Source organism: Mobula birostris, chromosome 13 (assembly GCF_030028105.1).
Source record: "Mobula birostris isolate sMobBir1 chromosome 13, sMobBir1.hap1, whole genome shotgun sequence".
Taxonomy (NCBI): Eukaryota; Metazoa; Chordata; class Chondrichthyes; order Myliobatiformes; family Myliobatidae; genus Mobula; species Mobula birostris.
Genome location: NC_092382.1, coordinates 29034080 through 29156715, shown reverse-complemented (window position 1 = coordinate 29156715; position 122636 = coordinate 29034080). Strand labels below are relative to the sequence as shown.

Below are 122636 nucleotides of genomic sequence, written 5' to 3'. Positions count from 1 at the left end.
TTTGTACGATGGGGCGGACACCGGGCACCGCTACAGTGGCCCTACGAGGGGCCTTTTAAGGTGATCAGGAACAACGGGTCCACGTTCGTGCTGGACATCGGGGGGGGGGGGGAGAGGAGGTTTTCACGGTGGACCGACTCAAACCGGCCCATGTGGACTTGGCGCAGCCGGTCCAGGCTCAGGCACCGCGGCGCAGGGGCAGACCTCCCAAACAGAGGCCGATCCAGACTGTGGACATTGGGGGATGTATCGCCGGTTCTGGGGGGCGTGGTTATGTGGCGACCCACTTTCTAGCACACATGAACCAGCGCGCGCCGGCAGAGAGGCCGGCCCCAAAAAGGGCGCCAGGCCATCTTCAGCAGCAGGGGGGAAATCCCATGCGCGGAAAGGGTCTGCCGTTATGCATTCCCCACAGCAGTCCCGCCCAAGAAGGGCGGGAACGGGAAGGCTTTAAAGCAGGCTACGAAGTTTGAATAAATCTCTTTTATCACAACTCTAACTCACCGACTACGTGTGGTTATTTTTAGTGTTGTGTGTAGCACACAGCTACAATATAATATTTTTGAGTCTGCTAGCCAATACTTTGGATAAAATTTTAGTGTGGAAATTGAGTAAAGAGATAGGTCTATATGAAGAACATTCAGTTGGATTCTTATTCTTTTTGAGAATGAGCGAAATGGAAGCTTCGTAAAAAGACTGCGGTAGTCTTCCTACCTTAAAGGAATCTGTAAGGGTAGAACATAAGTGTGGTATAAGCAAGGAGGAAAAAGTCTTATTAAACTCTTCAGAGAATCCACGGGTCCAGGGGATTTCCCAGCATGCAATTCTCAAATAGCCTGAGCAATTTCCTCCTGGGAAATAGGTTGATCCAATTGCCTACGATCATCTAACGAAAGATTAGGGATATTTAATTGATCTAAAAATTATTCATTGCAATATTATCATTAACAGAGTCAGAACTATACAATTTAGAATAAAATTCCCTAAAAGTGTCATTAATTTCAAGGTGGTCAGTTGTCATGTCCCCATTAATTTTATGTATTTCTTTAATTTGCCGCTTGGCTGAAAATGGCTTCAATTGATTAGCCAGTAGCTTACCAGTTTTATCTCCATAAATATAAAGTTGACTGAGAGAAGATGGTGGCACGACGAAGCACGCAGCGGCCACTCCAGTGATGAATATTGTTATTTGTCAAGTAGGATGCTGTGCACAATCCTGATTTGATGGAGACAGATGTGAGAAGCGCAGAGGAACATCTGGTGTAACTTCTGAAATGCCTGTTTCGCTGCCACTGCTACTGTGCGATCCAGAATCTCCGGAGGGCAAGGCCCCGAATCCTTGGCTTTGCCTGTTGCTTGGCGGCCGGGGCCAGGGTCGAAGCACTCAGCAGAGATGGTGCTCGATGTCGGAGGGCTGGTCGGAGGCTCGACGTTTTCGAACGGAGTCAGTCGGCTGTGGTCGGGTGCTTCCAGGGCGCTGCATTGGCAAGTTTGCGGTGCTGGAAGTTCATGGCAGTTAGAGTTTCTTCCTTCTACCGTCTGCGTGAAATGATGGGGCTATCGGGACTTTGAGACTTTTTTTTACCGTGCCCATGGTCTGCTCTTTATCAAATTACAGTATTGTTTTGCACTGTTGTAACTATGTTATAATTATATGGTTTTTGTCAGTTTTAGTCTTGTTCTGTCTTGTGTTTCTGTAATATCATACTGGAGGAACATTGTATCATTTCTTAATGCATGCATTACTAAATGACAAACGAGGACTGAGTGTCCTCATAATCTAATCTATCTTTTAAAAGTTGGCTTTCAATTGGATACATTAAAAGAAGGTCATATTTAGTTTTAGTTTCAATACGTCTCTTATATGTTTCAGGATCAGGTACCGAAGCATATTTATGGTCCAGTTGCTTTAACTGATTGGCTAATTCATTTCTTTCTTTGTTAGCTTTTTTAATGATGTTTGCAGTAAAAGAAATAATTTGACCCCGGATGTAGGCTTTAAAAGTATCCCATATAATAAGGCTAGACTTCTCTTCCAACGTATTTTCTTCAAAAAAAAAAGTAATTTGATTCTCCATAATTTTTTTAAAAATCCTCATTGGATAACAGAGTTAAATCGCCAAAATCTACTCATGGGAATAGGACCAGGAAGATTTAAAGATAGAATTACAGGAGAGTGGTCAGAAATAGCAATCTCTTTATATTCATTTTTTTCAAACTAATGGAATCGTTTGACTATCAATAAAAGAAGTCAATCCCGGTATAAGAATGATGGACATGAGAGAAAAAATACTCCCTGTCCGTCGGATAAAGTAAACGCCAAGCATCAACTCTACCACATATAGTTAGAAAAGATTGGATAAATAAAGCTGATTTATTAAGTGTGGCTGGTTTAATAGATGAGCGATCTAATATTGGATCTAACCAGCAGTTAAAATCTCCTCCCGTCACAAGGGAGTAAGTACACAAATCTGGTAAAAATGAAAATAGACATTCAAAAAAATCCTGGATCATCTACATTGGGGGCCATATACATTAGCAAAAACAATCAAGTTACTGTCTAAACTCCCTAATACAATAACAACTCGACTATTAGGGTCCGAAACAAGTTTATGCTGAATAAAGGAAGCTGTATTACCTACAAAAATTGAAACTCCATGTGATTTTGCATTAAACGAAGAGTGGAATTGCATATCCTTCCACCGAGTAAAAAAATGTAAGCTATCACAGCTGCGTATGTGTGTTTCTTGTAAAAAAAAAGGGTGCTTTTAATTTTTTAATATAAGCAAACACTTTGTTCCTTTTGATGGGGTGATTCAGCCCTTTCACATTCAAACTAAATAGGTTAATATTTCAAACCATTTTAAATACCAATCAACATGTAATTAAAAAATCTAGCCATAAGTTATTAAAACTAGAAAGCAAACTGTAAAGTAAGATATTCAAACAAACAATCATATATTCTTTTTTTCTTTTTCAATCTTTATTGCTATAATAATAATAAACATACCACAGTATTGATACAAAATTATTGGGAATACAGCATTGTAATTTTCATAGTTAAATAAGCCCAGCTGACACATGAGTATTAAATCTCCCTATCATACATGATACAGATGAACAATATAAAACAAAAACATCTATTAAAAACCATGAAAAAGAAAAAAAAAACAAAAATATACCCCCGCAAAAAAACTGACCTGAACAATGTTAATCAACTAAACTTAAAAAAAAGGCACGGGCTGTTTAGTAACGTCGTTAAAAAAAAGGGAACCATTAGTGTCGTTGACTCCGTTCCTCTCACCATGTATTACAAAGAAATAAAATAAGTTTGGAAAAGGTCAAGTTACATCATGTGAAAATGTTTAATAAATGGCCTCCAAGTCTTTTCGAATTTAATAGAGGGATCAGAAACAACACTTCTAATTTTTTCCAAATTTAAACACAACATAGTTTGAGAAAACCAATGGAATGTGGTGGGAGGATTAATCTCTTTCCAATTCAGGAAAATGGATCTTCTAGCCATTAATGTAAGAAATGCAATCATCCGACGAGCTGAAGGGGTTCAATGACTTGATTCTATCATTGGTAACCCAAAAATGGCAGTAATAGAGTGAGGTTGTAGATCAATATTCAAAACAGTTGAGATAATATCAAAAATATCTTTCCAATACTTTTTCAACAAAGGACATGACCAAAACATTTGAGTTAGAGAAGCTATCTCAGAATGACATCTATCACACATAGGATTTATATGAGAATAATAACGAGGTAATTTATCTTTAGACATATGAGCCCTATGTACTACCTTAAACTGTATCAACACATGTTTAGCACATATAGAGGATGAATTAACTAACTGAAGAATTTTTTTCCCATTTTCAATTGGTACAATAATCTTAAGTTCCCTTTCCCAATCAGTCTTAATGTTATTAGATACAACTGGACATATTTTCATAATTACATTATAAATAATTGGTATTACACCTTTCTGAAGAGGCTTTAAATCTCACATTTTTTCCTAAATATCCATTGAATATGCAAACGTTTGTAAATTCAGGAAGGTAAGAGAAACAGTATCTAACCTGTAAATATCTAACAAAGTGAAATCTAGGCAAATTATATTTATTAGATAGTTGTTCAAAAGACATGAAACAATTATCCGAAAATAAATCACAAAATCATACTATACCTTTAATTTTTCAAGCCAAATATGCTTGATCCATAGTAGAGGGTTGAAAAAAGAAATTAGATATAGTAGGACGTGCTAAAATAAATTTATTCAACCCAAACAATTTTCAAAATTGAAACCATGTATGTTAAGTATATTTAACTATTCGGTTATCCAGTTGTTTATACAATTTAGAAAGAGTAAAGGGAAGCAAAGTCCCTAGAATAGAACCCATTGAAAACCCTTGTAAAGAATTACGTTCAAGATTTACCCAATGTGGACTTGAAGTTGTATCCAAGTCTCACAACCAAAATTTTAAACATCAAATGTTAATTGCCCAATAGTAAAATCTAAAATTCAGCAAAGCTAAACCCCACCTCCTTTTTAGGTTTCTGTAAATGTCTTTTACCTAACCTAGGATTTTTTGTTCTGTCATATATATGAGGAGATTTTGGAATCAACATTATCAAAAAAGAATTTTGGAATGAAAATTGGCACCACCTGAAATACATATAAAAATTTAGGCAAAATAATCATCTTGATAGTATTGATCTGACCGATCAATGATAAAGATATTGGTGACCATTTAGTAAACAAAAATTTAATGTAATGGATTAAAGGTAAAAAATTAGCTTTCAATAAATCTTTATGCTTTTTCATAATTTTATCCCCTAAATATGTAAAAGAGTCAGTAACCAATTTAAACGGTAAACATCCATCAATAGAAACCTGAATATTTAGGGGAAATAGTTCACTCTTATTAAGGTTCAATTTGTAATCAGAGAAATTACTAAACTGAGCCAACAAGGATAAAACAACGGGAATAGATTTCCCAGGATGAGAGATATATAATAACAAATCATCTGCATATAATGATAACTCCTGTATTTCATTTCCACGGGTAATATCAAAAATGTTAGGTGAGTCTCGGATGGCAATTGCTAAAGGTTCAAGGGCAATATCAAATAATAATGAACATCCCTGCCTAGTACCCCGAGATAGACGAAAAAAGGAAGATCTTTGATTGTTACTACAATCGGAAGCTACAGGGGAATGATATATCAATTTAATCCAAGATATAAATATCAGTCTAAAATTACATTTCTCAAACTCAGTAACTAAATATGGCCATTCAACTCTGTCGAAAGCTTTCTCAGCATCTAATGAAATAATACATTCCTGGGTGTTAAATGAAGGAGTATAAGCAATATTCATTAACCTCCTAATATTAAGAAAATGAATAATGATTTTAAATAAATCCTGCTTGGTCCACAGAGATAATTTGAGGTAGTACCTTTTCTAACCTAGTCACTAATATTTTAGAAAAAAAATTGGCGTCTACATTCAAAAGCGATATCGGTCTGTATGATGCACAATCAGTAGGATCTTTATTCTTTTTAAGAATTAAAGAAATAGAAGCTTCATAAAATGATTGTGGTAATTTACCTAATCTGATTGCTTCTTTAAATATTCTAGACGACCAAGGAGAGAGAATAGAGGAAAAACTTTAAAAATTCCACTGTAAAACCATCAGGACCAGGTATTTTGCCAGAGTTCATTGTTATTTCTTCATCTGTAATAGGAGTTTCTAATGTTGAACATTCTTTGTGTGATAATTTCAGACAGTTCAATTTCCTTAAAATATCATGCATAGTGTTAGGGTCATGAGGAAAATCAGAAAGATATAAAGAAACATAATATTCTTGAAAAGTTTTATCTCGTCATGATCAACTGTCAAAGTGTCATCATGTTTACGAATTTTGATAATTTGACGTTTAACCGAAGTAGTTTTCAATTGATTAGCTAATAATTTACCCGATTTATCACTATGAATATAGAACTCACTTCTAGTTTTCATTAAATGATTTTCAATTGAGGATGTTAATAATAAGTTATGTTCCATTTGAAGTTCGACTCTCTGTTTGTAGAGCTCCTTACTAGGAGCAATAGAATATTTCTTATCAATTCCTTTAATTTTATCAACCAACAAAAATGTTTCATTCTTAATACGTTTGTTTAAACCAACAGAAAAAGAAATAATCTGTCCGCAGATATAAGCTTTAAAAGCATCCCAAACTGTGCCTTTGGAAATTTCTTCCGTAATGTTAGTTGGAAAAAAAGAAATCAATCTGTTCCTTCATAAATTTAACAAAGTACAGGTCTTGAAGCAAATTGGAATTAAATCGCCATTGCCTATTAGTACAAGTGGTATCCATTAACTTGATAGAAAGTTTCATTGGAGCATGATCCGAAATGGCGATAATGTCATAATTGCAGTTGATTACAGATGGAGTTAGAAGAGTTAATAAAAAAGTAATCAATTCAAGAATAAGAATGATAAACATGTGAGAAGAATGAAAACTCTTTGTCCTTAGGGTGTAGAAATCTCAAACAATCATATATTCAACCCAACACAGCTCCCAGAGAGAAATAGGCCCTACACCCTCCCCCATCCAAAGCGAGAAAGCTGACCAATAGACAGTCAGTGAGCTAAGAACTAAGTACCAGCCCCAAAAAAGTCCTGTTGACAGAAAAAAAACTCCAGTCCTGCAAGGTCATTATGTCCCTATCAAGACACAACATAAAAAGCAAAACAACTCAGTATTCAAAAATATGAAAAGATCACTTTAAACAAATTCAAAGAAAGCTGTATTAAAATAAAGCCTCAAAAAGGGATAAAATAAAGTAGCAAAAAAAAACAAAAGACAATATATGAACACACAAAATGTAAGCTTAATGAAACCTTATTTTAAATTCATATTAACAGAAGAAGAAACTTGATCAAATAAGAAATACAACAGTTTTAGACTTCATCCTTCAGAAACTCTTTTGCATCTTCAACTGCATTTATTCTTTTTCGCAATCCGTTCTTCAAAACAATACTTAGACGGGCAGGGAACCGAAGGGATGGTTTATATCCTTCATTATAAAATTCCGAGATATCTTCTTTATATTTCATATAATCAGTCAAAATATCAGGTGAATATTCTTCCACAAATCTAACCATGTAATTTTGGAAATCAATCATTCCTTGTCTCTGGGTGTGGCGAATTAAAAGGTCCTTAATACGAAACTCCTGAAAGGTTAGTTCGATCGATCTGGGTTTCGCCGCCGAGGACAATGGCTTCAAAGTCAGAGAGCGAAAAGCTCGATCGAGCTTCGGATCGGAAGTGAATAAAGCAGGAAAAAGCTGCTTCAGAAAGTTTGCAAAGACTTTGTAGGGTCAGCGCCTTCAATTGATTCTTCAAGACCCACGATTCACAAGTTATTTCTCCTGTTTCTATTCTCGGGACTGATGATCATATTCAGCATTTTATCATTGGATAAAGAGAACTCTTTGCAGAGTTTAATTGTATCTTCAATGTCCTTTTCAAGTGTCATTAGCTTCACAGTATTCTCCTGAATTTGGTTCTCATGCTCAAATAAAGTTTGTTGAATTGTATCCAATTTGCCGTTAAGTTGTTGAAACTCGTCAGAGAATTCCTACTTTTGCTGTTTAAGGAAGTCACTGATTGAATCCAAAGTGACTGGGGATTCATCTTCTGTTTCTCTTTCTTTTGCAAATGCTTTGGTTCTTTTCTCAGCCAGAGTAAAGCAGTATTGAAGTATTATAATAAGATTTCAAAAAAAAAGACTGGTAGGAGACAATTAAGTAAACAGGGTAGGAGCAATCGAAAAGCAACCAACAGGGCTCTGACTGCTTCTTATATCTAACATATGCTTCCTTCTTCCGCTTGACGAGTTGCCTCACGTGTTTCGTCAGCCACGGTTCCCTTTTCCGACCATTTTTTTCCTTGCCTCAGTGGGACAAACCTATCCTGAACCCATTACAAGTGGTCCCTAAACTTCCTCCACATTACTTCTGTGCTTTCAGCTTTCAACACCTGTTTCCAATTTAGACTCACTAGTTCCTGCCTCATCCCTTCATAGTTAGCCCTTCCCCAGTTAAGCACTTTCCCATTTTGTCTGTTTTTATCCTTTTCCATAGCTATGCTAAAGCTAAGGGAGTTGTGGTAACTCTCACCAAAATGCTCCCCCACCAAGAGGTCTGCCACCTGACCAGGTTCTTTACCCAGAACTAGATCCAGTATGGCCTCTCCTCTCGTCCGCCGGTCCACATGCTGTGTCAGGAATCCTTCTTGAACACACTTGACTAATTCAGCCCCGTCTATCCCCCTTGCAGTCAGGAGGTGCCAGTCAATATGAGGGAAGTTGAAATCACCCATAACTATAACCCTGTATTTCCTGCACCATTCTAAAATCTGCCTGCTTATCTGCTCCTCGGTGTCCCGAGGGCTATTTGGGGGCCGATAGACTACTCCCGGCACAGTGATTGATCCCTTCCTCTTTCTGACTTCCAACCACAGTGGACACTCCCTGTGCAGCGTCCTCCCTTTCTACAGCCCTGATACAATCCCTGACTAGTAATGCTACTCCGCCCCCCCCCCCCCCATTCTACCTCCCATCCTATTCCTTTTAAACACCTAAACCCCGGTACCTGCATCAGCCAATCCTGCCCTTCCTCCAGCCAAGTTTCAGTAACGGCCACAACGTCATTGTTCCATGTACTGATCGATTCTCTAAGTTCATGCTCTTTATTCCTAATACTCCTAGCGTTGGAATAGACACATTTCAACCCCTCGATCTGGCTACATGTATGTTTTGTCCCCTGCCTGTCCTTCCTCAGCAACTCAGAACACACAGCATCATGCCCTTGTCCTTCTACCCTCATCTCTGCACTCACATTCTGATTCCCACCACCCTGACAAACTAGTTTAAACCCTCCCCAACAGCTCTAACAAACCTGCCCACCAGGATATTGGTCCCTTTCCAGTTCAGGTGCAGCCCGTCCTTGTTGTACAGGTCAGACCTTCCCCAGAGGAGATCCCAATGCTCCAGAAATCTGAACCCCTGCCCCCAGCACCAACTCTTCAGCCACACATTCAACTGCCATGACTTCCTGTTCCTACCCTCTCTGTCTCACGGCACAGGAAGCAATCCTGAGTTTACCACCTTTGAGGTCCTGCTTTTTAACTTTTTTCCCCTAACTCCCTATATTCCTTCTTCAGGACCTGATCCCTACTCCTATCTATGTCATTGGTCCCCACGTGGACCACGACATCTGCCTGCTCACCCTCTCTCCTGAGAATACCGAGAACTCCATCCGAGGTATCATGGACCCTGGCACCAGGGAGGGAACAGACTGGGATTCTCAATCTTTCCCACAGAACCTCTTAACTGTCCCCTTAACTATCAAATCCCCTATCTCTACTGCTCTCCTCTTTTCACTCCTTCCTTTCTGAGCTGAGGGTCCAGTCTCGGTGCCAGAGACGCGACCACTGCAACTTGTCCCTGGTAGGTCGTCCCCACCAACAGTATCCAAAACAGTATACATATTGTTGATGGGAACGGCCACAGGGGTGCTCTGCTCTTTCTGTCTATTCCCCTTCCCTCTCCTGACAGTCACCCAGCTACCTGTCTCCTGACTTTTAGAGGTGACCGTCTCCCTGAAACTCTGATCTATTACTGCCTCTGCCCCCCGAATGATCCAATTTGACAGGAGCTGCAGCTGGATGCACCTCTTGCAGGTGTAGACATCGGAGACAATTGTGCTGTCCCTGACTTCCCACATCCTACAATCGGAGCACTGCACTGCCCTATCTACTGCCTCCATTACTAACTCCTAAGTTAATTAATTAAATAAACTTTTCCAGCCTTACCTGACTGGGAGCAAGCTCATCCTCTGCCTCTGCTCGCTGAAATCTCTCGAGCCAAAGCCTCAAAGCTCCACTCCTTCACTGGCCGCTCTCCACTCCAGTCCACGTTAAACTCCAGTCCCAATAAAGGTGAATATGCAGCAGAAGAACCTCCTCCCATGCTCAGTGACCAGTGTGCAGAACTGGGTGTGGTGAGCATCAGCAATAATTGTAGAGTTCAGCACCGACAGTCACTCTCGAAATTGCATTCAGCAACGGTGATGGACAAATATCCAGCATGCAGCTCGTTGAAACTTTCTCCCCAGTGCAGAAATCATGCTTGACTAATCTTCTGAAATTTTTTGAGGATGTAAGTATGAAAATGGATGAGGGAGTGCCAGTGGATATAGTGCACCTGGACTTTCAGAAAAGTCCCAGATAGGAGATTAGTGGACAAAATTAGGGCACATGGTATTGGGGGCAGAGTACTGACATGGATTGAAAATTGGCTGGCTGACAAAAAAACAAAGAGCAGCGATTAACAGGTCCCTTTCGGAAAGGCAGGCGGTGACCAGTGAGGTACCACAGGGTTCAGAGCTGGGACCGCAGCTGTTTACAATATATATTAATGATTCAGATGAAAGGATTAAAAGTAACATTAGCAAATTTGCCGATGACACAAAGCTGGGTGGCAGTGCGAAATGTGAGGAGGGTGTTATGAGAATGCAGGGTGACTTTGACAGGCTGGGTGAGTGGGTGGATGCATGGCAGATGCAGTTTAATGTGGATAAATGTGAGGTTATCCATGTTGGTGGTAAGAACAGGAAGGCAGATTATTATCTAAATGGAATCAATTTAAGAAAAGGGGAAGTACAACGAGATCCAGGTGTTCTCGTACATCAGTCACTGAAAGCAAGCATGCAGGTACAGCAGGCAGTGAAGAAAGCTAATGGCATGCTGGCCTTCATAACAAGGGGAATTGAGTATAGGAGCAAAGAGGTCCCTCTGCAGTTGTACAGGGCCCTGGTGAGACCACACCTGGAGTACTGTGTGCAGTTTTGGTCTCCAAATTTGAGGAAGGACATTCTTGCTATTGAGGGAGTGCAGCGTAGGTTCACAAGGTTAATTCCCAAGATGGTGGGACTGTCATGTGTCGAAAGATTGGAGCGACTGAGCTTGCATACACTGGAATTTAGAAGGCTGAGAGGGGATCTTATTGAAACATATAAGATTATTAAGGAATTGGAATTAAGGAATTTTTTCACCCAGATAGTGGTGGATATATCGAATGCTCTGCCCCATAAGGCTGTGGAGGCCAAGTCTCTGGATGTTTTCAAGAAAGAGATGGATAGGGCTCTTAAAGATAGTGGAATCAAAGGTTATGGGGATAAAGCAGGAACGAGGTACTGATTGTGGATGATCAACCATGATCACAGTGAATGGCAGTGCTGGCTCGAAGGGCCAAGTGGCCTACTCCTGCACCTATTGTCTATTGTGAACCCGGTAGTGTGTCAGAACTGCAACATGCTGTGAGGTTTCACTGTTAATGTAATGGCCTCTCTGTAATGTTTCACTGCTGAGGTAATGGTTTCTCTGTAGCAGCAATGTTTATGTTATGACTAGAGACAACAGGGTTTTGGAGTGCGGGGCTATCCAATGAGAGAAATGTTGTTCTTTCTTGTGAGTCTGGAAGAGAGATTTTTGTGGTCTTTTGCTGGGGAGAGATAAAAGACATGAATGGAGAGAGTGGGCCATTTTCCTTTATTTTTTCGTTACTAACCCTATAGTCAAAGTAAGAACTACAAAGCCCAATCGTTTAATCACATATTGTGTACCGTTTGTTATTTCAGGGTACTGATTTGTAACATCAACCCAAGCGCAGCATCCACCCAAACGAGATTTCTTAAGTTTGGCCGGGCTGGGGGGCTATCACCCCCTATATTAAGCTGCTAGCCGAAGCGAGAGTTACATAAGGTTAGATGCCTGAGCGAATTGCTTCACAAGTTCATAGCAGGTGAACGGCCTCTCCCCAGTGTGAACTCAATGATGGACATTTGGTGGCGATGGCTGAGAGAATCTCTTCCCAAAGTCTGAGCAGCAGATCGGCCTCTACCCAGTATGAACTCGCTGGTGTTTCTGTAGGTTGGATGACCGAGTGAATCTCTTCCCACACACTGAGCAGGTGAACGACCTCTCCCCAGTGTGAACACGCTGGTGTCTCTGTAGATGAGACAACTGAGTGAATCCCTTCCCACAGTCTGAGCAGGTGAATGGCCTTTCTCCAGTGTGAACTCGCTGGTGACTCAGTAGTTGAGAGGACGAAGTGAATCCCTTCCCACAGTCTGTGCAGGTGAACGGCCTCTCTCCAGTGTGAACTCGCTGATGTACCTTCAGTTGAGATGAGCAAGTGAATCCCTTCCCACAGTCTGAGCAAGTGAACGGCCTGTCCCCAGTGTGAACTCGCTGATGTACCTTCAGTTGAGATGAGCAAGTGAATCCCTTCCCACAGACTGAGCAGGTGAACGGCCTCTCTCCAGTGTGAATTCGCTGATGTACCTTCAGTTCAGATGACTGAATGAATCCCTTCCCACAGTCTGAGCAGATGAACGGCCTCTCTCCAGTGTGAACTCTCTGATGTACCTTAAGTTGAGATGACGAGGTGAATCCCTTCCCACAGACTGAGCAGGTGAAAGGCCTCTCTCCAGTGTGAACTCGCTGATGTATCTTAAGTTGAGAGGACGAAGTGAATCCCTTTCCACAGTCTGAGCAGGTGAAAGGCCTCTCTCCAGTGTGAACTCGCTGATGTACCTTCAGTTCAGATGACTGAATGAATCCCTTCCCACAGTCTGAGCAGATGAACGGCCTCTCTCCAGTGTGAACTCGCTGATGTATCTTCAGTAGGGATGAGCAAGTGAATCCCTTCCCACAGACTGAGCAGGTGAATGGCCACTCCCCAGCATGAATTCGCCAGTGTCTCTCTAGGACAGATGACCGAGTGAATGCCTTCCCACAGTCTGAGCAGGTGAACGGCCTCTCTCCAGTGTGAACTGACTGATGTGTCAGTAGGTGGGATGACCGAGTGAATCCCTTCCCACACACTGAGCAAGTGAACGGCCTCTCTCCAGTGTGAACTCGCTGGTGTTTCTTCAGTTCAGATGACTGAGTGAATCCCTTCCCACAGTCTGAGCAGGTGAACAGCCTCTCCCCGGTGTGAACTCGCTGATGTACCTTCAGTTGGGCTGATCTAGTGAATCTTTTCCCACAGTCGGAGCAGGTGAACGGCCTCTCCCCAGTGTGAACAGACCTGTGTGCTTGTAGGTAGGATGATCGAGTGAATCCCTTCCCACACACTGAGCAGGTGAACGGCCTCTCCCCAGTGTGAACTTGCCTGTGTCTCTGTAAAACAGAGTACGAAGTGAATCCCTTCCCACAGTCTGAGCAGGTGAACGGCCTCTCCCCAGTGTGAACTCGCTGATGCACTTTCAGTTGGGATGAGCAAGCGAATCCCTTCCCGCAGTCTGAGCACGTGAATGCCCTCTCGCCGGTGTGAATTGACCGGTGTATCTGCAGGTTAAATGATTCAGTGAATCCCTTCCCACAGTCCGAGCAGGTGAACGGCCGCTCCCCGGTGTGAACTCGCTGATGTACCTTCAGTTTAGAGAAACAAGGGAATCCCTTCCCACAGTCTGAGCACGTGAACGGCTGCTCCCCAGTGTGAACTGACCAGTGTCTCAGTAGCTTATATGATTCAGTGAATCCCTTCCCACAGTCCAAGCAGGTGAACAGCCGGTCTCCAGTGTGAACTCGCTGGTGAGCCATTAGGTTAGATGACCGAGTGAATCCTTCCTTACAAATTCAGCAGATGACTAGCAATCTGCCCAGTGAGAACTAACTGGTGTGTCCACAGGTTGGAAGACTGACTGAATCCCTTCTCACACACAGAACAGGTGAATGACCTTGTCCCGGTGTGAACTTGCTGATGTACCTTCAGTTGAGATGACCGAGTGAGTCCCTCCCCACAGTCTCAGCAGGAAGGATGATCGAGTGAATCCCTTGCTCCACTTCTTAAGTATCTGGACAGAGACAGCAAAACTGTCGTGTTGTGTTCGAGATTCCCGTAGACAAATTCCTTGTCATTTTTAACCTGTAAAAATATTTACAAAATCCATCAATGGGTGTAGGACAATATTTCAGATGAGATCACTTGAGTTGTCAAGGTGTGATCTGGCATCACTCTGTTACAGTGAAGTTCCACACAAGGTGGAGAGAGAAATCATCTTCTAACTGGGCACAGTGCTGGTATCTGGAATGACCATCAAACTCTCTGATGCTCTTCCTGTCTCTATAAGAATGGGGCATTTCTGCCATCTCCAATCTGTGACCTGGCTCAGTTTGACTCTCTCCATTGGTATTATTCCCTGTTCGCACTTAGCTGCATGGGCGACTGGCCCCACAGGAACTGAAATACTCACACAAATAGCCGGCAGTGCATTCCACGCACCTGCCACTCTCTGGGTAAAAAACTTACCCCTGTCATCCCCTCGGTATCTGTTTCCAAGCACCTTAAAACTATGCCCCCTCGTGTTAGCCATTTCAGCCCTGGGAAAAAAAGCCTCTGGTTATCCACATGATCAATGCCCTCATCATCTTATACACCAAAAAAGGCTCTAAACATAAACAAGAAATTATACATTGCTTTGAGGATTTGTTGGAAGTATACAAAATTATGAGGGTACAGATAGGGTAAATGCAAGCATTTTTTTCCACTGAGGTTGGGTGAGATGACAACCAGATGTCATGGGTAAGTGGGAAAGGTGAAAATTTAACGGGAACATTTGGAAAAGCTCTTTACTGAAATGGTCGTGAGAGTGTGGAATGAGATGTCAGCACAAGTGGTGAATATGAGCTCAGTTTCACCATTTAAAAGAAATTTGTATGGGAGCCTGGATGGGAAGGGTATGGATGGCGATGGTCCCGGTGCAGGAGGTTGAGTGATCGATACATCCCAAAGAAGTGGAAGCATTGGAAAGACAGGAGGACACAACTGTGGATGAAATGAGAAGCCAAAGCCAACATAAAAGCTAAAGAGAGGGCAAACAAAAGAGCAAAAGCTATTGGGAAGCTTTTAGAAACCAACAGAAGACGACTAAAAAAAAGTTGGATGAGCTCAGGTGTGGAATTTTGATATTGTAGTCATTAATTAGTCTTGGTAGCGCCCAACAGTCTGAGGCATTTGGAGGAACAAAATATCTGGGGTCTCAATATCTCTTCAAATCCAAGGTTCTCTGCACCAGTTACCTTTCAACTTTTATTTTGACAGGTACATACAAACTAGACACCCTCAAAATTTCACTTCTGTAGGCCTCCCACTTACCAAGTACTCCTTTGCCAGAAAACAGCCTGTCCCAAACCACACTTGTCAGATCCTGTCTGATACCATCAAAATTGACCTTTCTCCAATTTAGAATCTCAACCTGTGGTGCACACCTCTCGTTTTCCGTATTTACTTTGATTCTCATGGCATTATGATCACTAATTTCTGTCACCAGCCCTGGAACATTTCCTAACAGCTCATCGCACACTTCTATGTCGGGAATTCTACGAACTGATAAAGGGCACATTTGGCAACCTCTACCCCCTTGACATCTTTTACAGTATGGGAGTCCCAGTCAATATATGGAAAGTTAAAATCACACCTTTGTTTCTTGGCATGGTCTGCAATCTCTCTACAAATTTGTTCCCCTAAATCCCTCAGACTGTTGGGTGCAACCAAGTCCCAATAATGGCTACAATATCATAATTCCCTGTCCTGAGCTCATCTGGATTTCCTATGATGCCTCTTGCATTGTGATATACACAGCTCAGCACATTCATCGCACCATGCTCAACCATTTGATTGCTGACTCTGAGGTCTGAACAACATCTGACTGGTGACAAGAAAACAGACGCTCCCTCATTGTCACAAAAACAAAGGAGCTGATAGTGGACGACGGGAGGAATGGAGACAGGCTAACCCCTATTGACATCAATGGATCTGGGGTTGAGAGGGTGAACAGCTTTAAATTCCTCAGCATAAACATCACCAAGGATCTCACATGGTCTGTACATACCGGCTGTGTTATGAAAAGAGCACAGCAGCACTTCTTTCACCTCAAAACGGTTGAAGAAGTTGGGGATGGGGCCCCAAATCCTAAGAACTTTCTGCAGGGACACAATTGAGAGCATCCTGACTGGCTGCATCACTGCCTGGTATGGGAACTGTACTTCCCTTAATCGCAGGAACCTGCAGAGTGTGGTGCGGACAGCCCAGCGCATCTGTAGATGTGAACTTCCCACTAATCAGGACATTTACAGAGACAGGGATGTAAAACGGGCCCAAACGATATTGGGGACCCAATTCACCACAACCACAAACTGTTCCTGCTGCTACCATCCAGGAAACGGTACCACAGCAAAAGGACCAACAGGCTCCGGGACATCATCTTCCACCAGGCCATCAGACTGATTAATTTATGCTGATACAATTGCATTTCTATGTTATATTGACTGTCCTATGTACAAACTATTTATTATAAATTACTATAAATTACAAATTGCACACTTAGACGGAGACATAACATAACGATCTCTACTCCTCATGTATATGAAGGACGTAAGTAATAAAGTCAATTCAATTCACCCTCTCCACTATCTGTTCTGTTAATGCTGGCTCCCATTCCCCCTACAACTCGCATGAGCAAGTCTTACCACTAGGATATTCGTCCCCTCTTGTTCTGTTCCCCTAACTAACGAATCTCCTATCACCCCCTTGACTTTCCTCTGCCAGGTAATCCCCCGCAAGTTTCTAAAGTGGTCCACCCGTTGTTGTGTTGGATAGCAATAACAGTACTCTGTGATTGCTATTTAAACTCATTCCCCTTCCTGCCTCTCACCCAGTTTCCTGTGTCCTGCACTTTGGGTGTAACTCACCTCTCTTCATGTCATATCTATTACGTCCTCCAACTCCTGGATGATCCAGAATTCTCCCATTTCAAGTTCCAATTCTGTAAAGTGCAGGGTTACAAGCTGCAGCTGGATGCACATCTTGTAGGTGAGGGCATCAGGGACACCGGATGTCTTCCCACCTTCCCACCAATGTCCCCTCTAATTTGTAATGACCAGTGTGCACATAAATCTTGTACTGTCCATTTTTTTTACACAGTGACAACATGTGCACAGTGAATTTTATATAGAGAGACAGTCATTTTAACAGCTAGCAAATCACTGTCGATAAGAACTTTGATGTCCTCTGGGTTTGATCGAGTTCATCTGCACTCTCACACAACCTATGCAGCAGGCCTGTAACGGGTAATGAAGGATTTTCTCACCAGAGCTTTTGCACATCATCCATATGTCACTTGCTTGCTAAATTATGCTTTAAAAAGTCAAGATTTCCAAATATCACTCCACTTCTTCCCACTTGCGAATTCTCCAGCAACTTTTTCATCACCACAATACACACAGGTGACACCAGTTTCTGTATTGTACACAAATATTTCCCCTGAACCCTCCCCCAGGTGACTGACGGTGGTGAACTCAGTGATGGCAATGCCAATGAACATGAAGGGAAGGGCAGTAGTCTGTCTCATTGGAGTCTGGCACATTTGTGATGTGAAAGCTACTTGTTGCCCAGGGCAAAGGTGTTTGATATCATTATGTACCCAGAGAGAATGGGTCAAAACACGTCCCTGTCATTTGGAACCTGATCCTTTGATCGCTCTTTTCGGTATTTCTCGAGACTCTGACAAGCATTTGATCCTGGCTAAACGATGAACATTGTCTTTTCTCTCTCTTTCAGCTGGACGTGCAGTACTCCTTAAGTGGAGAGATGTAGTTCCCCCTACCCATGTTCGATGGCTCAGGGATATTATGTCTTGTTTGGATCTTGAAAAGATATTAATAGCAAAAGGATAGTGTGGGATAAAATTGATCCCTTAGAGAATCAGAGTGGATGGGTATGTGTGGAGCCAAAAGAGATGGGGGAGATTTTGAACAATTTCTTTTCTTCGGTATTCACCAAGGAGAAGGATATTGAATTGTGTAAGGTAAAGGAAACAAGAAGGGTAGTTATGGAAAGTATGATGATTAAAGAAGAGGAGGTACTGGTGCTTTTAAGGAATATAGAACTGGATAAGTTTCTGGGTCCAGACAGGATATTCCCTAGAATCCTTGAGGGAAGTTAGTGTGGAAATGACAGGGGCTCTGACAGAAATATTTCAAATGTCATTGGAAATGAGAATGGTGCTGGAGGATTGGCTTATTGCTCATGTTGTTCCATTGTTTAAAAAGGGTTCTAAGAGTAAACCTAGCAATTATCCGCCTGTGAGTTTGACGTTAGTGGTGGGGAAATTGATGGAAAGTATTCTTAGAGATGGTATATATAATTATCTGGATAGACAGGGTCTGATTAGGAACAGGTAACATGGATTTGTGCGTGGAAGGTCATGTTCGACAAATCTTATTGAACTTTTTGATGAGGTTACTAGGAAAGTTGATGAGGATAAAGCGGTGGATGTTGTCTATATGGACTTCAGTAAGGCCTTTGACAACGTTGCACATGGAAGGTTAGTTAAGAAGATTCAATCGTTAGGCATTAATATCGAAGCAGTAAAATGGATTCAGCAGTGGCTGGATGGGAGACGCCAGAGACGATAACTGCGTGTCAGATAGGAGGATGGTGTCTAGTGGTGTGCCTCAGGGATCTGTACTGGGTCCAATGTTGTTTGTCATATATATTAATGATCTGGATGATGGGGTGGTAAATTGGATTAGTAAGTATGCAGATGATACTAAGATAGGTGGAGTTGTGGATCATGAAGAAGGTTTTCAAAGCTTGCAGAGAGATTTAGGCCAGTTAGAAGAGTGGGCTGAAAGATGGCAGATGGAATTTAATGCTGATAAATGTAAGGTGTTACATTTTGGTAGGACTAATCAAAATAGGACATACATGGTAAATGGTAGGGCATTGAAGAATGCAGTAGAACAGAGGGATCTGGGAATAATGGTGCATAGTTCCCTGAAGGTGGAATCTCATGTGGATAGGGTGGTGAAGAAAGCTTTTGGTATGCTGGCCTTTATAAATCAGAGCATTGAGTATAGGAGTTGGGATGTAATGTTGAAATTGTATAAGGCATTGCTAAGGCCAAATTTAGAGTATTGTGTACAGTTCTGGTCACCGAATTATGGGAAAGGTGTCAATGAAATTGAGAGAGTAAAGAGAAGATTTACTAAAATGTTGCCTGGGTTTCATCTCCTAAGTTACAGAGAAAGGTTGAACAAGTTAGGTCTTTATTCTTTGGAACGTAGAAGGTTGAGCGGGGACTTGATAGAGGTGTTTAAAATTATGAGGGGAATAGATAGAGTTGATGTGGATAGGCTTTTTCCATTGAGATTGGAGGAGATTCAAACAAGAGGACATGAGTTGAGAGTTAAAGGGCAAAAGTTTAGGGGTAACATGAGGGGGAACTTCTTTACTCAGAGAGTGGTAGCTGTGTGGAACGAGCTTCCAGCAGAAGTGGTTGAGGCAGGTTCGATGTTGTCATTTAAAGTAAAATTGGACAGCTATATGGACAGGAAAAAAATGGAGGGTTAAGGGCTGAGTGCAGGTCAGCGGGACGAGGTGAGAATAAGAGTTCAGCACGGACTAGAAGGGCCGAGATGGCCTGATTCCGTGCTGTAATTGTTATAAGCGTATACGGTTACTATTCACTTTTTAATTCAGATATAAAGTTCCATAAGGTGTGGGGACCTTTTCTTGGATATTTTCATAATTCTCACCTAGATTGACAGGTGTATTTTTTTCTTCCCTTGATAGTCAGATCCTGCATTTCCAGCTTTCTTTGATTCTTTGTTTAGTTAGCAGGCTGCTTTTTTTATTATTCATTTCTCTTTTTCCTACAATATATAGATCTGGGGTGATAAAAGTTTATCTCAAATGTCCTCTTAAATATTTATACTTATAATGTAATGGTTGGCTTGGAGTTGGATCGTGGGAGGGTTGGGTGCTTTCCTTTCTAACTTTTCATTTTTAATATGGGTGACTTGCTCATTTGTTAAGATGTGTATTATTGCTATTTTTGTCTGTATTGCAATGATCCTTCTATTTACACTATTGATTTTTTTCTTCGACACTGTAGTTTGTAGAAAACTTAAAAAAAAATTAAAAAATCATGACCTCACGGGTAGAAAAGTCCAGAACAAGAGGGGGTGGAACAAGCAACAGACACAAAATGCTGGGGGAACTCAGCAGGCCAGGCAGCATCTATGGAAAAGAGTACTAATGCTGAGTTCCTCCAGCAATTTGTGTGTGTTGCTCGGATTTCCAGCATCTGCAGATTTTCTCTTGTTTGTGACTGGAGGCAGAACAAAGGTGATTTTCACAACAGCTGATGTAAAAGATTTTGTTCCCTTTCTCCGAGTTCCCGATCCTTGCATTTAGACAGCTGGAGCTCAGCTCTGTCTGAGAGACCCATCGGTTCCCATTCCCTCATCAGCCGGAAGCTCCCCGGGGCCCGTGTACGGATGGTGGGGCTGAGAGAGAGGGAAGAGAGCAGGCCTGTCCCGGGATTGCGGGTCACGGAGTCCGGAGTCACAGCATTGTCCCGAGATTCTCACTTACCTGCAGCCGTGATCCCGAGGCCTTTGTGTACTGCGCGCATGCGTGATATTCATCAACCTTCACGCCTGCGCATATGATCGATGCTTCAGCGCCGGCGAAATTTATAACGCAATGCTTTATGGGTAATCACGGTGCCATTAACAGTTTTTTCAAACACTGGTTCCATGTCCATATCTCAGTTTTTTAGTGTCTGTATAGAAAACTCAGCAGCTGTTTTAACGCAGAAAACGGCTCCAATAAACAATATACTCAGTATCGAAGTGTATCTAATGCCAAAGTACAACCCTCTTACAAAGGCAGGTATAAAACACAAGAAATTCTGCAGTTGCTGGAAATACGGAGACGCACACACACAAAATGCTGGACGAACTCTGCTGTTAGGGCAGCAACTAAGCAGAGGAGCACATAGTCTAGGAATTCTGAAGGAGCTCGGCCTACACGTTGTCTGTTTATTCCTCTCCACATTTGCTGCCTGATCTGCTGATTTCCTCCAGTGTTTTGCATTTTTTAAAAAATCAGGTTCCAAATGTTTCTGTTCTTTCATCTGCAGGCACATCTTTTTGGCCTGATTCCTCTTCCTACTCCTCCTCGTAAACTCTAGACTCCATATCTCTCTGGAGCCCCAAAGCACTGACTCATGCTGGCAACACTTTGGTTTCCGACTCTGCTCCATCGAAGATTCACTCACTAGTCTGCTGTCAGACTTTAGAGGCGCATTGCAACAGCCCAGCTGTCTGAGGCACAGTCCTTTGAAACGAGTGAAAATGTCCCAAAACGTTCAAAAGATCAGGGAAGAAGGAGTTTAACCACCTTCGGCCGGACCACTGGGGAACGTCAAAACCACAGGGAGCTCATCATCTTATTCAGTCTGGAGAAAAACATGCAGGAAATTCATGCAGGTGGAGAAGGTGATGAGAGCCATTGGTTGTGCGAATAGCCAGAGGCTTTTTCCCAGGACGGAAATTGCTAACACAAGGGGTAAGTTTAAAGTAAGTAGTTGCAAGGGAGATGTCAGTGGTAAGATTTTTTTACACAAAGAGTGGTGGGTGTGTGGAATGCACTGCCGGTGACAGTGGTAGAGGCGGATACAATAGGGTCCTTTAAGAGAACCTCAGATAGGTACATGGAGCTTCGGAAAATAGAGAGCTATGAGGTAGGGTAATTCTAGGCGTTTTCTAGAGTAGGTTACATGGTCGGCACAACACTGTGGGCCGAAGGGTCTGTAATGTCCTGTAGGTTTCTATGATTCTATGACATTCAAGGGAAATCTCTTCTCCCACGGACTGGTGACTAGTTGCAATCTGTCATCACAGAGACAGTGAGAGGGGGACGGCAGGGATGGATTAATAAAATACTGATATGGAACAGAAACATGGGCAGGGATCAGATGGGCCGAGTGGCCTCTCTAGTGTACAATGTGAGTGTGGTAGAGACAGTAAGCACCTAGGACACGGAATTTGATAGAGAACTGATTTATCTTTCACAGATCCACAATATTAAACACCAGTCTAGTTTAAGGCTAACATCAGCAGAACAGACTCCTCCAATGCTCAGTGACCACTAGGCAAGGATCAGGCCGACCGAGCCCCAGGAATTCGCACCGCCCCTTTAGATATACTCCAGGGCACGAAGGAATCCGTGCCCAGACTCGGGACAAGTTTACAGGTAACCAATCTGAAGAGGAACAAAGGTTCATGGATATTTACTTAGATACCTGCAAAGTCTCAGGGAGAATTAATTAGAAGCATCCATGGATAATTGCACCGTGATTGTCAACTATAGAAGACACAACTCTAACATATAAAAATCCCCAAAGCGCAACAACACATTTGAGTTACAATTCATAAAACTCAGAGAACTGACAAACAAAACAGCAAAGAAAAAAAAAGAGACCTGAGAATACTCTACCTCCGACACGAGGGTGCGACAAATCCCATCCCACCGTGGCTGCATCTGATGGCCCAGTACTGTCCGGAATGTCCTTTGGAATTCTGAATTAAGGACAGGATCCAAAATATTCCTCCCGAACTAGCAAGATGATCCTCGGTAGTGAGGGGCGGGGGGGGTGGGGGGGGCGGTGGCGGTGTGGTGGCGCGGAGGGAAAGGCATGTGAGTCTTCCGATTCGGGGCCAAATAGGGACAAGGTAAAAGTTTAAATCCCGATAGGCGGGGTGAATTTTTAGAGAAGAAGGAGGATGTGATATATATGTTGCCGGGACAGTTTTCCTTGTGACTTTAAAGAGGCCGATAAAGCGAGGGGCTAGTTTTCGCGATTCAGGTTTGAGTGGACAAACAGAGACCCGCTAATCAATATTGAAAGAGGGGCCAAACCGCCTTTGTCTGTTGGCCTTGGCCTGCTGCCGGGCTGAACTTTCTTTCAGAATCCTTTGCCCTTGAGACACCTTTAAACAAATTATTCTGCGGAGGGCAACCCGACCTCTAATTCCTGATCAGGAGACAGAGCGAGGCAGAAACTCAATTTGACACTCGAAAGGGGTCATACCCAGTGGTGAATGCTGAAGGGTGCTGTGGGCGAACTCGGCCAAGATTAAATGGTTACTCCAAGAGGAGAGAGGCAGAGAAGAACCTGCTCCAGGTCTTGGTTCGTCTTCTCAGCCTGTCCATTAGTGTGAGGGTAGAAGCCTGAGGAATGACAGGAGGTAGCCCCAAGCAGCCTGCAATGTGCTTGACGGAGATTGGAGGTGAATCAGGACCTCGGTCCAAAACAACATCTGTGTGAAAACCTTCATATGAAAACTTGTCTGTGAGAAGTCGTGCGTCTATCAGGAGAATGGGAGTTTATTTCGAAGAATGTATCTACAGGCCTTGAAGAACTTATAGAACACAATAAAATAGTGGTAAAGGAATGTGATGGGGACAGGCAGATAATGATATCTACAGAATGGTGAGACCGCGGAGTGAAGATATGGGTAGATCTTGTAGAGAAACTCGGCTCATCCCAAAACCCCCTGCATTTACCAGGCCCGGATGGTTTCGTTCAGAAACGTTGACAAATTGTTTTTCCTTTCAGATTATGCCTGACCCAGTCCTCCAAGAGATGTCAGCTGCTATAGAAATCTTGGCATTTGCCTGGATGTTGCGTCCGGCAGCAGGTCCAGTACTTTAGGAAGTACACGGAAGTCAGCCTGGATACTTGAGAAGCGGAGTTTACCCTGAGTACAAACACAGTTCAGGTCTGATTTTACCAACAACTTAAAACATTTGAGTTGGTGTCAATAAGACGACCTGCTGGTGGAGGCTTTGTGGTCTGAGAGGGAGAGACTGACGGTGACTGGAACATCAGGACATGTCTCACAGAGAACCAGTGGCTGTGATTTGGATGGAGCTCTCTCATACTCTGATGGCGATGGGTTTACCAGGACCCTACAAAGGTAACTGCGTACACAGATGACGGGCGATTTATGTGTAGATATCGAAACGATACAAGAAACAAAGTTAACGAGATGGTCCAAGTGATAGTCAGCGCGAAGAAGGTAAGACCATGAGATACAGGCGCAGGATTACTCCATTTGGCCATCGAGTCTGCTCCACCATTTCATCATGGCTGATCCAATTTTCCTTTCAGCACCAATCTCTTGCCTTCTCCCCGTATCCCTTCCTGCCCCGAACTATGAAAAATCTATCACTTGCTGCCTTGAATATCCCTAAAAACATGGCCTCCGCAGTGGTGACTGGCAAGGATTTCCACAAACGCACCGCTCTCTATCTAAAAAAAATCCATCCTCTTTACCGGACTTGAAGGGCGGTCCTCTATTCTGAGGTTGTGTCCTCTGATCCTGGACTCTCTCCCCGGAGAAAACATCCTTTCCGCATCCACTCTGTCAAGGCCTTTCACCATTCGATAGGTTTCAATGAGGTCACCCTTATTCTTCTGAATTCCAGTCAGTACAGGCTCAGAGCCGTCCAATGCTTGTCATAGGACAAGACGTTCAATCCTGGAATCATTTTCGTGAATGAAACCCTTTTTAGCTTCAACACGTCTTTTCAGGGTAATGTGCCCAAAACTGCTCACAATACTCCAACTGAGGCCTTTCCAGTGCTGCGGAAAGTCTCGGCATTAAACTAGGTGGATCAGTGACCTCTTCCTGTATCGTTAACTGAGTCAATTCACTGATGTCAGGGCTGACCAAAGTGTGATCACCTCTCTTTCTCTCCCTTTTCCCATTCGGAATTAGATAAACCTCACTTCTTATCGCCTTAGTAACATAGAAACATAGAAATCATACAGCACAATTCAGGCCCTTCGGCCCACAAGGCTGTAACGAACATGTCCCTACCTGAGAATTACCTAGGCTTACCCATAGTCATCTATTCTTCTGAGCTCCATGTATCCATCCAGGAGTCCCTATCATTTCCGCCTCCACCACAGCTGCCGGCAGCCAATTCCACGCGCTCACCACCCTCTGCGGAAAAGAATCTTACCCCTGATATCTCCTTTGTACCTACTTCCAAGCCCCTTAAAATAATGCCCTCTCGTGTTCAGTCCTGGGAAAAAGCCTCTGACTGTCCACATGATCAATGCCTCTCATTATCTTTCAACCAATTTAAATTCAATCTAACACAACCCTCCTGCATCCGAATCAGAACCAGGTTTCATATCACAGGCATTTGTCGTGAAATTTGTTAACTTTTCGGTAGCAGTAAAATGAAATACAGGATAAATAAATATAGAGGGGAAAAAAACTGAGTTACAGGTGGCGGAGGGAAAGAAGCTGTTCCTGAATCGCTGAGCGTGAGCTCCCTCCCGATGGTAACACTGTGCAGCGCGCATGTCCTATTGGTGGGCAACTTGAATGATGGACGCCCCTGTTACAAGGATCATCCCTTGTAATAATGATCAGAGAGGTACAGAGAATCTGTATTTACCAACAAGTAAATTTTATTATTTCAACTATAAAGCACGTAGGTTCACACGCTATCTACCTGTGTGCATTCTACTAGAACCCCTGACACTCCATGAGCAGTCAATGAAGAGAAAAGGTATCACCCGGGAAAGGATTCTACGGCTGGCCTCGTGATCCCGATCTCCACGTGTCCGTGGGGTCCTCCCTATTCAGGATGGTTGGTCTCTGGCTGCTGGAGAGTTATCGCCCCTGTCTATTTGGAGCTCCTGAGTCTTATACTGCCCCTCACAAACTGAACCACTGGATCTCTGTCCTGACCTACCTGGGTCACCTTCTCACTGCTCATTGTACAGGGCAACAGCCAACGTTGTTTCATGGCTCCGCCCACCCCAGCCTTGTGTATTTGGGTCTTTACATCCAGTTTAATGAGGCAGCCCAGGCAGACAGAGGCAACCAAACGAGGCTACAGATTGCTTGTTTGGTAGGTCCGGCATTTTGCATAATCAGTATCCACTCCTCTGAGAACGGTCTCAGGTCTATTGTTCTGATTAGATTGTCCCGGAGTCAGGAGTCAGTACAGAGTCCACGCCCTTTACATAACAAACGTATGCTTGTTTAGGAATGGTCTCAGGATTAGCAGATGATCACCTGAAGCTTCCTGTGTCTACATTCACCCTGTGTCTTTCTCGGGTTAGCTGTCGTCTGAATGCTCCAGGGTGGATGCTCTGATTAGATTATCCAAGAGCAAGAGTCAATTCAGAGTCCACAAAATGGGGGGAGACAGAGAGAACTGGTTTGTCTGCTTCCCCTGACCTTGATCAGACTGTAGTTTCCTCTGGACAACAGGGTGTTTTATGAGCCCTGCCATGCGTCATGGACAGTGTCTTTCTCGGGTCAGCTCCAGGGTGGATGGTGGAGGGTTTTACAGAGATGGCGAGTGCTGTCGGGGTTGGAGAGGTTTACAGAAATGGGGAGTGATGTAGGGGTTGGGAGGGTTTTCTTTATTTAATGTTATTTTTTATTTGGATAAGGTATTTTAAGTATTACACAAACTTGTTTTTACATATAAAACCTTTTCCATGTTTATATATATATAAATCTATATATATTTATATATTCACAAGTACACACTGAGATGATATAAAAATAATTAGGCACTTAAATAGATATTTACGTGCAGTTGTAATTCCACTCTATTAAACTAAATAATAATAATAGTTGTTAAAATAGTAATAATAGTGTATGAATAATAATCTCCATGTATCTCTTCTGGTCCATTTCTTTCTGGTTCAAAATATTGTGTGTAACCCCATGTAGCTTCCTTCGTAGGTGTTAATGTTTGTTCCTACCCACAAACATACTTATCCAATCTCTGTGTACTTATTTACTTCATTTCATCATATTTTTTCTCAAATCTTTTTCTTTGCTTGTGTTAATTCCTCATTTTCCAGAAATAGAACAGTGAACATTCGAACCAAGGGAGCTTACGTTAACACTATTACTATGTTGATAGGGAAGGCAGTCTAAACCATTAGGAGAGTCATCTAAAAGTCTGCTCGCTTTGGGGTTATAAATTCAATCCATTTATTCCAAATATGATAATTATTTTCTTTTTGAATTCTTTTTGAAGGTACCTAAAAAAGTGATTGTGTTCCAGGCCATGTTTGTCCTACAGGGATTGAGAACTTCGTAATACTTTAGTGTGTGAATGAGATGTAGGTTGTAAGACCTTTCTCTATCCATAGTTCAAATCTTTTATCTCCTCTGCTGGGAAGGAATGTGGTATCATCAGCACACCATCTGAAAAGTGTTAACATGTTATAGATTCCACATGAATTAGCCACCTTCTGCCATACTTTTAGTGTGACATTTATCCAGCTATTTTTAACTTTTCCAATTGGGTCATCAATCCTTTGTTCGCAATTGAGTCCTGTAGAGGAAAACTGTCAATCAATCCAAATTCTATTTCCTTCCACCTAGCCTTCTATCCCTTATTACACCAATATAACAGAGGGGTTATCTGTGAAGCATAAAAATAATTTCTCAAGCAAGGAAGTGCTATACCTCCTCCTTCCTTTCCTAACTGGAAGGTGTTAAATCCGATTCTAGGTTTCTTTCCTTGTGAAATAAGGCGGGAAATCCTTTTGTCCCATTTCCTGAATTGATTATCGTCTACCTCCACAGGTAAAGTCCGGAAAAGGTAAAGTAAGCGACGGAGAATATTCATTTTTATGGTAATTATCCTTGAATTTAAACTTAAAAAGGGGCTAAGATTCCATCTATGTGGAAGGGTTTTCACAGATGGCCCGGGCTGTTTGGAAGCTTCTTGACCACTCTGGAAATGTTCTTTACTGGTAGTACCAAAATGGCATTGTTGTCTGTGACAAACGAAACCCGTATTGTATCAGAGTGTTTTGCTAACAATGTTCGTGCATCACTATGCTACATGAACCTGAGTCCCTGGCTGTAGACCGCAGTCCCAACACTGCATTCCATCTGCCACTTCATTGTCTGTTCTCCAAACCTGTCCGAGTCCTTCATTAGACACCCGCTTTACTCTAAGGTAGAATTGATGGTTTGGTGACCAGCTTTGCCCGGCACCTATCTTCGTATTAACTGCAAAGCTGGTCACCAAGCCATCAATTCTGTCATCCAGATCGTTGATATCTAACACGAAAAAAAGCGGTCTCAATACTGATCCCAGCGGAATGTCATTGTTTACTAGCAGCAAACAGAATAGGCTCGCATTGTTCTGAGTCTTTGCCTGCTGCCAGTAAACCACTCTTCGATTGATTGTAGTATCTTTCCTGTAATACTATGAGCTGTGACCTTGTTCAGCAGGCTCATGGGAGCAAGACCTTGTTAAAGACCATCTGGAAATCCAAGCAAACAACATCCACTGCCTCTCCTTTGTCTATCCTGCCTGTTATTTCATCAAAGAGTTCCAACAGATTTCCGAGACAAGACTTTCCCTCCAGGAAACCATGAGGAATTTGGCCTACTTTATCGTGTGCCACGTACCCCGAAAAATCATCCTTAATGGACTCCAACCACTGACGTCAGAAACTGTCATATAATATCCTTTCTTCTGCTTCCCTCCCTTCTTAAAGAATGGAATGACATTTGCAACTTTCTAGCTCGCCAGAACTATTCCCAAGTCTAGTGATACTTGAAAGGTCATGACCCATTCTTTAAGATAAACACGAGGGGGGACTTCTTCCCTCAGAGCTGGTGAGAATGTGGAACGGGCTGCCAGAGCAAGTGGCAGGGGCGATTTCAACATTTAAGCAAAGTTTGGATGGGTGCATGGATGGAAGGGAATGGAGGTTGCTGGATGAATACTTTGGCACAGACTAGATTGTCATGTTCTATGACTTTAATGTCTTCACAATCTCTTCACCTACCATTTTCTGAACACTGGGGTGTACATTGTCTGGTCCAGGAGTTTTACCTACCTCCAGGCCTTTCAGCTTCCAAAGCAAATTTTCTCCTTAGTAATAGTATATATACCCACTTCTACCCCGATACACTTGAAGTATCGGCATTTGGGGGGTGGAGATGAAGTGAGAGAAACAAATGTAAGGGGGATGGGGAATTAAGCAAAATATCTCCTAAGAACATATTTTCCTTTCATTTCATTTTTTAAATCTTTTTATTGATATATAATCTTCTACAACTATAAAATGCAAAAGTTCAACAAATTAGTATATATAATTAATAAAGCTGAAGAAAAAAGCTTGTATATGCTAATGAAAAAAAACTTAGAAAAAGGGAAAAAGAGAACCCCAACTAATGAAAAAAATACCCACGAACTACTAAAAAAACATTAGGAACCAACACCCGGAGCATTACGTCTTGCAATTATATATAAAAGATTCTTTTTAAAACAACAACAACAACTGCCAAATCACATTTATATAACATAAAATTGGAAGGAAACTATATAAATAAATTCATATTAAATGATAATATTTGGCAAAGGAGCCCCACTTTCTCTCAAAATCGAATCGGGGATCAAAATATTTTCCTTAACGAAACTAATTATTTCGGAAAAATATCTTGGTCCCATTCTGAAATGGAACTTTACAAAGAAAAATAAGAGCGGAAAAGACAAATTTAGAAAACAGTATCTGCACTGAAACAGACTTGGATCAACACTACCTAGGACAGAAGGAGGACAAGGAATTACAGACATTAAAAACTTACACAACAGTCAGATAAAACTCCTAAATATATATTTTCTTCTAAAATAAGCAGGATTCAGCACTCCATGCAAGCATAAGCAATTGTGATGGAAGTACACACCAGAAAACTTAAATGAGAGGCCTACTCAGAAAAATGAATCACCAGTATTGAAGAAAATGTTAACCAGTGGAATGATTATGACCCTCCATGGAAGACACCCCAATGATCTGAGCAGATAAGATGTTCGTCAAGGAAGCATCGAACGCCCGACTCTGAGTGGAAGACGTCTTCACAGAAAGAGAGGTACCTTGCAGAAATACAGGACAGAGTGGTTAATGTAAAAATTAACAAAGATACATAAAAGAGTAACAAACAAGGTGATGAATGCAGAAAATGCCAAGACATACCAGACACAGTCCGACACTTTCCAGGATCCTGCAGCAGTTTAACTCAATCTGATTACTTACAAAGGTACAATCAAGTGGCAAATATCATTCACCAAAATCTTGCTTCAAGTGTCATAATGGGGGACGCTGGGAACGGTCCCAAAAGCATGACACAGGCACTGAAGTATGAGGGAACAGGAATGGACAAAACTAAATGACGGGACAGGACGCAGACTAGGAGTAGGCACAGGAACACAGATAATCAATACACTTTTGCAGATAAGACAATCCTTAAAACCATCGGGATGTTACAGGATAAACAAGCAGGAACAACTCCCTCAATTGATAAAACCATTTCAAAACACACATGTGCCTCGATCAATGGAGCACCTCACCACAGGCATTGTTTGTGTCATCAGTCAGACAACGGAATTATTTTCTCTGTCAATCAGCTTCCAAATGTTGCTACTCTGTCATTCGTTGCCACACCCCGCTGCTGATTTCCTTCTCCTCATCATACGTTCTTACCCCGACCATCGTCCAAAGCCCCAAACTCTGCCCTGTGCGGACCCGCCTCTGGTTTCTGACCCTGCTCCGTTGAATATCCAACTGATGGTTTCCCATTCTGCTTTCAGTCTTTAGAGGACAGTGGTGTTTTCTAACAACCCTTCAGAAGCAGGGAAAATGACCCACATGTGGAAATGAGCCCTGAATAAGGAGGTTAACTCCCAATGTCATTCTTTCTCAGCCCAGAGATTAGAGGGGCGATGAACATGTCAGACAGAACTGCAGTCAGCTCGACTTCTTCAGTCTGCAGAAAATTCAAGGGAAACCTCTTCACCCACAGTGGTGACTGTTTGGAACCCATCTCCACAGGGGGAGCGAGAGATGAACAACAGGGGAGGATTTAAAAAGGACTATCGTGAAACTGAATTACTGGCAGGGTCCAGACGGCCCGAGTTGACTCTCTATTGTACACTGGTTGTGTTATAAATTTACTAAGTACCAGAGACAGAGTTTAAAATAGAACTGATTTATTTGTCTCCGATACAGAATATTAAACTCCAGTCCCATTAAAGGTGATTGTGCAGCAGAAGAAACTCCTCCCATGCCCAGTGACCAGGGTGCAGAACTGGATGTGGTGATAATTGCAGAGTTCAGCACTGACTGTCATTGTCGAAATTGCATTCAGCAACGGTGATGGACAAATATCCAGCATGCAGCTTATTCAAACTTTCTCTCCAGTGTGAACCCGGTAATGTATCCCAGTGTAACATGTTGTAAGGTTTCACTGCTCATGTAACGGCCTCTGTGCAATGTTTCACTGCCGAGGTAATGGTTTCTCTGTAGCAGCAATGTTTGGATTAGGAATAAAGATAACAGGGATTTGGAGTGCGGGGCTATCCAATGACAGAAATGTTCATCCTTGTGAGTCTGGAAGGGAGATTTTCGTGGTCTTTTGCTGGGGAGAGATGAGAAGATGTGAATGGAGAGAGTGGGCCATTTTTCTTCTTTTTTTGTTTACTTCACGAACCATACAGTCAAAATAAGAGTTATAAAGCTCAATTGTTTAATCGCATACTGTGTACTGTTTGTTATTTCAGGGTACTGATTTGTAACAGGGGACACATTGCGCAGCATCCACCCAAACGAGATTTCTTAAGTTTGGCCGGGCTGCGGGGCTATCACCCCCTATATTAAGCTGCTAGCCGACTCGAAGTTTACATAAGGTTAGATGACTGAGTGAATCGCTTTTCACATTCAGAGCAGAAGAACAGCAACTCCCCGGTGTGAACTTGGTAGTGTGTCATAAATATAGATAACTGAATGAATCCTTTACCACATTCAAAGCAAGTGAACGGCCTCTCCCCTGTGTGAATTCAATGATGCACATTTGGCTCATTTGGCTGAGAGAATCTCTTCCCAAAGTCTAAGCAGGTGATCAGCCTCTACCCTGTGTGAACTGACCAGTGTCCTTGTAGGTTGGATGACTGAATGAATCCTTTCCCACAGTCTGAGCAGGTGGACGGTGTCTCCCCAGTATGAACTCGCTGATGTACTTTCAGATTGGATGACGAAATGAATCCCTTCCCACAGACTGAGCAGGTAAATGGCCTCTCCCCAGTGTGAACTCGCTGATGTTCCTTCAGTTGAGATAATTTAATGAATCCTTTCCCACAGACTGAGCAGGTGAATGGCCAATTCCCTGTGTGGGCTGCGTGGTGTGTCAGTAGGTGAAGTGACTGATTGAATCCCTTCCCACAGACTGAGCAGGTTAATGGCCACTCCCCGGTATGAACTGACTGGTGTCTCAGTAGTTGAGAAGACAAACTGAATCCCTTCCCACAGTCCGAGCAGGTGAACGGCCGCTCCCCTGTGTGAACTCGCTGATGTACCTTCAGATTGGATGACGAAATGAATCCCTTCCCACAGACTGAGCAGGTGAACGGTCTCTCCCCAGTATGAACTCGCTGATGTACGTTCAGGTGGGATGAAGAAATGAATCCCTTCCCACAGACTGAGCAGGTGAACGGTCTCTCCCCAGTGTGGACTCGTTCATGTACCTTCAGTTCAGATGACTTAATGTATCCTTTCCCACAGACTGAGCAGGTGAACGGCCATTTCCCTGTGTGGGCTGCGCGGTGTGTCAGTAGGTGAAATGACTGATTGAATCCCTTCCCGCAGACTGAGCAGGTGAACGGCCTCTCCCCAGTGTGGACTCGCTGATGTACCTTCAGTTGAGATGAATTAACGAATCCTTTCCCACAGACTGAGCAGGTGATTGGCCACTTCCCGGTATGAACTGACTGGTGTCTCAGTAGTTGAGATAACAAAGTGAATCCCTTCCCACAGTCTGAACAGGTGAACGGCCGCTCCCCTGTGTGAACTCGCTGATGTACCTTCAGATTGGATGTCGAAATGAATCCCTTCCCACAGTCTGAGCAGGTGAACGGCCTCTCCCCAGTGTGAACTCGCTGATGTACCTTAAGTTGAGATGATGAAGTGAATCCTTTCCCACAGTCTGAGCAGTTGAACGGCCTCTCCCCAGTGTGAACACGCCGATGTACCTTAAGTTGAGATGACGAAGTGAATCGTTTCCCACAGTCTGAGCAGTTGAACAGCCTCACCCCAGTGTGAACTCGCTGATGTACCTTCAGATCGGATGACTGAATGAATCCCTTCCCGCAGACTGAGCAGGTGAATGGCCTCTCCCCAGTGTGAACTCGCTGATGTACCTTTAGCTTAGATGAACAAGTGAATCCCTTCCCACAGTCCGAGCAGCTGAACGGCCGCTCCCCGATGTGAACTCGCTGGTGAGCCATTAGGTCAGATGACTGAGTGAATCCTTCCCCACAAATTCAGCAGATGACCAGCCTCTGCCCAGTGTGAACTGACTGGTGTGTCCACAGGTGGGATGACCGACTGAATCACCTCTCACCCACAGAACAGGGGAATGGCCTTGTCCCAGTGTGAACTTGCAGGTGTACCTTAATGAGATGACCTTGAATCCCCACAGTCTGAAAAGGTGAACGGCCTCTCCCCTGTGTAAACTGACAGGCATGCCAATCGGTCAGATGATCGAGTGAATCCTCCCCACTGTCTGAGTAGGAAGGATGATCGAGTGAATCTCTTGCTCCACTTCTTATACACGTGGACAGAGACAGCAAAGCTGGCGTGTTGTTTTCAAGATTCCCGTAGATAAGTCCCTTGTCCTTTTTAACCTGAAAAAAAAAAGTTACAAAATCCATCAGTGAGTGAAGGACAACATTTCAGATGAGATCACTTGAGTTGCCAAGGTGTGATCTGGCCTCACACTGTTAAAGTGAGGTTCAACACAAGTTGGAGAGAGAAGTCATCTTCTAACTGAGCACGGTACTGGTATCTGTAATGACCATCAAACTCGCTGATGCTTTTCCTGTCTCTGTGAGAATGGGGCATTCTGGCCGTCTCCAATCTGTGACCTGGCTCAGTCTGATACTATCCTTTGGTATTATTCCCTGTTCCCACTGTGCTTGGACAGCTTGTACATGGTGACTTGGACAGGTTGGGTGAGTGGGCGGATGCATGGCAGATGCAGTTGAATGTGGATAAATGTGAGGTTATCCACTTTGGTGGCAAGAACAGGAAGGCAGATTATTATCTAAATGGAGTCAAGTTAGGAAAAAGGGAAGTACAACGAGATCTAGGTGTTCTTGTTCATCAGTCACTGAAAGTAAGCATGCAGGTACAGCAGGCACTGAAGAAAGCTAATGGTATTCTGGTTTTCATAACAAGGGGAATTGAGTATTGGAACAAAGAGGTCCTTCTGCAGTTGTACAGGGCCCTGGTGAGACCACACCTGGAGTATTGCGTGCAGTTTTGGTTTCCAAATTTGAGGAAGGACATTCTTGCTGTTGAGGGAGTGCAGCGTAGGTTCACAAGATTAATTCCCGGGATGATGGGACTGTCATATGTTGGAAGATTGGAGCGACTTGGCTTGTATACACAGGAATTTAGAAGGATGATAGGGGATCAGATTGAAACATATAAGATTATTAAGGGATTGCACACGCTGGAGGCAGGAAGCATGTTCCCACTGATGGGTGAGTCCAGAACCAGAGGCCACAGTTTAAGAATAAGGGATAGGCCATTTAGAACAGAGTGATGGATATGTGGAATGCTCTGCCCCAGAAGGCAGTGGAGGCCAAGTCTCTGGATGCTTTCAAGAAAGAGATGGATAGAGCTCTTAAAGATAGTGGAATCAAAGGTTATGGGGATAAAGCAGGAACTGAATATTGATTGTGGATGATCAGCTATGATCACAGTGAATGGCGGTGCTGGCTTGAAGGGCCGAATGGCCTACTCCTGCACCTATTGTCCATTGTCCATTGAGCTGCATGGGTGCCTGGCCCCACAGTAACTGAAACACTCTCACGCAAATAGCCTTTGTTGACGTGCAACTGTGTTTTTTTTATCTACAGTCAATTCAAAGTGCCACAGTTTTAAAGCCATGTAAATATTACCTGCCCAGAAAAATGGTTGGTCCGCACAGCTGTTAAAAGGAATTAAATGAATATCAGTATTATTTCATGTTCTTGTCACAGAGTCATAGAAAAGTACAACACAGAAAAGGGCCCTTTGGCCCATCTAGTTTGTGCTGATCTATTTAAACTGTCTACCCCATTTACCCCGACCATCCAGGTACCTCTTCAATGCTGAACTTGAGCTCGCATGCACCAGTTGGGCTCTCTGCTCATTCCACACACGGATGACTGTCTGTGTGAAGAAGATTCCCCTCATGTTCCCCTTCATGTTTCACCTTTCACCCTTAATCCAGGGCCTCTGGTTGTAATCCCACCAAATCTTAGTGCAAAAAGCCAGCTTGCCTTTACCCCATCTACGTATAACCATCATAAATTTTGTACACCTCCAACAAATCTCCCCTCAATCTTCTGCATTCCAAGGAATAAAGCCCTGTCCTGTTCAATCTCTCCTTATAACCCAAGTCCTCCAGACCTGGCAACATCCTTGCAAATTTTCTCTGAACTCTTTCAACCTCTTTTACATCTTCCTGTAGGTTGGTGACCAAAACTGCACACAACACTCAAAATTAGGCCTCACCAATGTCTTGTACAAAGTCAACATAACATCCCTCTCCAGTACTCATTGATTTGGTTTATGAAGGCCAATGTGCCAAAATCTTTCTTTCCATCCCTATCGAACTGTGACACCACTTTCGGTGAAATATAGACCTGTATTCTCAGATTCATTTCTTCTACAACATTTCTTAGTGCCCGACCAGTCACTGTGTAAGACCAACCCTGGTAGGTCCCACCAAAGTGCAACACTTCGCACTTGTCTGCATTAAATTCCATTTTCCATTTCTCAACCCGTTTTTCCAGTGGGTCCAGATCACACTGCAAGCCATGGTTATCTTCCTCACTGTCCACTACACCACCAAACTTGGTATCATCCACAACTTTGCTGATCCAGTTAACCACACTGTCATCCAGATTACTGATATAGATGACAAACAACAACAGATCCAGCACTGATCCCTGTGGCAAACCACTAGTCACAGACCTCCAGTCAGAGAGGCAACCATCTGCTACCACACTCTGGTTTCTCCCAAAGACAGTGTCTCATCCAATTTACTGTCTCATCTTGAATGCTGAATGACCGAACCTTCTTGAACAACCTCCCATATGAGACTTTGTCAAGTGCCTTACTAAAGTCCATGTGGACAACATCCACTGCCTTGCCTTCATCCACTTTCCTGATAACTTCCTCGAGAGACTTTGGTGAGACATGACCTAGCATGCACAAAGCCATGCTGCCTATCCTTCATCAGTCAACATCTGTCCAAATATTTATATATCCGGTTCCTGCACATAACCCTCCAATAACTTTTCCCACCTCTGATGTCAAGCTCACCAACGTACAATTTCTTAGTTTATTTTTAGAGCCTTTCTGGAACAGCGGAAGAACATTGGCTGTCCTCCAATCCTCCAGTACCTCACCTGTCACTAAGGATGATTTAAGAATCTCTGCATGGGCCCCGACAATTTCTGCACTTGTCTTCCGCAGAGTCCCAGGGAACAACTTGTCAGGCCCTGGGGGTTTATCCACGCTAATTTGCCTTAAGACAACAAACTCTTCCATCTCTGTAATCTGTACAGGGTCCATGAAGTTGATGCTGCTTTGCCTCACTTCCATAGACCTTGTAACCATCTCCCGAGTAAATACAGATGCAAAAATAGGATTTAAAATCTCCCCATATATTTTGTCTCCTCATATGGATTACCATGCTGATCTTCCAGAGGATTATTTTTTTCCCTTGCAATCTTTTTGCTCTTAAAATATTGGCAGAATCTCTGAGGATTCTCCTTCACCATGTCTGCCTGGGCAACCTCATGCCTTCTTTTATTTCTTTCATAAGTGTTCACTTGAAATTCCTGTATTTCTACTTGTTCCTATCTGCCTGTTCCTGGAATGCACCTTCTTTTTATTGACCTGGGAGATGAAGCACAAGGGGGTGATGGAACTGCATGGTGGGAGGTGGGGGTAGAGGGAGTTAAACTAAAGTTTCAGGGGGAATGGAAGCATGAATAACAGAACAGGTAGTGGAGGGGTTGTGAAGACAGATGTTGTTCAGTCCTCAGACAAAGTCAGGAATGAAAAAGTTGAGCATGGTGCAGTGAGTATGCTCAGTCCTGTGTATTTCAATACAAACAGCAGTGTAGGAAAGGTGGATGTGTTCACTGCACGGAACAACAATGGAATTATGACACAAGGATCTGGCAACTGTGGACTGGGACAGGCTGCTTTATGGCAAAGGTGTGCTTGGTAAGTGGGAGGCCTTCAAAGCGAAATTTTGAAAGTACAAAGCGGATATGTGCTTGTCAGAATAAAAGGTAAAGATGGAAACTGTATCCTTTGGATTTCAGGAGATATTGAGACCCTGGTGAGGCACAAAATGGAGTTGCATTAACAAGGATAGGCAGGTAGATTCTTATGGAGTACAAGAAATGCAAGAGAATACATATCAAATAAATCAGGATGGCTAAAAGAAGGCATGAGATTGCCCTTGCAGAAAAGAAGGATAACCCTTAGGGATTCTAGAGATAGATTGAGAGCACTGCTTTTGCCAGATACCATTTTCTTAGGTTTCCATTTGGAATTGCATCAGTTCCTGAAGTGTACCATAAAACTATTTACATGCTATATGAGCACATTGAGGGCATAGATACTTCCAAGGACGATATTATTGTTTGCGGATCATCTAAACAAGAGCATGACGCCAGGCTCAGACAAGTCTTAGAGGTAACACGCAAGGCAAACCTGAAGTTGAATAAAGACAAATGTCAGCTAGGAGTGACTGAACTTACCTTTGTGTGTGATATCATCAGCAATGCAGGTGTGCGTCCTGATCCATTGAAGGTTTCTGCTATTGAGAACATGCCAAGTCCGCAATGTAAAAAGGATTTTCAAAGGTTTATGGGAATGGTCAACTACATGGGAAAATTCATACCCAATCTTTCGGAACAGCTTGCTCCATTGAAACAGGTAACGGAAAAGAAAAAACAAATGGTGCTGGAATCATGAACAGGAGAAGGCATGGCAAAATCTGAAGAAAGTGCTCACTAAAGAACCTGTGTTGAAATGCTATGATGCTGAGATAGCCATCAAAATCTCATGTGATGCATCTCAAGCAGGTTTAGGGGCAGTGTTACTCCAGAAACATGATAAGGAATGGCTACCAGTGGCATTCGCATCTCGTTCATTATCTGATCCAGAAACAAGGTATACCCAAATTGAAAAAGAATTGCTCAGCATTATGTTTGCTTGTGAGAGATTTCATCAGTTTGTGTCAGGGCAATCTATTGATGTTGAAACTGATCATAAGCCTCTGATTGCATTGTTTCACAAACCTTTAAGCGACTGTCCTTTGCGAATTCAGCGAATGATGACCAAATTGCAAAGGTATGTGTTGAATGTGTCATACACACCTGGAATATTCATGTACACGGCTGACACACTTTCCAGAGCTGTGGATCCAACAACAAAAGGCAGTCACGGGGACGCTGTTGATGTTCAGGCATTTGTTGGTATGATCATAGAGACTGTACCTGTTGTTCCCGAAAAGTTGGAAATGCTGCGTCTTGCGACAGAGAAGGACAAAATTGCCAGTCAGGTAATACAAGTGGCGATGGATGGATGGCCAGATTATAAGCATGACTGTACCTCAAAGTACAAGAATATTGGAACTACAGAACAGAACTTTCTGTTGTGGATGGGACATTGTACAAAGGTAGCAGAATTGTGATTCCTAAAAGTCTCAGAAAAGAAATGATACGGAAAATTCATAAAGGCGTCAGAGGTATTGAAAAATGTAAGAGAGGGTGCGGGAAGTGATGTTTTGGCCCAGGATGAATCAAAAAATTGCAGAATTGGTGTCTTCTTGTCAAATATGCCTTAAATACCAACCCAGCAACCCTAAGGAGCCACTGCATCCACGTCCTAGCCCTTAGAGACCTTATCAGAAGATAGGACTTGATCTTTTTTGTATCTGACAACAAAGATTATCTATTAATAACAGATTACTACTCATTGTGTGGTTTAAGCAGAACAACAGCAGAGAATGTAATTACATGCATGAAATCAGTTTTTTTTCCAGATATGGTGTACCTGCCGAAGTTTTCACAGACAATGGTCCACAATTCAATGGTGAATGCATGAGACATTTTGCTCATGAAAGGAGCTTTATTCATACAACATCGAGACCACTTTGCCCTTAGTACAATGGATTAGTTGAGAATTCGGTAGGAATTATCAAGAAACTGATGCACAAAGCAAAATATAGTGGAGGTGATTTTTATAAAGCTTTGTTAGCCTGTCATAGTACTCCACTTGAATGTCAATGTTCAGCTCTTGATGGGATGCCGTTTGAGATCCAATCTGACAACAGAGGAGAGCCTTCTGAAAACAGAGGGAGGTGAACAAGTGAAAAGATGGAAAGATGAACAGAAACCAAAGAAGAAGACATACTTTGACAGATGCTCTCGTCCATTCCCTGAACTTCACCAAGAAGATGAAGTAAGGATACAAGACAAAATGAACACGTGGACACAGAACGCTACAGTACTTGAAGAAGTACAACCCAGATCATACATGGTCGAAACAGAGGAAGGAGCAGTGTTAAGAAGACATTGCAAAGACCTCAATAAAGAGCCAACTTCAAAGTTTCAGTTTCAGACCAGACAAAACATGGGAATGACAACGTAACACAAGAAACTGTGTGAACCACTTAGAAGATCTACTGGTGTTTGCAGACCCCCAGAGAAAATGATGGAGACATGTTAAATTATGCATTTGCTCTGGTCAATGTTGCTAATTGTTTTTCTTTTTAAGGAAAGGAAGATCTGGTGATATGACGTGTAAGAACGTGATTGCAGAGAGTTCTGAGCATGCGCAGGAATGATAGAAAGATCCAGAAAACATGGCTTTGTAAGGCACGTGTGGTTGTTGATAAGTAAAGTGTTGATAAGGTTTTCCAGAATATGGTTCTTTATTATAAACCCACGGTGTGTATTAAAGAACACAACATATATAACCCGTGTTAGTGTGGGGAGCGGGATTTTACACCATATTCCCGGTACAGTCTCAACAAAACACAAATAATTGTCACTTTGCCCGGACCATTGGCCCCGCTTGCAGGGCAACAGTCTGCCGGTGTTTGCCCCCCAATGTGGTGAATCGCCACCACCGTGGGCTCAGACATTTCCACAGATGAGCCCCTCCTGTCCCCACCGGGACAAACATCCTGTCCGCCCCCTCTCTCCCCGTCTTCATCCTCTCCCTCCCCGGGGAACCGGCATCAAACCGACGGGCCGAGCGGTCTCCTCCTACCTCTCAGCGACACATCAGACTCCGGCCGCAGGAGACGCTTCACAAACGCCCCAACTTCCCTCGGAGGGAAATGGAAATAAATCAGAAAGCGGACATTTACTTTGGGATTTGTTCCGCTTTGACGGGAAGGCTGACAAATGGTGTCAGCGGGGGTAACACCCTCTCGGCTGGTCCGCCTCGGCTATTGGTTGTAACCAGTGATTGACATCGCTTCGCACCAATGGGAATAGCGCAGCTGCAGAATCCTCTGTTGACAGCGGTGGGGGAGGGGCTGGTCACGTGATTAGTAGCCCAGCCGTTAAACCGATAAAGCTCGAGCTCACCAGCGCGCGGGTGACGTAAGACACCGCGCACGTGAGGACAGATCCCGGTGTGGGGGACCCATGTGTGACGTCAGGCGCGTGCGTGCGCCTGTGTGACGTCACCTGTGGGGGAGGGCTCGTATTTAAAAACACCTGAATGGACGTTTCTGATGATTTCGGTGGGACAACAACATTAATCACGGGTTTCATCACTGAATCCAGTGTTGTGAGATGTAAAGTCCCCTGTTATGTGTCCGGCTGTGCCGTGTTGTTGGTGGAGTGGGCAGCCTGGTGTTTGTCTCGATTCGGGTCACAACACCAGAATTGCCAGCGGGGTCCACACACAGTGTATTAGTCAACAGAAAACCTCCCGTCCCTGCAGTCTCTGTCTCCTTGTAAACTCAACACCCTGACAATGTGGACCAGAGACACCCCTTCCTCTCAGAGTCAGGGGATCACTCAGACAGCTGATCACTGAGAGGAATTATATTTATTGGTCATTAAAGTTCACCCAGATTGGTGTGGACGGATTTGATGTGGAGTTCGGGGTGTCACAGTGAAAGGGCCGGACGGCCGAACTCTCTCCGTTGTCCAAACATCTTTCCAGGTGAGGCGACACTTCACCTGTGAATCTTCCGGGGTCGCCCGTTGTGTCCGCTGCTCCGGATGCGGCCGCCTCGACACTGGTGACACCAGACCCTCCGCAGTTGTGCGGGGTAGGGTTGTGTTTTTATTGGTGGGGGTCGATGTTATTGTTCCCTTTTGTGCGGGAGGGGTGGGTTTTGGGGGTTGATGATCGCAATGCCGTTCTTTTTGATGCGGGGGGTGTGGTGGGAGTTTGATTTTTCTCTCTGAACGACTTTCATGTTCTTTCTTTGTTTCATGGCTCTCTGGAGAAGAAAAGAAACTCCAGAGTTTTTTACGGATACCTGCTTGATAATAAATTAACCTTTGAACTATCCGCTCCTAGCAGGACTTCCCGGAGTCCAAACATTTTCATTCCCATTCCGATTCCCATTCCTGTTCCGACGTGTCAACCCATTGCCTCCTCTTGTGCTAAGATGAAGCCACCCTCAGGGTCCAGGATCAGGACTTTATATTCCGTCTGGGTACCCCCCGCCCCCCAACCTGATGGCATGAATATCGATTTCTCCTTCCGGTGAACAAATCTTCCCCTCACCCCTCCATCCCACTCCCTCTCTTCCTCTCTGACTTTCCACGTCCACTCACCTGTTGATCACTTCTCTCTGGGTCCACTGCTCCATCCCTTTCTCCTATTCTCCACTCTCCTCTCCTATTAGATTCTATTTTCTTCAGCTTTTCAGCTTTCCCACCTACCTGGCTTCACCTATCACCTTCCAGCGAGACATTTCCTCGTCCGGACCGATTTTATTCAGGTATTTCCGTCATTTCATCTCAGTCCTGAAGGAGGGTTCAACTGGAAACGTCGACTGTTGACTCTTTTCGATAGATGCTGCCCGGCCTGCTGAGTTCCGCCAGCATTTTGTTTGTGTTGCTTTGGATTTCCAGCATCTGCAGACTTTAAACATGAGGAATTCTACAGATGCTGGAAATTCAAGCAACACACACCAAAGTTGCTGGTGAACGCAGCAGGCCAGGCAGCATCTCTAGGAAGAGGTGCAGTCGACGTCCTGATGAACGGTCTCGGCCTGGAACGTTGACTGTACCTCTTCCTAGAGATGCTGCCTGGCCTGCTGCGTTCACCAGCAACTTTGATCTGCAGACTTTGTCGTGTTCGTGATTTACCTCCCTGTTGTCGCTCCGGCCTTCCGGCCACTGGCGGCGCTGCATGGACCTCCGACCACTGGTGGCGCTGCACGGACCGCCGGACACTGGTGGCGCTGCATGGACCTCCGGCCACTGGTGGCGCTGCCGCGAACATCCTGCTAAACGCATGCGCGCTGCCGAATGCAGCTGCCGCTGGTGGGTCTCCGATTCGGGGCGGCGGTGAGTGGAAACATCCCCGAGTTTGTGTGAATCTGGGCCGCTTAAATTCGGAAAGTCCCGGGCCCGGGCTCTGCCTGACGGCTGGAGCAGGGGTGCAGTGCCAGTTTTTTGGGTGCCGGAGCTGGACGAGGGGTGGTTGATAAGTTCGTGGTCTAAGTTAGAAGGCCTGAAGTTTACAGCTGTCGTTACATGTACGTGTTGTTCCGCTCTGTGAGTGATCATGCAGAAAGTTTGAAGTTAATAACTGTTGTGGTATTTCTGTTTCAGATAATTGAAAATTGACTGGTTTTCAAAATTGACTCCTTCCACCTCAGGCTAAGAAACTCGATGTCACACCTAATCAGTCTACCAGCTCATTTCATGCACAGGGTAACTTCCTTCCCCCATTCATGTAATGAGCAGGTACACAAATTGGGTGTGGCATATATAAATGAATAGGGCTTCTCATAATGTCAACCACTAAACCAAGATGAAAGAAATATATGAAATCCAGAGCTCAATAGACAATAGGTGCAGGAGTAGGCCATTCGGCCCTTCGAGCCAGCACCGCCATTCACTGTGATCATGGCTGATCATCCACAATCAGTATCCAGTTCCTGCCTTAACCCCATAACCTTTGATTCTGCTATCTTTAACTGCTCTGTCCATTTCTTTCTTGAAAGCATCCAGAGACTTGGCCTCCACTGCCTTCTGGGGCAGAGCATTCCATACATCCACCACTCTCTGGGTGAAAAAGTTTTTCCTCAACTCCGTTCTAAATGGCCTACCCCTTATTCTTAAACTGTGGCCTCTGGTTCTGGACTCACCCATCAGCGGGAACATGTTTCCTGCCTCCAGCATGTCCAATCCCTTAATAATTATAGATGTTTCAATTAGATCCCCTCTCAGGCTTCTAAATTCCAGAGTATACAGGCCCAGTCGCTCCAATCTTTCGACATATGACAGTCCCGCCATCCCGGGAATTAACCTTGTGAACCTACGCTGCACTCCCTCAATAGCAAGAATGTCCTTCCTCAAATTTAGAGACCAAAACTGCACACAGTACTGCAGGTGTGGTCTCACCAGGGCCCTGTACAGCTGCAGAAGGACCTCTTTGCTCTTATACTCAATTCCCCTTGTTATGAAGGCCAACATGCCATTAGCTTTCTTCACTGCCTGCTGTACTTGCATGCTTGCTTTCAGTGACCGATGTACACAGAAATATAGTGACAGTTAAGACATTAACAAGATTATAGCCTATCAAACATCTGAACAGGCCTGACTTCAAAGGACCATTACTTTCAGAACTGCATTTGGAGCCGGTTAGAAAATTTGAACGAGATGCAGGCGAAACACAGCTTTTGTTAGTTTTACTGTTATCAATGACTTGTGTGTTATCCTTGTTACACTCCTCAGCTTGTTTACGGAAGAAAGAAGTTAACATTGTTTGCTTAGAAGCCATAGGGTTGTTAGTGAGAAAAATTTACTTTTGTATCAGCGAGTAATCCACAGACCACCACAGATGTAGCCTTACTAATACGACTGAGTCAGAGCAGACAGCAGGGCCCACAGCGCTTAGCAGTGTTCCTAAGCAGGTATAAAAATAACAGAAATAAAGCAAGTAAGTTTTTTACACTTTTAGATATCTACATTGGAACCAAGTAATCAAGTATGAAAAAAAAACGTCTAATGAAGTTTTGCTAAAGCCACGAATATTGCTGAATATTAGTATCAAAAGTGGAAGGTTGGCAACTCTGCCTCGTACCGTTTCTCTCACAGAAATGTTTGGACAGGAAGTGTATCTGTGAGTGTCGATACTCACAATATCCTCACACGTCGGGTACTACATGGTTAGACCTATACAGATTCTGTTTAGTCTTTAAATGTATAAAAAGTTAAAGAAGCTTGAATCTTTACATAAATTATTGTCGTATCTATACGAATAAAAAATATCGTATTTGGAAGTGATAAATGTTAATAGGGGAGGAGGGCAACCATTTGGGAGGTTTGGAAATGCGTTTCGTCTCGTTCATTGCCTCCCTAAGTTACTCTTTTTCCTATCAACACAAAGAGACAAACAGCCTCTTTCCAATCAACTATAGTTGGTGGAGCTCGGCCAAGGGGTTGATGCGCTATTAATGACAGTTGAAATGATGTAAAACTAGCTTATAGCCTAGAAATTTTTTTTCCCCATTTGCCTTGTGAAAAAAACTAAATTCACTTTATCCAGATGTAGAAGAAGATTTTGGATGATTACCTTGAATTCTTCATCAAAATCAGGCCGAAGATAAGCGAGCAGTGAATTTTTCTTTCATTATTTTGGACTTTTAACCTGGGTTTCGATGTTCATTCCTTGCTTAATACAGCTGCTACCTGGAATCCAATGGTACCCGTTGGAAAGAGTGGAAAAAGGCTCACACTTGTGTACAGTCGTCCCTCGGCTGGAGAGAGACTGAGGATCTGTGAAATGGCGGGAGGCTACAGCAGGGCATGCTGGGAAAACAACGGTCGAGCGAGGACGAACTTCACAAATACCTCAATAAAAAACAGTCACAGATCCAGGATTTCACCAAAAACGATCAAATATCCTATCCTAATGTTGTTAGTGGTATTTTCCCCACCAATCACCACCACCTATCCCCAACCCCCACTTCTGTAAAATTCCCCCTATTTAATATGCGGCCGCTGTTAAATTCCCCGCTTGTTCATTTTGACGTTTTTTTACCGAGGTGCCGGAGTGGTGCCCCGGTGAGCTCCGGCAGCACTGCACCCCTGTTTAGATCCAAGTAAAATGGACCCGGGGATCAAGCTGCCCGGGTTTGTGAGGTGTTGAGCCAGTATTTCTGGTCTGGGATCAAATGTTTGTTTCTGGAGTTCCTCTGGAAGCAATGCTGTTAATCTGAGGAGAGAATGAGTTTGTATTCATCCCTCACAAGGAGAGGCTGTGATTAAATGGGCTGTTCTGTGTTTGCACCAGCAGAAATAGATCTGGGGGGGTTCAGTGTTCGAACTGTGTTTGGAAATTCCTCCACGCTGTCACCTGTCTGTCAGACAGTGGAAATCAAACAGAGACTCAAGTTGCTGGAGATCTGCACTAAAAATGGAAAATTTTGAGTCCATTCTGACAGAAGATTGTGAACCTGAATCGTTAAATTTGTTGATCTCCCCACAGCAGTTCCTTTCCTGTTGAGCGACTCTGGTGATTCCAGTTGCTTTTTATTAAATTCACTCTGGAATGGTTTAAATTTTCTGATTGTCTGTTGTACTTGGGAATGTGTTCAGTGCAGTTGTTGCCAACAAGGTTCACATGAATAATCTCAGGAATGATCAGCTTTACGTGTGAGGAGCATTTGATGGTTATGGGGCTGTGCTCACTGGAGTTCAGACGGGGTGGTGAAAGGGGAGGTGGTTAAGTAAACCTACTGAATGCTGAGAAGCCTGGATACAGTGGACATGGAGAGGATGTTTCCATTAGACGGAGAGTCAGTGATCTGACAGCACAGTCTCAGAATAAAGACGTTTCCCTTTAAAACTGAGATGAGAACAATCTCTTCAGCCAAAAGATGGCTGATCTGTGGAATTTGTTGCCACAGAGGGTGGCTGAGGCTGTCATTTGGGTATATTTAGGAAGAGGATGTTTCTCTGTTGGAGTCTCAAGAACCAAGAGTCACAATTTCAAAAATGGCATTGGACTGAGGTGAGAAGAATCATATTCATGATTGGTAAGTAGCTTCAGGGTTACAGGAGGAAGGCGAGAATATGGTGTTGGAATAAATCTCAGCCGTGGTTGAGTGATGGAGCAGACTCCATGGATCGAATCACCTAATTCTGTTCCCGCATCTTATATCTGACCATGACTGAACGATGACTCCTTCCTATCCCTTATCAGGTTCTGTGACGTGTCAGGGACAATTACAGATTTGTTCACAGAGATCATTATATTTGTCTTCAATGTTTAGATTTCAGTGAGCAGAAATATTTTGTTCTCCTTTGTATTGTTAACGTGCTTCATTATCTTTCATGTTAAAGTTAGACCTGCGATGAGAGATTTATTGGAAGAAAAGCTCACAACTGGAAGAGAACCACGACTGAAGATGAAGGAACAGCAGCAAGTGAACCAGCCCGAGGACTGAGAGCACCAACTGGAGAGAACCCTTCTGACTCAGGGTTTCCATTGATTCAGTCCGGAGCAAGTTTGGTGAGTCTCATTTACTCAAACACTGGTCCTTTAGACATTACATATCTGTACAGAGTAAGGTAGGGAATAGTTATGGTGAGACTGAATGTGCCCAGAAATACCAGTTATGCCTCTGTCAGACCCAGTTACAATCACTTCTGGTCTGGTAATGTACTGTCAGTATCCCAGCTCTTTAATCTCACTCACATTCCCTCAGTGTTTGCTCATTTGAAGAACTTGCATCTTATGAAGTAGCTTTTGGTCTGTTCTGAGTGTGGAGAGGGAAAGAGGGGTGTTTATATTACTATCTTGCAAAAAGAAGTAATTGTTTGACATTACTTGCTGCAAACTCACTCCCCATACCCTGTACATTCTCAACCAGATTATTGACATAGATGACAAGTAGCAATGGGTGTAACCCTGGGGAACTCCACGAGGCGCGGGCCTGGACTCCAATAACCAGCCTCCCATCATCACCATCTGCTTCCTGCCATCTAGCTGTTCCCAGACTCTGGACTCTGTGACAAACACAATGTTAGCAGCAAGATTAGACAGAGATTAATATAAAGAGAGATTTGTTGCTTCCTGGTGCGTGGAATGCACTGCCTGAGTCAGTGGTGGAGGCAGATACACTAGTGAAGTTTAAGAGACTACTAGCCAGGTATATGGAGGAATCTAAGGTGGGGGGGCAGTTATATGGGAGGCAGGGTTTGAGGGTCGGCACAACATTGTGGGCCGAAGGGCCTGTACTGTGCTGTACTATTCTATATTCTATATCAAGACAGAAACACCTCCTCCTCCGTCATCTGTATAGGGTCCATGATCGCATTGCTGTTTCGCCTCACTGTAAAGACGCTGTATGTCTCCTGAGTAAACATAAATGCAAAAAATCCATTTTAAATCTCCCCCACCTACGTCAGCTTCATGCATTAATGCCCTCTCTGAACTTCAAGAAGACCAATTTTGCCTTTTGGTATACTTTTGTTTTGAATATATTTGATGAAGGAGTTGGTGCTCTCCTTTTCATTATCTGCTGGAGCAAACTCGTGCCGTACTTCAGCCCTCTTGATTCCCTCCTTTAGTAACTCTTGAATTATTTATACTTATCAGTACCTCATTTGTTCTTTCCTGCCTATACTTGCTATGCACTCCTTCACCAGGGTCTCAATATCTGTCAAAACCCAAGGTTCCCTAAACATGTTAGCCCTGCCTTTTATTCTGTCAGCAACATTCAAACTCTGTACTGGTCGTCATTTATGCATTCCATCTCTGTACTCTTAAAATAGCAGTTTTGAAGGCCTCACACTTACCAAGCACAGATTTGCTCGAAAACAACCTGTTCCAATCCACGTTCACCAGATCCTTTCTGATACCATTAAAATTGGCCCTTTCTCCAATTTAGAACCAGACCTACCCATTTCCATAATGATCTTTAAACTAATGGTATTATGATCACTAGATCCAAAGTATTTACCTGCACAGACCTCTGTTACCTGCCCCGTCATGTACCCTAATAGTATTTCAGTCTATAGTTATGACCTCAATATATTGATCAAGGGAACTTCCTTGAACACATTTTACCAACGATATCCCAAACAGCCCTTTAAAGTATGGGTGTCCCGGTCAATAAGTGGAAAGTTACAACTATCTAGCATCATAACCTTCTAAGTTGCCTGTGATTTCTCAAACAATTTGATCCCCCAAATCCTATTGACTATTGGGCACTCTGTAATATAATCCCATCCCTTCCTTATTGTTCAGTTTCACCCATAAGGCCTCAGTGGTTGAGCTTTCCAGTTTGTCCTGTATGAGCAATGCAGGGACATTTTCCCTAACTAGTGATGTCACTTGTCCTTCTCTAATCCCTGCCACTCAATCAAATTGTGTCTAACGCAACAGAACCCTGGAAGACTGACCTGCCAGTCCTGCACCTCCTCCAATCAAATCACATTAATGCTTGCAATACTGTAATTCAATACGCTGATCCATGCTCTAAGCTCATCAGCCTTTCCTACAACACTCCTTGCAATGAAATAATACACATTTGGGAACATTTGTTTCACCATGTTCTTTCTTTAGACTCCTGACTTTTTATGTTGGATTAACAGCATCTTTCCCACACAACCACTCCACTATCCACTCTGGTTCTTCATCCCCTTGCAGCTCAAGTTTGACACCTCACCCCATCCCGATGCAGTGTTAACAACCCTTCCCGCAAGGGTATCAGTCCCCCTCCAGTTCGGATGCAAAACGATCATGTCTGTCCAGGTCCCATCTTCCTTGGAATCATCCAAACATCTGCAGCACTCCACAATGCACCATCTCATCAGCCACACGTTAGACTGTATTATATCCTATTTCAGGCCTCACTAGCATGTGGTATGGGTGGCAATCCTGAAGACACAACCCTGGATGTTGTGCACTTTAACCTATCACCTACATCCATGAACTCACTTTGCAGCACCTCTTCACCCTTCCTGCCCTGTCATTGGTGCCGACGTGAACCTTGACCTCTGCTCACACTACCCTTAAACATGTTTCAGACTGGATGCGAGATTTCCCCGACCATGGCAACACACCATCCAGAAATCTTGTTCTCATTAATAGTGATGGCAGTCACTGCTGCTTCCCGTCACTCACGGGCCACAGTGAAGAGATATGCAAAGTATGCATTAGCTATACAGGACCCTGGTCAGACCCCACTTGAGCTCAGCTCTGGTCACTTCACTACAGGAAGGATGTGGAAACTATAGAAAGGGTGCAGAGGAGATTTACAAGGATTGGGGAGCATGCCTAATGAGAATAGGTTAAGTGAACTCAGGCTTTTCTCTTTGGAGCGGTGGAGGATGAGAGGTGACCTGATATGGGTGTATAAGATGATGAGAGGCATTGATCGTGTGGGTAGTCAGAGGCTTTTTCCCAGAGCTGAAATGGCTAGCACGAGAGGGCACACAGATTTAAGGTGCTTGTAAGTACAGAGGAGATGTTTTACGCAGAGTGGTGAGTGCATGGAACTGTGGTGGAGACGGATATGAAGGGGTGTTTTAAGAGACTTCTGGATACATGGAGCTTAGAAAACTAGAGGGCTATGGGTAACCTTAGGTAATTTCTAATGTAAGTACATGTTCAGCACAGCATTATGGGCTGAAGGGCCTGTGTTGTGCTATAGGTTTTCAATGTTTCTATGTTTCTAAAGTTCACCTGCTATTTCTTTGTCTTCCATTACTAGCTCACCAATATCATTTTCCAGTGGACCAATATCAACTCTCAACTCCATTTTTTCTTTTTATGTAACTGAACAAAAACATTTGTTATCCTGCTTGATATTATTGTCTAGTCTCACCTCATATTTCATCTTTTCCCTTCTTATAGCTTTTTTAGTTGCCTTTTGTTAGATTTTAAAAGGTTTCCAATCATCCAACTTCCCACTCACTTTTGCTTCCATATTGACACTCACTCACTCATGGACTAATCACAGGACACACAAAAGGCGAACAGTATAGATCACCAGCATTTCATCCGAAGTTGCACTGGTGATGTTGCCTAGCTGGGTAATGAAACATCTGCAAGCGAACAAGCCAGCTCGGCGAGCCACTAAACAAGATCTGGGTTATTACACAACACCCAATCTAAGCGAGCCTTTCCCCAAGTAGGCTCAAGCACAATCGCAATAAATCCCCTCTCCTGCGACCCGACACCTTAAGTATGCTTGATTTTCCCATTCCCCTTGCATATTGAAGTTCGCCAGGACAAATGTGTCATTACCCTTATTACATGCCTTTTCCCTTTGCAACTCAAACCCACATCTTGGCGACTATTTGGAGGCCTGTATATGATTCCCATAATGTGCTTTGTTACCCCCTGTAATTTCTTATCTCCACCCACAAAGAGTCAACGTCCTCTGACTTTATGTCCCCTTTTTCTGAAGGTGTAATTCCATCTCGAAAACATAGCCAATGTCTTCCTGCCTGTCCTTTCGAAACAAAGTATATCTTTTGATGTTAAACTCCCAAACAAGATCTTCTTTCAGCCACAACTCAGTAATGGCAACAACGTCGTACCAACCAAAATCGAATTTTGCCTCTGTGGTACAATTTAACACTTGGCTGTGTCCACATTTAAACCTGCTGGCTCATCTTCAGCTCTATCATACTGGTTTCCATTGCCCTGTCATATTAGTTTAAAACACTCCCAACAGCTCCAGTAAATTCGCCTGCAAGAATATCGGACCCTGCTGGAATCCCTGCCCCTTGCTGTATTCTTCGGCCACACACTTATCTGCCACCTCATTCTATTCCTATCCCCACTGTCGGGTGGCACAGGCAGTGATCCCGACATTACTACCTTTGAGTTCCTGCTTCTCAGCTTCCTTCCTAACTCCCTGTGTTTTGTTTTCCAGACCTCTTCCCTGTTCTCTTCCTATATCATTGGTACCAATATTTATCATGACTCGTGACCTTTCCTTTTCAGGATATTATGGACGTGTCCAGTAACGTTTCGGACCCTGGCTCCTGAGAGGCAAAGTAGCATCGGTGTCTCCTTTTTGAGTCCACAGAATCGCTTACCTCTCCTGCTGACTATAGAGTCCCGTATTACTGCTGACATCCTCTTCAGATTTCTGCTGTTCCGCGCAACATCCGGGAGTTGCCTGAGTTCATGTCCCAGCTCCTCGGAGCATAGGATACCGTAGAGGTGTGGTGGGGCTTATTGCCTGAGTTCATGTACTAGCTCCTCAGAGCAGAGGAGACTGTAGAGGTGTGGTGAGGGTGTATTGCCTGAGTTAATGTAACAGTTCCTCGGAGAAGAAGAGACTGTAGACTACTGCGGGGTGTGTTACATCGTGACTGGCTGAGCTTGGAAAAGGAAATGGAAATAATGTTCCTTTTCTGTGGCTCAGTACTGACAGTTTCAACCTAAAGAAGTGTCGAGAGTATCCGCTCCATTATGAGAAAGTAAAAGTCAGTAGAGCAAGTAAATTGCCCCCCGACCCCCACTGTTACCCTCTGTGGTGTTGCCCAGTTCAGCAGAAGCTGAGCAGTGAAAGCGGTGAAACCAGCCGCTCCACACAACACTCTCCTCTCCAGAATCACGTGTGCACTTGGTGCTCGCTGGAACACCGGGGAATCTGCAAACTACGAACAGAGGGGAGAGCGGAGGCTTTAACAGCGAATCTGAATCAGATCAGAAATGTTTCGGGGCCATCGTTCATCTTCAGACGCTCTTATCTCTGATCTCCCAATTTCACCCAAACAGTGTCATTAACAATTTTTTTTTATTGGGGTAAATACGTGAGTGTTCAGTGTTCATCAGATCAGGCATTGACCACCTATTTCTGTCCATCCTAAGATGTTCAGCAGAAACACAGGGAGACTCTGCGGGCACAAACTGAAACCCTGAGAGTGAACACGATCCTGATGAGGGAGAAGGTGAAGGTTTTCAAGCTGGTTGATCGATACGCTGAGCTCACGGTCATTTCTACTGTTCGAGATCGGAGACTGGTGGAACATGAGCTGCTGGCAAGAGGCAGAGACCACGAGGAGTGGAGAGAGGAACATCTCCGCGGACAGCTGGAGAAAATCGGGATTGCTCATCTGTTTGAGAATAGTTACTCACATAGTTTTTGGGACAAAATGAAAAGATTCTTCACACAATCAACTTCGGGATGTTCAGCAGCAGTGGCCGGAGTCCCAGGGATCGGGAAAACAACAATGGTACAAAAGATTGTTTATGACTGGGTCACGGGGAAAATATACCAACAATTCCAGTTTGTCTTCAGTTTCAAATTCTGGGATTTAAACTCCATTAATTGCAGAATAAACTTGAAAGAACTGATTCTGCATCAATATCCGTATTTTGGGAATGCCCTGAGAGAGGTCTGGAAGAACCCAGAGGGATTGCTGTTTATATTCGACGGATTTGATGAATTCAAGCACAGAATCGATTTTGCTGACAGTCGGAGAGATACAGAACCCAAGCACCAGTGCCCAGATCCTGAATTCCAGTGCAAGGTGTCTGACATTGTGTACAGTTTAATCCAGGGCAAGCTGCTCCCAGGATGTTCAGTGCTGGTGACCACACGTCCCACTGCGTTACATCTATTGGAAAAGGCGGAGATCGGTGTCTGGGCTGAAATCCTGGGATTTGTTGGTGAGGAACGGAAGGAATATTTCATCAGGTATTTTGAAGATCAGACGGTAGCGGCAGCAACCCTTCCTACTGCTGGATCCTCGCTCTGGCATTAAGTCCCTTCTTCACACAAAGAGTCAGGGACCCAGAGCGAATTCCCAAGACCATCACCCAACTATATTCCTACTATATTTACAACATCCTGAAAAACCATGGTCGTGAGATTGACAGTCCCCTGATGTGTTACTCAGGGTTGGTCAGATGGCCTTCAGAGGAGTGCTCGAGAAGAAGATTGTGTTTACAGGTGGAGATTTGATCAACTACAATCTGCAGCCTTCCCAGTTCCTGATGGAGCTTTTGGAGAGAGAGGATTCTGCCCGGAGCGTGGTGTACACATTTCCCACACCTCACCATCCAAGAGTTTGTAACTGCAGTAGCACAATTCCTGAATCCACATCCCGGGGATATCCTGTAAAGGGATTTGGATAAAACTGTAGTGAATCAGATTGTGAAGAATTGTGACAAGTGACCAGGGGATCGGTCAGTAATTCCCCAAGGACAGGAGGGTTCTGTAGTTCCTTGTGAAGGGATGTTGGAGACTTCATCAGATCAGTGAACAACGGCCATTGGTTTAATGGTAGTAAATCACAGGAATGGCCGTGTTTCTCACTGACTGTGACACGTCCATTGACAATGTTCCTTCTCACTGTTACCGACACTGACTGCAGCAGGTGGGTCAGAGATTCACACCCCCTTCCCAGTGAGAGACAAGAGACCGTCACCAGACTGTCCCAGTGAGAAGGAGATAAATACCATTGTGAGATTGTCCTCCCCTGCCCTTCCCCGTGTGTGACTTTTCTCACTACCAGATACCGTGAGCGCATCTCTTCTGGGTCTCTTTTCAGTCTCACCCCTCCCGTACAATCTTTTTCTGTAACCCCTCATCTTGTATGATTATCGTTTCCCCCCTGAGTCCTCCTGTGAGACAACTCATCCCTATCCCCCTTCCTCCTGTGGGATCTTTTCCCCAATCTCTTCCTCCTGTTGGATGTCTTCCCTATTGGGATCTTTTCCCCAATCCCTTCCTCCTGTTGGATGTCTTCCCCATCCCCCTTCCTCCTGTGGGATCTCGCTTCCCCATCCCCCTTCATCCTGTGGGATCTCTCTTCCCCATCCCCCTTCATCCTGTGGGATCTCTCTTCCCCATCCCCCTTCATCCTGTGGGATCTCTCTTCCCCATCCCCCTTCCTCCCGCAGGATCTCTCTTCCCCATCTGCCTTCCTCCCGCAGGATCTCGCTTCCTCATCCGCCTACCTCCTGCAGGTTCTATCTTCCTATCCTTTTGCTTGGCTGGAGTCCCACCACTATCTCCCATCGACACTTTCCCATTCACAAATCTTCCTCACTGGGGGACTTACTTCCATCCTTCAATTCTTGCAGGTAGGTTTGCTAGAGAGGCTCTAGTGGATTTAAACGAGATACAAGTGGCGAGGGGAACCAAAGTGTAGGAACAGATGTAGGGGAGAAGGAAGAAAAAGGAGATAGTAAAGTTGTTTGCACCATTAGTGATAAACAGAGAGATAGAGGTGGAAAATTTCTTAAATGCATTTATTTTAATGCTAGGAGCATTGTAAGAAAGGTGGATGAGCCTAGAGCATGGATTGATACCTGGAAGTATGATGTTGTAGCTATTAGTGAAACATGGTTGCAGGAGGGGTTTGTTTGGCAACTAAATATTCCTGGATTTCATTGCTTCAGGTGTGCTAGAATCAGAGGGACAAGAGGGGGAGGTGTTGCTTTGCTTGTCAGAGAAAATATTACAGCAGTGCTCTGGCAGGATAGATTAGAGGGCTCGTCTAGGGAGGCTATTTGGGTGGAACTGACGAATCGGAACGGTGTAGTAACACTTATAGGGGTGTATTCTAGACCACCAAATGGGGAGCAAGAATTGAAGGAGCTAATTTGTAAGGAGATAGCAGATATTTGTAGTAAGCACCCGGTTGAGAGTGTGGGAGATTTTAATTTTCCACACGTAGACGGGGAAGCCCAGACTGTAAAAGGGCTAGATGGTTTGGAGTTAGTAAAATGTGTGCAGGATAGTTTTTTGCAGCAACACATAGAGGTACCAGCTAGAGAAGGAGCAGTGCTGGATTTCCTGTTAGGGAATGAGATAGGGCAGGTGACGAAGGTATGTGTTTGGGAGCAATTCGGGTCCAGTGATCACAATGCCATTAGTTTCAATATAATTATGGAGAAGGATAGGTCTGGACCGAGGGTTGAGATTTTTGATAGGAGAAAGGCTAACTTTAAGGAGATGCGAAAGGATTTAGAAGGAGTGGATTGGGACAATTTGTTTTATGGGAAGGATGTAATAGAGAAATGGAGGTCATTTTAAGGTGAAATTTTGAGGGTACAGAATCTTTATGTTCCTGTCAGGTTGAAAGGAAAGGTTAAAAGTTTGAGAGAACCATGGTTTTCAAGGGATATTGGAAACTTGGTTTGGAAAAAGAAAGATATCTACAATAAATATAGGCAGCATGGAGTAAGTGAGGTGCTCGAGGAATATAAAGAAGGTAAAAAGAATCTTGAGAAAGAAATTAGAAAAGCTAGAAGAAGATACGAGGTTGTTTTGGCAAGTAAGGTGAAAATAAATCCAAAGTAAATGCAAAGGGTTTCTACCGTTATATTAATAGCAAAAGGACAGTAAGGGATAAAATTGGTCCCTTAGAGAATCAGAGTGGGCAGCTATGTATGGAGCCAAAAGAGATGGGGGAGATTTTGACCAATTTCTTTTCTTCAGTATTCACTAAGGAGAGGATATTGAATTGTGTATGGTAAGGGAAACAAAGAGGGTAGTTATGGAAACTATGATAATTAAAGAAGAGCAAGTACTGGAGCTTTTAAGGAATATAAAAGTGGCTAAGTCTCCAGGTCCTGACAGGATATTCCCTAGGACCTTAAGGGAAGTTAGTGTGGAAATAGCAGGGGCTCTGACAGAAATATTTCAAATGTCATTAGAAACGGGGATGGTGCCGGAGGATTGGAGTATTGCTATATATGGTATATATAATTATCTGGATAGACAGGGTCTGATTAGGAACAGTCAACATGGATTTGTGCATGGAAAGTAATGTTTGACAAATCTTATTGAATTTTTTGAAGAGGTTGCTAGGAAAGTTGACAAAGGTAAAGCGGTGGATGTTGTCTATATGGGCTTCAGTAAGGCCTTTGACAAGGTTCCACACGGAAGGTTAGTTAGGAAGGTTCAATCGTTAGGTATTAATATTGAAGTAGTAAAATGGATTCAGCAGTGGCTGGATGGGAGACGCCAGAGAGTAGTGGTGGATAAATGTTTGTCAGATTGGAGGCCGGTGACTAGCGGTGTGTCTCAGGGATCTGTACTGGGTCCAGTGTTGTTTGGCATATACATTAATGATCTGGATGATGGGGTGGTAAATTGGATGAGTAAATATGCAGATGATACTAAGATCGGTGGAGTTGTGGATAATGAAGTAGGTTTTCAAAGCTTGCAGAGAGATTTAGGCCAGTTAGAAGAGTGGGCTGAAAGATGGCAGATGGAGTTTAATGCTGATAAATGTGAGGTACAACATTTTGGTAGGACTAATCAAAATAGGACATACATGGTAAATGGTTGGGCATTGAAGAATGCTGTAGAACAGAGGGATCTGGGAATAATGGTGCATAGTTCCCTGAAGGTGGAATCTCATGTGGATAGGGTGGTGAAGAAAGCTTTTGGTTTGCTGGCCTTTATTAATCAGAGCATTGAGTATAGGAGTTGGGATGTAATGTTGAAATTGTACAAGGCATTGGTAAGGCCAAATTTGGAGTATTGTGTACAGTTCTGGTCACTGAATTATAGGAAAGATGTCAATAAAATTGAGAGAGTACAGAGAAGATTTACTAGAATGTTACCGGGGTTTCATCACCTAAGTTACAGAGAAAGGTTGAACAAGTTGGGTCTTTATTCTTTGAAGCGTAGAAGGTTGAGGGGGGACTTGATAGAGGTATTTAAAATTATGAGGGGGATAGATAGAGTTGACGCGGATAGGCTTTTTCCATTGAAATTGGGGGAGGTTCAAACTAGAGGACATGAGTTGAGAGTTAAAGGGCAAAAGTTTAGGGGTAAAATGAGGGGGAACTTCTTTACTCAGAGAGTGGTAGCTGTGTGGAACGAGCTTCCAGCAGAAGTGGTTGAGGCAGGTTCCATGTTGTCATTTAAAGTAAAATTGGATAGCTATATGGACAGGAAAGGAATGGAGCGTTACGGGCTGAGTGCGGGTCAGTGGGACTAGGTGAGAGTAAGCATTTGGCATGGACTAGAAGGGCCGAGATGGCCTGTTTCCGTGCTGTAATTGTTATATATCGTTATATGGTTAACCCTACCCCTCTGGAGTCTCTCACATCAGAAACATTTCTCTCATCGGGAAATGAGACAGAATATGTGGAGTTCACAGGGTCACATCGACAGACTAAATTACCGACATTCGGTGAATACCCTGGAGCTGGGCAGTGAGGGACATTGATAATGATGGGAACTCCGATCAGTGATTTACCGAAGGGTTTAATGTTTCCTGAAATATTCGAGTGAGAGAAATTCCCTCAGACCCACAGTTTGAATCACTTTGTTGATCAACTTGTTTGTTTGTGTTCAGACTTGGGAGGAATAAACTGGGAGATTCAGGAGTGAAACTGGTGTCTGCGGCTCTGAGGAACCCGGAGTGTAAAATACAGAAACTGTGGTAAGTACCAGACTGTGGGAGATTGTGTTTACAGTCACTGGGTGTCTGACACTGAACATTAATGTGATCAGTAATTGTGTTGCTGACTGGGGATTTGTACCGTCTCCTGTCTCTCTGTGTCCTTCACCCTCACTCTCTCTCATCTCCAGGCTGGACAGTATCGGTCTCACAGATTCTGGTGCCGAGAATCTCATCTCCACTCTCAGTACAAACCCATCACTGACGGAGCTAGACCTGAGTGGTAATAAACTGGGAGATTCAGGAGTGATACTGGTGTCTGCGGCTCTGAGGAACCCGGAGTGTAAAATACAGAAACTCTGGTAAGTACAAGACTGTGGGAGATTGTGTTTACAGTCACTGAGTGTGTGACACTGAACAATAATGTGATCAGTAATTTCTTTATTAACCTTTTTATTGATTTAAAAGTATAAATACAGTAAAGAGGAGAATTAGTTCAAGTATATATATCAGTAACAATATAAACCAAGATTAAGATAGACATTGTCAAAGTCATAGATATTAAACTAGTATAATATATAATAAAAGAAAATGAAAATAACAATTCTCCTCTTAACCAGTTTATGAAGAGAAGGGAAAAAACATTGGGTTTTAAATGAAAAGGGAAAAAAAACACTACACTATAACAAAACAAAAAAAGGGGGACTGGGCATCTCATTTTGAGGATACGACCCAAAAAGAGAGAGAGAGAAAGACTTTCTGATCAAATCTAAAACTTCGATTAAAAAAAGATCGTAAGAGTAATAAATCAAATTAAATGAAAATATTGGATAAAAGGTCACCATATTTGCTCAAATTTAAAGGATGTATCAAATGTCCGACTTCTTATTTTCTCTAAACTTAAACAGGACATAATGGAGGAGAGCCAGTAAATGACTGTAGGTGGATTAGAATCCTTCCACTCCAATAAAGTGGCTCTCCCAGCCGGTAAGGTCGAAACGGCTATCATACATCGAGTGGAAACAAGAATATTTCGTAAGCAAATTAGGTTGTAGATCCAGATCCAAGACTTTTGATAGTGTTTTAAAAACATCTCTGCAAAAGTTATCTGGCTTTATACAAGACCAATACTTATGAGTTAAAGCATCCAGCTCAATATTACATCTGTCACAAGTAGGATTAATACTGGAGAAAATATGCGCTGGTTTATCCTTTGACACATGGGCCCGATGCGCTACCTTGAACCGTATCAAGGAACGACAGGCACAAATAGATGAGTTGTTAACCAAATGAAAAGTTTTACTCCATTGATTATCTGAAAATGACTCTTTATCATTAGATATCATTCGTGAACTCGATAACCATTTATAGATTAAGCTAACAACCTTTTTTGAAATGGACTCTCCAGGAGGCGCTCATGGTGTGAGGTACATTTTGGCTTCGCTCCATTCCCTTTACTACTTTTACCCGTAACCACCCTTATTTAATCTGTTTATACCTACACTAATAGGTTTATAACACAAATATATCTTTGAACTTTGATTTTAACTCGCTGGAAATGTGAACCAGAGGACGAGAAGTTAAAAATGGGAAAGACTCCAACAGCAACGGGAAAAAAAAGATGGCGATCCTAAAGCATCTAAGCAAATACCAATAACTTTTGAAATAATGTCGAATCTTCTAGAGGAAAAACTTAATCAAAGATTTGCTGTGTTTGAAGAAGTTTTGAAGATGATTCAAGATGACATTAGATCGTTTAGATGTGAAATTGATCAACAGCAAACTAGAATTTCAGAACTGGATGCTGCCCGTTGGCAGAGGACAAAAGATTGAAGCCCTGGAAAAAAATCTGGCTTCAACATCCCATGTTGGAACGTTATAAATCCAAGATTATTGATCTCGAAGATCAATCCCGATGACAGAACTTGCGGATAATCGGGCTTCCCAAAGATATCGAGACGGCCGATCCTACCAAATACTTTTCTCAATTTTTAATGGATGTGTTTGGTTCAGAGGTTTTGGAGGCCCCTCCATTGCTCGATCGCGTGCACCTTACATTGCGCCCCAAACCTTCCAGAGAATTTAAACTGAGACCCATTATTATTCTGTTCCATTATGCTCACATGAAGGATCGTGTGGTACGAGCTGCGTAGCGGAAAGATATGATCGAATTTCAAAGTTTCAAATTTTGCCTCGTTGAAGATTTCAGTCCTGAAGTTCTGAGGGAATGGATAGCTTTTAAACCACATATGTCAGAATTTTATCAAAAAGGCCTTAACCAGCGTTGCTGTTTCCAGCACGTTTGAAAATTGTTCTTGCCGATAACTCTCGTCGTCTGTTTAAATCTCCGGATGAAGCTCAGTTTTCTTGACAATCAGCGTTCCTCTGCTCCGGACTAATTAACGGACTGTTGTTTATTCTCTTTGTTCTTACATGCTTGTTTTTTCAGTAGATCCAGATCCAAAACTTTTGATAGTGTTTTCAAAACATCTCTCCAAAAGCTTACAGCTTTGGATTTTTATAATCTGAGGGCTTTTGCCCTGGGTTTGTAGGGTAGGTATTTTTCGTATTTTCGGATAAGTTTTCTTTCTTTACTGATTCTGTATTTTATTTATTCTTTTTTACTTTTTATTTTTCTTTCTTTGAAACTTTATAGGCCTATATCCTTGCTAAATGTGGATTCCAAGGTATTTTCAAAATTACTGGCAACTAGACTGGAGAAAGTATTGCCTCCAATTATTTCTGTTGACCAGACTGGATTTATTAAAAATCATTATTCCTTCTTTAATATTAGGAGATCAATGAATATTGTTTATACTTCTTCATCCAGAACTCCAGAATGTGTCATTTCACTGGACACTGAGAAAGCTTTTGACAGAGTCGAATGGACATATTTGTTTAATTCGCTTGAGAAATTCAATTTTAGTCCGATATTTATATCTTGGATTAAACTGATATACCTTACCCCCTTCGGCATTTACCAATAATCAAAGATCTCCCTTTTTTCAGTTATTTCCTGGTACTCGGCAGGGTTGCCCTCTTTGTCCATTATTATTTGATATCGCCCTGGAACCTTTAGCTATTGCTATTCGTGACTCTCCTAATATATTTGGCATTACCCGCAGGAATGAGATACACAAACTATCACTATATGCAGATGATTAATTATTATATATCTCTAACCCTGAGAAATCCATTCCGGCAGTTTTAGCTCTGCTTCCTCAGTTGAGTAACTTTTCCGGTTACAAATTGATTAATAAGAAGCATAAGGACTTATTGAAGTTCAATTTTTTTTCCTAAATCCTTTTTTAATACTGTTGATTCCAAAAGTTCCTCTTATATATGGCAGAATAAAAATCTCAGATTAAGTAAAAAATACTTACGTAGAACATAGACATAGAACATAGAATAGTACAGCACAGTACAGGCCCTTCGGCCCACAATGTTGTGCCGACCCTCAAACCCTGCCTCCCATGTAAGCCCCCCATCTTAGATTCCTCCATATACCTGTCTAGTAGTCTCTTAAACTTCACTAGTGTATCTGCCTCCACCACTGACTCAGGCAGTGCATTCCATGTACCAACCACTCTCTGAGTAAAATACCTTCCTCTAATATTCCCCTTGAACTTCCCACCCCTTACTTTAAAGCCATGTCCTCTTGTATTGAGCAGTGGTGCCCTGGGGAAGAGGCGCTGTCTATCCACTCTATCTATTCCTATTATCCTCTACACCTCTATCATGTCTCCTCTCATCCTCCTTCTCTCCAAAGAGTAAAGCCCTAGCTCCCTTAATCTCTGATCATAATGCATACTTTCTAAACCAGGCAGCATCCTGGTAAATCTCCTCTGTACCCTTTCCAATGCTTCCACATCCTTCCTTTCGTGAGGTGACCAGAACTGGACACAGTACTCCAAGTGTGGCCTAACCAGAGTTTTATAGAGCTGCATCATTACATAGCGATTCTTAAACTCTATCCCTCGACTTATGAAAGCTAACACCCCATAAGCTTTCTTAACTACCCTATCCACCTGTGAGGCAACTTTCAGGGATCTGTGGACATGCACCCCGAGATCCCTCTGCTCCTCCACACTACCAAGTATCCTGCCATTTACTTTGTACTCTGCTTTGGAGTTTGTCCTTCCAAACTGTACCATCTCACACTTCTCCGGGTTGAACTCCATCTGCCACTTCTCAGCCCACTTCTGCATCCTATCAATGTCTCTCTGCAATCTTTGACAATCCTCTACACTATCTACAACACCACCAACCTTTGTGTCATCTGCAAACTTGCCAACCCACCCTTCTACCCCCACATCCAGGTCGTTAATAAAAATCACAAAAAGTAGAGGTCCCAGAACAGATCCTTGTGGGACACCACTAGTCACAATCCTCCAATCTGAATGTCCTCCCTCTACCACCACCCTCTGCCTTCTGCAGGCAAGCCAATTCTGAATCCACCTGGCCAAACTTCCCTGGATCCCATGCCTTCTGACTTTCTGAATAAGCCTACCGTGTGGATCCTTGTCAAATGTCTTACTAAAATCCATATAGATCACATCCACTGCACTACCCTCATCTATATGCCTGGTCACCTCCTCAAATAACTCTATCAGGCTTGTTAGACACGATCTGCCCTTCACAAAGCCATGCTGAATGTCCCTGATCAGACCATGATTCTCTAAATGCCTATAGATCCTATCTCTAAGAATCTTTTCCAACAGCTTTCCCACCACAGACGTAAGGCTCACTGGTCTATAATTACCCAAACTATCCCTACTACCTTTTTTGATGGGGGACATTTTGGCCAATTCCCTGCCCTCCCCTTTAATGGCTGCACGCCAGGTTTAATTCCCAACCGTTCTAACGGAACTGGCTCCAGCCTGAAGCTGTCTGTCGTTCGGAGCGTTCCCACAGTGATGTATTTCCGCCTCCTGTCCAGTGGCACAGCTTCCAGTGGATGTGCGGGTTTGAGACTCCCCCACGAGACCCCGGGGAATTAGACAGGAAGAGCCCGGGGGCCGGGGCTCAGTCTGGGACACTGGTGTCCCGGGGCGGGATTATCCCGGGAGAGAATCCTTTTGCTCCCTTTGCTGAGGACGGTGCATTCGGCAGGTCTGGCTGATATAATGATGTTAAATTGACAAATACCTCGGCAGTGACCCTGGATCTGCAGCGACATCGGACACGGCCCTGAAGTGTGATTTTATAATCATCGGTTCCCCGATGCAGAGTGACGGTGAGAAACGGGACTGATTATTCAATCTGTCACTCATTGTCACCGGTCAGTTAATTGTGTGTGATTCTGAGTGAGTCGGGAGCAGCTTATTTATCCCTGCACACGAGCAGCTCACACATTGTTTAATTTACATTTGTCATGATGAAATCAATAAACCACTGTAATTTCCTGTCTTGGTGTCGGACTCGAGTCTCACTAGAGGAGAAACAGTACCCTGGGGTTACTGCTGCCCACCGCACCCGGTGAACTGCAATAATGGTGTGAGCTCCTCACACTGGTACGGCAGCGTCTCAGCTCCAGGCTGAGGGATGTCAGTCTGATAGTGTCTGGTCCCCAGGATCTGTTCACTCCCCATCCCGGCTGACCACCGCATCCTCTCACGCCAGATACTCGCACTATCCTGATCCCCACCTTCCTGCGTGCTTTCTTGCTCTCACAGTCAAAAACAATAAAGGAGATTGGAAGCTCATATACTGTATAATATCGGACCCACGTCCACCAAGGTCGCAAACAGAAGGGAACAGAAGCAATCAACACGGGCTGAAGCTCCCTCTTTACAGACCTGGCACACAAACCCGGGGCCAGACAGAGTCAAGCTTCCTCCGCACAGACCCAGCTCACACCCCCACAATCAAAGCATCTCATAATCTTATACACCTCTATCAGGCCACCTCTCATCCTCTGTTGCTCCAAGGAGAAAAGGCCAAGTTCACTCAACCTATTCTCATAAGGCATGCTCCCCAATCCAGGCAATATCCTTGTAAATCTCCTCTGCACCCTCCCCATGGTTTCCATATCCTTCCTGTAGTGAAGCGACCAGATCTGAGCCAGTACTCCAAGTGGGGTCTGACCAGTGTCTATATAGCTGCAACATTACCTCTCGGCTCCTAAACTCAATGCCACGATTGATGAAGGCCAATATACCGTACACCTTCTGAACCACGGAGTCAACCTGCACGGCTGCTTTGAGCATCCTATGGACTCGGACCTCAAGAACCCTCTGATGCTCCACACTGCCAGGAGTCTTACCATTAACACTACCTGTAAAAGTACAACGAAGGAATAGGGAAAAAGCCTGAGAAGGTTAATGCGTACGGATAACTGCATTCTACTCTTTATTTGTTGTTTAATCTCCCCGAGGGGAGGTGCAGCATTCCGAGGGGTACTGCAATACTGGGTCGATGCACGGAGTGGACGAAGGAAGCCCCTATTCCATCTTCCTGTTCCAAAAATCAATGTAATATATGGTCCCAGATAAGGGACGCATCAGATTTTAAACTGATAAGAACTGATTTTTTTGAAAAATATACTTTATTCAGAAATATTACAAAATAAAATTATTTGCAAAAAAACATTTGTTGACCCTAAGTCCTTATAGAATAAATAAAGTTATTTGCAATAAATCATGTTTACTCTGTCCTTATTCAAAATAAAGATGTTTACAATAAATCATTCATTGACTCTCATTCCTTTACTGATGTTCCATTACGTTCTATACCTTTCCACATTTCCAGCCACTCCTGTAGCACGATGTTGATTCATCTATCCACACCACTGAGGAAAGGAATACTCTTCGCCACCCGACTCCTCGCACTCCTGCGCGCAGGTGACAAACCTTAAACTGTGGTCCTTCTCCACCCGGCTTTTGCGGTGGCTGCACCAAGTTTGAGTGCATCCCTCAGCACGTGATTTATAATTTAAATTTTTAATATTTACTATCCATTTGTACTCCAGGGAGCACGAAGAGCAGAATCAAATATCGCTGTGATGATTGTACGCTCTAGTATCAATTGTTTGGCAACAATAAAGTACTCCTGCAGCTGAGAATGTGCCAGTCGGCAGCACATTCTCCCACAGACATCTCCATGTGCTGGTAAATCATCAATTTTCGGGCCGACCGAAGAGCGTCCTTCACCGAGTTGATGATCTGACAGCAGCACCGGATGTTGGTCTCCGTGTGCGTCCCCGGGAACAGCCCGTAGATCAGAGAGTCCTCGGTTACGCAGCTGCTGGGGTTGAAACGTGACACCGTCCCTTCTGTCATCCTCCACACCCTCTCTGCGAACTGACAGTGTGCGTAGAGGTGGGTCACAGACTCCTCCTCATTGCAGTCCTCCCGTGAGCAGTGGGGAGCGGAGACGATGTTCCAGGCATACAGGAGGGATCTGACTGGGAGGGCCCCTCTCATCGCCAGCCAGGCGAGGTCTTGGTGCCTGTTGGTGAGGTCTGGCGATGAGGCATTTTGCCAGATGAACTGTGTCCATCCCACTGTGTCCATCTCGTCCTTCTCCTGCAGTGCCTGCAGGACATTATGTGCTGACCACTGCCTGATGACCCTGTGGTCAAAGGCGTTCTCCTGGAAGAACTTTTCTATGAAGGACAGGTATGGCAGCAACGACCAGCTGACGGGGGCGTTGCGCGGGAGTGGGGCCAGACCCATCCTTCGCAGCCAGGGCGACAAGTAGAACCTGGGCACATAGTGGTACTTGGTGCCCACATACCTGGGCTCTACACACAACCTGATGCAGCCACACACGAAGCTGGCCATCAGGGTGAGGGCGACATTGGGGACGTTCTTGCCCCCGTTGTCCAGGGACTTGTGCATAATGGTCCGTCTCACCCGCTCCACCTTGGATCCCCAGACGAATCTGAAGACAGCTCGGGTGATTTCCGAGCTGCAGGAGCTGGGGACGGGCCACACCTGCGCCAAGTACAGCAGCCCTGAGAGCACCTCACACCTGATGACCAGGTTCTTGCCCGTTATCGACAGGGAGCGCCCTCCCCACAGTCCCAGTCTCTGTTTCACCTTGGCAGTCCGCTCCTGCCAGTTCTTGTTGCACGCCTCAGCCCCTCCAAACCAGATCGCCAACACCTTCACGTGGTCAGACCTGATGGCGAAGGGGACGTTGGATCGGTCCGGCCAGTTGCCGAATAGCATAGCTTCGCTCTTCGTGCGGTTGACCCTGGCCTCCGACACTAGCTCAAACTGTTCGCAGATGCCAATCAACCTGCAAACTGACCTCGGATCAGAGCAGAAGAGGGTGACGTCGTCCATGTACAGGGAGGTTTTCACTTGGGTCCCTCCACTGCCTGGCAGCATCACCCCTCTTATGCCCTCATCCCTCCTGATGGCTTCGGCAAAGGGTTCAATGCAGCAAACAAGACAGGGGAGAGAGGTTTCCCACCCATTGACCTGGACTGCACTACAGATGTCTGTGTCGAGCAGTCTGATCTGATTCCGGATTCCCTCCCCAAAACCAATTTTGGAGAGCACATCCGCCATGTACGTGTGCGATATCCTGTCGAAGACTTTCTCCTGGTCCAAGCTGACCAGGCAGGCGTTCACCCCCGTCCTGCACATCGGCGATGGTGTCCCTCAGCAGCGTGAGGCTGTCTGAGATCTTCCTGCCCGGTACAGCACAGGTTTGGTCCGGGTGGATCACCTGTCCCAGAGCAGACTCGACCCTGTTGGCAATGGCCTTCAACAGGATCTTGTAGTCCACATTGAGGAGAGATGGGTCTCCAATTCCTGATGTCCTCCCTTTCCCCCTTCTGCTTGTAGATGAGGGTGATCGTGCCCTTCCTCATGGACTCTGACATACTGCCGGCCAGAAGCATAGCGTTGTACACTTCCAGCAGGTCTGGGCCCATCCAGTTCCACAGAGCCGAGTACAACTTAGCCGGTAAGCCGTCGCCTCCGGGAGTCTTACCCGACCCAAAGGAATGGATGGAGCCTGTCAACTCGACCAGAGTCAGTGGCTGATCCAGACTCTCCCGCTTGCCGTCGCCTAAGACCTGCGTGATAGATGACAGGAAGTTGCGGGAGGCTGTGGATTCTGTGGCCTTTTCATCGTACAGACCGGCATAGAAGGACCTGCAGATCCTCAGTATGTCCTTCTACGAGGACACGACTGAGCCGTCCTCTTCCTTAAGGTTGAGGATCACAGAGCTCCCCTTGTGCACCTTCTGGAAGAAGAAGCCTGAGCACGTCTCGTCCTGCTCCACGGTTTGGACCCTTGATCGGTAGATGATCTTGGAGGATTCAGCGGCAAGGTGCTGGGCTTTCGGGCTCTTCACCTCTCGCAGTTCCTCCCCGACATCCACCCCCTTCGACTGCAGAAGGAGGAGTTACTGCAACTCTGTCTGGAGTTTACGCAGTTCCATATAACCATATAACAATTACAGCACGGAAAGAGGCCATCTTGGCCCTTCTAGTCCATGCTGAACTCTTACTCTCACCTAGTCCCACCGACCTGCACTCAGCCCATAACCTTCCATTCCTTTCCTGTCCAATTTAACTTTAAATGACAACCTCAAACCTGCCTCGACCAGTTCCCTCTGCTCCTGGCTTGCTTTCTGGATACCCTTGCGTATGAAGAACTTCTTGATGTTCTCCTTGGTGGCTTCCCACCAGAGAACTGGGGAATCAAAGGTTTTCAAGGTTTTCCAACCTGTGTACTCCTCCTCTAGTCCTACTTGTAGCAGAAAGAGTGAAGATGTATCAATTAGTCGGCCAGGCAGCATCTCTAGGGAGAGGTACAGTCGACGTTTCAGGCCGAGACCCTTCCTTCAGTTAGTCCTGACGAGGGGTCTCGGCCTGAAACGTCGACTGTACCTCTTCCTGGAGATGCTGCCTGGCCTGCTGCGTTCACCAGCAACTTTGATGTGTGTTGCTTGAATTTCCAGCATCTGCAGAATTCCTCGTGTTTGTGCATCAGTTAGTGATCTCCAAACTGAGTTGGGTCTCACTGATGTAGAGGAGGCTACACTGGGAGGAAGAGTGATTATGAAAGAGGTGTAGGGATAGATGTAACACTTATTGTGGTTGCAGGGTGTTTGGCAGACGAGAGTCACAGCGAGAGTGATCCCTGTGATAAATGGAGACGGACGTGGAGAGGAAGATGTGCCTGGTGGTGAGATCCTGGTGGAGATAGTGGAAATTGCAGAGAATATGTTGAATGCAGAGCTTCAGTGAATGGCAGATGCAGAAAAGGTAATCCTATCGTTATTATGTCGTGGAGGGGACATGGGGAGAGGGCAGACGTGCAGGAAATGGAGGAGTTACGGGTGAGTTCTGTATTGATTGCAGTGGGCAGGAAACCCCTTTATTGATTGAAAAAAGATTTCTTGGATGTCCTAGCATGAAAAACCTCCTCATAAAATCAGATGCAGCAGAGACAAAGAAACTGAGAGAAGGGAATAGTATCCTTGAAAGTGACAGTGTGAGCAGAGTTTCCATAGGTCCATTTAATGTCAGAAAGTAACTGTTGTGGACAAGGTAACTGTGGGAGTCAGTAGGTTTGTTAAAGAGGCCAGAAGGTAATCCGTTTCTGGAGACAGAGAGAGACAGATCAGGAAAGGGGAGTGAGATCATGAAAATGGACCAAGCAAATTTGAGAGAGGGGGTGTATGTTGGTGGGAAAGTTGACAAATCTGACGACAACATGAGGAAATCTGCAGATGCTGGAATTTTAAGCAACACACATAAAAGTTGCTGGTGAACGCAGCAGGCCAGGCAGCATCTCTAGGAAGAGGTACAGTCGACGTTTCAGACCGAGACCCTTCGTCAGGGCTCACTCCAGACTAAGTCTGACGAGCTCCACACGGGAGCTGGAAACAGCATCAATGACGTCATCAATGTGGTGGAGAAAGTTTTACCTGTCTACCTTTGAACGCTCCAAAAACAGCCCAAAATTTTAAAACAACACCAAATTACTTCACTATACTCAATGCGGCACTAGCCAAAGGGCAGATTACAAATCATTTCCTTACTCAATGAGAAAGGTTCAATCTTCTTCCATGGTGTCAGGTAGTTTCTTTGCATCCCAATCGCAGTACTCTTGGCAACTCACAGCAGGCTGGTCCCAGGGTAACTCTGTAACCCAAAATCATAGTCATACTTTATTGATCCTGGGGGAAATTGGTTTTCATTACAGTTGCACCATAAATAATAATAAAACCATAAATAGTTAAATAGTAATATGTAAATTATGCAAGGAAATAAGTCCAGGACCAGCCTATTGGTTCAGGGTGTCTGACCCTCCAGGGGAGGAGTTGTAAAGTTTGATGGCCACAGGCAGGAATGACGCTCTGTACTGCATCTCGGTGGAATGAGTCTCTGGCTGAATGTACTCCTGTGCCCAACCAGTACATCATGTAGTGGATGGGAGACATTGTCCAAGATAGCATGCAACTTGGACAGCATCCTCTCTTCAGACACCACCGTCAGAGAGTCCAGTTCCATCCCCACAACATCACTGGCCTTACGAATGAGTTTGTTGATTCTGTTCACACAAAATAATCTGCAGATGCTGGGGTTGTTGATTCTGTCGGTGTCTGCTACCCTCAGCCTGCTGCCTCAGAACACAACAGCAAACATGATAGCACTGGCCACCACAGACCCGTAGAACATGCATCATAAAGACCTGTGGCTAGTACATTCTGCCCAGGAGATGTGCCCTGGCACTGAAGAGCAATCTCCCTGTTCAATCACAGCTACACTACCATTTAAAAGAAAATGATTAAAATAAATTTGAGAAACTTCAGCCTTGCAAACAGCCAAGCTTTAAAGTTCCCAAACCACAGCGGGAGAAAGGCAAAGAAGTCAGAATGTTACAGTGCTGGTTATTTAACATTCTGTAATCTACAACTTAGTATTCTTCTATCACACCAATAGTGTTGAACGAATAGGGTTCACTGCATAGGGTTATTGAAACGCTAATCTGTGGCTGGTCCTGCAAAAAAAAAATTGCTCCCCAGGGATGGACGAAAGGAACTGGGAGAATAATATAACGACAGAATGGCAATCTTTTGAAATAAAATAAGTGCTGGGAATACTTGCCACTTCAGTCAGCATTTTGCAGAGAAATAGAGCAAATGTGTCAGGTTAATGGCTCTTAGAACTGATGAAAGATCACTGCCATGATTAAGAATCACATCTGAATCATTAACTGCTTCTTTCTCTACAGAATGCTGCATTACCACCAAATCCTTTTCTGCATTTTATGCCTCTTTTCCCCAGATTTCCACCTTTTTTTTTTCCTCCTTGGAGACGTAGTAAGTGATACAAGCCATAGGTTGGAGAATGTTGTTAAATGCTGGATGGAGCTGGACAAACTTAGGCAAATACGGAATGTTCATAATTAATTCCGGTATTTGGCTGGTGGGATACGGCAGAAAGGCCTTCGGATGTCAGGAAAGTAGTATACCCACATTCTCCCGATTATCTCCGATTTCTTAATGGAACCAGTTCTGGTCAACAAGCTTTCTTTACCAATGAAGTCCAGCCGGACGGTTAGATTATTTTCTGTGGAAATAATCCATTGACTGCAATGCCGTTATTTGCCACATGCCAGCTCACACTTAAATATTGTCCGAGTTGCAACCCTACCCCCTCCCTTTCATCCGACTCTATCCCGTCCCTCTCCCCGACCAACTCAACTACCCATCGTTCCCCATCAAACGACCTCACTTACCCCATTTACAACCCTCTCCTTCTTCGCAATCCCCAGCCATCGCTTCCACCCGATGTTCCTAGCCACCCTCCTCCCGTTTCCGGAGGACCCCTCCCCAATCACCTGCCCCGCCAGGCTCGCCAAACGACCCGGCCGCAACTTCGCTTCTCTCGCTGCAACGCCTTCCGTAAACGTCATCACGCTTGCAATGTCATCAGACGCTAGAGGGCGGGCAGAACAGCTGAGAGGAGGAGTTTGCATACAAACCAGGGCCGCCTCTCTCATTTGGTTGGCGGAATATCCGCTATTTTACATGATCAGCTGTATTCCGAAAGAGATTTCGCGACAAGGGAGAAAAATACAACTTATGTCAAAGACTGAGCGAAATTACACCAAACCTACTTCAAAAGTTGAAGAGAGGTAGGATAAATCGGTGTCCTGTAGACAGTCGGTCCAACTTAATAGAGGGAAGACTAGCAAGATCCGAAAGGGTCCGGACATGTGTGGTATCGCTTCTCGGCCTTTTGGCTAAGATCAAGTGTAGTATCTGTTCTTATCAAAAAAAAAAAAAAAAAAAAAAAAAAAAAAATCTGTTCTTATCAGACCAGAAGGCGGAGGAGGAGGAGAGTTCGCGCTGACGCAGGGGTGGATCCTAATGCTGATTGGCCTCCAATCTAACACCCCATACCAGCGACGACAGCAGTGAGTTAGAAGATGGCAGCAGCGAGCAGTACATCAGCTCGAGGCCAGGGTATCAAGAACACTGTCAGGCTGACAGTGCGAGACCGGAACGGGGGCACCGGCTTCACCCGAGAGACCTTCATCCGGAAGGTCTTGCTGGATTGCTGCGGATTTACGCCCGATGACATCTACTGCGTCCAGGACTTCGCAGGCTTCTTCGATGTCACTTTCCGGCAGGCTGCAGGGTGGCAGAAGCTGTACCAGCAGCTTCAGCTGAAGGGGACAGAGGCGCCGCTGTCGCTGCTGAAAGCACAGCCCCTCTTTGCAACGGCTACGCAACAGGAAAGGACAATCACGGTGCACATGTTCAACCCGCACGTGCCAGTGGTAGATGTCCTTACGTTCCTCGCTCGGTATGTGGAGAGCGTAGGAACACCAGCAGACGTGAAGGACGGGCTGGGAATCTGGACCAGCAAACGGCAGGTGAAGGTGAAGCTGAGGTTGGATTCCAACGGCGGCATCATCCACCCCCCCTCCGTCTTCGCCATCGGAGGGAACCGAGGGTACATGGTGTACGCGGGACAACCCAGGGTGTGCCGAAACTGCGGCAAGGAAGGGCACATCGCAGCCCAGTGCAGGGTGGTGATGTGCAAGAACTGTAAAATGGAAGGCCACCTGACCAAAGACTGCACGCAGGCCAAGGCCTGCAACCTCTGCGGACAGGCCGGCCACCTGTACAGAGCCTGCCCGAAGCGTGGGGGCACCTACGCACAGGCGACCAGGGGAGGTGCTGGCCCTGAAAGGGCCCAGGCTGATGCGGACGTACCCGCCAGCGCTGCAGATGAGGCACCCGACAGGACGGAGGACGAGACCAGGGAGGAAGGTGCAAGCACCCCAAGACCTGCCACCCCACTGCAGACCCTCCAGGACCAGGCAAACGACGAGCAGGAGTCCATGGAGGAGGGGAGAGCGGAGGGGGAAACCGAATGGAAGGTCGTGAAACGGAAAAAGACCCAAAAGGCGGCGGCCAAGCGACAGAAGGCGGAGCAACGCCAGAAAAGGGCAGGGAACCACGCAGCCCCTGGTACCCTGTCCTCTTCAGAGGAGGAAGGAGTTGGGGGAGGCCAGCAGCCCCGGCGGAAGAAGCGGCTGGCAGAACAGGTGGAGAGGAGGAGAGAGAGGGGAGAAAGTCTGCTGGCCACCCCCCAAGTACAGGAGGCGGAGAGCAGCAGACGCACAGAGCTCCGGGAATCCGGGAGCAGAGCCACGGCTGGTACCCAGCAGCCGGAAGGGGAAGCAGCCCAGGAAGTCAGCAACCCCCCGGGCCCAGACCCAGAACCAGAACGGCCACACACGGAGGAGTACTACCAGCAGTACCTGAGCCCACAGGAGGTGGAAAACTTCACAAAGGCGGTGGGAATGAAGGCTCAGGATGGCAAGAGTGAGGACGGAGAGCAGCCAAAATAAAAGACTTAACGATGGCAGACCTTAAATTGGCGTGCTTGAATGTGCGAAGTTTGAAGAGTACTGGGCGATGCGTCAGCACGCTCCAGTACCTGGACACTGTAAAGGCCGATGTGACCTTCCTCCAGGAGTGTGGACTACCACATCTCCGTAACTACCGGAGGTGGTCACGGTGGTGGAAAAAAGGTTTGTCGGTGTGGTCGGGGGGCAACGATTGTCGCGCTTCCGGCCTGGGGATTCTGCTGCGGGGAGGCAACTTCTCAATCACCCAAGTTAAAGAGGTGGTTGCGGGGCGCCTCCTGGTAGCAGACGTCAAATACCGGGGCACTCCGCTCCGGCTGATCAACATGTACGCCTCCCCCGTGCGGAGCGAGCGGCTGGCCGTCTTCGAGCAGCTCCCACAGCTGCTGGTGACGACCCAGCCGGTCGTTCTGGCCGGAGACTTCAATTGCACCATTGATGCGGCTGGAGGACCCGGCAGTGCCGACGGCAGGCTAGACAGTACCTCTAGACTCCTGAGGGAAACGGTGAAGACAGCCAAGCTGCGCGACGCCTTTGGCACCCCCACAGGTGGAGCACAGCCGCAAGCCACCTGGACACGATCGGACGGCTCAGCCCGCTCCCGGATCGACTTCCTCTTCCTGTCTGAGTCCCTCACGGTCAGGTCCACCGACGTCACGCCGGTGTTCTTCTCTGACCACTGCCTTCTGAGAGCCACCTGTCACTTACGGGAGGACCAGAAGGCAGGCAGGGGGACGTGGAAGCTGAACGTAAAGCTGCTGACCCCAGAGAACATCGAGGAACTAGAGAGGGAGTACACAGGTTGGAGAACCTTGAAAGCCTTCTTTGATTCCCCGGTTCACTGGTGGGAAGCCACCAAGGAGAACATTAAGAGGTTCTTCATCCGCAAGGGTATTCAGAAGGCAAGGCAGGAGCAGAGGGAACTGCGTAAACTCCAGACAGAGTTGCAGCAACTTCTCCTTCTGCAGTCGAAGGGGGTGGATGTCAGGGAGGAACTGCGAGAGGTGAAGGGCCGGCAAGCCCAGCACCTCGCCGCTGAATCCTCCAAGATCATCTTCCAATCAAGGGTCCAAACCGTGGAGCAGGACGAGACGTGCTCACGCTTCTTCTTCCAAAAGGTGCACAGGGGGAGCTCTGTGATCCACAACCTTAAGGAAGAGGACGGCTCAGTCGCGTCCTCGCAGACCGACATACTGAGGATCTGCAAGTCCTTCTATGCCGGTCTGTACGAGGAAAAGGCCACAGAATCCACAGCCTCCCGCAACTTCCTGTCGTCTATCACGCAGGTCTTAGACGACGGCAAGCGGGAGAGTCTGGATCAGCCACTGACCCTGGACGAGCTGACAGGCTCCATCCGTTCCTTCGGGTCGGGTAAGACTCCCGGAAGCGACGGCTTACCGGCCGAGTTGTACTCGGCTCTGTGGAACTGGATGGGCCCAGACCTGCTGGAAGTGTACAACGCTATGCTTCTGGCCGGCAGTATGTCTGAGTCCATGAGGAAGGGCATCATCACCCTCATCTACAAGCAGAAGGGGGAAAGGGAGGACATTAGGAATTGGAGACCCATCTCTCTCCTGAATGTGGACTACAAGATCCTGTCCAAGGCTATCGCCAACAGGGTCAAGTCTGCTCTGGGACAGGTGATCCACCCGGACCAAACCTGTGCTGTACCGGGCAGGAAGATCTCAGACAGCCTCGCGCTGCTGAGGGACACCATCGCCTACGTGCAGGACAGGGGGGTGGACGCCTGCCTGGTCAGCTTGGACCAGGAGAAAGCCTTCGACAGGATATCGCACACGTACATGGCGGACGTGCTCTCCAAAATGGGATTTGGGGAGGGAATCCGGAATTGGATCAGACTGCTCTACACAGACATCCGTAGTGCAGTCCAGGTCAACGGGTGGGAAACAGACAGCTTCCCCATCAGGTCTGGAGTCAGGCAGGGCTGCCCCCTCTCCCCTGTCTTGTTTGTCTGCTGCATAGAACCCTTTGTGGAAGCCATCAGGAGGGATGAGGGCATAAGAGGGGTGACGCTGCCAGGCAGTGGAGGGACCCAAGTGAAAACCTCCCTGTACATGGACGACGTCACCGTCTTCTGCTCTGATCCGAGGTCAGTTCGCAGGTTGATTGGCACCTGCGAACAGTTCGAGCTAGCGTCGGGGGCCAGGGTCAACCGCACGAAGAGCGAAGCCATGCTCTTTGGCAACTGGCCCGACCGATCCAGCGTCCCCTTCACCATCAGGTCCGACCACGTGAAGGTGTTGGGGATCTGGTTCGGAGGGGCTGAGGCGTGCAACAAGAACTGGCAGGAGCGGACTGCCAAGGTGAAACAGAAACTGGGACTGTGGGGAGGGCGCTCCCTGTCGATAACGGGCAAGAACCTGGTCATCAGGTGTGAGGTGCTCTCAGGGCTGCTGTACTTGGCGCAGGTCTGGCCCGTCCCCCGCTCCTACAGCTCGGAAATCACCCGAGCTGTCTTCAGATTCGTCTGGGGATCCAAGATGGAGCGGGTGAGACGGACCGCCATGCACAAGTCCCTGGACAACGGGGGCAAGAACGTCCCCAATGTCGCCCTCACCCTGATGGCCAGCTTCGTATGTGGCTGCATCAGGTTGTGTGTAGAGCCCAGGTATGTGGGCACCAAGTACCACTATGTGCCCAGGTTCTACTTGTCGCCCTGGCTGCGAAGGATGGGTCTGGCCCCACTCCCGCGCAACGCCCCAGTCAGCTGGTCGTTGCCGGCATACCTATCCCACGTAGCAAAGTTCTTCCAGGAGAACGCCTTTGACCACAAGGCCATCAGGCAGTGGTCGGCACGAAGTGTCCTGCAGGCACTGCAGGAGAAGGACGTGATGGACACAGTGGGGTGGTTCCCTGAGCAGACTGTCCAGTTCATCTGGCAAAATGCCTCATCGCCTGATCTCACCAACAGGCACCAAGACCTCGCCTGGCTGGCGGTGAGAGGGGCCCTCCCAGTCAGAGCCCTCCTGTACGCCCGGAACGTCATCTCCGCACCCCACTGCCCACGGGAGGACTGCAGTGAGGAGGAGTCTGTGACCCACCTCTTTGCACACTGCCAGTTCGCAAAGAGGGTGTGGAGGAGGATGGACGGGCTAGTGTCACGTTTCATCCCCAGCAGCTGCGTGACAGAGGACTCTCTGATCTACGGGCTGTTCCCGGGGACGCACACGGAGACCAACATCCGGTGCTGCTGGCAGATCATCAACTCGGTGAAAGACGCTCTTTGGTCAGCCCGAAACTTGGTGATCTACCAGCACATGGAGATGTCAGTGGGAGAATGCTGCCGACTGGCACACTCTCGGCTGCAGGAGTACGTGCTGAGGGACGCACTGAAACTTGGTGCAGCCACCGCAAGGGCCCGGTGGGGAAGGACCACAGTATAGGTTTCTCCACCCGTGGGAGTGGGAGGGGTCGGTGGGCGAGGAGTATACCCCTCAACAATGAGATGCAAAGCTGAACTACTGGAGTGCCACATGGGTGGCTATAAACACGGGTATTTTACTGAGTATAATGGAAACGTATGTAAAGGATGAAAAGTTATTGAATGGTTTATTGTATATATTTATTTTTGAATAAAGTATATTTTGAAATAAAAAAAAAAAAAAAAAAATCTGTTCTTATCAGTTTAATATCTGATACGTCCCTTATCTGGGGACCATATATTAAATTGATTTTTGGAACAGGGAGATGGAATAGGGGCTTGCTCCGTCCACTCCGCGCATCGACCCGGTATTGCAGTGCCTCCGGGAACGGTGCACCTCCCCTCGGGGAAACTAACAACAAATGAAAATTAGAATCCGGTTGTCTCCATGCTTCCTGTTTCGGCCTCGTACTTTTCGCAGGCTACATTTGTTTTTAATGAGGGGACACAGCAGCTCAAAGGCAACCATGGGAAAATGGCAACAGAAACAGCACGCACACAATTTACAGCAGTCGTGGATAAAGTCAGGTCGGCAGTAAAACACACGCAGACGATTAATAACGAACGTGGGAATAAAGTACACACACACACACATCCAAGGGAAAAGTCAATACGATGCCCGAGCCCCTTCACTGTACAGGCACGGCTCAATGCTATCAGGGACAATCACCAACCCTATTCAATGCACAGCTTACCAACAATTTCCTCCAGCGCTGTTCCACGGTTCTCAGCCTGGAATGAAGCAGAGTGGTCCCTCGGAAATGGCAAAGAGAGCGTCCAGCCCTTCTCATGCAGGAAGGCTGAAGTGCCCGGCCCAGGTAATTCACAGGAACGCTAACGGCTCGGTGCCGGCAGGGTTAAGCTGATTACAAGGCCGGTGGTTAGGTGTGCAGTGATGGGCGAGGGGGGGGTCAATCCTTGATTGGCAGGGGGCGTGTCTTCTGACCAGGCGTGGGCAGTGCTGTCACGTGACAGTCAGCACAGTCCACCCCTCGGCAGCCTCGCCACTCGCCAGGCGTTACCGCAGTGAAAAGGAAAGGAATACATCTTACTCTATTTATAAGGTGAACGCTATATCTGACTATACAGAACTAAAGTAAGACAGACGTGCTCATAAAAATTTGGCAGACAACATAATATACACACAGCGATGATAAATAACGAGAATGAGTGCAATCGCCCAGTTGCCCACCACCCCACCGCCACAAAGCTCCTTCCACAGGGTGCAGAGGTCAGGGTTGGGGATCCATGTCCATGTACAGCTGCCTGCGCGTAAAACGGGGAGGGCTTGTCTCCAGCCCTTGCCTCTGCCCCCACTGCATCTATTCAAGGAGGGTGATACCATCCCGCACGGTCCTCCCGTTAGCTGGTGTCATGAGGGGCAGGATCACTGACTATATCGGGGTGCGCGGTGCTGACCAGGTATCCTGCGACGGTACCGGTCACCCGGGTGTTTTATAAAAAATTACGGTCGCAGGCTCCCTGGTAGATGCCGTTGACCAGCGCCCACTCTCTAACAACCCGGGTGCCCTGACTGACCGTACCCCATTGCGGGCGCCGGTGTAGATCCCACTCCAGGAGGGTGGGGTATCGGACCCTCACAGCGGTCACCACCCGATCCCACAGGGTAGAGCCTACCCGGATCTTCGGCTGCGGCGCCCGTGGGGTGTTGTTGATCAGACAGGCTCCCCGGGGCGCTCGCCTCTTAATGAGAGAGGCTCATGTTGGGGCCCCCCTCATCCCACAGCCGGAGCAGCCCCGCGGCCAGGTGCTCGCAACGTGGGTCCAACTGCTCGGGCCAGTCCACCGGTTTACCGTGGTCCGCCAGGCCTCAAATCCCTCTCTCGTCGGTCCAGCCGGGAATCCTACGCTCGGTGCCTCTACTGGCCATTTTGCCCCTGTTCCAGAACACTTTCCCCACGCAGCGCCAGTGAGGAAACAGATTCTGCAGGTCTCAAAGTCAAGGGCTCTGGGCTCACAGTCTGGGTAGTGAAGGATTTTATTTACAGAAGGCAAACGGGGGAAAATGGCAACGGAAGCAACACGTGCACAACTTACAGTAGTCGGATCAGCAATAAATCACATTAAATCGCGTGGGGACAAAGTATACAACCACCCTTGACTTTGTGCAGGCGCGGCTCTTCTGCTTAGGGACAATATCCACACACCCAACCCTATTCAAAGCACAACTCACGGACAGCAGGGTGGTCCCTCGGAGGCAGCACAAAAGAGAGAGGGTCACGCACACGTGGGCTGCTTTATAGGTCTGGAAGGTCCAGCCCAGGTGATTCACAGGGAAGCCAATGGCTCGGTGCCAGCAGGGTTAAACTGATTACAAAGGCCAATTACCCGAGGCCAAGTACAAGGCTAATTAACGAGGCCAATGGTGAGGTGTGCATTGATGGGCCAGGCGGGGTCAAACCTTGATTGGCAGGTGACGTGTTTCCGGCCAGGTAAATGGGCAGAGCCGTCACGTGACGGTCCCGACACCCCCCCCCCCCCCCCCCCCGAGTTCAGATGCCAACTGCGTTTCATTGGCTTTGTATCTGGAGTCGGCACAATGACAAAGCTGCGTCCGGTCTGATCTAATCACTCAATTCAGACCCAAACAGGAAATGTGCAGGTTTCATTTAAACCCCTCCATGTGTATGAACACTAATTACTATTCACATTCCTCCGGCCTCACTGGACAGGAAACATCAAGTGAGAAACAGCAGGAGGTGGCCATTCAGCCCCGCTAACCATCAACAAGATGACGGCTGCTCTCCCATCTCAGCCACATGTTTCTGCCCGATCCTCATTTCCTCGATCCCTTCGGTCTCCACACATCTACCAGCCTCTGTTTTATGTGAGGACGATCACCGAGTCTTCACCACCCTCTGTGGTGGGGATTTACAGACATTCACCACCCTCGGAATGGAGACATTTCCCCTCATCTCAGTCCCGGACAGTCCACCCCCTTTTTCAGAGACTGGGATCCCTGGTTCAGCCGGTAATGATGTTGTGCATTTCAATGTGTTCACCTCTCAGTCCTCGATTCTCTAAATGAAAGGGTTATCACATTTGATCTTTCTTCATATGATGACCCCACCACTCCAGGGATCAGTCTGGTGAATCTTCATTGCACTCTCTATAACAAATACTCTCTAATCTCTTTGTTAATCCTCTATGGAATTAATTTCCATCTTCTGCAGCCCCGTGTTGCCCCAACCACTCACCTCCCACCCCCGTCGCTATTTCCACCTTCCCACCTCCCCCTCACCTGGACCCACCTCTCACTCCCTAGCTCTTGCCCCATCCCCACCCCTCACCTCTTTTCTCGGACTATTTCCCGTCCACTCTCAGTCCAGAGGGAGGGTCTCGGCCCGAAATGTTGACGGTCCATTTCCCTCCACAGATGCTGCCCGACCCACTGAGTTCCTCCGGCAGTTTGTTCTTTGGTCTGTGTGACCCGTGTTAGTGTGGGGAGCGGGATTTTACACCATATTCCCGGTACAGTCTCAACAAAACACAAATAATTGTCACTTTTCCCGGACCATCGGCCCCGCTTGCAGGGCAACAGTCTGCCGGTGTTTGCCCCCCAATGTGGTGAATCGCCACCACCGTGGGCTCAGACATTTCCACAGATGAGCCCCTCCTGTCCCCACCGGGACAAACATCCTGTCCGCCCCCTCTCTCCCCGTCTTCATCCTCTCCCTCCCCGGGGAACCGGCATCAAACCGACGGGCCGAGCGGTCTCCTCCTACCTCTCAGCGACACATCAGACTCCGGCCGCAGGAGACGCTTCACAAACGCCCCAACTTCCCTCGGAGGGAAATGGAAATAAATCAGAAAGCGGACATTTACTTTGACGGTTGTCCCGCCGTGACGGAAAGTTCGGGAGACGGAGTCAGCGGGGGTAACGCCCTCTCGGCTGGTCCGCCTCCACTATTGGTTGTAACCAGTGATTGACATCGTTTCGCACCAATGGGAATGGCGGAGCTCCAGACTCCTCTGTTGACAGCGGTGGGGGAGGAGCTGGTCACGTGATTAGTAGCCCGGCCGTTAAACCGACCAAGCTCGAGCTCACCAGCGCGCGGGGCACAAAAGGCCCCGGATGATCGGTTGAGGTGAGAAGGGATCTCCGGGTTGGGGGTCTCACCGGGCGGCGTTTTCAACACCGACTTCGGGTAGTTGCTGTGACTCCGGACTCCGTGACCCGCAATCCCGGGACAGTCCTGCTCTCTTCCCTCTCTCTCAGCCCCACCATCCGTACACGGGCCCCGGGGAGCTTCCGGCTGATGAGGGAATGGGAACCGATGGGTCTCTCAGACAGAGCTGAGCTCCAGCTGTCTAAATGCAAGGATCGGGAACTCGGAGAAAGGGAACAAAATCTTTTACATCAGCTGTTGCGAAAATCACCTTTGTTCTGCCTCCAGTCACAAACAAGAGAAAATCTGCAGATGCTGGAAATCCGAGCAACACACACAAATTGCTGGAGGAACTCAGCATTAGTACTCTTTTCCATAGATGCTGCCTGGCCTGCTGAGTTCCCCCAGCATTTTGTGTCTGTTGCTTGTTCCACCCCCTCTTGTTCTGGACTTTCTACCCGTGAGAACATGTTTTGTCCCACTCTCTCTGGGTACATAATGATATCAAACACCTTTGTCCTGGGCAACAAGTAGCTTTCACATCACAAATGTGCCAGACTCCAATGAGACAGACTACTGCCCTTCCCTTCATATTCATTGGCATTGCCATCACTGAGTTCACCACCGTCAGTCACCTGGGGGAGGGTTCAGGGGAAATATTTATGTACAATACAGAAACTGGTGTTACCTGTGTGTATTGTGGTGATGCAAAAGTTGCTGAAGAATTTGCAAGTGGGAAGAAGTGGAGTGATATTTGGAAATCTGACTTTTAAGCGTCATTTAGCAAGCAAATGACACATGGACCGTGTGCAAAAGCTCTGGCAAGAAAATCCATCATTACCTGTTACAGGCCTGCAACATAGGTTGTGTGAGAGTGTAGATGAACTTAAACAAACCCAGAGGAGATCAAAGTTCTTATAGACAGTGATTTGATAGCTGTTAAAATGAATACCTCTCTATATAAAATTCACTGTGCACATGTGGAAAAATTGCATAATACAAGCTTTATGTGCACACTGGTCATTACAAATTTGAGGGGAGATTGGTGGGAAGGTGGGGAGACCTCCGGTGTCCCTGATGCCATGACGTACAAGATGTGCATCCAGCTGCAGCTTGTAACCCTGCAGTTTAAGGAGTTGGAACTTGAAATGGATGAATTCTGGATCATCCAGGAGTCGGAGGGGGTGATAGATATGACATGAAGAGAGGTGAGTTACACACAAGGTGCAGGATACAGGAAACTGGGTGAGAGTCAGGAAGGGGAATGAGGTTAAATAGCCACCGCAGAGTACTCTTGTGTCCATCCCGCACAACAACAGGTGGACCACTTTAGAAACTGTTGAGATTACCTGGCAGAGAAAAATCAAAGGGGTGATAGGGGATTTGTTAGTTAGGGGAACAGAATAAGAGGGGACTAATATCCCAGTGGTAAGGCTCGCTAGTGCTAGTGATGGGGGGAGGGGTGGTGTGGTTAAAATAAGTTGTAGGGGGAATGGGAGCCAGAATGACAGAACAGATGGTGGAGAGGGTGAATTGAATGGAATTGACTTTATTGCATACATCCTTCATATACATGAGGAGTAGAAATCTTTACATCTCCATCTAAATGTTAAAAGTGCAATTCACAGTAATTTATAACAGATAGTTTATACATAGGACAGTCGATATAACATAGTTTACAATTGTATCAGCATGAATTAATCAGTCTAATGGCCTGGTAGAAGATGATGTCCCAGAGCCTGTTGGTCCCTTTGCTGTGGTACCGTTTCCTGGATGGTAGCAGCAGGAACAGTTTGTGGTCGTGGTGAATTGGGTCCCCAATATCCTTTGGGCCCCTTTTACACACCTGTCTCTGTAAATGTCCTGAATAGTGGGAAGTTCACATCTACAGATGCGCTGGGCTGTCCGCACCACTCTCTGCAGGTTCCTGCGATTAAGGGAAGTACAGTTCCCATACCAGGCAGTGATGCAGCCAGTCAGGATGCTCTCAATTGTGTCCCTGCAGAAAGACCTTTGGATTTTGGGCCCCATCCCCAACTTCTTCAACCATCTGAGGTGAAAGAGGTGCTGTTGTGCTCTTTTCACAACACAGCCGGTATGTACAGACCATGTACATGAAAGATGGCAAATGGAGTTTAATGCTGGTGAGTGTGAGATGCTACATTTTGGTAGGATAATCAAAATAGGACATACATGGTAAATGGTAGGGCATTGAAGAATGCAGTAGAACAGAGGGATCTGGGAGTAATGGTGCATCATTCCCTGAAGGTGGAATCTCATGTGGATAGGGTGGTGAAGAAAGCTTTTGGTATGCTGGCCTTCATAAATCAGAGCATTGAGTATAGGAGCTGGGATGTAATGTTAAAATTGTACAAGGCATTGGTAAGGCCAAATTTGGAGTATTGTGTACAGTTCTGGTCACCGAATAATAGGAAAGATGTCAACAAAATAGAGAGAATACAGAGATTTACTAGAATGTTACCTGGGTTTCAGCACCTCAGTTACAGAGAAAGGTTGAACAAGTTGGGTCTTTATTTTTTTGGAGCGTAGAAGGTTGAGGGGGGACTTGACAGAGGTATTTAAAATTATGAGGGGGATAGATAGAGTTGACGTGTATAGGCTTTTTCCATTGAGAGTAGGTGAGATTCAAACAAGAGGACATGAGTTGAGTGTTAGGGGGCAGAAGTTTAGGGGTAACATGAGGGGAACTTCTTTACTCAGAGAGTGGTAGCTGTGTGGAATGAGCTTCCAGCAGAAGTGGTAGAGGCAGGCTCGATATTGTCATTTAAAGTAAAATTGGATAGCTATATGGACAGGAAAGGAATGGAGGGTTATGGGCTGAATGCAGGTCGGTGGGACTAGGGTAGAGTAAGCATTCAGCGTGGACAAGAAGGGCCGAGATGGCCTGTTTCCATGCTGTAATTGTTATATGGTTATATGTGAGATCCTTGGTGATGTTTATGCTGAGGAACTTAAAGCTGTTCACCGTCTTAACCCCAGATCCATTGATGTCAATAGGGGTTAGCCTGTCTCCATTCCTGCTGTAGTCCACAATCAGCTCCTTTGTTTTTGTGACAATGAGAGAGAGTTTGTTTTCTTGACACCAGTCAGATGTTGTTCAGACCTCAGACAGAGTCAGCAATCAAATGGTTGAGCATGGTGCGATGAATGTGCTGAGCTGTGTATATCACAATGCAAGAAGCATCGTAGGAAATCCAGATGAGCTCAGGACAGGGAATTATGAAGTTGTATCCATTGTGGGGACTTGGTTGCATCCAACAGTTTGAGGGATTTAGAGAAATAAATTTGTAGAGAGATTGCACCATGCCAAGATGCAAAGGTTGTTCCAGTAAGTGATTTTAACTTTCCATATATTGACTGGGACTCCCATACAGCAAAAGGACGAGATGGAGTAGAGTTTGTCAAATGTGCCCTTAATCTGTACGTAGAATTCTTGACGTAGAAGTGTGCAATAAGCTGTTAGGAAATGACCCAGGGCTGGTGACAGAAATTAGTGATCATAATGCCATGAGATTCAAAGTAAATATGGAAAACGAGAGGTGCACCACGGGTTGAGATTCTAAATTGGAGAAAGGTCAATTTTGATGCTATGAGAAAGGCTCTGACAAGTGTGGTTTGGAACAGGCTGCTTTCTGGCAAAGGAGTACTTGGTAAGTGGGAGGCCTTCAGAAGTGAAATTTTGAGGATGTAGAGTTTATACATGCCTGCTAAAATAAAAGTTGAAAAGTTACAGGTGCAGGGAACCTTGGTTTTCAAGAGATATTGAGGCCAGGATATTTTGTTCCTCTAAATGCCTCAGACTGTTGGGTGCTACCAAGACGCATGAATGACAACAGTATCATGATTCCATGCCCTGAGCTCACCTGACTTTTTTAGTTGTCTGCTTTTGGTTTCTGAAAGTTTCCCAACAGGTTTTGGGTAAGTTATTGGAATGTATGTGCAGGAACCGGATATATACTGTAAGTATTTGGATAGGTGTGGACTGATAAAGGATAGACAGCATGGCTTTGTGCACGGTAGGTCATGTCTATCCAATCTTATAGAGTCTCTTGAGGAAGTTATGAGGAAAGTGGTTGAAGGCAAGGCAGTGGATGTTGTCTACATGGACTTTAGCAAGGCACTGGGCAAAGTCTCATATGGGAGATTGGTCAAGAAGGTTCAGTCACTCAGCATTCAAGATGAGATAGTAAATTGGGTGAGTCACTGTCTTTGGGAGAAGCCAGAGTGTGGTAGCACATGGTTGCCTCTCTGACTGGAGGCCTGTGACTAGTGGTTTGCCACAGGGATCAGTGCTGTATCTGTTATTGTGTGTCATCTATATCAGTAATCTGGTTGATAGTGTGGTTAACTGGATCAGCAAATTTGTGGATCACACCAAGATTAGTGGTGTCGTGAACAGCAAGGAAGACTATCATGGCTTGCAGTGCAATCTGGATCAGCTGGAATAATGGGATAAGAAATGCAAAATGCAATTTAATGGAGACAAGTGTGAGGTGTTGCATTTTGGTTGGACCTAGGTCTTACACAGTGAATGTTAGGGCACTGAGGATTGCTGTAGAAGAAAGGCATCTGAGAATACAGGTCTGTATTTCACTGAAAGTGGTGTCACAGTTAGATAGGGATGGAAAGAAAGATTTTGGCACGTTGGCCTTTTTGAACCAAAGTACTGAGAACAATAGATGGATGTTCTGTTGACTTTGTACAAGACATTGGTGAGGCCAAATTTGGAGTATTGTGTGCGGTTTTGGTCACCAACCTACAGGAAGATGTAAAAGAGGTTGAAAGAGTTCAGAGAAGATTCACAAGGATTTTGCCAGGTCTGGAGGACTTGGGTTATAAGGAAAGATTGAGCAGGTCAGGACTTTATTCCTTAGAATGTAGAAGACCGAGGGGAGATTTGATTGTGATAGAGGGGTATAGATAGGGTAAATGCAAGCTGGCTTTCTCTACTGAGATTGGGCGGTACTACAACCAGAGGCCATGGGTTAAGGGTGAAAGGTGAGATGTTAGGCGCACATGAGGGGAAACTTCTTCACACAGACGGTCATCCGGGTGTGGAATGAGCAGCCAGCACAAGTGGTGCATGCGAGCTCAATTTCAACATTTAAGAGGTTTGCATAGGTACCTGGATGGTAGGGGTATGGAGGTGGGTAGTTTAAATAGTTCAGCACAAACCAGATGGCCCAAAGGGCCTGTTTCTGTGTTGTAATTTTCTGTGACTGTGACAAGAACCTGAAATAATACAAAAATTCACTCTAAGTCCTTTTAACAGCTGTGTGGACCAACCATTCATCTCAGCAGGAATTTTTTATATGGCGTTAAAACTGTGGCACTTTAAGTTAATAATACATAAAAGAAAATCCCAGATGCATGTCAAGAAAGACTATTTGTGAGAGGGTGTTTCAGTTACTGTGGGGCCAGGCATCCATGGGGCTCAGCAGGAACAGGGAATAATACCAATGGAGAGAGTCAAACTGAGCCAGATCACAGATTGGAGATGGCAGAAATGCCCCATTCTTTTAGAGACAGGAAGAGCATCAGAGAATTTGATGGTCACTCCAGATACCAGCACTGTGCCCATTCAGAAGATGATTTCTCTGTCCAACTTGGGTTGAACCTCACTGTAACACTGTGATACCAGATCAAACCTTGGCAACTCAAGTAATCTCATCTGAAATGTTGTCCTACACCAATTGATGGATTTTGTAAATCTTTTTACAGGTTAAAAACGAGAAAGAATTTGCCTCCAGCAATTTCAAACACGGCACGCCAGTTTTGTTGTCCCTGTCAAGATATTTAAGAACTGGAGCAAGGGATCGACCATTGTTCCTGTTCAGACTGTGGGGAGGTATTCTCTCAGTCTTCTGACTGACTGACATGCCCGTAACTTTCCAAGGGAAAGGCCGTTCACCTGCTCAGATAGTGGGAATGGATTCACTCGGTTATCTCAATTGAAGGTATATCAGCAAGTTCACACTGGGCAAGGCCATTCATCTGTTCTGTGTGTGAGAAAGGATTCAGTTGGTCTTCCCACCTGTGGACACACCAGTCAGTTCAGACTGGGTAGAGGCTGGTCATCTGCTGAATTTCTGGGAAAGGAAAAAGGATTCACACAGTCATCTAACCTAATGGCTCACCAGCGAGTTCACACTGGGGAGAAGCCATTCACCTGCTCAGAATGTGGGAAGAGATTCACTGATTCATCCATCCTACAGAGACATCAGCGAATTCACACTGGGGAGAAGCCATTCACCTGCTCAGAATGTGGGAAGAGATTCACTCAGTCATCCGACCTACAGAGACATCAGCGAGTTCACACTGGGGAGAAGCCGTTCACCTGCTCATTCTGTGGGAAGAGATTCACTGATTCATCCACCCTACAGAAACACCAGCGAATTCACTCTGGGGAGAAGCCGTTCACCTGCTCAGACTGTGGGAAGAGATTCACTGATTCATCCCACCTAGAGTCACCAGCGAGTTCACACTGGGGAGAAGCCGTTCACCTGCTTAGAATGTGGGAAGAGATTCACTAGGTCATCCAGACTACTGGCACACCAGTCAGTTCACATGGGGGAGAGGCCGTTCGCCTACTCAGAATGTGGGAAGAGATTCACTGATTCGTCCACCCTACAGAGACATCAGCGAGTTCACACTGGGGAGAGGCCGTACACCTGCTCAGAATGTGGGAAGGGATTCACTCGGTCATCCAACCTACAGAGTCATCAGCCAGTTCACACTGGAGAGAAGCTGTTCACCTGCTCAGAATGTGGGAAAGGATTCATTCGATCATCCAAACTATTGGCACACCAGTCAGTTCACACTGGGGAGAAGCCATTCAGCTGCTCAGAATGTGGGAAGAGATTCACTGATTCATCCAACCTACAGTGTCATCAGCGAGTTCACACTGGGGAGTGGCCATTGTTATGAATCCCTAGGTTTCATTTTCTGTGGACTGTCATTTTAAGAGAGAGAGAGAGAGAGAGATTAAGAATGGAAATCAATCTGACTTGCAGCTTGTTTACATTGCTCACTGCTTGTTTAGTTTTAACCAAGGACACAGATACTCAGTCAGACGGAGATGAAGGAGGATAAATGGAAGGATCGAAACAAGGGAACTACTGGCCAAGGGTCACTGTTTAGAACTTTCCACTGCCCACAAGGGTGGGTTAATTATCGATTCAGCGAACATTGAATGTGTGGTTGTCACCTCATTTGATCCATAGGAGTGGATCGGATTTGGGGTATCCTGTGAAGACCATTTATGTGTTAACACTTGCCTGGGTGTGGTGTGGTAATTCACTTGAAGACGATACCCCTTGTGACAAGTCACTTTCTGTGATAATTCATAAATGGATTTGGAACGACGACGGATAACATCTACAGCGACTGTTCTCTCGTTTTACCACCATGGATACTGTGGAATTCACATTATTGCCTTCTCTCGACATTTACCCTGGATTACAAATATCCCTCTCTCCTCAACTGCTCTGTGGTTGAACTGAACTCTCATAGTTCACCATCTCAAGACTCCAAGCCTTGTTTCCCCCGAGCTCAATAGTTTGGGAGTTATATTTATACACACGTACACATAACACTGTTAACTTTTGTTTATCTTGCTTAAGTTACTATATTGTTAGTAGATACTAATAAAGATAGTGGATTTAACATCAAAACCAGACTCCAGGTGTAGTCTATTGCTGCTGTTTCGTTTCTAAAGCGTTACATTTCATAACAAAATTTGGGCTTGCATCCGGGATATGCACAGATTTGAGGGCGTATTGATTAATTATCGATTTCATTGGAGAAATCCCTTTTGATTTATTTGTGTGTGGAAAATCAGCAGCAATGGATGTTGATAGATTTCTGGAAGCGCCAACCTCTGAGGCACTAAAGGACACCAGAAGGATTGAGTTGTTGATTATTGCTAAAAGGTTAAAACTTGCTAAGGTGAAATTGACAATGAGGAGGTCACACATGCAGAGGATAATAGCTGAACATTATGTATATGAGGGTGTGTTTAAAGTGGAGGAGTTGGAGATGTTTCCTGAAAGTAAACCTAGTGAGCTTGGGCTCCTGTACAAGTTAGAAAAATTAAAGATGGAGGCTGTGGAAAGGCACAGGCAGTTTAAGGCTAGAGAGGCAAGAAAACAGAGAGAAGAGGCAGAAAAACAAGGAGGAATCAGAAAGGTAGAGGATGTTCCAGCTGGAAAAGATAGAGAGATTGCAGCAAAGGGGTCTAGCGTGAGACTCTGGTGATAAGTTTGAGGCCAGTCGGGAAGTTAAACTGGTACCTCCATTTGACTCTGTCCAACTCCAGCACATTTTTCCTGAAATGAGTCCCTACACTGCTCATAATTGTCCGTGTGGTTTAACCATTGCCTGAAAACATCTCAACAATATATCCTTATGGATAGACCTCTCGTAATGAATGGTAGCATCATATTTACATAACTAATGGTGAATGGCCAGGGTGAAGAGTAGAAGGAAAGGCTATGGGCAGTGATTTTTTTTTTAACTGCAAGGAGAAATCGATATTCGTGCCTTCAGGTTGGAGCTGTGCAGCTGGAGTATTATGTGTTTCTCTTCAACCCTGAGGCTGTCAAATTGAGCAACTCCAGCCATTGCTATTCTGCCATCATCCATGCTAGTGTCCCCTTCCAATCAACTTTGGTGAGCTCTTCTCCCATGCCTCTGTAGTTCCCCGCACTCCACTAATAATGATGCATCTTCTCGTACCTTTCCCCTCTCAAAGTGCAGGGTGAATTGTAACATGTTATGATCACCAAGTCCACGTTTCCTTTACCATAAGCTTCGTAATCAAATTTGGGTCATTACACAACACCCAATCCAGAATTAACTTTTCCCTAGTGGGCACAATTACAAGCTGTTCAAAAAGGAGTCTCATTGGTATTTTCCAAATTCCCTCTCTTGAGATCAAGCACCAACCTGATTTTCATAATCTACCTCCACCATCCCACTCATGGACTGTTTGCCCCACTCCCATCTGGGTAGACGACGCAGCATCCTCACCAGGACGGCCAGCCTCTGGGACAGCTACTTTCTCCAAGCAGTAAGGCTGATAAATGTCTCTACCCAACTAACCCACCCATTCCACATCACCAAACACATCTACTTTATAATTTCCTGTCTGTCATCTTATTTGCAGACATCCCCTGCCGAGCGTCACTTTATGGACATCCAATCAATCCGTGCACAGTATATAAGCTGTGGATATATGTTTTTACTATTGTGTTTTTGTGTTCCTTTGGATCCAGAGTAATAACTATTTTGATCTCAGTTACATTTTTCTGCTGGAAATGGAATTAAACAATCTTGAATAAACATTTCAGCAGACTGCAGCGTCACATTTCTGTCTCTGTGTTCCTGCAGCAGAGCGCCACCTGGTGACAATGGAGTCCACAAATCAGGGGCTCCTGTTATTGTGGCAAATCACCACCAAGTGGCAGTGTTGTCCACAAGAGGGAGAGGTTTACAGCGATATGGAGGGGTGCAGGGGGCTGGAAGCCAACTCTGCAAGTGGATGAAGTGCCAGACCTGCCCCAAACCACTCTCCCCACCACCAGTCAGGGTCCCAAACAGTCCTTCCACATGAGGCAACTTTTCAACATCGTGCCTGTTGGGGTCATCTCCTGTTTCCAGCTTTCCAGGTGTGGCCTCCTCGACATTAGTGAGACCCGATGTAGTCTCTGCATTCTGCACTCTGTCCCGATGAGATTCTGCAGATATTGGAGATGCAGAGTAACATACACAAAATGTTGGAGGAAGTCAGGAGGTCAGGTAGCTTCTACAGAGGGGGATAAATCAAAACAGAGATTTCCTGCCGAGACCCTTCATCAGGACTGGAAGTGGGGAGAAGCTGGAACAAGATGATGCGGGGAGTGGAAGAGTCCAAGCTGGTAGATGACAGGTGAAACCAGGTAAGAGTGAAGGTGAGAGGGTGGGGGAGGTGGGAGATGAAGTGAGACGCTGTGAGGTGGGAGGTGGAAAATTCAAAGGACTGAAAAGAAGGAATCTGATAGGATAGGAGAGCGGACCATGGGGAAAATAGGAAGTAAAAGAGGAACCAGAGGGAGACGGTCCACAGTGGAGAAGAGAGAAGTGGGGAGACAGAATGGAGGAGACAGGCGTGTGGGTTTGATAAAAAGGAAGAGGTAGAAGTTAAAGATATCGATGTTCATGCCATCGGGTTGTAAACTACCCGGATGTAATATGAGGTGTTGCTCCTTTAACCTGAGAGTGGACTCATCGAGTTAGTTAAACGATGAACCGGAAGGGAGAGTGGATTAATAATTTTCCCCTGGCATCCCTATTAAATCAATCCTCTCTCACCTTGAACCGGTGCCGTCTGGTTGTTGGTTCCACAAAAGTGGGGAAAAGGACTGCGCACGTTCCCCAGTTCTGTACACTCAGGGTTTGGGACACCTGCATCATGTCAGCCTCAATCTCCTGCACTTCAAGGTGTGAAGTCCCAACCTGCCCAGCCTCTCTCCAGAACTCAGTCCCTCGAGTACCGGCACCATTCTCGTAAATCTCTCCTGCACTCATTCCAGATTGACGTCCTCTCTCCTACAGCAGAACCACCAAAACTGGATACAATAATCCAGGTGCGGATACCCTAACAATACCCTAACCCTAATGCAACCTCACTAGACTCTTCTTGAGCCATGAGATATGAGACAGAGACTGCTCAGCCAATCGAGTCTGTTCCACCATTCCTTCGTGTCCAATTGATTCTCTCTCTCAACTCCATTCTCCTGCCTTCTCCCCATAATCCTTGAACATCCTTTTTAAATATACTCAATGACTTGGCATCTCCTCCGTCCATGGCAATGAATTCCAAAGATTTACCACTCCCTGACTCAAGAAATTCCTCCTCATCTCTGCTGTCAGTGGATGCTCTATACATTGAGGCCGTGGCCTCTGGTCCCAGACCCACACAGCGTAGGGTGCATCTTCTTCATAGCCACTCTGCCGAGGCCTTTCAATATTTGATAGGTTTCAATGAGATCCCCTCTCTTTCTTCTGGACCAGTGAGTACAGGGTCAAAGATCTTAAGTTAACGCTTTCATTCCTGGAATCATTCTCGTGAACCTTCTCCGAACCCGCTCCGATATGAGCATATCTTTTTCTCAGATGGGAGGTCGGAAACTGCGTGATCTGACCAATGTGTTATAAAGCTCCAGTACCACATCCTTGCTCCTATATGCTAACGTTACAGTTGTCATCCTTAACTCAATCTGCAAGCAAACCTTCAGGGGCTCCTGTTCACGGACTCCCAAGTACCTATTTCTGATTTTTGTATTTTCTCCCATTTATTTTTTTCTCTCCGTCTTTATTCATTCTACCAATTGTACATGACTGGACACTTGCATACACTGTATTTCATCTGCTACTTCGTTGTCTGTTCTCCAAACCTATCAAAGTCCTTCTGCAGACTCCAGCTTTGCTCTAAACTACCTGTCCCGTACCTATCTTTGTATCAACTGCAAAGTTCATCACCCAGGTATCAATTCCGTCATCCATATCATTCAGATTTAATGTGAAAAGATGTGGTCTCAATACTGACCCCTACGGAACACCATTAGTTAGCGACAGCAAAACAGAATTCTCCACATTATTCTGACTCTTTCTGCCTTGTCAGTCAATCTTCGACCCATACAAGCATCTTTCCTGTAATTCCATGAGCTGTGATCTTGTTCAGCAGCCTCACATGCAGCGACTTAGAGACATAGAAAACCTACAACACAGTATACAGGCCCTTCGGCCCACAAAGCTGTGCTGAACATGTCCTTGCCCTAGAATTACCTAGGCTTACCCATACTCCTCTATTTTTCTAAGCACCATGTACCTGTCCAGGAGACTCTTAAAAGACCCTATCAATTCCACCTCAACCACCGCCACTGGCAGCCCATTCCACGCATTTACTACTCTCTGCATAAATTTACCCCTGATATCTCTTCTATACCTACATCCACGCACCTTAAAACAATGCCCTCTTGTGTTAGCCATTTCAGCCCTGGGGAAAAAACCTGTCTGTCCACATGATCAATGCCTCTCCTCATCTTATACACCTCTATCAGGTCACCTCTCATCCTCTGTCACTCCAAGGAGAAAAGGCCGACTATTTACACTCAACCCCACTTAGATTAACACTACCTTGGATGGAAGGAGGAAGAGAAATAACACACATGAAAAAAAATCACAACCTGTCAGATAAAACTTACAAGTATATATTTTCATCAAAACTGAACTGGGTTCAGCACTCCAGGTGTGTATCTGCAATCATGGTAAGAAATACAGACTAGAAAACATAAATGAGAGGCAAACTGAGAAAAATGAATCATCACGATGGAAGAAAAGATTAACCAGTGGAATGAGTATGACCCTCCATGGGAGACATCCCAATGATCTGAGCAGACGAGATGGTGACAAGGAAGCATTGAACACCTGACAGAGAGTTGGAGACCTCTTCCCTGAAACAGAGGGGTTCCTTGCAGAAATACAGGACAAGGTGGTTCACAGAAAGAAAAAAAAATCAAAAATACATATAATACAAACAAACGAGGCAATAAATGCAGCAAATGCCGAGAAACCAGACACAATCTAACACATTCCAGGATCCTCTAGCAGTTTAACTCAATCTGATTACATATGAAGGCACAATCAAGAGGCAAACATCATTCACCAAAATCTTGCTTTAAAATACAAACTCATGAATGAGCACCATAACTTCATTAAGGCACCATAAATTCAAGCCTGATCCAGTTAGGGACAGAATCTCACAATTTATAAGATAATCAATACATTATTACAGATAGGATAATCTAAAATAAACATCTGGATATAATATTACAGGTTAAACACGCAGGAACAACTCCCTCAATAGATAAAACCATTCCCACCACACACATGTTCCTCGACCAGTGGAGCACCTCACCACAGGCATTGTTTGTGTCATCAGTCTGACAACCGAATTATTTTCTCTGTCAATCAGCTTCCAACGTTTCCACTCTGTCATTCGCTGCCACACCCCACTGCTGATTCCCTTCTCCTCATCATACGTTCTTACCCCAACCATCGTCCAGAGCCCCAAACTCGGCCCTGTGCAGACCCGCCTCTGGTTTCTGACCCTGCTCCGTTGAACATCCAACTAATGGTTTCCCATTCTGCTTTCAGTCTTTAGAGGACAGTGGTGTTTTCTAACAACCCTTTAGAAGCAGGGAAAATGACCCATAATGTGGAAATGAGCCCTGAATAAGGAGGTTAACACAGCCCAGAGATGAGAGGGGTGAAGAACATCTCAGACAAAACTGCAGTCAGCTCGACTTCTTCAGTCCGCAGAAAATTCAACGGAAACCTCCTCACCCACAGAGTGGTGACTGTTTGGAACTCATCACCCTAGGGAGAGCGAGAGATGAACAACAGGGGAGGATTTAAAAGGACTGTCATGGGACAGAATCACTGGCCGGGTCCAGCCAGCCGGAGTTAACTCTCTACTGTACACTAGGTGTGTTATAAATTCACAAGGTACCGGAGACAGAGTTAAAATAGAACTGATTTATTTGTCACAGATCCAGAATATTAAACTCCAGTCCCACAAAAGGTGAATATGTAGAAGAAACTCCTCCCATGCCCAGTGACCAGGGTGCAGAACTGGGTGTGGTGAGCAGCAGCAATAATTGCAGAGTTCAGCACCTACAGTCACTCTCGAAATTGCATTCAGCAACAGTGATGGACAAATATCCAGCATTCAGCTTATTGAAACTTTCTCCCCATTGTGAACCCGGTCATGTGTCAAAAGGTTAGATAACGGAGTGAATCCCTTCCCACATTCACAGCAGGTGAACGGCCTCTCCCCAGTGTGAACTCAATGATGCACATTTGTTGGAGATGGCTGAGAGAATCTCTTCCCAATGCCTGAGCAGGTGATCAGCCTCTACCCAGTGTGAACTCGCTGGTGTCTCAGTAGATTAGATGACTGAGTGAATCCCCTCCCACAGTCTGAGCAGATGAATGGCCTCTCCCCAGTGTGAACTGTCTGGTGTGCCAGTAGTTTGGATGACTCTGTGAATCCCTTCCCACATTCCGAGCAGGTGAACGGCTTCTCCCCAGTGTGAACTCGCTGATGTACCTTCAGACTGGATGAGCAAGTGAATCCCTTCCCACAGTCTGTGCAGGTGAATGGCCTCTCCCCAGTGTGAATTCGCTGGTGTCTCTGTAGGTCAGATGACCGAGTGAATCCCTTCCCACAGTCTGAGCAGGTGAACGGCCTCTCCCCCGTGTGAACTGACTGGTGTGTCAGTAGTTGAGATGCCTGAGTGAATCCCTTCCCACAGTCCAAGCAGGTGAATGGTCTCTCTCCAGTGTGAACCCTCTGATGTACCTTCAATTGGGATGACAAAGTGAATCCCTTCCCACAGTCTGAGCAGGTGAACGGCCTCTCCCCAGTGTGAAATCGCTGATGTACCTTCAGATTGGATGAGCGAACGAATCCCTTCCCGCAGTCTGAGCAGGTGAACGGCCTCTCCCCAGTGTGAACTCGTTGGTGACTCTGTAGATGGGATGACTGAGTGAATCCCTTCCCACAGTCTGGGCAGGTGAATGGCCTCTCCCCAGTGTGAAATGACCGGTGTGTCAGTAGGTGAGATGCCTGAGTGAATCCCTTCCCACAGTCTGAGCAGGTGAATGGCCTTTCTCCGGTGTGAACTCTCTGATGTACCTTCAGCTTGGATGCCTGAGAGAATCCCTTCCCACAGTCTGAGCAGGTGAATGGCCTCCCCCCAGTGTAAACTGATTGGTGTCTCAGTAGGTGAGATGCCTGAGTGAATCCCTTCCCACAGTCTGAGCAGGTGAACGGCCTCTCCCCAGTGTGAACCCTCTGATGTACCTTCAGATTGGATGAACAAGCAAATCCCTTCCTACAGACTGAGCAGGTGAACGGCTTCTCCCCAGTATGAACTCGTTGGTGACTCTGTAGGTGAGATGACCGAGTGAATCCCTTCCCACAGTCTGGGCAGGTAAATGGCCTCTCTCCAGTGTGAAATGACCAGTGTGTCTGTAGGTGAGATGACTGAGTGAATCCCTTCCCACAGTCCGAGCAGGTGAACGGCCTCTCTCCAGTGTGAACCCTCTGATGTACTTTCAGTTGGGATGACAGAGTGAATCCCTTCCCACAGTCTGAGCAGGTGAACGGCCTCTCCCCAGTGTGAACTCGCTGATGAACTTTCAGATTGGATGACTGGGTAAATCCCCTCCCACAGTCTGAGCAGGTGAACGGCCTCTCTCCAGTGTGAACACGTTGGTGACTCTGTAGATGAGATGACTGAGCGAATCCCTTCCTACAGTCTGAGCAGGTGAACGGCCTCTCCCCAGTGTGAACTCGCTGGTGAGCCATTAGGTCAGATAACCGAGTGAAACCTTCCCCACAAATTCAGCAGATGACCAGCCTCTGCTCGATGTGAACTGACCGGTGTGTCCACAGGTTGGCAGACTGACTCAATCCCTTCTCACACACAGAACAGGTGAATGGCCTTGTCCCAGTGTGAGCTTGCTGATGTACCTAAAGTTGAGATGATCGAGTGAATCCCTCCCCACAGTCTGAGCAGGAAGGATGATCGAGTGAATCCCTTGCTCCACTTCTTAAATATCTGGACAGGGACAGCAAAACTGTCGTGTTGTGTTCGAGATTCCCGTAGACAAATTCCTTGCCATTTTTAACCTGTAAAAAGATTTACAAAATCCATCAATGGGTGTAGGACAACATTTCAGATGAGATCACTTTAGTTGCCAAGGTGTGATCTGGTATCACACTGTTGCAGTGTAGTTCCTCCCAAGTTGGAGAGAGAAATCATCTTCTAACTGGGCACAGTGCTGGTATCTGGAATGACCATCAAATTCTCTGATGCTCTTCCTGTCTCTCTAAGAATGGGGCATTTCTGCCATCTCCAATCTGTGACCTGGCTCAGTTTGACTCTCTCTATTGGTATTATTCCCTGTTCCCACTGAGCTGCATGGGTTCCTGGCCCCACAGTAACTGAAACACTCTCACACAAATAGCCTTGGTTAACATGCAGCTGGGATTTTCTTGTATGTACTGTTAATTTAAAGTGCCACAGTTTTAACGCCATGTAAATATCTCCAACTCAGATGTATGGTTGGTCTGCTCAGCTGTTAGAAGGAATTAGAGTAAACATTAGTATTATTTCATGTTCTTGACACAGAGTCATAGTAAATTACAACACAGAAACAGGCCCTTTGGCCCATCTAGTTGGTGCTGAGGCTTTTCAACTCCCTACTCCCGTACCCCTAACATGCAGGTACCTATACAAACATCTTAAATGTTGAAATTCAGCTCACATGCACCATTTGTGCTCATTCCACACCCGGATGACCATCTGTGTGAAGAAATTTCCCCTCATGTTCCCCCTAATGTCTCACCTTTCACACTTAATCCACGGCCTCTGGTTGTCGTCCCACCCAATCTCAGTGGTAAAAGCCAGCTTGCATTTACCTCACCAATAACCCTCAAAATAGTGGTATACCTCCATCAAATCTCCACTCAATCTTCTATGTTCCAAGGAATAAAGTCCTGACCTGTTCAATCTTTCCTAATAACCCAAGTCCTCCAGATTTGGCAACATCCTTGTGAATTTTCTCTAAACTCTTTCAACCTCTTTTACATCTTTCCAGTAGGTAGGTGATAAAACTGCACACAACACTCCAAATCAGGCCTCACCAATGTCTTGTACAATGTCAACAAAATATCCATCTCCTGTACTCAGTACTTTGGTTCATGAAGGCCAATATGCTAAAATCTTTCCTTCTGTCCCTATTTAACTGTGACACCACTTTCAGTGAATTATGGACATGTATTCCCAGATCCCTTTCTTCTGCAGCGCTCCTCAGTGCCCTAACATTCACTGTGTAAGACCCAGGTCCTATCAAAATGCAACACCTCGCACTTGTCTCCATTAAATTCCATTTTGCATTTCTCCAGCTGGTCCAGATCAGACTGCAAGACATTATATTCTTCCTCACTGTCCACTACACCCCCAATCTTAGTGTCATCCAGAAATCTGCTGATCCAGTTAACCACACTATCATCCAGATTACTGATCTAGATGACAAACCACAACAGATCCAGCACCGATCCCTGTGGCACACCACTAGTCACAGGCCTCCAGTCAAAGAGGCAACCATCTACTACCACACTCTGGCTTCTCCCAAAGACAGTGTCTCATCCAGTATGCTGCCTATCCTCAACCAATCTACATCTATCCAAATACTTGTATATCCATTTCCTGCAGACACATTCCAATAACTTTCCCACTACTGATGTCAGGCTCACCAACGTATAAATTCCTAGTTTATTTTTAGAGCCTTTCTTGAACAGCGGAGCATCATTGGCTGTCCTCCAATCCTCCAATCCATCACCTGTCACTAAGGACGATTTAAATATCTGTGCTTGGGCCCCGACAATTTCTGCACTTGTCTGCCGCAGGGTCTCGGGGAACAACTTGTCAGGCCCTGGGGATTTATCCACACTAATTTGCCTTAAGACAGCAAGCACCTCCACCTCTGCAATCTGTACAGGGTCCATGAAGTTGATGCTGCTTTGCCTCACTTCTATAGACTCTGTGTCCATCTCCAGAGTAAATACAGATGCAAAAAAAAATCTCTCCCATCTATTTTGTCTCCTCATGTGGATTACCATTCTGATCTTGCAGAGGATTAATTTTTTCCCTTGCAATCTTTTCACACTTAACACACCTGCAGAATCCTTGAGGATTCTCCTTCACCATGTCTGCTGGGCAACCTCATGCCTTCTTTTATTTCTTTCATAAGTGTTCACTTGAATTTCCTGTACTTCATAGTGTCATGTGTGACGCCAAGCAGAGGTACCGGACGGATGATGCTAATGAGAGAGATAAGAAAGACAATGGAGAAACATTTGAAATGCTAATAAGAGAGAAGAGAGGAATTAACAGGAAAAAAACACAATTCAGATATTGACAGACCAGTTGCTTTGAACCTGAACTGTTTGAAGTTTGATAGACAGGTGATACCCCAGCAGGGGGATAAAAGGAACAGGTTTGCTAAGGCATGACACACCATGAAACCCTGGAAAGAGCAGTGTGCCCCCACAAGTTGGTGAGTGTTTGGAGGGCCGGTTCACGGGAACTGACCAGAGGCTCACAGGGTGTAAAGGTACGATAGGTGGGAACCTGGGGTGTGTGTCCACCCTTGCCTGGGTGCCGGGTTCACCGCGGAAGAATGATCATATCCGGAACGGAGGGGTCACAGTCGGTGACCACAGTGGGATTAGAAGACATCAAAAGGTCTGCCCGAAACCAACTGCGAGACATCAAAAGGTCTGCCCGAAACCAACTGCGAGACATCAAAAGGTCTGCCTGAAACCAAATTGCATCTCTCTCTCTCTCCAACGGTACTGCGAACTGCACTAAACTGAACTGAACTCTGCTTCACTTAAGACTGATCATTTTACCCCTAGACTGCGATAGAGCTTGTTTCATTCCTATTACCCTAGTTCTGTGTATATGCGTGGATTATCATTGCTAACCTGTTGCATTTATATCCTTACGATTAGTGTACTGTATTACTTATTTCTTTAATAAAACTTTATTAGTTCCTAGTAATCCAGACTCCAACGAGTGTTCCATTTCTGCTGGTTTGGCAACCCAGTTACGGGGTACGTAACAATAAGTACCCCATTTGTTCCTATCTGCCTGTACCTGGTATGCGCCTCCTTTTTATTGATCTGGGAGAGGAAAGCCAAAGGGGTGATAGAGCTGCATGGTGGATGTGGGGGTAAGGGAGGGTTAAACTAAAGTTGCAGACGGAATGGGAGCCTGAATAATAGAGCAGATTGTGGAAAGGATGGAAAGCCAGGAATGAAAACGTTGAGCATGGTGCAGTGAATATGCTGAGCCCTGTATATTTCAATACAAAGAGCAGTGTAGGAAAGGCGGATGTGTTCAGGGCATGGATCAACACCTGGAATTTAGATACTAGGATCAGGCAAAGGTGTGCTTGGTAAATTGAGGCCTTCAAACAAAATTTTGTAAGTACAAAGTGGGTATGTGCTTTTCAGAATAAAAGGTAAAGATAGAAACTGTATCTCTTGGTTTTCAAGAGATATTGAGACCCTGGTGAAGCACAAAATGGAGTTGCATAACAGGGATAGGCAGGTAGGTTTTTATGGAGTATAAGAAATGCAAGAGAACACATAAGAAATAAATCAGGATGGCTAAAAGAAAGCATGAGATTGCCCTCGCAGAAAAAATGAAGGATGATCTTCAGGGATTCTGGAGATAGATTAAAAGCAAAAGGATTGTAAGGCACAAAGTTGGTCCTCTGGAAGACCGGAATGGCAATCCACGTGTGGAAGCAAAGCAGATGGGGGAGATCTTAAATATTTTTTTCCATGTCATTTACTCAAGAGATGGACAGAGTATCAATGAGAGTGTGGAAAAGCGGCATTAAAATCGTGGGCCCTGTACAGATTAAAGAAGAGGAGATGTTTGCTATCCTGAGGCAGATTAGGGTGGATAAATCTCCAGGGCATGACAAGGTGCTCCCTCGGACCCCACGGGAGGCAAGTGCAGAAATTGTCGGGGCCCTGGCAGAGATAATTAAATCATCCTTAGCGACGGGGGATTATCAGAGGATTGTAGGATAGTCAAAGTTATTTCGCTGTTCAACATAGAACATAGAAATCTACAGCATATTCCAGGCCATTCAGCCCACAATGTTGTGTCAACCATGAAATTTACTCTAGAAACTGCCTGGAATTTCCCTAGCACATAAAACTCTATTTTTTTCTAAGCTCCATGTACCTATCTAAAAGACCCTATTGTATCTGCCTTGACCACCTCTGCTGGCAGTGCATTCCACACACCCATCACTCTCTGTGTAAAAAACTTACCCCTGCCATCCCCTCAGTACCTATTTCCAAGCAGCTTAAAGCTACGCCCCTCATGTTGGCCATTTCAGCCCTGGGGAACAACCTCCGACTATCCACACGATCAATGCCCCTCATCATCTTATCCATCTAAAAAAGGCTCCAAGCATTAACACGGAAATTATACATTGCTTTGAGGATTTGTTAGAAGTATACAAAATTATGGGAGTATAGATGGGGTAAATGCAAGCAGCTTTTTCCACTGATGTTGGGCGGGACGACAACCAGAGGTCATGGGTAAGTGACTTCCCCATTTATACAGCACAATACAGGCCCTTCGGCCCACAATGCTGTGTCAAACATTACTTATTTTAGAAATTCCCTAGAGTTCCCCATAGCTCTGTAGTTTTCTACGCGCCATGTACCTATCCAGGAGCCCCTTAAAAGAACCTAACGTATGCGGCTTCATCACAGTTACCGGCAGCCCATTCCACGCACTCACCACTCTGTGTAAATAACTTACCCCTTGTGGTGATATCACGTGTCAGGACGTGACTGGACAGAGTTCTGAGCATGCGCAGAAATGAAGAATGATAGAAAAGCATGGCAGTGTAAAACGTGGTTTTGTTGCTGTTAAATAAAAGTTCAATTTTGCCAGAATATGGTTTGTTATTAGTAACCCACGGTACGTGTAAAGAACACAACACCCCTGACATCTCCTTCGTACCGACTTCCAAGCACCTTAAAACTGTGCCCTCTCTGCAGAGTTTCTCTTGTTTGTGATTGGAGGTAGAACAAAGGTGATTTTCTCAACTGGTGATGTAAAAGATTTTGTTCCCTTTCTCTGAGTTCCCAATCCTTGCATTTAGACAGCTGGAGCTCAGCTCTGTCTGAGAGATCCATCGGTTCCCATTCCCTCATCAGCCGGAAGCTCCCCAGGGCCCATGTATGGATCGTGGGGCTGAGAGAGAGGGAAGAGAGCAGGACTGTCCCGAGATTGCAGGTCACGGTGTCCGGAGATCACAGTAACTATCCTAACTACCTCCACCAAGAGTTTCTAAAGTGGTCTTCCTGTTGTTGTGGGGGTGGCAACAAGAGTCTTCTGCAATGGCTGTTTACCCACATTCCCCTTCCTGACTCTCACCCTGTTTCCTGTGTCCTGCACCTTGGGTGTAACTCACCTCTCTTCATGTCATATCTATCACCCCCTCCGACTCCTGGATGATCCAGAATTCATCCATTTCAGGTTCCAAATCCTTAAAGTGCAAGGTGACAAGCTGCAGCTGGATGCACATCTTGTAGGTGAGGGCATCAGGGAGGTGTAAAAAATGTGGAAAAATCTTGTGCTGTGCAATTTTTTGCCCGGTGACAACGTGTGGGCACTAAATTTTATATTTTGAGCTATTCATTTTAACAGCTAGCAATCACTGTCAATAAAAACTTTGATGTCCTCTAGGTTTGATTGAATTCATCTGCACTCTCACATAACTTATGTAGCAGGCCCGTAGCGGGTAATGAAGTATTTTCTCACCACAGCTTTTGCACATTGTCCATATGTGATTCTCTTGCTAAATGATGCTTGAAAAAGTCAGATTTCCAAATATCACTCCATTTCTTCCCACTTGCAAATTCTCCAGCAACTTTTGCATCACCACAATACACACAGGTAACACCAGTTTCTGTATTGTACATAAATATTTCCCCTGAACCCTCCCCCAGGTGACTGACGGTGGTGAACTCAGTGATGGCAATGCCAATGAATATGAAGGGAAGGGCAGTAGTCTGTCTCATTGGAGTCTGGCACATTTGTGATGTGAAAGCTACTTGTTGCCCAGGGCAAAGGTGTTTGATATCATTATGTACCCAGAGAGAGTGGGACAAAACATGTTCTCACGGGTAGAAAGTCCAGAACAAGAGGGGGTGGAACCAGCAACAGACACAAAATGCTGGGGGAACTCAGCAGGCCAGGCAGCATCTATGGAAAAGAGTACTAATGCTGAGTTCCTCCAGCAATTTGTGTGTGTTGCTCGGATTTCCAGCATCTGCAGATTTTCTCTTGTTTGTGACTGGAGGCAGAACAAAGGTGATTTTCACAACAGCTGATGTAAAAGATTTTGTTCCCTTTCTCCGAGTTCCCGATCCTTGCATTTAGACAGCTGGAGCTCAGCTCTGTCTGAGAGACCCATCGGTTCCCATTCCCTCATCAGCCGGAAGCTCCCCGGGGCCCGTGTACGGATGGTGGGGCTGAGAGAGAGGGAAGAGAGCAGGACTGTCCCGGGATTGCGGGTCACGGAGTCCGGAGTCACAGCATCGCCCCGAGATTCTCGCTTACCTGCGCCCGATCCTGGAGCCGTGATCCCGAGGCCTTTGTGTACTACGCGCATGCGTGATATTCACCAACGTCATCAACCTTGACGCCTGCGCATTTGATCAATGCTTCAGCGCCGGCGAAATTTTTAACGCAGGGCCTTATGGGTAATCCCGGTGCCATTAATAGTTTCTGCAAGCACTAGTTCCTTGTCCACCTCAGTTTTTTTGTGTATATAGAATACTCAGCAACTGTTTTAACGCAGAAAGCGGCTCCCGTAAACAATATACTCAATATCAACATGTATCTAATGCCAAAGTACAATCCTCTTAAAAATATAGATATAAAACACAAGGGGTTCTGCTGTTACTGGAAATGCAGAGACGCACACACACAAAATGCTGAAGCAACTCTGCAGTTCAGGCAGCAACTAAGCAGAGGAGCACACAGTCTAGGCATTCTGAAGGAGCTCGGCCTAATCGTTGTCTATTTATTCCTCTCCACATTTGCTGTCTGATCTGTTGATTTCCACCAGTAATTTGCAGAATTTAACCACACTTTTTTCAGTTAACCAGTTTCCAGATGTTTCTGATCCTTCATTTGTAGCCACATGCTGCCGGTCTGATTCACTTCCTCCTCGTCCTTGTAAATGATAGGCCCCATTTCCTTTTGGAGCCCCAAAGCCCTGACTCAGGATGCCAACTCTAGTTTCTGACTCTGCTCCATCGAACATTCACTCGCTAGTCTGCTGTCGGACTTCACAGGCGCATTGCAACAACCCAACTGTCTTTGTAATTACTGAAAATGACACGAAATGTTGAAAAGAGCAGCGGAGAAGGAATTTAACCCCCTTAGTCCAGAGTCCTGAGGAATGTCAAAGCTACAGTGAGCTCATCATCTGATTCAAACTGGTGAAAATCATGCAGGGAATTCGTACAGGTGTATAAAATCATGAGAGGCATTGGTCGTGGAATAGCCAGTTGCGTTTTTTCCCTGGACTGAAATGGCGAACACTCGGGGGCAGAGCGTTAAGGTGTTTGAAAGTATTTGCAAGACAGAAGTCAGAGCGGTGGGCGTATGGAATGCACTGCCGGTGATGGTGGTGGAGGCGGATGCAATTGAGTCTTTAAAGAGAATAGATAGGTACGTGGAGCTTAGAAAAATAGAGGGCTATGTGCGACGGTAACTCTAGGCTGTTTCGAGAGTAGGTTACATGGTCGGCACAACACTGTGGGCCGAACAGCCTGTACTGTGCTATTGATTTCTATGATTCTATGAAATTCAAGGGAAGTCTGCTATCCCACGGAGTGGTGACTAGCTGCAACCTGTCATCACAGGGAGAGTGAGAGGGGAACGGCAGAGATGGATTTTAAAATACTGATATGGAACAGAAACATGGGCAGGTACCAGATGGGCCGAGTGGCCTCTCTGGTGTACATTGTGAGTGTGGTAGAGACAGTAAGTACCTGAGACACGGGATTTGATACAGAACTGATTTATCTTTCACAGATCCACAACATTAAACATCAGTCGACTTTCAGGCAAATTATCAGCAGAACGAACTCCTCCAATGCTCAGTGACCAGGGTTCAGTCCTGGGTGCGATGAGCAGCCGCAAGAACTGCAGATTCTGACGGTAACAATCCCTCATGAACCTGCAGCTGCCTTCAGTCACCATGATGGTTAAACATTTAACACGGAGCTAATTTGAACTTCCTCCCTGATGTGAAGTTTCTGGTGTTGCAGCAGCTGTGAAGATTGAGTAAAACTCTTTGCTCACTCTCGACAGAAATGTGGCCTCTATTTATTGTGAACTCACTAGATACAGTAAGTACCTGTTGTTGCTGTGATTCCCATACACAAACCCTTTGACTTTTCTACACTGCTAAAAGTTTACAAAGCACGTCAGTGGGTGAAGGACATTTCAACTGAGATAATTTTAGTCTCCATGGTGCCTTATGATAAAACACTGTCACAACTCAAAACAATTTGGAGGAACAAGATTTCATCTTCTAACTAGCTACAGTTCCGGCATCAGGCACAATAAGAAACGTTCTGCTTCCCTCTCGGTATCAAAATGGATCATTCCTCCCCTTCCTCAGTCTGTGACTTGGCTCAGTTTGTCTGTCTCCTTCGCATTCTGAGCATGCGCCACACACCTACTAGGATCACATTTTATTTACACGGCTGCGACTGGAGACTTTCTGATTATTATGTCCCTCCTGGCATTTGACGGTGGTAAACTAGGAGCCAGCAATGGTATTGACCCTCAGGAGTACCTGATTAGGTTTTCTCTTTGGAGACCGATAAACTGCCGGTAGTGTGTGTTTGGATGAGTGGGTCGTTTTCAGACTGGAAGGAGGTATCGTTTGGAGTACCCCAGAGATCAGTCCCTGACCACAGTTCTTCACAGTTTAATGGCCTGGCGGAGGCAGCGAGACGTGAGATGTCCCAGTCTGCTGGTGACGCAGAAAGAGCGGAGTTGGGGGAGGGGAGGCTATTCACATACAATTTCGTAGCTTTGCAATCTGTACACAGTGCACTGTGGGGCTGCAGTGGCGGGTTCCATTGCTGGGATCAGTGCACAGTCACTGTGGGCTATGAGGATTTTGTGAATAAAGTGCCGTTCTTCTGTTTAGTATCTCAAGCCGCAGAGCAAGCCCATCGTTGGTATACTTAAGTTGTATTTATGGCGTTGTGATAACCAGATGATAGCCCTCCACGACCTCTCTGTCCTTTACTTTCAATATTGGACTTCACTCGTAAATCTGTCATCCGATGCATTGACATAGAACTCGCTAATACAAAAGTAAAATTTTTTCACCAACAACCCTATGGCTTCTAAGCAAACAACGTTACTTTATTTGCTAATTATATTTTGTGATAATTAGTGAGTGCAACCGTGTCATATTATTAAATTAAGTATTATATGTTTTATTGTACCAGTTACACACTGAAATGCAGTGATAGGCTATAATCTTGTTAATGTCTTAACTATCACTACATTTCTGTGGAGCTCTGGAATTCATAAATTTCTTTCATCTTGGTTTAGTGCTTGACATTGTAAGAAGCCCTATTCATATATATATTCACAGATTCACAGGTGCAGTGTCGCCTCACCTGGAAAGATGTTTGGACAACGGAGAGAGTTCGGCCGTCCGGCCCTTTCACTGTGACACCCCGAACTCCACATCAAATCCGTCCAAACCAATCTGGGTGAACTTTAATGACCAATAAATATAATTCCTCTCAGTGATCAGCTGTCTGAGTGATCCCCTGACTCTGAGAGGAAGGGGTGTCTATGGTCCACATGGTCAGGGTGTTGAGTTTACCAGGAGACAGAGACTGCAGGGACGAGAGGTTTTCTGTTGACTAATACACTGTGTGTGGACCCCGCTGGCAATTCTGGTGTTGTGACCCGAATCGAGACAAACACCAGGCTGCCCACTCCACCAACAACACGGCACAGCCGGACACATAACAGGGGACTTTACATCTCACAACACTGGATTCAGTGATGAAACCCGTGATTAATGTTGTTGTCCCACCGAAATCATAAGAAACGTCCATTCAGGTGTTTCTAAATACGAGCCCTCCCCCCACAGGTGACGTCACACAGGCGCATCCACGCTCCTGACGTCACACATGGGCTCCCCACAGCGGGATCTGTCAGCACGTGCGCGGTGTCTTACGTCCCCGCGCGCTGGTGAGCTCGAGCTTCATCGGTTTAACGGCTGGGCTACTAATCAGGTGACCAGCCCCTCCCCCACCCCTGTCAACAGAGGAGTCTGGAGCTCCGCCATTCCCATTGGTGCGAAACGATGTCAATCACTGGTTACAACCAATAGTGGAGGCGGACCAGCCGAGAGGGCGTTACCCCCGCTGACTCCGTCTCCCGAACTTTCCGTCACGGCGGGACAACCGTCAAAGTAAATGTCCGCTTTCTGATTTATTTCCATTTCCCTCCGAGGGAAGTTGGGGCGTTTGTGAAGCGTCTCCTGCGGCCGGAGTCTGATGTGTCGCTGAGAGGTAGGAGGAGACCGCTCGGCCCGTCGGTTTGATGCCGGTTCCCCGGGGAGGGAGAGGATGAAGACGGTGAGAGAGGGGGCGGACAGGATGTTTGTCCCGGTGGGGACAGGAGGGGCTCATCTGTGGAAATGTCTGAGCCCACAGTGGTGGCGATTCACCACATTGGGGGGCAAACACCGGCAGACTGTTGCCCTGCAAGCGGGGCCAATGGTCCGGGCAAAGTGACAATTATTTGTGTTTTGTTGAGACTGTACCGGGAATATGGTGTAAAATCCCGCTCCCCACACTAACACGGGTCACACAGACCAAAGAACAAACTGCCGGAGGAACTCAGTGGGTCGGGCAGCATCTGTGGAGGGAAATGGACCGTCAACATTTCGGGCCGAGACCCTCCCTCTGGACTGAGAGTGGACGGGAAATAGTCCGAGAAAAGAGGTGAGGGGTGGGGATGGGGCAAGAGCTGGGGAGTGAGAGGTGGATCCAGGTGAGGGGGAGGTGGGAAGGTGGAAATAGTGACGGGGGTGGGAGGTGAGTGGTTGGGGCAACACGGGGCTGCAGAAAATGGAAATTAATTCCATAGAGGATTAACAAAGAGGTTAGAGAGTATTTGTTATAGAGAGTGCAATGAAGATTCACCAGACTGATCCCTGGAGTGGTGGGGTCATCATATGAAGAAAGATCAAATGTGATAACCCTTTCATTTAGAGAATCGAGGACTGAGAGGTGAACACATTGAAATGCACAACATCATTACTGGCTGAACCAGGGATCCCAGTCTCTGAAAAAGGGGGTGGACTGTCCGGGACTGAGACAAGGGGAAATGTCTCCAATCCGAGGGTGGTGAATGTCTGTAAATCCCCACCACAGAGGCCGGTGAAGACTCAGTGATCGTCCTCACATAAAACAGAGGCCGGCAGATGTGTGGAGACCAGAGGGATCGAGGAAATGAGGATCGGGCAGAAACATGTGGCTGAGATGGGAGAGCAGCCTTCATCTTGTTGATGGTTAGAGGGGCTGATTGGCCAACTCCAGCTGTTTCTCACTTGATGTTTCAGTGTTCCTGTCCAGTGAAGTTGGAGGAATGTGAATAGAAATGAGTGTTTATAAACATGGAGGGATTTAAATGAAACCTGCACATTTCCGGTTTGGGTCTGAATTGTGTGTTGGACCGGGATGGGAATCGAGCCTGTGACTCTGTGACCTGGGGGTGGAGGGAAAGGGACAGGGACGATTTGGAGGGAAGAAGTAAAAATGTATCTGGTGTAAATATGGAATAATGTGGGAAATGCAGCGGATGGGTCTGGCAGCATGTGAGGGGCGAGGAGCGGAGTCACCGGTTCAGGTGGGAGACCCTCCACCCATCACGTGATCCCGTTTCCTGTTCACGTTTTCCCGCAGATCTGCAGCATCTGCCGGTCACTGCTGGAGTGTACGTGTAACTTCATCTTTCGCCCATTCAGACAAGGCAGTGAGATCCGGATCTGTCACGTCCTCTCGTTGTGGGTGGACAATGTTTTATTCTGCAATATTTTCAGCATGTTTCCATATAACCACATAACAATTACAGCATGGAAACAGGCCATCTCGGCCCTTCTAGTCCGTGCCGAATGCTTACTCTCACCAAGTCCCAGACCTCAGACCATAACTACTGGGCCGAGGCCTGGGACTAGGCCTCATTCCACTGTTTTTACCTGCTGAATGGCAGCCAATGTTTCTGGGTGTCTGACCCATTCATATGAGAACTTAGCCTTTTGTATTTATCTGAGCTTTTCATAAATGTGTACAGTTTAGTTCAGCTTCACTCCAGAATTTCCAAAGCAACAACCCAGTCAGTCAAATAGTTCCACACAATTAAAGTAGTTTACAGTATTACATTTTAATTTTATTTTGTATTACTTATATAATTTAACTATTTAATATGTATATTCTTATTTTAAATCAAAGGTAAAAATCTATTGTTATGAATTAAATTCTGTTGCTGCTGTAGAGACAACAAATTACATAAGATCAGCCAGTGCTATTAAACCTGATTCTGATAATTGGTCTGGGAGACCCACCACCGGTCACCTGATCCCAGTTACCGCAGATCGTAATGCGAGATTGAAGCCTTTTCTATTTATTGGTGTTCATCAGTTCAGTTAACTTTTCCTCTGTGGTTCCAAAGCAGAAGCTCAGTCTGTCTAATATTTCCACACAATTAAAATGGGGACTTATCATGTACTGAGCTACAGCTGCAGAGAAAGTGCAGTGCAGATAGACATATGGGGCAGGGTCACGTCGAGTTACATTGTGAGGTCGAGTCCATTTTATTGGACTGGAGACCATTAATTTGGCCTAGAACTGCAGACAGGAAGCTGTCCATGAGCCTGGTGGTATGCGCTTTAAGGCTTTTGCATCTCTTCCCCGATGGAGGTTTGGGTTTGCAGCAATAATGTCCAAAGTTGTGGGCATCTTTGAGTACAAGGCCTGCTTTCCCAAGGCAGGGGAAGTGTAGGAAGAGTCCATAGAGGGGAGGCTTGTTTCTATGATGTTTCCAGATGAGACCAAAGTTCTCTGCAGTTCCTTGCAGTCATGGGCATAGCTTTAGCCATACGAAGTTGTGAAGTATCGAGAAGAAGCTCAGAGACCTCGGCCTTCACCCTGCCTTGTGTAGCTGGATCCTGGACTTCCTGTCAGATGGCTGGCAGGTGGTAAGAGAGGGATCCCTCACCTCTGTCTCTTTGACCCTCAGCACACATGCCCCACAGGGTTGAATCCTTGGCCCCCTCCTTTACTCTCTGTGCACCCATGACTTGTGTCACCACCCACAGCTCCAATCTGTTAATTAAATTTGCTGATGACACTATATTGATTGACCTAATCCCAAATAATAACTTTCAATTGATCAAATGCTTCCTGACAAGTCTCGGTCCAAACAGACTTTTCACCCTTCTTCAGGAGATTAGTCAGAGGAAGAGCGATATCAGCAAAGTTCTTACACAACTTACGATAATATCCAACCATTCCCAGAAACCTTCCAAGAGCCTTCTTACCAGTCTGTCACAAAAACTGTGGGTCAACTGTCTACGAAAAATAACAAGATGGCTTGAGTGGCAAAAATAGATTGAGGTGCTTTTATTTACAAAAATAGTGGAACAACAAAAACTTGGATGTCCACATGAAAACAAGAAGATTTTTTTAAAAAATACTATAATATATATATATATATATATATATATATATACACACACACAGCTTGCAATTGTCACCTGTCTGGTTAACAACCACCCTCAGACTAAACAACAAAAAAAACACCCAAAGCCTTGGTAACCCAAGGTTTATAACTGCTAAGCCAATCCCCCTAACCAAAAGCTAATTAACTCAATTATCTTCCACTTCACACAATCTGAAACTCTACCACCAGTTCTCACAATAAACACATAGACTTCATCACAGGATTCACCATTTCCAGGTTAAATAACTTAAATAAACCCCAAAACTTTACCACAAGATGAGTAATTAGGTAACATAACCCTTGTCCCAGGTAAAGATGGTATCCTCCACCATCGGCACACCTGTGCAGGTTGCTGCTGCCTCTATATAAGACAGCTCTATGCAGCAGCTCTGTTTCAGACCCAGTGACTGTGGAGGAGAGAAACGTCAGATTATCATGACACTTCGGCAAAACACTTATTGGAAAGACGAATATGATTAAATTGACCTGAGATAATAAAACTGTGACATAGTGTGTTTCTTTTTTTCATACCTATTACTGCTGGGGATGAGTGTAAAATTGTGACTGTTGATTTATTGTGATGCCTGCACTCACCACAATAACAAAGGGGAATAATGTGTGTGGATGACCCTTTGAGTGTTTTACCGAGTGTGCCCTGAGACGTCTGTAATCAGTGACGGGCCTTCGTCACACAGTCGGAACAGGAACTTCAGAAATGGCCTGAATTTTGCCTGCACAGAAGCCAACTTGCCTTGACCTACAACACAGCCAAGACAGATCACAGTGGCATGGCCAAATTCACTCTTAGCTAAGTCAACTGTAAGATTGGCCCTGGAAAGCCTGTCAAACAGCTCTTCTACTACAGAGATATGCTCTTCCCAAGTGTCACTCCCTGTGACTAAGTCATCAATATAGGCATCTGTGTGTCCTAACCCTTGAATTACAGAATCAATCATTCTCTGGAATGTTCCTGGAGCATATTTCATTCCAAATGGCGAAACATTGTATTCATACAACCCAGAAGGTGTCACAAATGCAGAAATTTCTCTACCTCAGTCCGTCAATGGAACACACCAATACCCTTTCAACAGATCAATCTTTGTAAGAAATTAGCTTTTCCAACCTTATCAATGCAATCATCCACCCTAGGGATAGGATAGGCATCTGTTTTTGTTACTGCATTTACCTTCCTATAATCAGTGCAAAATCTAACTCTACCATCAGGTTTGAGCACAATAATGCAGGGTGAGCTCCAATCTGATGTTGAAGGCCTAATAATACTATTTCCCAGCATATATTCAATTTCTTGCTCAGCCAATTTACACTTTTCTACGTTCATGCGATATGGGTGTTGTTTAATCGGTTTGGCTTGACCAATATCTACGTCATGTACTGCGACCGTGGTTTACTTGGGAGCATCAGGAAATAAATCTTTAAAATTCAGAATTAATTCCTTCAGCTGTTGTTGTTGCTTTGGCTGCAGATGAGCCAACTTGTTGTCAATGTCTTCGAGAACAACCGAGTTCATTAGTCTAACCGGGACCATGTTTGGCTTGTGAAAAGTCTCAGATGAGTCAATTGTTTCATTCTCAGGATTGCCAGATTGATATGTTTGACAACACTCACCGATGGTGCCTGCTTGTCAGAATAAGGCTTTATCATATTGATGTGTACTACCTGTGTTAGTTTACATCGGTCGTGTGTTTTAATAACATAATTCACATCATTAATTTGAGAGACTATTTCATACAGTCCATTGAATTTCGCCTGAAGTGGATTTGTCAACATTGGAGATAAGGCAAGCACATTATCCCTCACCTTGTATTTTCTTTTGTTTTGATCCGCTTATCAAACCAACACTTCATTTTGTTTTGAGAAATCTTCAAGTTTTGTCTCGCTAGACGACAGGCTTGGTGTAGTTTATTTCTGAACTTCAAAACATAGTCTAACAAGTTAACATGTACATCCCCATCAATCCACTGTTCCTTTAACAAGGTCAAAGGTCCCCTCACTCTGTGACCAAATACAAGTTCAAATGGACTAAAGCCCAGTGAGTGATTCCTGTACCGACTCTCTTAAGCCTGATTTATACTTGTGTGTCAAATGTATGCGACAGGCACCACATACACACACTGCACCCTACGCCGTTGGGTGACGTGCACCTCCTCTAAAAAGTAACTCACGCGTCGTGGCGACACAGACAACAACAACTGTGATTGGTTCGTTTGATAGCATCGCATTTCCGGTTGCTTTTCTCCACCATGTCTGTACACTGATGCAAAATAAATGGTTGGAGACAATGAACCAAATCGTCAAATCTACCTGCCGACATCCAAAAATATTTGAAATGCATTTCCTCGTCCATGTCTCTCACGAAGAAGCTCAACAGTGTCAGAGAAACCCCACCGCCAACTTGCGTTTTGGTGGTGAAGTGTATAGCGATGCAGACACAACTACGCATGCTCGCTACGGCGTAGGGCTATGCAAAAATTAAATTGGGCCTACGGTGTAGGATACGGCGTATCCCGAATGCACAAGTATAAATCAGCCTTTATGGTGAACAAAAGCAAATGTATTCCTTCACCCCAGTGTTTTCCATTTTCAACACAGTATGTCTTAATCATTGTTTTGAGGGTAGAATGAAATCTTTCTAAAGCCCCTTGTGATTCCGGATGGTACGCAGACGATGTAATTTGTTTAGGTCCCAGTTCATAAACTACCTGCTGGAATAATCCAGATGTAAAATTACTTCCTTGATCAGACTGGATTTCTTTAGGCAAACCAAATAAAGTAAAAAACTTGTTAAGAGCCTTCGTCACAGTTTTAGCTTTAATATTTCTGAGAGGTATTGCCTCTGGGAATCTGGATGCAGTACACATAATAGTTAGTAAATACTGATGGACAGCTTTAGTCTTTGGCAATGGGCCAACACAATCCACTATAAATTTGGAAAAGGGTTCACCGAATGCAGGTATAGGCCGGAGTGGGGCCACTGGGGTGACCTGATTAGGTTTACCCACAACTTGACAAGTGTGACAGGTTCTGCAAAAGGTCACAATATCTTTCCTCAAATTCGGCCAGTAAACTTCTTTCATAATCCTGTTTACAGTTTTATTCACTCCGAAATGGCCACCGAAGGGCATACTGTGGGCCAAAGTTAAAATTTCAGTCCTATGAACTTTAGGAACTACAACTTGGTGAACAATTGCCCATTCCTCACTCGCAGGTATAGCAGGTGGCCTCCACTTCCTCATTAACACTCCATCCTTGAGATAATACCCCACTGCCATTTTCTTAATCTCATCATCTGAGAGAGATGTTTCTTATAAAGCTTCAATCTCAGGGTCTTGGTTCTGTTCTGCTATAAACTCCTTCCTAGACAGGGATGAATCTTCCTCATCAGACTTACTACCTGAATCCTGTTGAAACAATGAAGGCTGAAAGGTCCCTGACAAGTCATCAAAAGCTGAATCCTGGTCACCCTGATTTTGGCTATCATGGGTATCAGAATCATGCTGCACAGAACCGTCTGCATTGGCAGACTTTTTAGCCGTACTTCGAGTTACTGCGATAAATGTTAAAATCCATCTGTGGGTCGTTAGTGGTTGGCTTAGCTGGCAACTGCACTGCAGGAACAACATTACCATCTACCAGGTCATTCCCTGACAGCAAAGTAACATCTTCCACTGGTAAACTGGAGCATAATCCGATCTTAACAGGTCCCAAAACCAACCCTGACTGTAAAGTTACCTTGTGCAATGGCACAGAAACAATGCTGCCTCCAATGCCTTTAATAAGATTTACCTCATCACTGTTCGTCTCATCACCAAACTTTAGAACGCTGTCTCATGGAAGTGACTGAAAAGCCCCAGTATCTCGAAGAATTTTCACTGGTACCGGTGTTGACCCTTCCATTACTAATACAAACCCATCTGACATAAAATGATCAAATCCTTTCTTAACTCAGTCAGACCTCTCAGTCCTTAACTGAGCCTCAACAGAATGTTCAGAACCCTTTGAGTTTATAGGTGCTTCAACATACTGATCACAGGCATTTGGGACTGTCTCCTTTTCCTTCTTCAGGACAGAACAATTAGCCATCATATGACCAGCTTTTTTTACAATAGTAACAAGTAAGACCAGAATATTTCTCCTTCAACTGCTTCCCTTCATCCTTACTCTTGTCACTAGTCCCAGCTTTAATTTCTGGTTTACCCTGGTTATCCCTGCTACTCTTTTGGAAGGTCTTATTCTGGGTAAACTTAACCTTATGAGTTAAAGCAAACACATCTGCTAATCTAGCAGACTCCTGCAAAGTGGCAGCATCCTTTTCATCTAAATACATCTTTATGTCATCAGGAACGCACATTTTGAATTCTTCAATTAAAACCAACTCTTTCAAGCTGTTAAAATCATCATTTACATTTTTATATGGGCACCAGCGGTCAAAACACACAAACTTCTCATCAGCAAATTCCATATAAGTTTGGTTCAGAGATTTCCTCAAATTTCTAAACTTTTGCCTGTACGCTTCTGGGACCAACTCGTAAGCTTTGAGCACAGCCTGTTTCACTGTGTCATAATCAGTTGCTTCATCAACTGTCAAAGCAGAATAGGCTTGCTGAGCCTTCCCCTTAATTACACTTTGTAAGAGAATAGGCCAACCCTCTTTTGGCCACTTTAAACTCTGAGCAACCGTCTCAAATTGCTGTAAGTATTTATCAACCTCTGCCTTTTCAAATGGAGGTACCAATTGAACTTCTCAACTGGCCTCAAACTTATCACCAGAGTCTAACGTGAGACAGCTTTGCTACAATCTTTCTATCTTTTCCAACTTGAACAACCACTGTCTTTCTGCTTCCTCTCTGTTCTTCTGCCTCTCCTCTCTGTTTTCCTGCCTCTCCAGCCTCAAACTGCCTCTGCCTTTCCACAGCCTCCATCTTTAATTTTCCTAACTTGTACTGGAGCTCAAGCTGACTCGGTTACTTTCAGGAAACACCTCCAACTCCTGCACTTTAAACACACCCTTAGATACATAATGCTCAGTTATGATCTTCTGCATCTGTGCCCTTCTCATTGTCAATTTCACCTTAGCAAGTTTTAGCCTTTTAGCAATACTCAACAACTCAATCCTTCTGGTGTCCTTTAGTGCCTCAGAGGTTGGCGCTTCCAGACATCTATCAACATCCATTGCTGCTGATTTTCCACACACAAATAAATCAAAAGGGATTTCTCCAATGAAATCGATAATTAATCAATACACCCCCAAATCTGTTCATATCCCAGGCGCAGGCCACAATTTTATTATGAACCATAACACTTTAGAAATAAACCAGCAGCAACAAACTACAACTGGAGTCTGGTTTTGATGTTAAATCCACTATCTTTAATAGTATCTACTTATAATATCATAACTTAAGCAAGATAAGCAAAAGTTAACCGTGCTATGTGTATATGTGTGTGTAAATATAACTCCCAAACTATTGAGCTCAGGGGAAACAAGGCTTAGTCTTGAGATGGTGAATTATGAAAGTTCAGTTCATCCACAGAATAGGTGATGAGACAGAGAGATATTTGTAGTCCAGGGTAAATGTTGAGAGAAGGCAATTATGTCAAATTCCACAGGTTCCACAGTGGTAAAACAAGAGAACAGTAGCTGTAGAATTTATCCGTTGTCGTTTCACATCCACATATGAATTATCACCGAAAGTGACTTGTCACAAGGGGTATTGTCTTCAAGTGAATTTCCACACCACACCCAGGCAAGGGTTAACACATAAGTGGTCTCCACAGGATACCCCAAATCCGATCCACTCCTATTGATCAAACAAGGTGACAACCACACGTTCGATGTATGCTGAGTTGATAATTAACCCACCCTTGTCGGCATAGGAAAGTTCGAAACAATGACCTTTGGCCACTCGTTCCCTGGTTTCGATCCTTCCATTTTCCCGCCTTTGTCTCCATCTGAATCTGAGTGTCTGTGTCCTCAGTTAAAACTAAACAAGCTGTGAGTGATGTAAACAAGCTGAAAGTCAGACTGATTCACTTTCTTAATCTCTCTCTCTCGCTCCACAGCAAACGAAACCTTGTGATTCATAACAACAGTAACTCCCCATTGTGAACTGACTGGTGTGTCAGTAGTTCGGATGACCGGGTGAATCCTTTCCCACATTCTGAGCAGGTGAACGGCTTCTCCCTAGTGTGAACTTGCTGATGACTCTGTAGGTGGGATAACTGAGTGAATCTCTTCCCACAGACTGAGCAGGTGAATGGCTTCTCCCCAGTGTGAACTTGCTGATGTCTCTGTAGGGTGGATGACTGAGTGAATCTCTTCCCACATTCTGAGCAGGTGAAAGGTTTCTCCCCAGTATGAACTCGCTGATGAATCTGTAGGTAGGATGACTGAGTAAATCTCTTCTCACAGACTGAGCATGTGAATGGCCTCTCCCCGGTGTGAACTGACTGGTGTGCCAGTAGTTGGGATGACCGAGTGAATCCCTTCCCACAGTCTGAGCAGGTGAGTGGTCTCTCTTCAGTGTGAACTGATTGGTGTGCCATTAGTTTGGACGACTGAGTGAATCCTTTCCCACATTCTAAGCAGGTGAATGGCCACTCCCCACTGTGAACTGACTGGTGTGCCAATAGTTTGAATGACTGAGTGAATCCTTTCCCACATTCTAAGCAGGTGAACGGCTTCTCCCCAGTGTAAACTCGCTGATGACTCTGTAGTTGGGACAACTGAGTGAATCTCTTCCCACAGACTGAGCAGGTGAATGGCTTCTCCCCAGTGTGAACTTGCTGATGTCTCTGTAGGGTGGATGAGTGAGTGAATCGCTTCTCACATTCTAAGCATGTGAACGGCTTCTCCCCAGTGTGAACTCGCTGATGACTCTTTAGGTGGGATAACTGAGTGAATCTCTTCCCACAGACTGAGCAGGTGAATGGCTTCTTCCCAGTGTGAACTCGTTGATGTCTCCTTAGTTGGGATGACTCAGTGAATCTTTTCCCACAGACTGAGCAGGTGAACGGCTTCTCCCCAGTGTGAACACGCTGATGTCTCTGTAGGTGGGATAACTGAGTGAATCCCTTCCCACATTCTAAGCAGGTGAACGGCTTCTCCCCAGTGTGAACTTGCTGATGTCTCTGTAGGCTGGATGAGTGAGTGAATCCCTTCCCACAGACTGAGCAGGTGAACGACTTCTCCCCGGTGTGAACTCGCTGATGACTCTGTAGGTGGGATAACTGAGTGAATCTCTTCCCACATTCTGAGCAGGTGAAAGGCTTCTCCCCAGTGTGAACACGCTGATGTACCCGTAGGTGGGATGACTCAGTGAATCTCTTCCCACAGTCTGAGCAGGTGAACGGCTTCTCCCCAGTGTGAACTCGCTGGTGTCTCTGTAGGGTGGATGACTCAGTGAATCTCTTCCCACAGTCTGAGCAGGTGAACGGCTTCTCCCCAGTGTGAACTCGCTGGTGAGCCATTAGGTTAGATGACCAAGTGAATCCCTTCCCAGAGTCTGAGCAGGTGAACGGCTTCTCCCTGGTGTGAACTCACTGGTGAGCCATAAGGTCAGATAACTAAGTGAATCCTTTCCCAGAATTTCAGCAGATGACCAGCCTCTGCCCAGTGTGAACTGACTGGTGTGTCCACAGGTGGGAAGACCGACTGAGTCTCTTCTCACACACAGAACAGATGAATGGCCTTGTCCAGTGTGAACTTGCTGGTGGACCTTCAGTTGAGATAACCGACTGAATCCATTCCCACTGTGTAAAATGACGGGTGTGCCAGTCAGTCAGATGACCGAGTGAATCCCTCCCAACAGTCTGACCAGGAAGGATGGTCGATTGAATCCCTTGCTCCACTTCTTAAATATCTAGACAGAGACAGCAAAACTGGTGTGCCGTGTTTGCGATTCCTGGAGACAAATTCCTTCTTATTTTTAACCTGTAAAAAGATCATCAAAATCCATCAGTGGGTGTAGGACAACATTTCAGATGAGATTACTTGAGTTGCCAAGGTTTGATCTGGTATCACACCGTTACAGTGAGGTCCAAGAAATCATCTTCTGACTGGGCACAGTGCTGGTATCTGGAATGACCATCAATTCCCTGATGCTCTTCCTGTCTCTATAAGAATGGGGCATTTCTGCCATCTCCAATCTGTGACTTGGCTCAGTTTGACTCTCTCCATTGTTATTATCCCCTGTTCCTGCTGAGCAGCATGGGTGCCTGGCCCCACAGTAACTGAAACAGTCTCACGCAAATTGTCTTTCTTGATGTGTAGCGAGGATTTTCTTTTATGTATTATTAACTTAAAGTGCCACAGTTTTAACGCCATATAAAAAATTCCTGCTGAGATGAATGGTTGGTCCACACAGCTGTTAAAAGGACTTAGAGTGAATTTTTGTATTATTTCAGGTTCTTGTCACAGTCACAGAAAATTACAGCACAGAAACAGGCCCTTTGGGCCATCTGGTTTGTGCTGAACTATTTAAACCACCCACTCCCATACCCCTACCATCCAGGTACCTATGCAAACCTCTTAAATGTTGAAATTGAGCTCGCATGCACCACTTGTGCTGGCTGCTCATTCCACACCCGGATGACCATCTGTGTGAAGAAGTTTCCCCTAATGTTCCCCTTAACGTTTCACCTTTCACCCTTAACCCATGGCCTCTTGTTGTAGTCCCACCCAATCCCAGTGGAGAAAGTCAGCTTGCTTTTACCCTATCTATGCCCCTCTATCACAAACAAATCGCCCCTCAGTATTCCACATTCCAAGGAATAAATTCCTGACCCGTTCAATCTTTCCTTATAACCCAAGTCCTCCAGACCTGGCAACATCCTTGTGAATTTTCTCACAACTCTTTCAACCTCTTTTACAACTTTCATGTAGGTAGGTGACCAAAACTGTACACAATACTCCAAATTAGGCCTCACCAATGTCTTATACAAGTCAACATAACGTCCATCTATTGTTGTCAGTACTTTGGTTCATGAAGGCCAATGGACTGAAATCCTGCTTTCCGTCTCTATCTTACTGTGATACCACTTTCAGTGAACTAAGGACCTGTATTCCCAGGTCCCTTTCTTCTACAACAGTCCACTGTGCCCGACCAGTCACTGTGAAAAACCTGCCTTGGTAGGTCATACCAAAGTGCAACAACTCGCACTTGTCTGCATTAAATTCAATTTTCCGCTTCTCAAACCATTTTCCCAGCTGGTCCAGATCGCACTGCAAGTCATGATAGTCTTCCTCGCTGTCCACTACACCACCAATCTTGGTGTCATTCACAAATTTGCTGATCCAGTTAACCACACTATCATCCAGATTACTGATATAAATGACAAACAACAACAGATCCAGCACTGATCCCTATGACACACCACTAGTCACAGGCCTCCAGTCAGAGAGGCAACCATGTGCTACCACACTCTGGCTTCTCCCAAAGCCAGTGTCTCATCCAATTTACTATCTCATCTTGAATGCTGAGTGACTGAACCTTCTTGACCAACCTCCCATATGAGACTTTGTCAAGTGCCTTGCTAAAGTCCATGTAGACAACATCCACTGCCTTGCCTTCATCCACTTTCCTGATAACTTCCTCGAGAGACTCTATAAGATTGGTTAGACATGACCTACCGTGCACAAAGCCATGCTGTCTAACCTTTATCAGTCCACACCTAACCAAATACTTACAGTATATATCCGGTTCCTGCACAAATGTTCCAATAACTTACCCGAAAACTATTGGGAAGCTTTCAGAAACGAACAGCAGACAACTAAAAAAAAGTCAAATGAGCTCAGGGTGTGGAATCATGATATTGTAGTCATTAATGGGTCTTGGTAGCACCCAACAGTCTGAGGCATTTAGAGGAACAAAATATCCCGGGCCTCAATATCTCTTGAAAAGCAAGGTTCCCTGCACCTGTAACTTTTCAACTTTTATTTTGGCAGGCATGTACAAACTCCACATCCTCAAAATTTCACTTCTGAAGGCCTCCCACTTACCAAGTACTCTTTTGCCAGAAAGCAGCCTGTCCCAAACCACACTTGTCAGATCCTTTCTCATACCATCAAAATTGACCTTTCTCCAATTTTGAATCAACCCGTGGTCCAGACCTCTCTTTTTCCATATTTACTTTGAGTCTCATGGCATATGATCACTAATTTCTGTCACCAGCCCTGGATCATTTCCTAACAGCTTATTGTACACTTCTACGTCAGGAATTCTAATTACTGATTAAGGGCACATTTGACAAACTCTACCCCATCTAGTCCTTTAACAGTATGGGAGTCCCAGTCAATATATAGAAAGTTAAAATCAGTTACTGAATCAACCTTTGTTTCTTGGCATGATCTGTGATCTCTCTACAAATTTGTTCCTCTAAATCCCTCAGACTGTTGGGTGCAACCAAGTCCTAATAATGGCTACAATATCATAATTCCCTGTCCTGAGGTCATCTGGCTTTCCTGTGATGCTTCTTGCATTGTGATATACACAGCACAGCACATTCATCGCACCATGCTCAACCATTTGATTGCTGACTCTATCTGAGGTCTGAACAACATCTGACTGGTGTCAAGAAAACAAACTCTCGCTCATTGTCACAAAAACAAAGGAGCCGATTGTGGACTACAGCAGGAATGGAGACAGGCTAACCCCTATTGACATCAATGGATCTGGGGTTCAGACGGTGAACAGCTTTAAGTTCCTCAGCATAAACATCACCAAGGATCTCACATATAACCATATAACAATTACAGCATGGAAACAGGCCATCTCGGCCCTTCTTGTCCACGCTGAATGCTTACTCTACCCTAGTCCCACCGACCTGCACTCAGCCCATAACCCTCCATTCCTTTCCTGTCCATACAGCTATCCAATTTTACTTTAAATGACAATATCGAGCCTGCCTCTACCAATTCTACTGGAAGCTCATTCCACACAGCTACCACTCTCTGAGTAAAGAACTTCCCCTCATGTTACCCCTAAACTTCTGCCCCCGACTCTCAACTCATGTCCTCTTGTTTGAATCTGCCCCACTCTCAATGGAAAAAGCCTATACACGTCAACTCTATCTATCCCCCTCATAATTTTAAATACCTCTGTCAAGTCCCCCCTCAACCTTCTACGCCCCAAAAAATAAAGACCCAACTTGTTCAACCTTTCTCTGTAACTGAGGTGCTGAAACCCAGGTAGCATTCTAGTAAATCTCCTCTGTACTCTCTCTATTTTGTTTACATCTTTCTGATTATTCGGTGACCGGAACTGTACACAATACTCCAAATTTGGCCTTACCAATGCCTTGTACAATTTTAATATTACATCCCAACTCCTATACTCAATACTCTGATTTATAAAGGCCAGCACACCAAAAGCTTTCTTCACCACCCTATCGACATGAGATTCCACCTTCAGGGAATGATGCACCATTACTCCCAGATCCCTCTGTTCTACTGCATTCTTCAATGCCCTACCATTTACCATGTATGTCCTATTTTGATTAGTCCTACCAAAATGTAGCACCTCACACTTACCAGCATTAAACGCCATTTGCCATCTTTCATGTACATGGTCTGTACATACCGGCTGTGTTGTAAAAAGAGCACAACAGCACCTCTTTCACCTCAGACGGTTGAAGAAGTTGGGGATGGGGCCCAAAATCCAAAGGTCTTTCTACAATTGAGAGCATCCTGACTGGCTGCATCACTGCCTGGTATGGGAACTGTACTTCCCTCAATCGCAGGAACCTGCAGAGAGTGGTGCGGACAGCCCAGCGTGTCTGTAGATGTGAACTTCCCACTATTCAGGACATTTACAGAGACAGGTGTGTAAAAGGGGCCCAAAGGATATTGGGGAGCCAATTCACCACAACCACAAACTGTTTCTGCTGCTACCATCCAGGAAACGGTACCACAGCAAAAGGACCAACAGGCTCCGGGACATCATCTTCTACCAGGCCATCAGACTGATTAATTCATGCTGATACAATTGCATTTCTATGTTATATTGACTGTCCTATGTATAAACTATCTGTTATGAATTACTGTGAACTGCACTTTTAACATTTAGATGGAGATGTAAAGATTTCTACTCCTCATGTATATGAAGGATGTATGCAATAAAGTCAATTCCATTCAATTCACCCACTCCACTATCTGTTCTGTCATTCTGGCTCCCATTCCCCTCTACAACTTATTTTAACCACATCACCCTCTCCCCACACTAGCACTAGCGAGCCTCACCACTGGGATATTAGTCCCCTCTTGTTCTGTTCCCTTCACTAACAAATCCCCTATCACCCCTTTGATTTTTCTCTGCCAGGTAATCTCAACAGTTTCTAAAGTGGTTCCACCTGTTGTTGTGTGGGATGGACACAAGAGTACTCTGTGATGGCTATTTAACCTCATTCCCCTTCCTGACTCTCACCCAGTTTCCTGTATCCTGCACCTTGGGTGTAACTCACCTCTCTTCATGTCATATCTATCCCAACGCACCCCCAACTCCTGGATGATCTGGAATTCATCCATTTCAAGTTCCAACTCCTTAAACTGCAGGGTTACAAGCTGCAGCTGGATGCACATCTTGTACGTCATGGCATCAGGGACACTGGAGGTCTCCCCACCTTCCCACCAATCTCCCCTCAAATTTGTAATGACCAGTGTACACATAAAGCTTGTATTATGCAATTTTTCCACATGTGCACAGTGAATTTTATATAGAGAGGTATTCATTTTAACAGCTGTCAAATCACTGTCTATAAGAACTTTGATCTCCTCTGGGTTTGTTTAAGTTCATCTGCACTCTCACACAACCTAAGTTGCAGGCCTGTAACAGGTAATGATGGATTTTCTTGCCAGAGCTTTTGCACACGGTCCATGTGTCATTTGCTTGCTAAATGACGCTTAAAAGTCAGATTTCCAAATATCACTCCACTTCTTCCCACTTTCAAATTCTCCAGCAACTTTTGCATCACCACAATACACACAGGTAACACCAGTTTCTGTATTGTACACAAATATTTCCCCTGAACCCTCCCCCAGGTGACTGACGGTGGTGAACTCAGTG

General features: G+C 45.3%; 1 protein-coding gene, 1 non-coding gene and 2 pseudogenes across 2 annotated transcripts; 2 read left to right on the top strand and 2 right to left on the bottom strand.

Annotated features, from left to right (window-relative positions):
• Positions 1-11007: 11007 nt before the first annotated feature.
• On the bottom strand, positions 11008-117129 carry LOC140207870 (uncharacterized). Its single transcript, XM_072276417.1, is given in 11 exon segments — positions 11008-13701; positions 20525-20638; positions 31937-33100; positions 42419-42700; positions 51776-51907; positions 70433-70530; positions 71086-71454; positions 77387-77621; positions 94035-95504; positions 102412-102478; positions 115667-117129. Coding segments are annotated over 11 exon segments (7263 nt in total). The 3' UTR covers positions 11008-11832.
• Positions 63996-64178, bottom strand: LOC140208762 (U2 spliceosomal RNA). Its single transcript, XR_011888917.1, has one exon. It is a non-coding gene; the product is annotated as a U2 spliceosomal RNA (small nuclear RNA).
• LOC140208811 (U2 spliceosomal RNA) lies at positions 70818-70904 on the top strand (annotated as a pseudogene).
• LOC140208866 (U2 spliceosomal RNA) lies at positions 76055-76259 on the top strand (annotated as a pseudogene).
• Positions 117130-122636: the final 5507 nt, after the last annotated feature.